At 40.6% G+C, this 112824-nt stretch overlaps 1 protein-coding gene across 2 annotated transcripts; it reads right to left on the bottom strand.

Moving 5' to 3' along the window:
* Positions 1 to 1967: 1967 nt before the first annotated feature.
* Positions 1968 to 88951, bottom strand: agla (amylo-alpha-1, 6-glucosidase, 4-alpha-glucanotransferase a). Of its 2 annotated transcripts, none has more exons than XM_039607812.1 (35): positions 88853 to 88951; positions 86064 to 86192; positions 81247 to 81457; positions 75657 to 75826; positions 75164 to 75367; positions 72735 to 72916; positions 71633 to 71744; positions 71282 to 71408; positions 69593 to 69695; positions 68426 to 68523; positions 67759 to 67898; positions 67387 to 67574; positions 65752 to 65875; positions 64497 to 64660; positions 64313 to 64414; positions 63612 to 63767; positions 62000 to 62150; positions 61078 to 61202; positions 60873 to 60985; positions 59916 to 60050; positions 59381 to 59511; positions 59141 to 59277; positions 58065 to 58198; positions 57750 to 57925; positions 57577 to 57679; positions 57352 to 57475; positions 56879 to 56980; positions 5743 to 5854; positions 5437 to 5572; positions 4506 to 4618; positions 4215 to 4426; positions 4008 to 4105; positions 3819 to 3906; positions 3421 to 3554; positions 1968 to 3336 (listed from the first exon to the last, which is right to left on the bottom strand). In XM_039607812.1, exons 2-35 carry the CDS (start codon positions 86149 to 86151, stop codon positions 3219 to 3221), a joined length of 4611 nt encoding a protein of 1536 aa, XP_039463746.1. In that variant the 5' UTR covers positions 86152 to 86192; positions 88853 to 88951; the 3' UTR covers positions 1968 to 3218. The 2 variants fall into 2 exon arrangements, with proteins under 2 accessions (XP_039463746.1, XP_039463747.1); XM_039607813.1 differs by lacking the exon at positions 65752 to 65875 and adding an exon at positions 66083 to 66206.
* Positions 88952 to 112824: the final 23873 nt, after the last annotated feature.

Raw genomic sequence — 112824 nt, forward strand, 5'->3', positions numbered from 1 at the left:
AGTGATCCTTTATCCTGTAGTAAAACATTTCTACCCCAATGGCAGTGACGTCCTATAGGTCGACTTTGACTAAGGGACTTTGAGTGGTTGTAGCGCTCTGTACCCTCTTTATCAAAACCTCAGGATGGGATAGCTGAGTGTGATCAGCTGAGCCCTTGGTATTTTTCCAGCTTCTCATGTTCCTTCTTCCTGATGTTGCTGTCATTGGGAACCGCTACATCGATCACTACGGCCATCTTCTTCTGTTTGTCTACCACCACTATGTCCGGTTGGTTAGCCACCACCATTTTGTCCGTCTGTATCTGGAAGTCTCACAGGATCTTAGCTCGGTCATTCTCCACCACCCTTGGGAGCGTCTCCCATTTTGACCTCTGGACTTCCAGGTTATACTCGGCACAGATGTTCCTGTACAGTATGCCGGCCACTTGGTTATGGCGTTCCATGTATGCCCTGCCTGCTAGCATCTTGCACCCTGCTGTTATGTGCTGGATTGTCTCAGGGGCATCTTTACACAGCCTGCACCTGGGGTCTTGCCTGATGTGAGAGACCCCAGCCTCTATGGATCTTGTGCTCAGAGCTTGTTCCTGTGCTGCCATGATTAGTGCCTCTGTGCTGTCTTTCAGTCCAGCTTTGTCCAGCCACTGGTAGGATTTCTGGATATCAGCCACCTCCTCTATCTGCCGGTGGTACATACCGTGCAGGGGCCTGTCCTTCCATGATGGTGCCTCCTCTTCCTCTTCATTCTTGGGTTTCTGCTTCCTGAGGTATTCGCTGAGTATGTGGTCAGTTGGAGCCATCTTACTGATGTATTGTTGTCTCATCCTGGACTGTGGTGCTGACACTCACCAGTCCCCGGCCTTCTTCCTTCAGCTTAGCGTACAGCCTCAGGGTGCTGGACTTGGGATAAAACCCTCCATGCATTGTCAGGAGCTTCCTTGTCTTGATGTCAGTGGCTTCTATCTCCTCCTTTGGCCTATTATCCCAGCCGGGTACCTGATCATGGGCAGGGCGTAGGTGTTGATAGCCCGGATCTTGTTCTTACCATTCAGCTGATTCCTTTGGACCTGCCAGACCCTCTGCAGGTCATACAGGACCTCCAGCACAGTGGCTTGGTGGTTGCAGCTTTCCTAGCGGCCTCTTCATGGTTCCCATTTGCCTGTGGGATCCCCAGGTAACTGTCCTCTATGTCTGCAATGTCCCTTCATTGGCTTCCTGTTAAATCCAGAATTCAAAATCCTGCTCCTCACATACAAGGTCTTAAATAATCAGGCCCCATCTTATCTTAATGACCTTGTAGTACCATATCACCCTATTAGAGCACTTCGCTCTCACACTGCAGGCCTACTTGTTGTTCCTAGAGTATTTAAAAGTAGAATGGGAGGCAGAGCCTTCAGTTTTCAGGCCCCTCTTCTGTGGAACCAGCTTCCAGTTTGGATTCGGGAGACAGACACTATCTCTACTTTCAAGATTAGGCTTCAAATTTTCCTTTTTGCTAAAGCATATAGTTAGGGCTGGACCAGGTGACCCTGAATCCTCCCTTAGTTATGCTGCAATAGGTGTAGGCTGCTGGGGGATTCCCATGATGCACTGGGTGTTTCTTCTTCACTCACTATGTGTTAATAGACCTCTCTGCATTGAATCATATCCGTTACTAATCTCTGTCTCTCTTCCACAGCATGTCTTTATCCTGTCTTCCTTCTCTCACCCCAACCGGTCGCAGCAGATGGCCGCGCCCCTCCCTGAGCCTGGTTCTGCCGGAGGTTTCTTCCTGTTAAAAGGGAGTTTTTCCTTCCCACTGTCGCCAAAGTGCTTGCTCATAGGGGTCATATGATTGTTGGGTTTTTCTCTGTATGTATTATTGTAGAGTCTATATAAAGATTGAGGCGACTGTTGTTGTGATTTGGCGCTGTGTAAATAACATTGAATTGAAGAGCTGTAAAGTCACATAGCCACACGTACACAGAGGCGAGAGCACTCAGGTCAACAGTTTATTCAGCACTGCTGTTGTGTGAACAACACATACGTTTCACAGTTACAGTCTTGGGGGTCCAGCATTTATTCAGTGGACCTCTGTTTAGATGTGCACTATTGAAAACCAACTTATACATGTTGTGTGACACCTTGGTAACAAGATGGCATCAATTCCATTTTATATATATTTGATGAGCCTGAACCAGCTGATAGTAATTATTAATTAATTTGAAATGCTTTCTAAGATTTCAGCTGGTGTCAGGACTGTCCAATACTTTTTCTGTCATTTTTCATTATTACAAAGAATTCAAGCTACAAATATCCATAAAATTGTGTATGTGTACACTGGATATTACCAGCATCTCAATAGCACCTTTAAACATATTTATTTAGGTGACGTGTTCACTTCTTACCTGCCGCGTGTGAATACTTAGTGGTGTACAAAAATACTGACTGCATCACATGAAGTGTATTATATGACAGCGGTGTAAAGGCACGGGCTGGAGGGTTTAGCTACTCTATGGAACAGAAAAACTTAACCTACACTCACACCAACATTAACACGCTATTAGTGCTGCTACAGCTCGTAGAGCAGGTGTTCACTGCAGGTTAGGATGCTGTAACAGATGTAGGATAAAAGCACACTGTAGATTTCAGTAGCAAACATGAGCCTTGGTGAACAGCAATGACCCATAAAAAAAAAAAAACTCTTTATTTAAAATAATTGCTATGGGGACAGAATGCACAGTGGCTCGTGATGGTTTAACACCAACCCTGCGAGTCAGCGCCTACATAATACCTCTTCATCCAAACCTAGGTCATGTCTTAGGTATGGATGTCTGCAGGATCAGACACGTTAACATTCACCACACTGTCAAATATCAGCTTAGCAGCTGCTACGGTCTAAAGACTGGCTGGACTTTAAAACATGCTGCATTCAGGTCAGATGGGAAACGTAGGAAATATGAGCTACATCACCTCAGCTTTCTGCTGGGACTTTAGCTTTTATTTAGCTTGCAAACTTAACTACAAATAAATGCAATCAAGGCTTGTTAGTAAACACTTTAAGCACTGCAGTATTTATTTGGAAATGCTACCAGAACACCCCCTCTCAAAAAAAAAGAAAACATGAACTCTGATTCCATCCACGCTGACGCTCTTGTCCACTTTTCTGAGTGGATGCAATCACAGAGCATGATGTGATTGGCTGGTGATGAACTGAGCAACAGGTGGCCCTCTGCACAGGTCTACAGGTCATACAGGACCTCCAGCACAGTGGCTAGGGACCAGGCCTGGGTCTCACAGCTGAATGGACAGTGCTGGCCGTTCTCATTGGTCAGCTCTGGCAGACCCTTCCATGGAGACCTGGTGGGCAGGTAGGGACAGGTTAGTAAAGACAAGCAATAAAAGGCAGTCGTTTCATCAGAGGTACAGGGGAGAGCGGCCTACCTCTCCAGGTGAGTGTAATGTTGTGACAGAACATTTTTCACCAAGGTAACCGTTTTGGCGTACGTGTCTTCTCCCAGCATCTTTGCAAAGTAGAGTTTAGCACGCAGGAAGTACCCGACTGGCCACAGCCATTCCTATGAACAAACACAAAGTGTGTAACAGGTTGTGTGACATGTTACAGGTAATGTATCCGAAATATGACAGTGAATCCTCCGAGTGCAGCCTGTAGGTGGATGATTGCTATCCCTGTACAGAGTCCATGTCTCTGACTTTTCTACCAGTGGACATCTGATGGATTATTAAAGGCTTCCTTTACTTTTAAACATTTCTTCTGGTTGGTGTTCTGTTCAGCACTCGTGCTGTGTTCAACCATCTGCAGTAACAGACGTGGGACTCACCGGTCCTTGGTGGTAGTTGAAGCCTCTGGCCACGTTATAGTTGTCATTGTCCAGTGCGTTATCATAGACGCCGCAGTAAACCAGGTCACTGAGACAACACAATAAGAGCCATTTAAGTCTTTAACTGCTTTTACTGAACACGCTTTGTGCTGTGACGTGCACGTTTAGTTAGAAGCTTGAATGTATTACTCAGGATCGAGTGTTTTCATTCCCAGTGGTCCCAGCAGTTTCTTCTCAGCTATCTCCAAAGCGTTCCAGGCTCTCTCCACCGTGAACAGCTCTGGAGCCTGGAGCGCGCGCGCACACACACACACACACGTACGTACATAATTATTACTGAGAGTTTTTCACACAGTACTGACGATCAAAGCGAGGTGTTGGCTGTGGTTGGCTTACCACCACCATGGCGACAGTGAAGTTGGGTCTGAGCTGGTAGTCACACCAGGGGCTGGAGGAGCCGTAACTGTCCTTATAGATGCCCTTCTTATGCACCAGCTCAGGGTGCTTCTCATTGGGGTCATCAGGGTCACCGGACACCCAGAAGCCAGCTTCAAAGGACTGGTTGAGCTGCTTGTTCCACTGGGAGTACGAGATGAACACTTCCTTACCTGGAATAAAGTGGTTTGGTTTTGGGTGAATGGCGATGGGGAATTCGTTTATGTACAAACAGTGGAGTTTGTCACATACCATCTCTGTGTAATTTAACTCCATCGTATGGGAACAGGCCCTTGGCATGAAGTTCCACCACCCAGCGAACTGCAGACTTACTCAGACCAACTATCTCCACCGCTGCTCCATCTCTGCACAAAAGGCACAGGACATGATATGAGCACCAACCTGGATGTTCCTTTGATTCACTGATGTTATCAGTTCAACTTGTAATATAAAGTTCTCTGAGCCTGTTAAACTTCTGTGTTTTTGCATGTTTATAACAGCAAACTTGGCACACAGAGTAAGGACATTTGTGTTTGTCAGTTATTATCGTTGTTGTAACAATGCTGCTCGAATTGTGCCACATTTAGAAGGACCATGGATTTGTGGGTTACACCTGTGAACAACACCAAATGATCTCAGCAGCTTCCTCTCCTCCTGTTTGGTGTCGTTTATTGTGTTAGATAATTGAAGCCTGAAGAAACTACACAGTTTATTTATTCTGATACATTATTACCCGTGTGTGTGTGTGTGTGTGTGTGTGTGTGTGTGTGTGTGTGTGAGAGAGAACTTCATAATAGCCAGCAGAGTGCACCATGATGAGACCCAGAAACTAAATATTAGTGCAACACTAGCAGGCAGCGTGGCACCCCCACCCCCACCACAGAGAGCTGGACACCAGCAGAAGGGAGGACCCTGGGAAAGTTTCAGAGGAGCCCGAACACTAAACTCTGATGTTCAACCACAGATGTGGCACTCTGTGAGGGCTGCTGTCTCAGCATGTTTAATATGTTACTTATTAGGTTTAAATCTTTTTACTACTTTGAACCTGGCGGAGGGTTTCAGCAATTCACAGATCAAGTCTTTTTTTGATGATTTGACTTCAGTTGAAACAGTAGAGACAGTAGAATCTGAGCAGCTGGAGTCTGCTGGTATCTTACTGCACAGCGTGAGGAGTTTGTGTTACCTTGGAGTAGCAGGCATGCCTTTGTTCCGGGCTCTCTCGCTCTCTCCCATTTTGTCCATCCATGTGCCGCAGTTAAAGCGGTTTCCTCCGCTCACAAAACCTGTGGCGGGGTCGACCCGAGCAACGACGCTGAACCCTGCAAACAACAAAAGGTTCAGTAGTGAGGTGCAGTACCCGAAAAATGTTTGTAGTAAGAACTTAGTAAAACCAGATGATGTCATCGGCTTAACAGCTGTTAGAAATGACTTTCTTAAAATGTGTACAAGTACTCTGAATACACAACCCATTTAACACACACACACACACCTTCATCTCTCATGTTCATGTCTATTTTGGGTCCAGCATTTCTCTCTCTGAAGGAAATGCCCTCCAGGTGGCGCCGCAGAGCTTCATGGATCACATCATACAGAGGCTGCTCCTGCACACGTATGAACACACAGAACGTTCTGAGCATAAACACACAATACTCAGCATCTGTGTGGGCCCGTGTGTGGGTCTGTGCGGGCCCGTGTGCGGGTCTGTGGGCCCGTGTGTGGGTCTGTGTGTGGGTCTGTGCGGGCCCGTGTGTGGGTCTGTGCGGGCCCGTGTGTTGGTCTGTGTGGGTCTGTGCGGGCCCGTGTGTTGGTCTGTGTGGGTCTGTGCGGGCCCGTGTGTTGGTCTGTGTGGGTCTGTGCGGGCCCGTGTGTGGGTCTGTGTGGGTCTGTGCGGGCCCGTGTGTGGGACACTCAAGTATTTGGTGACTGCGAGCAGTCGCATTAAAGAGACGCCGAGGCTACTGGAACACAGGAGGAGCAGGTGTACCAGTCCAGGTGTGCACCTGTTAAATGTACTATTAGCTGCTCTGATTAATAAGAGGAACAGCTCGTTAGGATCATGGTCTTTGTAGTTTAGCCTCATGTTGGGTCAAAGGTTACACACGAGCTAGCTATGACGGTATGTCAGTGTACGAGTGCTGACTGCTTTGTTAGATTGTTTGCAGTGTTTAGTAAAGCCATGAGCCAAGCATGCCGCCTGAAAGTGAACTGAAGGCAAATATTTACAGTATTGTGCAAAAATCTTGAGCCACCCTCTCATTTCTTCATATTTTAGGGATAATAGGTGCTGCGATTCATTGAAACATCCAGAAATACACAGAAATACAGTCAAACGGCACAAAGTCAGTATTTGGTACGATCCCTTTATCCTGTAACACAGCCTGAACTCTGAAAGAAAAGCTGAACAGCTCGTCTAAGTAACCCTAAAGAACAGTTCTCTGTTCCACTCTCACGCATGCTGCATGAACACACAGGGCTACAGACACTGGTGTCATGCCTAACTCTGTGCTTACAGAGGACAACTTGGACCACAAAGTCCAAAAGACCCGGTGCCACTGATGTTCAGGTCATCTGTCATAGCTCAGCTGTTTCCCTTAAGAATGGGCACCCTGGCACCAGGACAGTTTCAGACCTTTGGTGAACAGCACACGAAATAAACCAGACGCCGTCCCCCAGAACACAGTGTCCTGTCTCCCCAAATCTATTTAAAGGACACACTGCACCCCACACTGAGACATGTCACCTTTTTTTTTTTTTTTTTTTTTTTCCCGGCCGCCTGTCCCGTTTGGTTCTTTTGCCATCAGAATTATTGTCTGAAGGCAAGAACAGAAGCCCAACGGAATTACTTTACCAAATGGACCATCCCTGCCTTGCCGTATTGGTCCATTTGATTTACCTTTGTTGTTATTATTTATTTATTTACATTATTTTCAGTTGTTACAGACGGGACAGACATGACCGGGGAGAGGGAGGGAAACAAAGACAGCGGGGAAGAGGAATAGTGATGAAGGGCAAAGAAAAGGGAAAAGGGGGGCAAAACACATTTTTATATGCATCACCTGGATCACCTGTTGAGAGAGAAAAAAAAAAAAAACAAGCAAACAAAAACAGCAATATAATAAACAACACCATCGTGATACTCTGTCAGGGCTCTAGACTAACTTTGTGACATGGGCGCACCGGTACGCCTAACTTTAAAAATTTAGGCGTACCGGCACAAAAGTTAGGCGCACTCAAATTTTTCAACCGCATCGCTTAACACCGCAGTTTTACATGTGCACTTTCTTTGGGGGGGGAAGTCCATACAGACAATATTCATTTCTAAATTATTAACTAACAAACTTGTGCTTAAAGTGCTTTGTCAATATTGTAGAAAATGTTAAACTTAATCATCATCTTGGCCTCCTCTGACGACCTGTTTGCTACTGAAAGGCAGTGGGGAGAGGGGACACTTGGGCAGTGCATTTATTGCAGCATATAATGTGTTTTCTGGATACACTGCTGTTTTTTCAGCATTCGAAGATTGATGGCACCGTGTCAGAGCTGGCTATGAATTTCAGACGGATCAGGCCTTAACTTAACACAAAAGTTATCAATAGTTCTTTTCATCTTTTCTTATTACCCACAGCTACATCCACTTCTGTCGGGCCTAGGCTGCTCACTAGGGCTGGGTATCATCACTGATTTCTATAATCCATTCGATTCTGGTTCTCAAAGTCCTGATTCGATTCAATTTAGCCTCAGACAGTCAGAAATATTATAATTCTGATCATTTATCAGCACTGATACACATGAGACTTCATCAGAATTGTGAACATCACAGCAGATGCCTTTGTGTCAAAGTAACTGAGAATAAAACACAGAAAAACATGAAGGAGATTTTCCTGGTCTGGCGTTTTATAGCAGATAACCTTAAAAATATTCTGCAATTTTGCACAATTTTAAAAACTATAAATTTCTTCAGTATTGAACAGTGTTGGGAAGGTTACTTTTAAAATGTATTCCATGAGACTCCAAAATGGCGGCGCATTAGCTAGACGCACACCTCCCTCCTCCGTAAATCTTTGCCAAGACAACTAACATAATATCAACTTTTGAAGTTAAACTAACGGTATCCGCGCTTTGGACTCTTTTATGTCGTCTGCACCATGTAAATCGGGCAGGGGTCGTGGTAAACCCTCACAACCTAAAATTGATTTCGGACCAACTAAACAAACTGGAAAAGCTAAAGCTAGCGCCATGTCGGAAGAGTCAATTAGCGCTGAAGAGGAAGGACCAAGCCACGCTCCGATTCTTGAAGCTATCAGAGACTTGAAAACCGACTTCTCCAACAGGTTTGACGGAATAATGGCTGCAATTGAGGAGTGAGAAACGAGGTCGGAGAGTGCAAGGAGCGTGTGTAAATGTCGAGACACGCATTTCCGACACTGAGGACACGGTCGATAGCCTTCAGAGAAAAGTCCAGAGTCTCGAAAAAGAAAACCAGAGATATGGAGGACAAAGTAATGGACTTGGAAACAAGGGCCAGGAGGGCTAACCTGAGACTGGTGAATTTACCGGAGAAGGTGGAGGAACGGATGCTTGCGCATTTCTGGAAACCTGGATCCCGAGACGCTGGACATCCCTCTGCTGAAGTCAAAGCCATTCCTGGAAAAGGCGCACCGAATCGGCCCGAGAAACGCGACCAAACGCCCCCAAGAACACTGATCATGAAATTCTGAGCGATAGGGATAAGGCAATGGTGCTGAAGGCGACCAAAATCAAAAGCAAATACTCTCACGAGGACAAACCCGGTGCGTTTCTACCCGGACATGGCAGCCGGCATACATAAGATGCAGAAAGAGTTCGACTCCGTGAGACGACAGCTCCGCAGCATGGGGATAAGACACGGGATGCTTCTCCCCGCCAGGCTTCTGGTGACCTACAAGGATAAAACACTGACTTTTGGCAAACCGGAGGACGCAGAGACTTTCGTTATGCGGATCCAAGCAGAGCGGGATGAATAGCGGTACGGATAGAGTTGGTAAAATAATTGAACGTTTTGCCTGGCAGCCAATTCCTGGGGCTACTGTGAACTGAACATTGAAATATATTCACATTGAACATCTGTACATGCCTCCGTTATGTCTGTATGGGGGTGGTGACGCTGGTGATTACCTGCTTTGTGAGTATACCCCTTTTTTTTTTTTTTTTTTTTTTTTTTTTTGAGGGGGATTGATTACTTTTTGTTTTCTAGGAGGACTCTTTCAGTTGTAGTTATATTTAAATAGAGTTAAAGCACAGTAGACCCCTAACATTTATTTTATTTATATGAGTATATTTGGGATGGCAATATATTCCTGGCAAAGTAACTATTATTTGTATGTAAAAGCTAACAATGGAGGGAGTGTTTAAGTTTAGGATAAGTCATGTTGGATCATTCCTCAATAACTGTGGACTGGTCATTAGCATTACCGGAGTGTGTAGTAAGGAGAAGGGGAAACTGGCCCTTAGGTCAGAGGGGTTGTGTTCAATGGTTGATGCAGTTAGAAGCATCTGTGTTGTCTGCATTGTTTTGGTTGTTTCAAGGTACACTTCTATATACTAGCATGAGAAGATCATCTGAAAATAGCAGCTATGTCCAATGTCTTAGAAATTAAGATGACATCGTGGAACTGTAGGGGCTGCAAAAACTTAAAAAAGTTAAACAAGTGATGAGAAGGTTAAAAGATATGCATTCCAAAATAATTTTTCTCCAAGAAACTCATCTTACTGGAAAAGAGGACTTAAAGATTAAGCGGAGGTGGCAGGGAGAGGTTTTTTCAGCACCATTTAACTCCCAAGCGAGAGGGGTTTTGACTCTAATACACAAGTCCGTCCCCTTTAATGTTTGTAAGGTAATTGCAGATAAGATGGGAAGGTATTTGATTGTTCAGGGTACTCTCTATGCAGAACCTCTGATTTTAGTTAATATTTATGCCCCAAATAAGGATGAACCATCTTTTTTTAATAACTTGTTCTGCACGCTGTCAGCACTTAGGGGTCAATATATTTTAGCGGGAGACTTCAATTGCACTCTGAACCCAAGTATAGATAAATCATCACATTTAGACAAATCTCATAGCCAGAGTAGGGAAACCATTCTTCAGTTTGCTAAGGAATTAAATCTTATGGACATATGGAGAGACAGGAATCCTGGTGTATCGACATATTCATGTTATTCAAGCACACATAAATCATACTCACGGATAGACTACTTTTTAATCTCAGCAAGTCTGTCCTATAAAGTGAACGGTTGTGATTATGGCAGTGTCCTTATCTCAGACCATGCCCCAGCCAGTCTGGTCTATTTGGATCCAGGGCTAGTACGAGATCCCCAAAATGGAAATTTCAGCAAAAATGGATAAAGGACAAAGACCTAATGGCGTACCTTGACAAACAAATTACTGATTACTTTGAGCTCAATACTGAAACATCTCCGTGTATTAGATGGGAAGCATTCAAAGCCTTCATTAGAGGCCAAATAATTAGCTTCACGAGCTCAAGATCTAAGAAGGCCAGACAAAACTGAAATTACTAGAATCAAAATTAAAGCTACTGAGGATATGTACTTTAAGAACCCCTGTCCCAAGCTGCACCAAAGTTTGCTGTTATTAAGAGCCCAATATAATGAAATCTCAGCTTCAAAAGCTACAGCTAACTTATTAAAACTTAAGCAGTCCGTTTTTGATCAAGGGAGAAATCAGGTAAAATTCTGGCTTGGCGTATAAAACAATTCCAATTAGAAAGATCAATCACTGCACTTAAAAATGATAAAGGGAAACGATCTCTGACCCTGCTGCAATAAGTGACTCTTTTAAGGTCTATTATGATAGGTTATACAGTTCTGAATTAAACCCAGGTGAACCAGACCCAAATTTTTTCTCTTTTCTTAACAATATGAATATCCCCAGAATAGAAGAAGAGGAATCCTTGAGACTGGGGCTAAATTGACTCTGGACCGAAATCTCAGAGGCAATAATGAGTATGAATTCTGGAAAGGCTGCGGGGCCAGACGGTCTGCCAATTGATATCTATAAAAGTTTGCATCCAAATTAAAGGTACCCCTTTTGGAAATGTTTTCTGAATCTGCTCAAAAGGGGATACTCCCACCCACTCTGAGAGGGGCCTTAATTACACTTCTTCCCAAACCTGGAAAATCGAATGATAAATGTGAAAACCTGCGGCCAATTAGCCTCTTAAACTCAGATTTAAAGATACTCTGTAAAATTCTAGCAAAGAGATTGGAGTGCCTTTTGCCAGCTATCATCAAGGAAGATCAAAATGGGTTCATGGTTGGGCGTCAGGGATTCCATAATGTTCGACGAGTGTTAAATATTTTACACGAGCAAGGGGGGTCTTCAGATACAGCTTTCTTGGCACTAGATGCCGAGAAGGCTTTCGATAGGGTAGAATGGCCCTATTTGCTTGAGATTCTTGGTCGCTTTGGTTTGGGAGAGGGATTTTGTAACTGGGTCAAGCTTCTATATAATAATCCTTATGCAGAAATAATTACCAATAATGTTGTCTCAAAACCAGTTGAGATTGGAAGAGGTTGTAGACAAGGTTGCCCCCTATCCCCCCTTTTATTTGTAATTGCAATTGAACCACTTGCTATTGCTATAAGAGAACACGGTATGATCACGGGTATAGAGATCGGAGGGCTCGACCATCGAATAGCTCTTTATGCTGACGATGTGATCCTCTTTCTTAAAAATCTGGGAAAATCTATTCCAGCCATTTTAGACCTAATTGGAAAATTTGGACATATTTCTGGTTATAAAATCAATAAATCAAAATCTTCTATAATGCTTTTGAACTCAGAAGAAAGGATGAATCCACCTACATACACCTGCCATTTTAGAAATGTGAATCAGTTTACTTATCCAGGTATTCAGATTGTCCCGAAATTGGAAGAGGTGGTGAACCATAATTATGGTCCAGTTATGACTGACATATCCAAATCAGTGGAGAGATGGTCGAGTCTCCAAATTTCACTGATTGGTAGAATAAATATACTAAAGATGAACGTGCTCCCTAAGCTTCTGTATCTGTTTCAGAATATACCCTTGCCACCTCCCTCAGACTTTTTCCTTAAAATAAGAAAACTGTTTAATTAGTTTTTATGGAATAACAAGCGTCCCAGACTTCGCTTATCACTTTTATACCTGCCCTTTGATGCCGGAGGGCTGCAATGTCCTAACATGGTTTGGTATTACTGGGCAGCCCAGTTAAGAACTATAATGTTCTATTATGCTGCAGAAAAGCCCCCCGCATGGAGAACTATTGAGTCTCTCTCTCTTAGGCTTCCACTTCCTACATATGTATACTCTGATAAATATAATAAACTTAAAGACATTACGCTTAATCCTATAGTTAAAAACATGATTTATATCTTACATGTCACTCAAAGATATTTTAACGTAAAATCTCCCCTCTCCGTTTTTAGCCCGATTTGGGGCAACAATTATTTTGCCCCAGGTAGAGCGGACGGTGGTTTTAAAATATGGGCAGACTCGGGGCTGGGACTGGTGAAAGATGCTTTGGGGTGATGGAAGACTTTTAAGTTTTGAACAACTAATCTCTAAATTTAATATTCCCGAAAGCACTTTTTCAAATACCTACAGTTTAGGAGTTTTATCAGGTCTTATCATAATGATTTTACACAAATTCCCCCGCTGTCCACATTAGAGAAAATCCTAACCAAAAACCCCACTGGTAGAGGAATGATATCTGAATTATATAACTTGATGATGACATCCTCTCCTGATTCATCTGCTGCTAAGCTTGAAGCTTGGAGGTATGACTTACAGGAGGAATTGACAGTGGAACAATGGAGTAAAGCATGTAAGCTAGCCCAAACACAGACAGGTAACACACGTCTAAAATTGCTACAATTTAATTGGTTGATGAGAGTGTACATAACACCAGAAAAACTTAACAAATTTAATATGCAGATCCCTGACATCTGTAATAGATGTGAAGATGATAAGGGCACATTGCTCCACTGTTTATGGTCATGTCCAAAAATAAAGGAGTTTTGGGAAGAGGTTAGAGTAATGATAAAGGAGATTTTGTCAATTAAACTTGTGATGGATCCTAAACTTTTCCTACTGGGATTATATCCTGCAGGATGTAACATAAATCATTTTGAAAAAATTTTCATAAATATGGGAATACTGCAAGCAAAGAGAGTGATAGCTCTAACGTGGAGAAGTCTTGGCAAACCAAGTATTTCACATTGGTTCAAAGAATTGTCTTTATGTTTACCATTAGAGAAAATGACATATAGAGTATATGTCAGCCATTCTCCACCATGAACTAAGGTAAAAACAAACACCGCTCACGCTTCACAGATGACAGCTTACAGTTTTGTGTAAAGATGAAGTTACTTCGTACAGCGCCGATTTGCAGACGCTGTGCACACAGGTTCATGAGCAGAAGTCCCATTGTACCACGGCAGATCCTACAATGTTTGCATGAACACGCTTTGAAGCATTACGTTATGGACCACTTTTCACACATGGTTGGTTTACCCAAACAGCCGGCTGTAGCTTTTCAACTCACAGCCCGACACACACCAAAAAAAAAAAAACAGCCGAGAGAGCACAGACAACGCCCGAGAGGCGTGATTGCAGGTGCCGCTCAGGTGGGTCCACCTCCCCTGCAGCGGCACTGCAGACCACGCCCTGCCACACACATCAAACACGTAAAATAAATATTTATGCACTTTCGCATTCACTTTTTGTTTTTTGTTATTTTTACACAGTGTTCTGAATGATTAACAATGGTCTACAGCCAATCTTGTGTATTATTATACAAACTTTGGTTGTAAGATGCCGTACCTGGCCCCCTGGCAAAAGCTTTGCTAGATCCGCCCCTGCACAGTTACCAGCTGTCAGCTAAATAATAAAAGGAGCTTGGTGTTTATTTCTCTCAGAAACAGTTCATAACTTCCCTTCAACTCATTCATGTCACCTAAAAAAAAGGTAAACCTGTTTCTCCATCACCAGTTCAGCTCTGATGATTCAGTAAGGTCATCTCCTGGTTTCGACCAGCCGCTTCTACAGCTGTGCCCCAGCAAACATCAGCTGATACTAGAAATTAAAAGCAAATGAATTCTAACAACAGCCAGTGTTGCCAACTTAGCGACTTTGTCGCTATATTTAGCGAGTTTTCAGACCCCCTAGCGACTTTTTTTCTATAAAAAGTCGCTAAAAAGACGTGAAAGCGTATACGCTTTTACTCTCAACAAGCAGCGGGTGCTGTAACACAGTCAGTTCTTCTTTTACTCTTTTACTCTTATGCTGTTTTGTGGATCACAAGGTTTAAAACTACTTATAAACACACACAAACACAAAGTAACTCCACCAGAGTGCCTATTTCGGGTCACTTTTGCCGGTCCAAGCCCGGATAAAGTAGCAGGGTTGGAATTGTGACATTAAAAAAACAATAATTGCTAAAAGAAATTTAATTGTAGTTCTAAATAAACTCTAAATGCATTTAGGACGTTTTTTACTCACTTTATGTCTCTTCCACGATGTTATTTCTCTCTCCAACAACATAGGTTACAATTATATTAGCGTGACCAATTATGCAAATTAGGTGATGACGTCATTTAGCGACTTATAGCGACTTTTAGGACAGCCAATAGCGGTTTTCCTTACTGAGGAGTTGGCAACACTGACAACAGCTGATCAAGCTTAAACGTGCTGCTGTGTTTAGCGCGATAAACAAGAGCGAAAAGCCGATCGTTGATCAGTTTCATGATTGAAGTTGCAACAGGCCAGAGAATGACAGGGGAGGCTTCATAAAGACAGAATAAATCGTAATATTTTCTCTGAATGTGGGATCTGACCCAAATAGAGTGCAGTTCATAACTTCTTACCTGAAATTCAGTTCAACTCACGCTCCTGCCTGTTAGCAACCACCGGTCGATCGGCGGTCGCCTCGCCGCCTCCTTTGTCTCGTTCGCGGCATGTCCTTTCTGTCACACACTGCTGCCCTCGGTTGTAGCTCCAGCATCTAACAACTCAGTTATTTTTTCCACATCGACCAGCATCATCGGCCCATATAAACGGAAAATAAGTCCAGCTAAAACAGACTGTTGGCGAGCGATCGGGTGGTGAAACGTTTCAGGCGCTTCACTGCAAGACAAGTCAGGGTTCTTTTTCACGAAGGGTCGCTAGCGGCGCTAGCTAGCTAGCTACGCTAGCAGCGCTAGAAATTACTAGAAATTAAAATCAAAAGAATTCTAACAACAGCTGATCAAGCTTAAACGTGCTGCTGTTGTTTAGCGCGATAAATAAGAGCGAACAGCCGATCATTGATCAGTTTCATGATTGACGTTTCAACACGCGAGAGAATGACAGGGGAGGCTTCCTAACAACAGAATAAATCATAATGTTTTCTCTGAAATGTGGGACGATTCCGTTTGTACGGCACGGCAACTCTATGAACTAACCCTTGTGAATAAAATAAAGTCCAACGTCAGTAACTCATTGCGCACACAGCTGTATATAAACTCCCGTGGCAGTACGATTGTAAAAGGTCAACGAAAATAAATTACACCTAAACTCGGTTTATGTCTGACCCAAATAGAGTGCAGTTCATAACTTCTTACCTGAAATTCAGTTCACCTCACGCTCCTGCCTTCGGGTTTCCAGCATCATCGGCCCATATAAAGCGAAAAATAAGTCCAGCTAAAACACATACTGTCGGCGAGCGACCGGGTGCTGACACGAGTTTCACCCGCCTCAATGTAAGCCAAGCCTGGGTGCTTTTTCACGAAGGGTCGCTAGCGGCGCTAGCTAACTACGCTAGCGGCGCTAGCTAGCTAGCCGGCTATCAGCAACACGTAAGAGAATTGTCGCTAATATGGGATGTCCTGATAAAACGAGCAGATATTTGAAGTTTACACACCTACATTCTCGCCTGAAAATATCTTAAAAAGTTTATTTTGTGACCTAGAAACACGAAAAAAAGCATTATAGAATCCAAGTGGTGTCCGCCATTGTTTCACTGGCAGAGGCTGAAGCGGCGCTAGCTAGCTAGCCGACTATCAACAACACGTAAGAGAATATGGGATGTCTTGATAAAGCGAGCAGATATTTGAAGTTTACACACCTACATTCTCGCCTGAAAATATCGTAAAAGTTTATTTTGTGACCTAGAAACACCAAAAAAGCATTATAGAATCCAAGTGGTGTCCGCCATTGTTTCACTGGCAGAGGCGTGCTATGAATTGTGGGATATGGAGTTTTCCGACAAGAATAAAAGTTTTAGCCCGATACTACTCCCGGTATACCACTAGAGAGAGCCAACACACCACAAATGGCGTCTGTTTCTATGGGGCCAAAAGTCATTTCTTTCTCAGGAGCCTAGAAATTGGCCCAAATTTGCACTAAAATCTAAATATTTCAAAAACTATAATATTCATAAACACCAAAAGTCATAGCACACCATTCCAGATCCAGCCGCACAAAATGAGGTAACATATATGAAGCTTCTCTGAAAACTGCGGGTCGAGTTACGCGCCGAAATTTAGGCGGAAGAAAAGTCAAAAATAGTGAGATATCTTGCAGAGGGATGCAGCAGTCTTAAAATTGCAAAGCTTCTGAAGCGTGATCATCGAACAATCAAGCGTTTCATTCAAAATAGTCAACAGGGTCGCAAGAAGCGTGTGGAAAAACCAAGGCGCAAAATAACTGCCCATGAACTGAGAAAAGTCAAGCGTGCAGCTGCCAAGATGCCACTTGCCACCAGTTTGGCCATATTTCAGAGCTGCAACATCACTGGAGTGCCCAAAAGCACAAGGTGTGCAATACTCAGAGACATGGCCAAGGTAAGAAAGGCTGAAAGGCGACCACCACTGAACAAGACACACAAGCTGAAACGTCAAGACTGGGCCAAGAAATATCTCAAGACTGATTTTTCTAAGGTTTTATGGACTGATGAAATGAGAGTGAGTCTTGATGGGCCAGATGGATGGGCCCGTGGCTGGATTGGTAAAGGGCAGAGAGCTCCAGTCCCACTCAGGCGCCAGCAAGGTGGAGGTGGAGTACTGGTTTGGGCTGGTATCATCAAAGGTGAGCTTGTGGGGCCTTTTCGGGTTGAGGATGGCGTCAAGCTCAACTCCCAGTTCTACTGCAAGTTTCTGGAAGACACCTTCTTCAAGCAGTGGTACAGGAAGAAGTCTGCATCCTTCAAGAAAAACATGATTTTCATGCAGGACAATGCTCCATCACACGCGTCCAAGTACTCCACAGCGTGGCTGGCAAGAAAGGGTATAAAAGAAGAAAAACTAATGACATGGCCTCCTTGTTCACCTGATCTGAACCCCATTAAGAACCTGTGGTCCATCATCAAATGTGAGATTTACAAGGAGGGAAAACAGTACACCTCTCTGAACAGTGTCTGGGAGGCTGTGGTTGCTGCTGCATAATGTTGATGGTGAACAGATCAAAACACTGACAGAATCCATGGATGGCAGGCTTTTGAGTGTCCTTGCAAAGAAAGGTGGCTATATTGGTCGCTGATTTGTTTTTGTTTTGTTTTGAATGTCAGAAATGTATATTTGTGAATGTGGAGATGTTATATTGGTTTCACTGGTAAAATAAATAATTGAAATGGGTATATATTTGTTTTTGTTAAGTTGCCTAATAATTATGCACAGTAATAGTCACCTGCACACACAGATATCCCCTAAAATAGCTAAAACTAAAACTACTTCCAAAAACTTTCAGCTTTGATATTGAGTTTTTTGGGTTCATTGAGAACATGGTTGTTGTTCAATAATAAAATTATTCCTCAAAAATACAACTTGCCTAATAATTCTGCACTCCCTGTATTTGTCTCTCAAAATAGTTCATAACTTCCCTTCAACTTATTCATGTCACCTAAAGAGTAAACCTGTTTCTCCATCACCAGTTCAGCTCTGATGATTCAGTAAGGACATGTGCCGTTTTACAGCTGTAGCTCCAGCAAACATCAGCTGATACCAGAAATTAAAAGCAAATGAATTCGAACAACAGCTGATCAAGCTTAAGCGTGCTGCTGTTGTTTTTGCGCGATAAACAAACAAGAGAGAAGCGCCGATCATTGATCAGTTTCATGACTGAAGTTTCAACAGGCGAGAGAATGACAGGGGAGGCTGTCATAAAGTTCAACATGCGCACACAGCTGTATAGAAACTCCGTCGTGCTAGCTAGAACGCAGTACGAGTTATTGTAAGTGATTGAAAAAGTCAGCACAACGAAAATAAACTACACCTAAACTCGGTTTATATCTGACCGAAATAGAGTGCAGTTCATAACTTCTTACCTGAAATTCAGTTCACCTCACGCTCCTGCCTTCGCTTTCCCTGATCCATGATTGACCACCGCGTTAGCAATCGCCTGCCCGGCCTCGTATGTCTCGTTGGCGGCATGTCCTTTCTGTCACACACCGGTGGATAGCTGCCCTCTGTTGTAGCTCCACCACCAAACAACTCAGTTATTTTTTCCACATCGACCAGCATCATCGGCCCATATAAATGAAAAATAAGTCCAGCTAAGACACAGACCCTTGCCGGCGATCGGGCGATGAAACAAATTTTAGCTACCTCACTATCAGCCAAGCCTGGGTGGTTTTTCACGAAGGGTCACTAGCGGGCGCTAGCTAGCTAAGCTAAGCAGCGCTAGCTAGCTTAACCGACTATCAGCAACACGTAAGAGAACTGTTGCTAAATAAACTACACCTAAACTCGGTTTATATCTGACCCAAATAGAGTGCAGGTCATAACTTCTTACCTCAAATTCAGTTCACCTCACGCTCCTGCCTTCGCTTTCCTGATCCACGATTGACCTCCGCGTTAGCAAACACCGTCGCCTGCCTCGTATGTCTCATTCGCGGCATGTCCTTTCTGTCATACACGGTGGATAGCTGCCCACTGTTGTAGCTCCGCGTTATAGCACCACCAAACAACTCAGTTATTTTTTCCACATCCAGCTGTAACTCCGATTCTATGCGAGCATTTGCGAGAGACCGGGGAGGTGAAACGACAGAGAGAGTCCCCTCGCTATCCATTTGCAGCCAAGTGCGGCAGCTAGCTAGGTAGCCGGCTAGCTGTCAGGCAGGACCGACGTAGTCAGAGCACTGTCGCTAAATATGGGATGTCTTGATAAAACAAGCAGATATTTGAAGTTTACACACCTACATTCTCGCCTGCAAAATTTCAGGCGGAAACTGGAGAATAATAATAATAATAAATCCGAGGAATAGTAATATGTGTGCCTCTTGGCATAGGCACACATAACTAGAAAAAGTTTGCATTTCCTGCGAAAATGCTGTGTGGATGCCGGAATGCTGAAGCTGTCTGCTGAAAATGACTGAAAAAGATGAAAAGCTGCAAAAACTGTATGGCAGTAAAGAAACTGAAAAATTGTGCTGAAAACAAGTGAAGAAGCAGAATCTTTTGCTGAAAAGAGGTGAAAAGGCAAAATTCTGCTTAAAAGGGGTACAGAAGTTCAAATTTGTAGTGAAAAGAGGTGAAAAGGTTCCTTCTGAAATGAGCAGAAGATACTGAGATTTGTACTGATAAGAGGTGAAAGGCTGAAAATTCTGCTTAAAATAGGTGAATCAGCAGAATTTCTACTGAAAAGAGGTAAAGAAGTAGAACGTTGCACTGAAAACAGGTAAATCAACAGAATTTCTGCTAAAAATAGATTTCTGTTGAAAACACCTGAAAAAGCTGGGATTTGTGCTGAAAAGGGTGAAAAACTCACAATCCTGCTGAAACGGGGTGAAGAAGGGGTGTTGGGCTGTTGAGAAGAGTTAAATAAGTTGAACAGATATGTTTGGGTACATATACTATGATTTGGCAATAATACTGCGTTTTAGCAGAACTACTGAGATTTGATTGAAATACTATGATTTAGAAGAAATATTATGACTTTGTACAAATACAATGTTTTGGCACAAATACTATGATTTGGCACAAATACTATTATTTACCAAGTACAAGGTTTCTGCAAAATGCTATGATTTTGCAGAAATACTATGCATTAGTAGTAAGACTATACCATCACAGATATGATGATTTTGCAGACATTCTGGTTTTACACAAATACTATAATGTGGCAGTATACTATGTGTTAGCACAAATACTATGATTTGCTATAAATACTATGATTTGGCACAAGTACTATGATTTAGTACAAATACCATGATTTGGCAATAATACTGGGTTTTAGCACAACTACTGAGATTTGGGTGAAATACAATGATTTAGAAGAAATACTATGACTTCGTATAAATACAATGTTTTGGTTCGAATAATATGATTTGCAAAAATTCTACGATTTCGCTCAAATACTATGAAATTGCAGAAATACTATGATTTTGAAGGAATACTATGATTTTGTAGAATTACTATGCCTTAGTAGTAATACTATAACATAACAGATATACTGTGATTTTGCAGACATAGTATGTTTTGCACAAACACTACGATTTTGCTGAAATACTATGAAATTGCAGTAATACTATGATTTTGAAGGAATACTATGATTTGGTAGAAATACAATGCCTTAGTAGTAATACTATAGCATAGCAGATATACTGTGATTTTGCAGACATAGTATGTTTTTGCACAAATACTACGATTTTGCTCAAATACTATGAAATTGCAGTAATACTATGATTTTGAAGGAATTCTATGATTTGTTAGAAATACTATGCATTAGTAGTAATACTATAACATAACAGATATATGATGATTTTGCAGACATTCTGGTTTTACACAAATACTATAATGTGGCAGTATACTATGTGTTAGCACAAATACTATGATTTGCTATAAATACTATGATTTGGCACATATACTATATTCAGCAGAGATACTATAACAAAACAGAAAGTCTACGACTTAGTAGTAATACTATAACATAATAGATATACTATGATTTTGCAGACAGTCTATGTTTTTGCACAACTAGCACAATGTGGCTGAAATACTGTGATTTGGCACAACTACTATGATTTAATACAAATACTCTTATTGGCAGAAATACTATGCCTTAGTAGTAATACTATAACATAACAGATATACTGTGATTTTGCAGACATAGTATGTTTTTCACAAATACTACGATTTCGCTCAAATACTATGAAATTGCAGTAATACTATGATTTTGAAGAAATGCTATGATTTGGTAGAAATGCTATGGCTTAGTAGTAATACTATAGCAGAAATTTTAATTGGGCACAAATACTCTAGTTTGGCACAAATACCATGATTTGGCAAAAATATACCATGATTTGGCACAAATACGATGATATGGCAGAAATACTATGATTGGGTACAAATACTATGAATAGGCACAAGCACTATGATTTAGCAGAAATACTATGTTTTAACATAATATCTTTTGACAGAAATTTCTGCTAAAAGGTACTAGTTCTGCTTTTTAGCAGAAATACTGTAAAATACTATGATTCGGGATAAATACTATGATTTGGCAGATATACTGTAATCAGCACATATACTATAACATGACAGAAATTCCTCCACTTATTAGTAATACTATAGCTTAACAGAAATGTTATGTTTTGGCACAAAAACCATGATTTGGCAAAATACTATGATTTAGCAGAAATACTATGATTGAGCAGAAGTACTAAGATGTAGTAGAAGTACTTTGATTTAACAGAAATACTATTATGGAGTAGTAATACTTTCTGCAATCAGAGGTACTGCTTCTGTCTGCTTCATCAGGCTGTGTACTTGTATGTATTTCTGCCATGGAGGCGTTAACAAGAATCTGAGGTCCGTATTAGGCAAACTGCTAACATCATAAAACTTTGCAGAATTGTAATAAATTAGCAATATAAATTACAGGTCTGTGATAGTGTATAAATTTGTAGTGAAAAAAAAACCATGTGGACCAAGGTGGAATTGAACCCACGACCTTTGGGCTGCAGACCCGTGTCATTACCAAATGCGCCACCGGCAAAGAGAGCCAGTGCCTGGAAAACAGGGAGATGAGCAGTCAGAATTAGATCGCGGTGAGAGGCGTAAAAGCGCCCGTTTTCTGGAGTTACAAAATGTCGTGTAACTCAAAAACTAGGTGGGATAGAAGCACAATTCCTTTACTGGGTGAATCAGCAGAATTTCATGAACTTTGACTGCGATAGCTCTTTGTACCTCCGTCGCGGAGATATGACGAGAGAAGAAGCGGCTTCATTTTAAGAGTTTGAAAACAAACGTAATTTATGGCTCAAGAGTTTGAAAACAAAGCGTAATTTATGGCTCAACAGTAAGATGACAGTAAAACTGCTCCAACCGTGAGTGTCAGCAGTGTCTGAAGATGAATTGGCACAAGCCTCTTGTCTTAACTTTGCTTTATTAAAATTACTGTGGCATGCAGATGAATCTTGCAAAGAAGCTCACAGGAGAGATTGAGCCTGTATTTCCACCCCAAGCTGGTAGGGGGAGTTTTTATTGAACATACTTGCTTGTACCACAATGTGCTTCAAGGGTCAATAACAGCATAACAGAACTCACTTATGGTACTGCATTCTTCCTATAAAACAATAACTGTCAGTGACTTTGTACCGTAGTATAAACACAACATTCAAGACAACAGTTAAAAGTAACGTAACCATAAACAATGAAACAAGAACATCTAAAATGCAGCACATGTCCCAAGGCATGATGGGAGAGAACTAGCTGTTCCCCAACACGCCACATTATTTATGATTTATGATTTGGCAGAAACACTGGGACTTGGTATAAATACTATGATTTACATGAAATACTTTGACTTAGCAGAAATTCTGTAATCTAGCAAAAGCACTTCAGCATAGCAGAAATTCTATGATTGAGCAGAATTACTAGGATTTAGCACAAACACTATGATTTGTCTAAAAAAAACCTTTATTTTGCAGTTATATTGTGATTTGGCAGAAATACTATGCTTTGGAACAAATACCAAGATTTGGCAGAAATACTATGAGCAGTAATAATATAACATAGCAGAAATACTGTTATTTTGTGGAAATACTATGCTTTGGCACAAATACCATGATTTGGCCAAAATACTATGATTTAGCAGAAATACTAAGATGTAGTAGAAGTACTTTGATTTAACAGAAATACTATTATGGAGGAGTAATACTTTAACATGGGAGAAATATTGACACAGACACACAAACATACACATACACAGAGCCTAAAGGGAACAGTGGCTGTTAAGAGTCTGGGCTTGGTATATCTAGGTCAGTTAAATTAGCTGCACCTGCTGTAATCAGCCCTTACACACACAGACACAGAGAGGTATAAGTTTTCTGCAGTGTATTTCTTACATTCACATTCAGGATTCCCCTCGAACCTCCTGGTCTCAAGGCAGCTAGTCATCTCACTGAGCCAAACTCATTCTCACAAAAAAGAGGTGGATAGACTGACAATTGTGCTGAAATGAGCAGAAGCTGCTGAGAACTGTGCTGATAAGAGGCAAAAAGGATGAAAATTTTGCAGAAAAGAGGTGAATCAGCAGAATTTCTGCAGAAAAGAGGAAAAGAAGCAGAACGTTGCGCTGAAAAGAGGTGAATCAGCAGAGTTTCTGCTGAAAAGAGTTTTTTTCTGAAAACCGCCAAAAAGCTGGAATTTGTGCTGAAAAGGGTGAAAAAAATGAAAATTTTGCTGAAAAGGGGTGAAGAAGCTAAAGTATACCAAATCAAAGTATTTGTGCCAAAACATGGTATTTCTGCCATATTGTGGTATTTGCGCCACAAAAGTTACTACATTACAACATGAATACGGATTAAAGATGAAAGAAACTGGCAACAAATTCCTCCACTACAAACCAGTCTGATACCACTTCTTTGCAGTGTTGACGTTTACTAAGGCACTACCCAAAAGGCGCCACAAGAGGGCACTCCAACACAACAGATGACCTATGTACACTGATGCACTTAGTAACAGTCAGCCTCCTACTTAGCCACTACGTAATACAGTGATATTACAGTGTACAAATTCACATAAATTTGCAGGGGAACAAACAAAGCAGGAACAAGCCCAAAACAATCAAATAACTGTGCTGCCATAGCTATCGCTAACTAGCACATACGCTAAAGGTAACTAAAACCAATACACACAAGTAGCAGGGTAAACATCTTAAGCATGGAACATTAACTCACGTTTATGTGACACACACCATCCCCAACAAATACAGGATGGGCTATTTGCTCCCCTTCCCAGCAGCTCTCTCCTCAATCATTAGCCCAGGAACGAAGGAAGACCATCTAGCTCAGAAGTCCCATGAATTCCCTCACTGTTCAGAGGCTGCTGGGTAATGTAGCTCACACTAACACAGGTTTTTCTACAAGCACAAATGCTATAACATAGCAGAAGTACTGTGATTTTGTTGAAATACTATGCTTTAGGACAAATACTATGATTTGGCAGAAATACTATGTTTTAGGACATATACTATGATTTGGCTCAAATACTATGATATAGCAGCAATACTATGTTTTGGTACAAATGCTGCTTAGGCACAAATATTATGATTTGGCAGACACTATGATTTAGCAGAGATAATATGATTTGGTAGAAATACTAAACTTTGGCACAAATACTATAATTGAGTGCAAGTACTTTAAGATAACAGAAATACTATGATTTAGCAGAAATACAATGTTTTTGCAGAAACACTGTAATTTCACTCAAATACTTTGAAATAGCCGTAATACTATGATTTGGCAGAACATAACAGAAATTCTACGACTTAGTAGTAATACTATAACATAACAGAAATATTAATTGGGCACAAATAGTATAATTTGGCACAAGTACCATGTTTTGGCAAAATCCCATAATTTGGCATAAATACTATGATTTGGCAGACACTATGATTTAGCAGAGATAATATGATTTGGCAGAAATACTAAACTTTGGCACAAATACAATAATTGAGTACTTTAAGATGAGAGAAATACTATGTTTTTGCAGAAACACTGTAATTTCACTCAAATACTATGACTTAGAAGTAATACTATGATTTGGCAGAAATACTATGTTTCAGTACAAATACTATGACAAAGCAGAAATACTATGACTTAGAAGTAATACTATAACAAAAGGGTTCCTCAAAATACTATGAAATTGCAGTAATTCTATGATTTGGCAGAAATACTGTACCATTACAAATACAATGCTTTGGTACAAATACTATATTTTGATTTCAATACTATGATTTGGCACGAGTAGTATGATTTAGTACAAATACTACGAATTGGCAGAAATACTGTGACTTAGTAGTAATACTATAACATAACAGATATACTATGATTTTGCAGACAGTCTATGTTTTTGCACAACTAGCACAATATGGCAGAAATACTATGATTTGGCACAAGTACTATGATTTAGTACAAATACTCTTATTGGCACAAATACTATGTTTCAGTACAAATACTACGATTTGGCAATAATACTGGGTTTTAGCACAACTACTGAGATTTGGGTGAAATACTATGATTTAGAAGAAATACTATGACTTCGTTACAAATACAATGTTTTGGTTCAAATAATATGATTTGCAAAAATACTATGATTTGGTACAAGTACCATGATTTAGTACAAATACTACAATTTCGCTCAAATACTATGAAATTGCAGTGATACTATGATTTTGAAGGAATACTATGATTTGGTAGAAATACTATGCCTTAGTAATAATACTATAACATAGCAGATATAATGTGATTTTGTAGACATAGTATGTTTTTTGCACAAATACTACGATTTCGCTCAAATACTATGGAATTGCAGTAATACTATGATTTGGAATGCTATGATTTGGTAGGAATACTATGCCTTAGTAGTAATACTATAACATAACAGATATACTATGATTTTGCAGAAATTCTATGTTTTGCACAAATACTACAACAACTACTACTACAAATACTACAAGAAATACTATGTTTGAGCAGTAATACTATTATTTGCTATAAATACTATTATTTGGCACATATACCATAATCAGCAGATATACTATAACATAACAGAAATTCTATGACTTAGTAGTAACACTAATATAACAGAAATTTTAACTGGCCACAAATAACATGATTTGGCACAAATACCATGATTTGGCAAAAGATACCATGATTTGGCACAAATACGATCATATTGCAGAAATACTATGATTGGGTACAAATACTATGATTTGGCACAAGTACTATGAATAAGTACAAATACTATGATTTGGCAGAAATACTATGATTTAGCAGAAATACTATGTTTTAACATAAATAATATCTTTTCACAGAAATTTCTGCTAAAGGTACTATTTCTGCTTTTTAGCAGAAATACTGTAATTTTGCATAAATACTATGATTTGGGATAAATACTATGATTTGGCAGATATACTATATTCAGCACATAAACTATAACATAACAGACATTCCTGCACTTAGTAGTAATCTCATAACATAAAATTAATATTATGGTTCTGCCCCAAACCATGATTTGGCACAAATACCATGATTTTCAAAAATACTATGATTTAGCAGAAATACTATGATTGAGCAGAAGTACTAAGATGTAGTAGAAGTACTTTGATTTAGCACAAATACTATTATGGAGGAGTAATACTTTAACATGGGAGAAATATTGATATACACACACACACACATAGAGCAAAGTGTACAGGGGCTGTTAAGAGTCTGGGCTTGGTATATCTAGGTCAGCTAAATTGGCTGCACCTGCTGTAATCAGCATTTACACACACAGACACAGAGACAGCTATGAGTTTTCTGCAGTGTATTTCTCACATTCAGGATTCCCCTCGAACAAATGGCCATAATTTCCTAACCGTAGGAGCTAGAACGCTCATTCTGACACCGATTTGTTCAGAAGCGATGGGGAAAACTTCAGGCCTTCATAATTCAGAGATAAAATATAAATTATTGAAGATATATGACTTGTAATACACTGTAACTGAGTAGAGGCGAAGCAAAACTGCCTTGACTTGCCCTCAAACAACGTTTTGTAACTCTAAATCTATATGGAACATCAAAATCATTCTTTCACCAGAAGAAACAGCAGGCTTTGATGAACAGTCATGGAAATTTTCAGGTCTCTGTTGAAATCAATCAAAAAAGATATGACGAGAGAAAAAGTGCCTCATTTCCAGAGTTTGAAATCTGAAGAAATCTGAGCGAGGGAAAATTTCCTACCCTCAAACAAGTGTAATTCATGGCCAAACGGTAATAGGTGAGGAAAAAATTCTTGAATTGTGAGCATCAGGGATGTCTGAAGATATATTGGCACAAGCGTCATGTCTCAACTTTGTTTCGTTAAGGAGATATGACGATTTGAAAATGCCTCTCATTAGAGAATTCCAGCGCTGATTTTGAAGAAACTCTCCATTGAGTTTCTATGGAGAGTTTTGAGACTTTATGTTACTCTGAGGAGATTTGCAAAAAATCTATAAGTCCCACAACAATGATAGTGACATTTTCTGAAAGCCAGCAAAAATACCTACGTTTTGATGTATAATTTGTGGGGGATGAGTGGAAATTGAGCGAGTAGCAAGAAGTTGTTCAGACATGAAGAGAAAATTCAGAAAGGACGAGTGCACACTCTGAGTTAATTGCATAGCAACCATAACAACGCATGTATTTTCTGAAAATCACAATTTTGCAACTGAAAACTTAAAGAGGTATAAAATTAAAATGGTAGAAGATCTGAAAAAGCTGAATCATTCAGGAATAGCCCAATAGTCTGAGAACATTTTAAAGTTTGAATGGAGTTCCTAGGTGAAAGTATGACAAAGTAGTTAAGTTTCAAAAACAAGCAAGTTTTAGCAGAATTGTGGAAGTTTTCCATTCATTTCAATGGGACAAATTAAAGGAAAAAAGTGTAATTTTTAAAAAGTATAATAGTAATAAACACCAAAAGTCATAGCACACATTAGCAGAAAGAGCAGAACAGTATAGAGTTTGAACGGAGAAAATCGGCTGAAAACTGAGGCAGTAGATAGACGGCAAAAAACGTACGGAAGTCCTAAGAATAATAAAGAATAAAGAGAAACAGGAACTCAATAGTGTGGAAGCCCTTTGAGGGCATCCACACAACTAGAAAAATTTGCATTTCCTGCGAAAATGCTGTGTGGATGCCTTATTGCTGAAGCTGTCTGCTCAAAACTGAAAAAGATGAAAAGTTGCAAAAGTTGTATGGTGGTGAAAAACAAAAATTGTCGTGAGCAGGATTCGAACCTGGCCCTCTTGGTCTCAAGGCAGCTACTCATCTCACTGAGCTAAACTCACTCTGACCAAGAAGAGGTGGAGAGACGGCCAACTCTGCTGAAATGAGCAGAAGCTGCTGAGAATTGTGCTGATAAGAGGAGAAAAGGCTGAAAATTTTGCAGAAAAGAGGTGAATCAGCAGAATTTCTGCTGAAAAGAGGCAAAGAAGCAGAAAGTTGCGCTGAAAAGAGATGAATCAGCAGAATTTCTGCTCAAAACAGTTTTTCCTGAAAACAGCTGAGACTTGTGCTAATAAGAGGTGAAAAGGCTGAAAATTTTGCAGAAGAGGTGAATAAGCAGAATTTGGGCTGAAAAGAGGTGAAAATTCTGCTGAAAAGAGTTCAATCAGCAGAATTTCTGCTGAAAGGAGTTCTGCAGAACTCTTTTCAGAATTCTGCTGAAAAGATGTTTTTGCTGAAAATAGCTGAAAAGCTGGGATTTGTGCTGAAAAGTGGTGAAAAAACTGAAAATTTTGCTGAAAAGGGGTGAAAAAGCTGAAATTGAGTTCAAAAGTTTAACTGTTAACTGAAAGAAATGTTGCCATAAGCGGATTTGAACCCGGGCCTCCCAGTCTGAGAACGGCTGCTCATCTCACTGAGCTAAAACACGGCTCAACCGGGCAAGGAAAACTAGTGAGGCCACTGATAATGTGCAAAATGGGCAAAAATATTGCAAAAAAAAAATTCAATATCTCAAAAAGTATAGAAGTTATGAGCACCAAAAGTCATAGCAAACATTAGCAGAAAGAGCAGAATTTTTTAAAGTTTGAACTGAGAAAATCGGCTGAAAACTGAGGCAGTAGTTAAGCGGCAAAAACGTACGGAAGCAACTTGAAGAATAACTAGAAAAATTTGCATTTCTTGAAAATGCTGTGTGGATGCCTTAACGCTGAAGCTGTCTGCTGAAAAGCTGAAAAAGATGAAAAGTTGCAAAAAGTTGTATGGTGGTGAAGAAACTGAAAATTCCGCTGAAAACAAGTGAAGAAGGAGAGATTTTTGCTTAAAAGTGGTGAAAAGCAAAAAATTCTACTGCAAAGTGGTAAAGACGGCAGTGAAATTTTGCTAAAAAGTGGTGAAAGAAACCCGTCCTATGTTGCCATGAGCAGGATTGAACCCGGCCCTCCTGGTCTCAAGGCAGCTACTCATCTCACTGAGCCAAACTCATTCTCCCAATGAAGAGGTGGAGAGACTGACACTTTTGCTGAAATGAGCAGAAGCTGCTGAGAATTGTGCTGATAAGAGGAGAAAAGGCTGAAAATTTTGCAGAAAAGAGGTGAATCAGCAGAATTTCTGCAGAAAAGAGGTAAAGAAGCAGAAAGTTGCACTGAAAAGAGATGAATCAGCAGAATTTCTGCTCAAAAGTGTTTTTTCTGAAAACAGCTGAGATTTGTGCTAATAAGAGGTGAAAAGGCTGAAAATTTTGCAGAAGAGGTGAATAGCAGAATTTTCAGCAGAATTCTGCCGAAAAGATGTTTTTGCTGAAAATACCTGAAAAAGCAGGGACTTGTGCTGAAAAGTGGTGAAAAAAAATACTGCCGTGAGCAGGATTTGAAACTGGCCCTCCTGGTCTCAAGGAAGCCACTCATCTCACTGAGCCAAACTCACTCTTGCAAAGAAGAGGTGGAGAGACTCATAATTCTGCTGAAATGAGCAGAAGCTGCTCAAACTTCTGCAGAAAAGAGGTGAATCAGCAGAATTTCTGCTGAAAAGAGGTAAAACAACCTGTTTCTGCTCAAATTCACAAATCAGAGGTACTGCCTCTGTCTGCTTCATCAGGTGGGTACTTGTTAGAGATGGCACGATACCACTTTTTATGTCCGATACCGATACCGATATCATAAATTTGGATATCTGCCGATACCGATATGAATCCGATATTGTGTTTTTTAATCAATAAAACTGTTTTTTTTAATATCTTGCTGCATTTTGTATAAGTTCATACTCAAGTTTAAATAAACAACAACACTAAAGCTATTCTGTTATACCTGTGTGTAAAAAATACACTGCACCCAAAATATTTCATAGTTCAGCAACACTGATCAATCTAATAAACTTAAACCTGCTCCATCCTCCCTATTCTGGTATTTTAAAGAGTACTTAGCAGAAATATTAAGCAACCTAACTAATAGGGTTGCAAACTCCCAGCAAAAAAAAAAAAAAATAGGGAACCACCCCCCACCCTCCACCTCATGATGCTTAATCGATGTAATCAACTTTAATTTGATGCAGGGTGAAAAAAATGCACAGAAACAAATTATTTTTCAAGAATAATTAAATAGATTCAACATCTTTCTTCAACAGAATTGCAGAATTCACAGACGGTACCTTCCCAAAGGAAAAAGTACTATAGCTTACTAGGGTATATAGACTTAAGAGTTAGAATATATAGTAATGGACTTCTATACATTTTACATCAGATTAAAACTTTGGGTGTAAGATTCAGATAATTATTTATTAAAAGCTACATATTTTAAATGAGAATAAGAAAGAAAAGTATGTCTTTGTGCCCCTTTTCCCCTGTTAATGCCCTATCGGCCCCCTGGCTAAACTTTGCTAGATCCGCCCCTGCACAGTTACCAGCCGTCAGCTACGAGAAAAGGATCCTGGTGTAGAAAGTAATATTAAATAAATTCTAACAACAGCTTATCAAGCTTAAACGTGCTGCTGTTGTTCAGCCGCTGGTTTCCTCTTTCTGGTGCAAAGTGGGCCAAAAACAAAGAAGAGAGACGGACTCCGACAGAAAAGCCGATCAGCTGATCATTAAGCAGTTTCACGATTGAAGTAGCAGGAGAGGGAGAGAGAGAGGAGAGGCAGTCGCTCCATATATCGGTTGTTAAGCTTAACATGGGAACACTTTACAAACATTCAGAGATGAACTTACACACTTGCTTTACTTCTCTCTGGGATAACTTCCTCAGAGATGAAATGCTGGTTTGGTAGCGAGGCTACAAATACACACAGCCGCTCTATCACATGACGCATACTGCTGCAACGTGCTACGGTTATGAGCCGAGTTACGCCGTGTTGCAAGTTTTGTGAGATGCTTTTTGATATTTAATGGATCGGAGTGCATTTTTATTTTTCGCCCGATATCCGATCCAGTAATTTAGGTCAGTATCGGACCGATACCGATACGTAATATCGGATCGGTCCATCTCTAGTACTTGTATGTATTTCTGCCATGGAGCATTAACAAGAATCTGAGGTCCATATTAGAAAAGCTGCTAAAATCATAAAACGTGCGCTGAAAAGAGATGAATCAGCAGAGTTTCTGCTGAAAAGAGTTGGGTTTTTTTTCTGAATACAGCCAAAAGGCTGGAATTTGTGCTGAAAAGGGGTGAAAAAATGAAAATTTTGCTGAAAAGGGGTGAAGAAGCTAAAGTATACAAAATCAAAGTATTTGTGCCAAAACATAGTGTTTCTGCCATATGGTGGTACTACTACATTACAACATGAATACGGATTAAAGATGAAAGAAACTGGCAACAAATTCCTCCACTACAAACCAGTCTGATACCACTTCTTTGCAGTGTTCACATTTACTAAGGCACTATCCAAAAGGCGCCACAAGAGGGCACTCCAACACAACAGATGACCTATGTACACTGATGCACTTAGTAACAGTCAGCCTCCTTGAATTGGCAGAAATACTGTGATTTAGTAGTAATACTATAACATAACAGATATACTGTGATGTTGCAGACAGACATAGTATGTTTTTGCACTACTCATTTGTAGTGAAAGAAATTAGCAATATAAATTAGAGGTCTGTGATAGTGTATAAATTTGTAGGGAAAAAAATGTTGACCAAGGTGGGATTGAACGCACGACCTTTGAACTGCAGAGACGTGTCATTACTTACTCTGCTGAAATTAGCAGAAGCTGCTGAGAATTGTGCTGATAAGAGGTGAAAAGGCTGAAAATTTTGCAGAAAAAGGTGAATCAGCAGAATTTCTGCAGAAAAGAGGCAAAGGAGCAAAACTTGCGCTGAAAAGAGATGAATCAGCAGAGTTTCTCCTTAAAAGAGTTTTTTTTTTTCTGAAAACAGCCCCAAAAAATGGAATTTGTGCTGAAAAGGGGTGAAAAAATGAAAATTTTGCTGAAAAGGGGTGAAGAAGCTAAAGTATACCAAATCAAAGTACTTGTGCCAAAACATAGTGTTTCTGCCATATTGTGGTATTTGTGCCACAAAAGTTACTACATTACAACATGAATACGGATTAAAGATGAAAGAAACTGGCAATAAATTCCTCCACTACAAACCAGTCTGATACCACTTCTTTGCAGTGTTCACGTTTACTAAGGCACTACCCAAAAGGCGCCACAAGAGGGCACTCCAACACAAGAGATGAGGTGAATGAGCAGAACTTCTGCAGAAAAGAGGCAGAACAAAAGAGAAAACTGAAAACAGCTTTTGCCATGACCGGGATTTGAACCTGGCCCTTCTGGTCTCAAGGTAGCTGCTCATCTCACTGAACCAAACTCATTCTCACAAAAGCAAGAGATGGAGCAACTGACAATTTTGCTAAATGAGCAGAAGCTGCTGAGAACTGTGCTGAGAAGAAGTGAAAAGGCTGAAAATTTTGCAGAAAAGAGGTGAATCAGCAGAATTTCTGCTCAAAAGAGTTTTTTTTTCTGAAAACAGCTGAGATTTGTGCTGATAAGAGGTGAAAAGGCTGAACATTTTGCAGAAAAGAGGTGAATCAGCAGAATTTCTGCAGAAAAGAGCTAAAGAAGCAATAAGTTGCGCTGAAAAGAGATGAATCAGCAGAGTTTCTGCTCAAAAGAGTTTTGTTTTTCTGAAAACAGCCAAAAAGCTGGAATTTGTGCTGAAAAGGGGTGAAAAAATGAAAATTTTGCCTACAGGGTGAAGAAGCTAAAGTATACCAAATCAAAGTATTTGTGCCAAAACATAGTGTTTCTGCCATATTGTGGTACTACTACATTACAACATGAATACGGATTAAAGATGAAAGAAACTGGCAACAAATTCCTCCACTACAAACCAGTCTGATACCACTTCTTTGCAGTGTTCACGTTTACAAAGGCACTACCCAAAAGGCGCCACAAGAGGGCACTCCAACACAAGAGATGACCTATGTACACTGATGCACTTAGTAACAGTCAGCCTCCTACTTAGCCATTACGTAATACAGCGATATTACAGTGTACAAATTCACATAAATTTGCAGGGGAAAAAACAAAGCAGGAACAAGCCCAAAACAATAAAATAACTGGGCTGCCATAGCTATTGCTAACTAGCGCATACGCTAAAGGTAACTAAAACCAATACCAACCAATGTTTTTGCAGAAACACTGTAATTTCACTCAAATATTATGAAATAGCAGTAATACTATGATTTTGCAGAAATACTATGTCTTTGCAGAAACACTGTAATTTCACTCAAATAATATGAAATAGCAGTAATACTATGATTTGGCAGAAATACTATGTTTCAGTACAAATACTATGACAAAGCAGAAATACTATGACTTAGAAGTAATACTATAACAAAAGGGATTCCTCAAAATACTATGAAATTGCAGTGATTCTATGATTTGGCAGAAATACTGTACTTCAGACAAATACAATGCTTTGGTACAAATACTATATTTTGATTTCAATACTATGATTTGGTACGAGTAGTATGATTTAGTACAAATACTACGAATTGGCAGAAATACTGTGACTTAGTAGTAATACTATAACATAACAGATATACTATGATTTTGCAGACAGTCTATGTTGTTGCACAACTAGCACAATATGGCAGAAATACTATGATTTGGCACAAGTACTATGATTTAGTACAAATACTCTTATTGGCACAAATACTATGTTTCAGTACAAATACTACGATTTGGCAATAATACTGGGTTTTAGCACAACTACTGAGATTTGGGTGAAATACCATGATTTAGAAGAAATACTATGACTTCGTACAAATACAATGTTTTGGTTCAAATAACATGATTTGCAAAAATACTATGATTTGGCACAAGTACCATGATTTAGTACAAATACTACAGTTTCGCTCAAATACTATGAAATTGCAGTGATACTATGATTTTGAAGGAATACTATGATTTGGTAGAAATACTATGCCTTAGTAGTAATACTATAACATAGCAGATATAATGTGATTTTGCAGACATAGTATGTTTTTGCACAAATACTACGATTTCGCTCAAATACTATGGAATTGCAGTAATACTATGATTTGGAATACTATGATTTGATAGGAATACTATGCCTTAGTAGTAATACTATAACATAACAGATATACTATGATTTTGCAGAAATTCTATGTTTTTGCACAAATACTACAATTTGGCAGAAATACTATGTTTGGGCAGTAATACTATGATTTGCTATAAATACTATGATTTGGCACATATACTATAATCAGCAGATATACTATAACATAACAGAAATTCTACGACTTAGTAGTAACACTATAATATAACAGAAATTTTAACTGGACACAAATAACATGATTTGCCCCAAAACCATGATTTGGCAAAAAATACCATGATTTGGCACAAATACGATGATATGGCAGAAATACTATAATTGGGTACAAATACTATGATTTGGCACAAGTACTATGAATAAGTACAAATACTATGATTTGGCAGAAATACTATGACTTAGCAGAAATACTATGTTTTAACATAAATAATATCTTTTGACAGAAATTTCTGTTAAAGGTACTATTTCTGCTTTTTAGCAGAAATACTGTAATTTTGCATAAACACTATGATTTGGGATAAATACTATGATTTGGCAGATATACTATATTCAGCAAATATACTATAACATAACAGACATTCCTCCACTTAGTAGTAATCTCATAACATTAAATAAATATTATGGTTCTGCCCCAAAACCATGATTTGGCACAAATACCATGATTTGTCAAAAATACTTGATTTAGCAGAAATACTATGATTGAGCAGAAGTACTAACATGTAGTAGAAGTACTTTGATTTAGCACAAATACTATTATGGAGGAGTAATACTTTAACATGGGAGAAATATTGATATACACACACACATACACATAGAGCAAAGTGTACAGGGCTGTTAAGAGTCTGGGCTTGGTATATCTAGGTCAGCTAAATTGGCTGCACCTGCTATAATCAGCACTTACACACACAGACACAGAGACAGCTATGAGTTTTCTGCAGTGTATTTCTCACATTCAGGATTCCCCTCGAACAAATGGCCAAAATTTCCTAACCGTAAGGGCCAGAACGGTCATTCTTACAACCGATTTGTTCAGAAGAGATGGGAAAACTTCAGGCCTTCATAATTCAGAGATAAAATATAAATTATTGAAGATATATGACTTGTAATACACTGTAACTGAGTAGAGGCGAAGCAAAACTGCCTTGACTTGCCCTCAAACAACATTTTGTAACTCTAAATCTATATGGAGCATCAAAATCATTCTTTCACCGTGAAGAAACAGCAGGCTTTGGTGAACAGTCATGGAAATTTTCAGGTCTCTGTTGAAATCAATCAAAAGATATGACGAGAGAAAAAGTGCCTCATTTCCAGAGTTTGAAATCTGAAGAAATCTGAGCGAGGGAAAAATTTCCTACCCTCAAACAAGTGTAATTCATGGCCAAACGGTAATAGGTGAGGAAAAATTCTTGAATTGTGAGCATCAGGGATGTCTGAAGATATATTGGCACAAGCGCCATGTCTCAACTTTGTTTCGTTAAGGAGATATGACGATTTGAAAATGCCTCTCATTAGAGAATTCCAGCGCTGATTTTGAAGAAACTCTCCATTGAGTTTCTATGGAGAGTTTTGAGACTTTATGTTACTCTGAGGAGATTTGCAAAAATCTATAAGTCCCACAACAATGATAGTGACATTTTCTGAAAGCCAGCAAAAATACCTACGTTTTGATGTATAATTTGTGGGGGTTGAGTGGAAATTGAGCGAGTAGCAAGAAGTTGTTCAGACATGAAGAGAAAATTCAGAAAGGACGAGTGCACACTCTGAGTTAATTGCATAGCAACCATAACAACGCATGTATTTTCTGAAAATCCCAATTTTGCAACTGAAAACTTAAAGAGGTATAAAATTAAAACGGTAGAAGATCTGAAAAGCTGAATCACACAGCAATAGCCCAATAGTCTGAGAACATTTTAAAGTTTGAATGGAGTTTCTAGGTGAAAGTATGACAAAGTAGTTAAGTTTCAAAAACAAGCAAGTTTTAGCAGAATTTCTGAAGATTTCCATTCATTTCAATGGGACAAATTAAAGGAAAAAAAGTGTAATATTTTAAAAAGTATAAGAGTAATAAACACCAAAAGTCATAGCAAACATTAGCAGAAAGAGCAGAACAGTATAGAGTTTGAACGGAGAAAATCGGCTGAAAACTGAGGCAGTAGTTAAACGGCCAAAAAACGCACGGAAGCAACTTGAAGAATAACTAGAAAATTTGCATTTCCTGCGAAAATGCTGTGTGGATGCCTTAACGCTGAAGCTGTCTGCTGAAAAGCTGAAAAAGATGAAAAGTTGCAAAAGTTGTATGGTGGTGAAGAAACTGAAAATTCCGCTGAAAACAAGTGAAGAAGGAGAGATTTTTGCTTAAAAGTGGTGAAAAGCAAAAATTCTACTGCAAAGGGGTAAAGACGGCGAAATTTTGCTAAAAAGTGGTGAAAGAAACCCCCTATGTTGCCATGAGCAGGATTGAACCCGGCCCTCCTGGTCTCAAGGCAGCTACTCATCTCACTGAGCCAAAGTCATTCTCCCAATGAGGAGGTGGAGAGACTGACACTTTGCTGAAATGAGCAGAAGCTGCTGAGAATTGTGCTGATAAGAGGAGAAAAGGCTGAAAATTTTGCAGAAAAGAGGTGAATCAGCAGAATTTCTGCAGAAAAGAGGTAAAGAAGCAGAAAGTTGCACTGAAAAGAGATGAATCAGCAGAATTTCTGCTCAAAAGTGTTTTTTCTGAAAACAGCTGAGATTTGTGCTAATAAGAGGTGAAAAGGCTGAAAATTTTGCAGAAGAGGTGAATAAGCAGAATTTTCAGCAGAATTCTGCCGAAAAGATGTTTTTGCTGAAAATACCTGAAAAGCAGGGACTTGTGCTGAAAAGTGGTGAAAAAAAATATTGCCGTGAGCAGGATTTGAACCTGGCCCTCCTGGTCTCAAGGCAGCCACTCATCTCACTGAGCCAAACTCACTCTTGCAAAGAATAGGTGGAGAGACTCATAATTCTGCTGAAATGAGCAGAAGCTGCTCAAACTTCTGCAGAAAGAGGTGAATCAGCAGAATTTCTGCTGAAAAGAGGTAAAACAACCTGTTTCTGCTCAAATTCACCAATCAGAGGTACTGCCTCTGTCTGCTTCATCAGGTGGGTACTTGTATGTATTTCTGCCATGGAGCATTAACAAGAATCTGAGGTCCATATTAGAAAAGCTGCTAAAATCATAAAACGTGCGCTGAAAAGAGATGAATCAGCAGAGTTTCTGCTGAAAAGAGTTTTTTTTTTCTGAATACAGCCAAAAGGCTGGAATTTGTGCTGAAAAGGGGTGAAAAAATGAAAATTTTGCTGAAAAGGGGTGAAGAAGCTAAAGTATACCAAATCAAAGTATTTGTGCCAAAACATAGTGTTTCTGCCATATTGTGGTACTACTACATTACAACATGAATACGGATTAAAGATGAAAGAAACTGGCAACAAATTCCTCCACTACAAACCAGTCTGATACCACTTCTTTGCAGTGTTCACATTGACTAAGGCACTATCCAAAAGGCGCCACAAGAGGGCACTCCAACACAACAGATGACCTATGTACACTGATGCACTTAGTAACAGTCAGCCTCCTTGAATTGGCAGAAATACTGTGATTTAGTAGTAATACTATAACATAACAGATATACTGTGATGTTGCAGACAGACATAGTATGTTTTGCACTACTCATTTGTAGTGAAAGAAATTAGCAATATAAATTAGAGGTCTGTGATAGTGTATAAATTTGTAGGAAAAAAATGTTGACCAAGGTGGGATTGAACATACGACCTTTGAACTGCAGAGACGTGTCATTACTTACTCTGCTGAAATTAGCAGAAGCTGCTGAGAATTGTGCTGATAAGAGGTGAAAAGGCTGAAAATTTTGCAGAAAAGAGGTGAATCAGCAGAATTTCTGCAGAAAAGAGGCAAAGGAGCAGAAACTTGCGCTGAAAAGAGATGAATCAGCAGAGTTTCTGCTTAAAAGAGTTTTTTTTTTTTCTGAAAACAGCCCCAAAAATGGAATTTGTGCTGAAAAGGGGGTGAAAAAATGAAAATTTTGCTGAAAAGGGTGAAGAAGCTAAAGTATACCAAATCAAAGTATTTGTGCCAAAACATAGTGTTTCTGCCATATTGTGGTATTTGTGCCACAAAAGTTACTACATTACAACATGAATACGGATTAAAGATGAAAGAAACTGGCAACAAATTCCTCCACTACAAACCAGTCTGATACCACTTCTTTGCAGTGTTCACGTTTACTAAGGCACTACCCAAAAGGCGCCACAAGAGGGCACTCCAACACAAGAGATGAGGTGAATGAGCAGAACTTCTGCAGAAAAGAGGCAGAACAAAAGAGAAAACTGAAAACAGCTTTTGCCATGACCGGGATTTGAACCTGGCCCTTCTGGTCTTAAGGCAGCTGCTCATCTCACTGAACCAAACTCATTCTCACAAAAGCAAGAGATGGAGCAACTGACAATTTTGCTAAATGAGCAGAAGCTGCTGAGAACTGTGCTGAGAAGAAGTGAAAAGGCTGAAAATTTTGCAGAAAAGAGGTGAATCAGCAGAATTTCTGCAGAAAAGAGGTAAAGAAGCAATAAGTTGCGCTGAAAAGAGATGAATCAGCAGAATTTCTGCTCAAAAGAGTTTTTTTCTGAAAACAGCTGAGATTTGTGCTGATAAGAGGTGAAAAGGCTGAACATTTTGCAGAAAAGAGGTGAATCAGCAGAATTTCTGCAGAAAAGAGGTAAAGAAGCAATAAGTTGCGCTGAAAAGAGATGAATCAGCAGAGTTTCTGCTCAAAAGAGTTTTGTTTTTCTGAAAACAGCCAAAAAGCTGGAATTTGTGCTGAAAAGGGGTGAAAAAAATGAAAATTTTGCCTACAGGGGTGAAGAAGCTAAAGTATACCAAATCAAAGTATTTGTGCCAAAACATAGTGTTTCTGCCATATTGTGGTACTACTACATTACAACATGAATACGGATTAAAGATGAAAGAAACTGGCAACAAATTCCTCCACTACAAACCAGTCTGATACCACTTCTTTGCAGTGTTCACGTTTACTAAGGCACTACCCAAAAGGCGCCACAAGAGGGCACTCCAACACAAGAGATGACCTATGTACACTGATGCACTTAGTAACAGTCAGCCTCCTACTTAGCCATTACGTAATACAGCGATATTACAGTGTACAAATTCACATAAATTTGCAGGGAAAAAAAACAAAGCAGGAACGAGCCCAAAACAATAAAATAACTGGGCTGCCATAGCTATTGCTAACTAGCACATACGCTAAAGGTAACTAAAACCAATACCAACCAATGTTTTTGCAGAAACACTGTAATTTCACTCAAATACTATGAAATAGCAGTAATACTATGATTTGGCAGAAATACTATGTCTTTGCAGAAACACTGTAATTTCACTCAAATAATATGAAATAGCAGTAATACTATGATTTGGCAGAAATACTATGTTTCAGTACAAATACTATGACAAAGCAGAAATACTATGACTTAGAAGTAATACTATAACAAAAGGATTCCTCAAAATACTATGAAATTGCAGTAATTCTATGATTTGGCAGAAATACTGTACTTCATTACAAATACAATGCTTTGGTACAAATACTATATTTTGATTTCAATACTATGATTTGCACGAGTAGTATGATTTAGTACAAATACTACTTAATTGGCAGAAATACTGTGACTTAGTAGTAATACTATAACATAACAGATATACTATGATTTTGCAGACAGTCTATGTTTTTGCACAACTAGCACAATATGGCAGAAATACTATGATTTGGCACAAGTACTATGATTTAGTACAAATACTCTTATTGGCACAAATACTATGTTTCAGTACAAATACTACGATTTGGCAATAATACTGGGTTTTAGCACAACTACTGAGATTTGGGTGAAATACCATGATTTAGAAGAAATACTATGACTTCATTACAAATACAATGTTTTGGTTCAAATAATATGATTTGCAAAAATACTATGATTTGGCACAAGTACCATGATTTAGTACAAATACTACGATTTCGCTCAAATACTATGGAATTGCAGTAATACTATGATTTTGAAGGAATACTATGATTTGATAGAAATACTATGCCTTAGTAGTAATACTATAACATAACAGATATACTATGATTTTGCAGAAATTCTATGTTTTTGCACAAATACTACAATTTGGCAGAAATACTATGTTTGGGCAGTAATACTATGATTTGCTATAAATACTATGATTTGGCACATATACTATAATCAGCAGATATACTATAACATAACAGAAATTCTACGACTTAGTAGTAACACTATAATATAACAGAAATTTTAACTGGACACAAATAACATGATTTGCCCCAAAACCATGATTTGGCAAAAAAAATACCATGATTTGGCACAAATACGATGATATTGCAGAAATACTATGATTGGGTACAAATACTATGATTTGGCACAAGTACTATGAATAAGTACAAATACTATGATTTGGCAGAAATACTATGACTTAGCAGAAATACTATGTTTTAACATAAATAATATCTTTTGACAGAAATTTCTGCTAAAGGTACTATTTCTGCTTTTAGCAGAAATACTGTAATTTTGCATAAACACTATGATTTGGGATAAATACTATGATTTGGCAGATATACTATATTCAGCAAATATACTATAACATAACAGACATTCCTCCACTTAGTAGTAATCTCATAACATAAAATAAATATTATGGTTCTGCCCAAAAACCATGATTTGGCACAAATACCATGATTTGTCAAAAATACTATGATTTAGCAGAAATACTATGATTGAGCAGAAGTACTAAGATGTAGTAGAAGTACTTTGATTTAGCACAAATACTATTATGGAGGAGTAATACTTTAACATGGGAGAAATATTGATACTCACACACACATACACAGAGAGCAAAGTGTACAGTGGCTGTTAAGAGTCTGTGCTTGGTATATCTAGGTCAGCTAAATTGGCTGCACCTGCTGTAATCAGCACTTACACACACAGACACAGACACAGCTATGAGTTTTCTGCAGTGTATTTCTCACATTCAGGATTCCCCTCAACAAATGGCCATAATTTCCTAACCGTAGGGGCTAGAACGCTCATTCTGACAACCGATTTGTTCAGAAGAGATGGGGAAAACTTCAGGCCTTCATAATTCAGAGATAAAATGTAAATTATTGAAGATATATGACTTGTAATACACTGTAACTGAGTAGAGGCGAAGCAAAACTGCCTTGACTTGCCCTCAAACAACGTTTTGTAACTCTAAATCTATATGGAGCATCAAAATCATTCTTTCACCGTAAGAAACAGCAGGCTTTGGTGAACAGTCATGGAAATTTTCAGGTCTCTGTTGAAATCAATCAAAAGATATGACGAGAGAAAAAAGTGCCTCATTTCCAGAGTTTGAAATCTGAAGAAATCTGAGCGAGGGAAAAATTTCCTACCCTCAAACAAGTGTAATTCATGGCCAAACGGTAATAGGTGAGGAAAAAATTCTTGAATTGTGAGCATCAGGGATGTCTGAAGATATATTGGCACAAGCGTCATGTCTCAACTCTGTTTCGTTAAGGAGATATGACGATTTGAAAATGCCTCTCATTAGAGAATTCCAGCGCTGATTTTGAAGAAACTCTCCATTGACTTTCTATGGAGAGTTTTGAGACTTTATGTTACTCTGAGGAGATTTGCAAAAATCTATAAGTCCCACAACACTGATAGTGACATTTTCTGAAAGCCAGCAAAAATACCTACGTTTTGATGTATAATTTGTGGGGGTTGAGTGGAAATTGAGCGAGTAGCAAGAAGTTGTTCAGACATGAAGAGAAAATTCAGAAAGGACGAGTGCACACTCTGAGTTAATTGCATAGCAACCATAACAACGCATGTATTTTCTGAAAAATCACAATTTTGCAACTGAAAACTTAAAGAGGTATAAAATTAAAACGGTAGAAGATCTGAAAAAGCTGAATCATTCAGGAATAGCCCAATAGTCTGAGAACATTTTAAAGTTTGAATGGAGTTTCTAGGTGAAAGTATGACAAAGTAGTTAAGTTTCAAAGACAAGCAAGTTTTAGCAGAATTGTGGAAGTTTTCCATTCATTTCAATGGGACAAATTAAAGGAAAAAAGTGTAATATTTTAAAAAGTATAACAGTAATAAACACCAAAAGTCATTGCCGGAAAGAGCAGAAAGAGCAGAACAGTATAGAGTTTGAACTGAGAAAATCGGCTGAAAACTGAGGAAGTAGTTAAGTGCCAAAAAGTGTACGGAAGCAACTAGAAGAATAATAATAATAAAGAATAAAGAGAAACAGGAAAACAATAGTGTGGAAGCCCTTTGAGGGCATCCACACAATAATAAAGAAGAAAGAGAAACAGGATCTCAATAGTGTGGAAGCCCTTTTAGGGCATCCACACAATAAAGAACTAGAAAAATTTGCATTTCCTGCGAAAATGCAGTGTGGATGCTGTAACGCTGAAGCTGTCTGCTAAAATTAGCTGAAAAAGCTGAAAAGTTGCAGAAATTGTAAAAACTTTGCAGAAGCAAAGGAACTTTGCTAACATGTAGTAACTTAGCAGAACTGCAATATCTTAGAGGAAACATAATACTTGGCAGAAATACAAGAGCATAGCAGAATTTAGCAGAAATATTGTAACTTAACAGAAACACGATAACTTCTCAAAAATACAAGAATTTAGGAGAAATAGTATAAGATAACAGAAAAGAATATATTTAGCCAAACATTCTTAAACATTACAGAAATACTATGATTTAGAAAAACAGTACAACATAGCAGAAATGCTGTGATTTAAGAGACACTGTAATATACTATGAATATTGTAATTTTAAATAAATACTATGTATTAGCAAAAATACTCCAGTTTAGCACAAATATTATAACATAGCAGAAATACTATTCTATAGCAGAAATGCTATATTGAGAAAAAAAATATAATATAGTAGAAATACTATGATTTAGCAGAAATCCTACAATATAGCTTAATATGGAACAGATACTATGATTGAGCAGAATAGTAATAACTTAAGTGAAAATATTGGAAAGGTAAAATGATAAGCTGAAAAAAAGGAACATGGTTAAGTTCGCTGAAAACCAATTGTTGTTCACCTGTGAAAAAATAAAATAAAAATACATTTAAAAAAAAAAAACAAATAAGAAAAGCCAACAGATACACACAAAATCAAATATGGATACACAAATCAACAAATACACAAGAAATCAAATATGGATACACAAATGTACAGAGAGAGACACACACAGAAAGAGTCTATGCCAGTCAACCAGTCTGAATATATTATATTTTTATCCAACAATGAGATGCTGCCCTAAAAGGTCTTTTTGTGTGTCAGAAATTCTCTTCTCTCTCTCACACACACACACACACACACACACACACACACACACACACACACACACAGCAGCATCAGCAAGTGAACAGGGGCTGTTAAATCAACAAATACACAAGAAATTAAATATGGATACACAAATGTACAGAGAGAGACACACACAGACAGAGTCTATGCCAGTCAACCAGTCTGAATATATAATATTTTTATCCAACAATGAGATGCTGCCCTAAAAGGGTCTTTGTGTGTGTCTTTCTTTTCTCTCTCTCACACACACACACACACACACACACACACACACACACACACACACACACACACACACACACAGCAGCATCAGCAAGTGAACATGGCCTGTTAACAGCATGTTTCTAGGTCAGTCAAACAGCTGTGAGCTTCTCAATTTGAATCCACCAATCCGAGAGGCTGTGTGCTTTTTTCCGCCAAAACTGGTGCACCAAGTGCAGGCTTTTACACATGCAGCACAGAGAGAGACAGGATTTTGCAGTCTATTTCTCATAGTCAGGACTCCTCAAACAAACAGCCATAAATTCCTAACTAGAGGGGCTAAAACGGTCATTCTTACACCGTTTTGTTCAGACGACATGGGGAATCTTGAAATGTTGACCATTTAAAATAAAAATATGAAATATTATAGATATATGACATAGATGATTGGTTGCCTGGGAAGCCATGAAGGCCCCAATATGCAAATTTGAATGTGCCAGCCCTCAGATATGATTGGCTGGCTGGGAAGCCATGAAGGCAACAATATGCAAATTTGAATGTGCCAGCCCTCAGACATGATTGGTTATTTTAGAAGCCATGAATGCCCCAATATGCAAATTTGAATGTGTAAGGTCTCAGATATGATTGGCATTGGGAAGCCATGAGGGCAACAATATGCAAATTTGAATGTGCAAGCCCTCAGATATGATTGGTTGTCTTAGAAGCCATATAAAAAGCAATAAAATTGTACTATGATTTGGTAGAAAAACTATAATTAATCAAAAATACTATATTTGGCAGAAATACAATTTTTGGCAGAAACACTATAATTAGCACAAATCTTATGAAATAGCAGAAATAGTATGATTTAGCAGAAATGCTGTATTTAGCACAAATACTGAAAAGCAGCAGAAATGCTATGACTTAGCACAATAGTAATAACTTACATAGAAAAATTGGAAAAGCAAAATGAACAGCTGAAAAATGCTGAACATGCTAAGGGTCCCTCAAATGTGATTGTTAAATGAAAAAAAAAATCAGCAAAAAAAAGTATAACAGTCACGCAATCACAAATATGGACACATATGGAAACACACAAGCACAGAGAGACACACAGGATCAAATTCAGTCAACCAGTCTAAATATATTGAATTTAAATCATACAATAAGATGCTCCCATAAAACTCTCTCTCTCTCCCTCTCTCTCTCTCTCTCACACACACACACACACACACACACACACACACACACACACACACACACACAGAGCCAAGCAAGTATTTTCTAGGTCAGTCAAGCAGCATGGGAGCTGCTAAATTTGAATCCACCAATCAGACAGGCTGTGTAGTTTTCCCGCCAATACAGGTGCACCTCTTTTACACACATGCAGCACAGAGACAGGATTTGTGCTGTCTATTTTTCATAGTCAGGACTCCCCTCAAACAAATGGCTATAATATAATTTCCTAACCGTGAGGGGCTAGAACAGTCATTCTCACACCGTTTTGTTCAGAAGAGATGGGGAATCTTAAAGTGTTGACAATTTATCATTAAAATGTGAATTATTGAAGATATTTGACTTCTAATGCACCATAACTGAGTAGAGGCAAAGCAAAACTGCCTTGACTTGCCCTCAAACAATGCTTTCTAACTCTAAATCTATTTGGATTATCGATATCATTATTACACCGAAAGAGACAGCAGGCTTTGGTGAACAGTCATGGAAATTTTCAGGTCTGTGTGGAAATCCATCAAAAGATATGACGAGAAAAAAAGTGCCTCATTTCCAGAGTTTGAAATCTGAAGAAATCTGAGCGAGGGATGAATTTCCTACCCTCAAACAAACCCAATTCATGGCCAAATGGTAATAGGTGAGAAAGAAATTTTGAATTGTGAGCGTCAGGAGTGTCTGAAAATATATTGGCACAAGCCTCATACTGGCTGAGCATGTCTTAACTTTGCTGCGTTAAGGAGATATGACGATTTGAAAATGCCTCTCATTAGAGAAATCCAGCGGTGATTTTGAACAAGCTCTCCATTGACTTTCTATGCAGTTTTCAGACTTGGTGTTGGTGTGAGGAGATTTGCCAAAATTCTATTATACAGAAATACTGTAATCAGCACATATACTGTAACATTTTAGAAATTCCTCCACTTAGTAGTAATACTATAACATAACACAAATGTTATGATGAGTTGAGCGGCTGGTACTCTGGTGCAGTCAGCACAATCTGGAGCTGAACACTCTTAAAACTGTAGAGATGACAGTGGACTTCAGGAGACATCCTCAACTCTGCCCCCCCTCATCATATCAGACAGCCCTGTGTCGACTGTGGGGATCTTCAAGTTGCTGGGTACCACCATCTCCCAGGACCTGAAGTGGGAGACCAACATCAACTCCATCCTCAAAAGACCCAGCAGAGGATGTACTTCCTGAGACAACTGGGAAGTACAGTCTTCCACAGGAGCTGCTGATCCAGTTCTACACTGCAGTCATTGAGTCTGTCCTGTGCTCCTCCATCACAGTCTGGTATGGTGCAGCCACTAAACAGGACAGGTGCAGACTGCAGCGGACTGTACGGGCAGCAGAAAGGATCATCAGCGCCCCCTGCCCTCCATCCAGGATCTGTACCTCTCAAGAACCAGGAAACGGGCAGGGAAAATCATCACAGACCCCTCACACCCTGGACACAGACTTTTGATCTGCTGCCCTCTGGCAGACGGTACAGAAGCCTGCAGACCAGGACCACCCAACACAGGAACAGTTTCTTTCCCTCGCCATCTCCCTTCTAAACAGTTGAACTGTCACACTGCTCCCACTGCCAGACTGCAACTGCACCTTATGTACATTGTGTAGTATTCATTCCACCTCATTTCATTTCTGTATTTTATGTATATACGTTTAGATTAGTTATTTATAGTTGGTTTACACAGCTTTGTGTATGTATGTGCATGCATGTGTAATGTATATATAGATACGTGTGTGTGTGTGTGTGTGTGTGTGTGTGTGTGTGTGTGTGTGTGTGTGTGTGTGTGTGTGTGTGAGATTTACATTGCTGTGATCGAGAGCCACCATCTACCGGAACCAAATTCCTTGTATTTGTATGCACATATACTTGGCCAATAAACACGATTCTGATGATTTGGCACAAAAACCATGATTTGGCAAAATACTATGATTTAGCAGAAATACTATGATTGAGCAGAAGTACTAAGATGTAGTAAAAGTACTCTGATTTAACAGAAACCAATTATGGAGGAGTAATACTTTAAAATGGGAGAAATATTGATACACACACACATTCACAGAGCCTAAAGGGAAGAGTATTTGTGCCATGGAGTGTTAAGAAGAATCTGAGGTCCATATTAGAAAAGCTGGTAAAAAGTTTTCAGAATTGTAATAAATGATGAATATGAATTAGTGGTCTGTGATAGTGTATTAATTTGTGTAGGCAAAAAAAACATGTTGTGCAAGGTGGAGTTGAACCCACGACCTCTGGGTAGCAGCCCTTTGTCATTACCAGCTGCGCCACTGGGAAAGACAGTGAGCTCTTGGGAAACAGGGTGATGAGCAGTCAGAATTAGATCGTGGTGAGAGGCAAAGAGCGCCGTTTTTTGGAGTTACAAAACGTCATGTAACTCAAAACTAGGTGGACTAGAAGCATAATTCTTGTACTGGGTGAATCAGCGGACTTTGGTGTACTTTGACTGCGATTTTCATTGCTCTTTGTACATCCGTCGCTGAGATATGACGAGAGAAGAAACGGCAGACCTCAGATATGATTGGCTGGCTGGGAAGCTGGCAGAAATATATAGTAATAGTGTGATTAAGCATAAATACTACATTTAGCAGAAATACTGTATTAAGCACAAATCCTATAAAAAGCAGAAATACTATATTAAGCAATATAAATATCCTATAAAATGGTATAAAAAGCAAAAATACTGACTATGATTTGGTAGAAAAACTATAATTAATCAGAAATACTATATTGGGCAGAAATACTATATTTAGCACAAATCTTATAAAATAGCAGAAATAGTATGATTCAGCACAATAGTAATAACTTAAACAGAAAAATTGGAAAGCAAAATGGACAGCTGAAAAATGCTGAACATGCTAAGGGTCCTTCAAATGTACTTGTTAAATGAAAAAAAAACTCAGCAAAAAAAGTGTAACAGTCACACAATCACAAATATGGAAACATATGGAAACACACATGCACAGAGAGACACACAGGATCCAATTCAGTCAACCAGTCTAAATATATTGAATTTAAATCATACAATAAGATGCTCCCATAAAAACTCTGTCTCGCCTCTCTTTCTCTCTCTCTGTCACACACACACACACACACACACACACACACACACACACACACACACACAGGGAGAGAGGAGCAACTTGCTAGGTCATTCAAGCAGCCTGGGAGCTGCTAAATTTGAATCCACCAATCAGAGAGGCTGTGTACTTTTTCCCGCCAAAACAGGTGCAGCCGTTTTTACACACACAGAGCACAGAGACAGGATTTCTGCAGTGAATTTCTCATAGTGAGGATTCCTCTCAAACAAATGGCCATAATTTCTAAATCAGAGGGGCTAGAACGGTCATTCTTACACCGTTTTGTTCAGAAGAGATGGGGGAATCTTACAGTGTTGACAATTTATCATTAAAATATGAATTATTGAAGATATTTGACTTGTAATGCACCATAACTGAGTAGAGGCGCAACAAAAACTGCCTTGACTTCCCCTCAAACAACGCTTTCTAACTCTAAATCTATTTGGAGTATCGATATCATTCTTTCACCGTAAGAGACAGCAGGCTTTGGTGAACAGTCATGGAAATTTTCAGGTCTCTGTTGATATCCATTAAAAAGATATGACGAGAGAAAAAAGTGGATCATTTCCAGAGTTTGAAATCTGAAGAAATCTGAGCGAAGGACGAATTTCCTACCCTCAAACAAGTCTAACTCATTTCAGAACGGTAATAGGTGAGAAAGAAATTCTTGAATTGTGAGTGTCAGGAGTGTCTGAAGATATACTGGGACAAGCCTCATGTTTTAACTTCGCTTCGTTAAGGAGATATGACGATTCGAATATGCCTCTCATTACAGAAATCAAGCTGTGATTTTGAACAAGCTCTCCATTGACTTTCTATGGGGATTTTTGAGACTTTGTGTTGGTCTGAGGAGATTTGCCAAAATTCTATAAATCTCACAACAATGATGGTGACATTTTCTGAAAGCCAGCAAAAATACCTACGTTTTGATGTATAATTTGTGGAAGTTGAGTGAAAATTGAGCAAGTAGCAAGAAGTTGTTCGGACATGAAGAGAAGACTGCAAAACCTTCAGTGGCACACTGGAAGCCAAGTGCATAGCAACCATAACAACGCATGTATTTTCTGAAAAATCACAATTTTGCAACTCAAAACTTTAAGAGGGATAAAAATAAAACGGTAAAAGATTTGAAAAAGCTGATTTATTCCTGAATAGCCCAATAATTTGAGAACATTTTAAAGTTTGAATGGTTGTTCTACGTGAAAATATGACAAAGTAGTTAAGTTTCAAAAACAAGCAAGTTTTAGCAGAATTGCGGAAGTTTCCCATTCATTTCAATGGGACAAATTAAAGGAAAAAGCTTAATATTTTAAAAAGTATAACAGTATAAAATACCAAAAGATATAGCCATCATTAGCAGAAATAGCAGAATAGTTTAAAATTTGAACGGTGAAAATTGTTGAAAATTGTGGAAGTAGATCCACGGCTAGAAAAAGTGTAATGGAAGAAACAAGAATAATAATAAAGAACTAGAAAAATTTGCATTTCCTGCGAAAATGCAGTGTGGATGCTGGAACGCTGAAGCTGTCAGCTGAAACTAGCTGAAAAAGCTGAAAAGTTGCAGAATTTGTGAAAACTTTGCAGAAGCAAAGGAACGTTGCTAAAATGTAGTAACTTAGCAGAACTGCAATATCTTAGAGGAAACATAATACTTGGCAGAAATACAATAGCATAGCAGAACTTAGCAGAAATATTGTAACTTACCAGAAACACGATAACTTCCCAAAAATACAAGAATTTCGGAGAAATAGTATAAGATAACAGAAAGAATATATTTAGCCAAACATTCTTAAACATTACAGAAATACTACTCTATAGCAGAAATGATATATTTAGAAAGAAAAATATAATATAGTAGAAATACTATGATTTAGCAGAAATCCTGCAATATAGCTCAATAACAATGATTTAGAACAGATACTATGATTTAGCAGAATAGTAATAACTTAAGTGAAAATATTGGAAAGGTAAAATGACAAGCTGAATAAAAAGGAACATGGTTAAGTTTGCTCAAAACTAATTTTTGTTCACCTGTGAAAAATAAAATAAAAATACATTTAGAAATACAAATAAGAACAGCCAACAGATACACACAAAATTAAATATGGATACACAAATCAACAAATACGCACAAAATCAAATATGGATACACAAATGTACAGAGAGAGACACACACACACAGGGTCTATGCCAGTCAACCAGTCTGAATATATTATATTTTTATCCAACAATGAGATGCTGCCCTAAAAAGGGCTTTGTGTGTGTCTCTCTCTCTCTCTCTCTCACACACACACACACACACACACACACACACTCACACACACACACACACACACACACACATAGCATCAGCAAGTGAACAGGGGCTGTTAACAGCATGTTTCTAGGTCAGTCAAACAGCTGTGAGCTTCTCAATTTGAATCCACCAATCAGAGAGGTTGTGTGCTTTTTCTGCCAAAACTGGTGCACCAAGTGCAGGCTTTACACATGCAGCACAGAGAGAGACAGGATTTTTGCAGTCTATTTCTCATAGTGAGGACTCCCCTCAAACAAACAGCCATAACTTCCTAACCAGAGGGCTAAAACGGTCATTCTTAGACCGTTGTGTTCAGAAGACATGGGAGAATCTTGAAATGTTGACCATTTAAAATAAAAATATGAAATATCATAGATATATGACATAGATGATTGGTTGTCTTAGAAGCCATGATTGCCCCAATATGCAAATTTGAATGTGCAAGGCCTAAGATATGATTGGCTGGCTGGGAAGCCATGAAGGCAACAATATGCAAATTTGAATGTGCAAGCCCTCGGATATGATTGGTTGTCTTAGAAGCCATATAAAAAGCAGTAAAACTGTACTATGATTTGGTAGAAAACTATAATTAATCAAAAATACTATATTTGGCAGAAATACTATTTTGTAGCAGAAACACTATATTTAGCACAAATCTGATGAAATAGAAGAAATAGTATGATTTAGCAGAAATGCTGTATTTAGCACAAATACTGGAAAGCAGCAGAAATGCTATGACTTAGCACAATACTAATAACCTAAATAGAAAAATTGGAAAAGCAAAATGGACAGCTGAAAAATCCTGAACATGCTAAGGGTCCCTCAAATGTAATTGTTAAAAAAAAAAAACCAGCAAAAAAAGTATAACAGTCACACAACCACAAATATGTACACATATGGTAACACACATGCACAGACAGACACACACAGGATCAAATTTAGTCAACCAGTCTAACTATATTGAATTTAAATCTTACAATGAGATCATCCCATAAAAAGGCTTTCTGTCTCTCTCTCTCTCTCTCTCTCTGTCACACACACACACACACACACACACACACACACACACACACACAAGATCCAATTCAGTCAACCAGTCTAAATATATTGATTTTGAATCTTACAATGAGATCATCCCATAAAAGGCTCTCTCTCTCTCTCTCTCTCTCTCTCTCCTCTCTCTCTCTCTCTCACACACACACACACACACACACACACACACACACACACACACACACACACACACACACACACACACACAAGATCCAATTCAGTCAACCAGTCTAAATACATTGATTTTGAATCTTACAATGAGATCATCCCATAAAAAGCTTTCTCTCTCTCTCTCTCTCTCTCTCTCTGTCACACACACACACACACACACACAAGATCCAATTCAGTCAACCAGTCTAAATATATTGAATTTAAATCTTACAATGAGATCATCCCATAAAAAGGCTTTCTCTCTCTCTCTCTCTCTCTCTCTCTGTCACACACACACACACACACACACACACACAAGATCCATTTCAGTCAACCAGTCTAAATATATTGATTTTGAATCTTACAATGAGATCATCCCATAAAAAGGCTTTCTCTCTCTCTCTCTCTCTCTCTGTCACACACACACACGCACACACACAAGATCCAATTCAGTCAACCAGTCTAAATATATTGAATTTAAATCTTACAATGAGATCATCCCATAAAAGGCTTTCTCTCTCTCTCTCTCTCTCTCTCTCACACACACACACACACACACACACACACACAAGATCCAATTCAGTCAACCAGTCTAAATATATTGAATTTAAATCTTACAATGAGATCATCCCATAACAAGCCTTCTCTCTCTCTCTCTCTCTGTCACACACACACACACACACACACACACACACACACACACACACACACACACACACACAAGATTCAATTCAGTCAACCAGTCTAAATATATTGAATTTAAATCTTACAATGAGATCATCCCATAACAAGCCTCTCTCTCTCTCTCTCTCTCTCACACACACACACACACACACACACACACACACACACACACACACACACACACACAGGAGAGAGAAGTAAGTTTCTAGCTCAGTCAAGCAGCCTGGGAGCTGCTGAATTTGAATCCACCAATCAGAGAGGCTGTATACTTTTTCCCGCCAAAACAGGTGCAGCCGCTTACACACACACACAGAGCACAGAGACAGGATTTCTGCAGTGAATTTCTCATAGTGAGGATTCCTCTCAAACAAATGGCCATAATTTCCTAACCAGAGGGGCTAGAACGGTCATTCTTACACCGCTTTTGTTCAGAAGAGATCAGGGAATCTTAAAGTGTTGACAATTTATCATTAAAATATGAATTATTAAAGATATTTGACTTGTAATGCACCATAACTGAGTAGAGCAAAGCAAAACTGCCTTGACTTGCCCTCAAACAACGCTTTCTAACTCTAAATCTATTTGGAGTATCAATATCATTTTTTCACCGTAAGAGACAGCAGGCTTTGGTGAACAACCTTGAAATTTTCAGGTCTCTGTTGATATCCATTAAAAAGATATGACGAGAGAAAAAGTGGATCATTTCCAGAGTTTGAAATCTGAAGAAATCTGAGCGAAGGACTAATTTCCTACCCTCAAACAAGTCTAACTCATTTCAGAACGGTAATAGGTGAGAAAGAAATTTTGAATTGTGAGTGTCAGGAGTGTCTGAAGATATACTGGGACAAGCCTCATGTTTTAACTTCGCTCGTTAAGGAGATATGACGATTCGAATATGCCTCTCATTACAGAAATCAAGCTGTGATTTTGAACAAGCTCTCCATTGACTTTCTATGGGGATTTTGAGACTTTGTGTTGGTCTGAGGAGATTTGCCAAAATTCTATAAATCTCACAACAATGATGGTGACATTTTCTGAAAGCCAGCAAAAATACCTACGTTTTGATGTATAATTTGTGGAAGTTGAGTGAAAATTGAGCAAGTAGCAAGAAGTTGTTCGGACATGAAGAGAAGACTGCAAAACCTTCAGTGGCACACTGGAAGCCAAGTGCATAGCAACCATAACAACGCATGTATTTTCTGAAAAATCACAATTTTGCAACTCAAAACTTTAAGAGGATAAAAATAAAACGGTAAAAGATTTGAAAAAGCTGATTTATTCCTGAATAGCCCAATAATTTGAGAACATTTTAAAGTTTGAATGGTTGTTCTACGTGAAAATATGACAAAGTAGTTAAGTTTCAAAAAACAAGCAAGTTTTAGCAGAATTATGGAAGTTTCCCATTCATTTCAATGGGACAAATTAAAGGAAAAAGCTTAATATTTTAAAAAAGTATAACAGTATAAAATACCAAAAGATATAGCCATCATTAGCAGAAATAGCAGAATAGTTTAAAATTTGAACGGTGAAAATCGGCTGAAAATTGTGGAAGTAGATCCACGCTAAAAACGACGGAAGTCCTAAGAATAATAATAAAGAATAAAGAGAAACAGGAACTCAATAGTGTGGATGCCTCCAGCATCCACACAATAAAGAGAAACAGGAACTCAATAGTGTGGATGCCTCCAGCATCCACACAATAAAGAGAAACAGGAATCAATAGTGTGGAAGCCCTTTTAGGCATCCACACAATAAAGAGAAACAGGAAAATAATTGTGTGGAAGCCCTTTAGGCATCCACACAATAAAGAGAAACAGGACTCAATAGTGTGGAAGCCCTTTGGGGCATCCACACAATAAAGAATAAAGAGAAACAGGATTCAATAGTGTGGAAGCCCTTTTAGGGCATCCACACAATAATAAAGAATAAAGAGAAACAGGAACTCAATAGTGTGGAAGCCCTTTAGGGCATCCACACAATAATAATAAAGAATAAAGAGAAACAGGAACTCAATAGTGTGGAAGCCCTTTTAGGGCATCCACACAATAATAAAGTATAAAGATAAAGAATAAAGAGAAACAGGAACTCAATAGTGTGGAAGCCCTTTAAGGGCATCCACACAATAAATCTGACGAATAGTAATATGTGTGCCTCTTGGCATAGGCACACATAATAAATCCGACGAATAGTAATATGTGTGCCTCTTGGCATAGGCACACATAACTAGAAAAACTAGAAAAATTTGCATTTCCTGCAAAAATGCTGTGTGGATGCCTTAACGCTGAAGCTGTCTGCTGAAAAGCTGAAAACGATGAAAAGTTGCATGGTGGTGAAAAAACAATGTCGCCCTGAGCAGGATTCGAACCCAGCACTCCTGGTCTCAAGACAGCCACTAATCTCACTAAGCCAAACTCATTCTCCAAACGAAGAGGTGGAGAGACTGACAATTTTGCTGAAATGAGCAGAAGCTGCTGAGAATTGTGCTGATAAGAGGTGAAAAGGCTGAAAATTTTGCAGAAAAGAGATGAATCAGCAGAATTTCTGCAGAAAAGAGGCAAAGACGCAGAACGTTGCGCTAAAAAGGTCTGTGCCAAGGTCTGTGCCGAGATAGGCCTCCAAACCTTGGAGGGCCTGAGATGTCCCCAGAGAGTCTGATACCCGACCTGACATATAGACACAGACATACAGGCACACACAGATACAAACATCCATTCCCACCCTCATGCTCTCATATGCAATTACTCAACACTCACCCAACGTGGAGACAGACATAGAGAGACACTGTACACACAATCACACTCCCCAAGTGTACTCTAAGAACCGGGTCTAGGTACCCTTGCCCCTGGAGGGGGAAACTGCACCCAGACCCAGGTAGTGTTACCCTTTTCCCTGTGGTGGAGAGAAGCAGACTGCCCTGACTCCGCAGCAGCAGGGAGGCCCCACATTCCAGACCCCAGTCGGACGGCCAACTCCTCCTCCCAGCCCCCCCCGCCCCAACAGGCAACAGAGAACGGGGGAGTGAGAAGACTCCAAACCTCCCTCCACCCGCTCATATGTAGTGTTGATGCATGTGTGTTCTAAGGTGCATTTAAAACCCAGGAGGGCATGGAGCTACCTGCCAGAGAGCAGCAGGTAAGCGCATAGCCCCTCCTGATAATCCTCAATGTCTACGTGTATTTAAAATTGAGAGGTGGGCAACGACGCGAGGGGTGAGGTCATACACCCTGATGGTCTTTTGGATTCCGTGTAGCGTGCCCACCCCCAAGGTCCTATATGTATGTGTTATGAGAGTGTGAGTAATGTGAATGTCTAAGTTGTGGGATAAAATTGAGGCACAGGCAGCCAGAAGGGGACAGAGGGGGGGATGCCTCCTCTGCACCCTGGTGACACACCTTTACCCCAAGGCCCTCCATGTGTGGGTGATTGTGGTGGAGCGGGAAGAGGGAGGCAGCTGGAGATGGGGAGGGAAGGATGTGTCACCTTTTCGGCCTGTGTGTTTTTAATTGGTGCAAAAATACTCGTTTGTGCCTTTTATTGTGTTCATTTCCTGTTTTTATGCTTGTCTTATTTGTTCTGTACAGTGTCCTTGAGTGTTTTGAAAGGCGCTTTTAAATAAAATGTATTATCATTATTATTTCAAACTGTCACTTTGGCATCTTTCCTATTCCTCAAGAGCAGTAAAAAAAAAAAAAAAAAAAAAAAAAATCACAAGAAGCTGAAATATAAAGAAATTAGACATTTGCAGAGTCCTCTATACGTGTCCCCCCCTCTGTAATGTAGAGAGACTAATACTGGCTGAAGGGCCAGGGGTGCGCTCCAGCCTGAGCTCCTGGATCCAAATTCTGAAAGTCGTGTGTGTGTGTGTGTGTGTGTGTGTGTGTGTGTGTGTGTGTACGTACCACCTCTCCAGGTTTACAAGGCTCGCAGTCATCAGTGGGGTACATGCGTGTGACAGGGCAGCTAAGGATTTCATGCCCTCTGGGAACCTGGGTAGTGTAGTCCTGAACAGAAGCACGTACGTACAAAGGTGTTTGTTTAAACACAGATTTAATGAGCAGCCTGAAAGTTAAACATTGACATTTAGCATCATTGAACTCCCGTCTCACTGAAGGAGTTTCAGTACTGTTCCATACATGAAGTTTTTAAGTCCTCCAAATGGCTGAACGTGAGGAAGTACTTCAGTCTCGCCGTGCCCTCGCTCTCTGCGCCGTTCCCTCGCCTCGCCCCGCCCTCTGCGCCGTGCCCCCGCCCTCTGCGCCGTGCCCCCGCCCTCTGCGCCGTGCCCCCGCCCTCTGCGCCGTGCCCCCGCCCTCTGCTCTCTCTTGTTTATAGTTTAATTACACCTGTGAAGTCACTTCACAGCAGCTCCCACCTGGATGCACTGCAGCCACCACCACACAGCGTCCCTGCAGTTGTATCTGGCACATCGACCCTCCCCCAGCAGGTTGGGGATCAAACCGTGGCGCAAGGTCCCTGCAAAGGCCAGGATGATGTTGCTATGGAGACCATGATAAGGAATTTAGTTTGTAAGGAAATCTAATGTAACTAATACACTCATGTGTCACGAGAATCAGATGAGGTGCACAGGGTCACGCACCGAGCCTCGACGTGTCTCCCAGTGAGGAGCAGCAGTCCTCTGAGAGCGATGAAGGTGTCTCTGCCCCAGCAACGGAAAATCCCCGCAGAGAAATGAGGAAGACCTGGCGAAGAGATGTGACTTAAAACAGCATTTTATCAGGAAACACAGCATCAGATGTGTGTGACAGTTACCTGCAGCCAGCGAGACGCAGTACTGCTCCTTCTGGCCCGTGATCGGACTGATGCGGTACGGGACGTCGTCTAATTGAGCAGAAACAGGAGGCAGAGCAGGAAAGCGTCCAACGCTGCACATCTGAACCGAACCGAGCGCCAGGTGACGAACAAAGGTAGATCCGTTCTGGACAAAGCTGTTTTCAGACAGAAGACAGGTACGCATCATCGCTCGACCGCAGCGAACCGGACACAGAGATGAAGATGAGCTGTACACTAACATTTCAGTACAACAAACAGAGATCTGCTGTGTCGACAGACACGAGCAGAGCCTACCTGGACATGAGTTTGTAGGTGGCATCGAGGGCTGTGGTGTAGGTGGAAACTAGGATGGCATCAAAGTAGCAGGGGATGAGGTAGCGTGGGATGTGTTTGAGGAAATTAAACATGGCTACCAACCAGTGACCCACCTGCAGACACACAGAGCTGCAGAGATGAAAACTTGTGTCTGACAGAAACAAGCAGCAGTGTTTGAGGAAGAACGAGTATATGAAGGAGACGCAGGAAGGCTCAGCAGCACCTGCCTGAAACAAACCATGCAAAGCTCCCACACGGGGTCAGGTATGGTCCAAGGCAGGGACAGAAATATCTAAGCTTGTGTCTCAGTCAGCTGGGTCACACATGGGCCTGAGCAAATGACTCGGTAGCATTAGCGCTTTGTAGCTTTAGCGCTTTGTAGCTAACAGCCTGTGATTTTAGGCTTTTGTAGCACAATTTAAGGAGATACATAACTCTGTGTTTCTGTGTCAGTCATGTTGCAGACTTTTCCTCTAGTGCTAATGTGGATTTCATTGAGCTTTAGTCAGCTTAGGCTTTTAAATTATTTTAGTGTTAGCCGACTAAATATCATGAGATTGTTGGAGAGTATAAAGTTTGTCATGTTTTTACCGGTGACAGTGACACAGTTTACAAAGAGTCTGTATGCACTCTTCTCTTCTTCTGCAGTACAGACTTTATGGGATGCCATGCTGTTCATGAGAAACAGCATGGCAGCTAGTTGTAATTGTTTCCTGGGGGTGGATCACTTCCACACACCCTCCTTTATTTTCATCTTGTTTTTATTCAGTGATTAAAGTCTCAAATACATTTCATCCATTCATTGTTTTCTGTCATGTTTGTTCTCAACACAACTGCTCCAGTCCTTCAGCACACTGAGTACTTCATCGTTATCTAAATGAACATTAGTGGTGATTCCCTCCCACAGGGTCTCTGGAGTACAGGGACCAACAGAAACAGGAAGAATGTGAAAACTGCACACAGAAAATTCAAACCCAGAAGCCGACCTGTGTGGGGTGCCCTGTGGTGGTAAGAGGTCATTACAAACAGGAGCCTTAAACCAGTCCCAGTCTCACCTCTGCCAGCGGCCCCTCCCTGTGCATCAGCCTATTGGCGACGAAGTCTATGAGCCAGTCTCCCTCTCTGAGGTTGGCACACAAAGGATGGCCCAGGTCGTTGTTGGGACGAACATCAGCAAACACAGACATCAGACCTGCAAACACAGCAACACTTTAGTAACACTGATTTGGTCTCTTTTCAAAACACCGTCTCCATCCTCTATGAAGTACAAACTGGACTGAAGAACATAAAATTACCCTGAAGTCCTGCGTATTTGAGAGTTTCCCAGCCTGGGATACTGTAACAGCCTCCACCTTCCTCTTTTTCCTCCGTGTCGCAGCGAAACAGCAGGACATTCATGTCTGCCAGTGTCAGCTTAGACATGAGCCTGTTAAACACAGTTTCAATAAGAAGCTGATACAGGCCATCAGTCTCCATTGTGCTGCTCGTTCAAACTACTCCTGACTGCACCTCACCTAAAGCTAAAAGCATTTACACCATCCTCTTGGAGCTCATGACAGCTGGTATCCAATTATATTCATCAAGCTATGACGACAAAAACGCTCAATTTTTGGGTCTGTGTACGGGTACAGAGTATGTAAACACTGTACTCCTTAATAGAATGAAGTACTCTGCATATCTGTGTCTCTGATATACTAGCTTCACCTTTCAGAGCTTACACTGGAGCTTGTACCGTTGCATCTCATCTTAGCGAGACACGTTTACTAAGAAGCTCCATTTAATCCGTACCACAAACTAAAAAGGCCTATGTTGAGTATGTGGTGCGCTCACTGTGCCAGGGGCTTCTTCAGTGCGTCTGGTGGGTTTTCATCTGCTACACTGCCTCTCCTGTACTTTGGGCTGAACTGGGACAGATAGTACCTCAGCAGTCCCACCATCTTCTGGGCTTTGGGGTCCAAACTGACCCTGAGAAGGAGAGAAAAGAGAAACGTGTAGGGCTGCACGATTTTGCATAAAACGAGATCACAATTCTCTCACGATTTTCTTTTCCAGTATAAATATTTATTGCACTTATTAACTGCACATCAACTTCGTAACAGTTGAGACTGAAGATAAAAACAATAAATGTCTCACATTTTGTGGTTGCGGCAAAATGTTGTACTGCGTGTAATTCCGTCTCCACCGTTGCTTGACACTGCGTGTACAGAGCAGGTAGTGCAACATTTGAAAAATAGTTGCGGGACGGCACTGTGTAGCGTTTGTCTAGGGTGTTTATTATTTTCCTAAATCCCTCGTTTCACAGTGTTGATGGGAGCCATATCTTTAGCCAGGTGATAAGGGATAGCCTCCGTAATTTTTTTGTGCCTGCGGGAGTTCGACGGGTATGGGGAAGCGCTGTATAAGGTTCCCGTTATTGATGTTTGGGTGGTTGACCGGGACGGATTTTCTCCTGTCACTTTCTCGTCATCCCTGACGTGTTCTCCGTTGTTTTATCCCTGCCAATTTTAGCAACCAGCTGGCTTCGGTATCACGTGGTATAAGGCTCCACCCTTGTCATTTGTTGCGCAGGAAGAGTGAGCGCTTGTTTTCATGCAGATTATGTCCCGGATCAAAATGCAGTACAATCGTCATCTTTTTTTTTTTTTTTTAAATCGTTGTCATTTGGAAATGAGATCCCACATAAGTATGAATTGAGATCGCGATTTTCTAACGATTAATTGTGCAGCCCTAGAAACGTGAGTCTGAAAAGTGACCACAACACAAAATCATGCGTGACGTTTGTGTTACCTGAAGGCGATGATGCTGCCAGGTGTCAGCTTCTGGAAGGTGATCTCGTGCACAAACTCTGAACGCCCTTTTGACGTCACTCCAGCTTTCTTCATTACTGTACTCTCATCCAGCTGTGCACACAGCAGAACCAGTTTAACACCGTCCGTCTGCCACTAACGCTCAGAAACACACCTGTGTTAAACACGATGCTGACAGCGCTCACCGAGATGTGCTCTTTAATTTCCACTGTGTATTCTGGCATGCCGTTGATATAGTTCTCATCCTTCTTATATTTCCCTGCGCTCCTTTCCACCATCCTTGCCTCCAACACCACCTCCTCTATCTTCCCTGGGAGAGGGAAAAGGTGGCACGTGTAAAGGTACACCTAACATGTTGTGACAAATTTTCCAGATCTGACTTTGCCAGGTAACATACACACACCATATGCACTGCCTTTATGTAGAAAATGTGTCCTCAAAATACACTGAAAACAATAAGTAAAAGTCAATATCAAGTAATTATGAGCTGGTCCTCATGTCTCTAAACAGGACTGAGACTCTGGGTTCAACCAGTTCCCATGAGACGCAGAGAGAATTTCATGTTTTGATGCAGATGTTGAAGCTGTGTCAGTGTGGGACCATATCTGAGCTGGTGGAGAAACGTTTCAGAGAGCCGACTGACCCAGGACAGCGTTTTTAAACCAGGATTTTATCATTTGCATCTTTTCACATATTTAGTACTGTGGCGGGGCGTGGTCGGCGGCACCGCTGCAGGGTAGCCGAACGCACCTGCAGGGCATCTGCAATCACGCCTCGCTGGGTTACAAGACTGAACGGGCTCCTATCATGTTGTTGTTGATGTGTGTGGCTGGCAGCAGCAGCGCTGCAACCGAGTGTGCACAGCAACGTGAATAAAGAGATGCTGCAAAGCATGAACGTGCACCCGGGTCTGCTAGCAGTACCTGATCTGAATGAGGAGCGTACTTGTTCCCAAATGCAATGATAAGATTAGTCAGACGTGTTTATTCACATCCGACAATCGAAAAAACATAAATCAATGAAAATAATTAATAAAAAAAAAAACAAGTGTGGTCAGTGTGAACAGCGGCACTAAGATTCAAAATCACAGTAATGATGTTGTTGTACCAGGAATGAACATGGGCGGGACACTGGTGCTGTACTGGTGAGTTTTGGGGTCCCAGAAGGCGGTCCTGCTCACGGTTACCACAGACTGGTGGGTGCTGGGACAGTGACGAGTCACTGCAACGATGTCTGCATCCACCTGGTCCACGTACACCTGGACAGGAGGAGTTGGACAAACTGTACCAAAAGGTGGAGCATCGAAGACGAAGACGTCGCCTTTAGCAAAGAAAGCACTTCCTCTGTGTGTGTTCCTGTCTAGCTATCTTTGTGAGGACCGAAATCTGCATTCTACTATACTTATGAGAACCAACAGTCGCTTGTGAGGACACACTCACCGGTCCTCACAAATGTGAAGGCATTTAAAGCCATTTTTGAGGCTCAAAATGTGGTTTTAGTGTCAGGGTTACAATTAGGGTATGGTTAGGTTTAGGTCAGGGTTAGGCATTCATTTTTAATGGTTAGGGCAGTGGTTCCCAAACTTTTTTTGCTGGGCCCCCCTTGTTTAAAAGAAAAATGTTCGCGCCCCCCCACCCCCACGCGTGCACGCGCGCACGCGCGCACGCACACACACATCCTTCAACCACACACACCCATATTTTGCTCCATTGCGGTTTATTTCACACCTCAAACATTTATTAAACAATTAAGCAAATACAAATAATCTGCAATAAATTACAGGTAGTAAGAAAATAAACTACCAACTCTTTTATGCTCGTCCGCACCTACACGGGTATTTTTGAACGCGCAGCTGTTTCGGGCACATGTAAACGGCGATCGAATCACCGAGAACGGAGATTTTTTAAAACTCCTTTTTTTTGCGTTTACGTGTGGACAAGGAATACAGAGTTTGTCACGCAATGTCAAAGGTATGTGCCTTTTTCACGTCACACTGTGCGGCACGTTATTGTTTACATGAGATGAATTGCAGAATGGCAGATAGAGACAAAATACTGTTAATCTGACTCTGCAGGTTTTACACGCTTACATATACAGGCCATTACTGTCCCTGCATTTAGAAAGGCAGAGGCATCACGGTGTAATTATTTTACATGTAGTTGTTTTTTTTCCTGTGTAATAATGTTCAACATTGCTATCAATAGATTTTTCAAAAAAAACCTCTACAAAATGGGTTCAAAAACATAAACAACTGTGGGATCCTGTTTGTCCGTGATTTGAACAGCCCAGCGCTGCTCCCGATGCAGGGAAACTAATTCTGCAGGGAGACCTACCTCAGCACTTGTGCAGGTGAAACCAAAGGGAAGATATGCTTCGCCATATTTTCTAGTCTTTGGCTTAGAATGAAGTTGGTTTGGAAACATATTCAGCGATGCTTCATCTCCTGCTTTGCGTTTGTGTGGGCGCCCCGTGCTAGCAGTGTCCAAGCGTTGTTTTTGTTTTTGTTTTTTTTCCCTTTTCATGCCGCGCCCCCCCTGCAATAGCTCTGCGCCCCCTCTAGGGGGCGGGCCCCACACTTTGGGAACCACTGGGTTAGGGTAAGGGGCTAGGGAAAGCATTATGTCAATGAAGGTACTCACTAAGATAGCTGAGTGTGTGTGTGTGTGTGTGTGTGTGTGTGTGTGTGTGTGTGTGTGTGTGTGTGTGTGTGTGCACACACCTGTATGAATCCCTGTGCAGCCAGCTCCTGGTGCAGCTTGTTTACTGCCCGTTTCCCAGCTATGATACCGGTGCAGGAGCTAACCTCACCGGGAGAGGATGGGACTGCTGACGGGTTCCACTTGGGATAGAAGCGCTCCTCCTTCACCACAGAGATCTGTGCACAGGTAAGCATGGAGTCAGTGTGTGCTCTTATTACAGCATCTGTCACAGGGCCTCAAAGTAACACTCATTTCTTTATTTGATGAACTGCCTCATAATATAAAATATAAAAAGCACACTTGTGAATTAGCACTATTTAAACTGGAAATATACAGAAATGAGGGTTGACTTGAAACTTTTGCATTTTATTGTATACGTGACGGATTCAACTGCAGCATATGTAAGAATCTAAATTCATTTGAACATCAGCATTAAAAAAGGAAAAATCTAAAACTATAAAGTGATTTTATGATGTCCGTCTGTTATGTTAAGTTTGCTTCTGCTGTTTTAGATTCTAAAGGCCGTTTGTGTCCACAAAAAACTCCCCAAAGGACTAAAGACAGCCTGTGGAAGAGCCACGGCTCTGTCAGCCTGAGCTGAAAAAACATTAATGAGCAGTTAGGCACATTTTTACAAATACGCCCCATTATTAGAGACTGTGTTCTGTTGTGTTCAGCAAAATGCTGTCAGATGATAGTAAGAAGATAAATATATAATAACCTGATGTGGCACCAGCTCATCGTATCCACGGGTGGAGCCAGTAGCGCAGCACGCCATGGCCACGATAGCAGAGCTGGGCAGAGCGTCGAAGGCTGAGCGGAGCTGTAAACGACACACCCGGCAATTAACCATCGAACAACAGCTCGACTCCAAGCTCACTGTCAGCTGACCTCAAGAGACCCACCTGGATAGGACACTCGTTGTCATGGGTTACATCAAGAAACATGGCGTGTGCAATGGAGGGCGTCAGTGGGCGGAGACTGGGCTGAACAAAAGCTCCTACTGGCTCACCGCCGTAGCGATACACCAGGCGGCCCTCCTCGTGGCTGTCACCAGCTGACATCGCCTCTGATGATTGAGTGAAGGGGGAAAAACCAAAGTAAGCGCACGCAGACACAGGTGGACACATGCCACGCTGCATCACTGCCAGGTGCGCTCACACACTCAGTTACATTTGTTTTCATGTCAATTTAAACTGAGTACAAATGACATCAGAACCATGACTGGGATGAAAAGCTGAACCTGTGCAAACGGTCCAGCAACATTTCTGATCATAACTGCACAGGTTTGTTGGAGTTTACCTGGTTTGATTCCAGGATTTTACAGAGCTGAGTTTGTCAGTGGGTCACACAGCTGTGGATCGCAGGCCGTGAAAGCTGTGACTTTGGTAACCTGCACAGTCACGCAGGCCTGCAGTGTACACACCTGAATAATAAACACCTGCGTTTTGTGTTTACCTGTGTGATCTTTGTCTAACATTTACATTTGTTTGATGAAGTGTGAGAAATGTGCAAAAAAAAAAAAAATGGAATCAGGAAGGAAGCAAACCAGGATAAAGTTATTATTATGACCTCCAACAGGTGCAGAACTGTGACGGGGTTTGGTGGAGACCATCGTTGGACCTCACTACATATTAAAGTTACTTCCTATTCAACTCGTGTTTTAGTACCACAACTACAAGTACTGAAAGATGTCACTGAATGGCCAAAAAATCTAGTTATAATTCCTCAATTTACATTTTTGGTTTTTACTTTAAACTTTGTTCGTGCTCCAGGATCAGCGCCACAACAGTAAGAGTTTAGCACGACTGAAATGTGGCTAATGTCCCCTTCGATGCGTCCTCTCTGGGATGTCCAGAAGTGCTCAGAATTCATTTTTTATCATCTACACAGCACGCTTTGTGACTTCATCACGGGCTCCAAACTGTGTGCACAATCCCAGCTCATCACCAGTGACGAGAGCGGGACACCTGGAACAGCTGAGCTCTCAGCAGTCTGAGTTTCAGGAGCAGAGTCTGAATGTGCTTGCATGGATTTATTCAAGCTGACTTGTGGCCTGTTCTGAAGATGTGGAATTGATACAAATATTTAAACATGAATGAAGTAAACAGTTAATGAACGTGTTGTGTTTGTGGGTGTGTTACACACACAGTACTTTACCTCGTATGAGTGATGTAATCCCTAGCTTGGTAACAAAGATATTATCCAGCTCCTCGCTGCCGGTGAACAGTTCAGCCACCACATACAGGTCAGGACGCACCGTTCTGGCCACATCCAGCATGAACTAACCAACCACAGCATGACAAACCAGTGCGGGGGGTAGGAGGCATGCATGAAAGAAAGATTGAAGGAGGAAGAGGAGGAGAATGAATCATGCAGTCGTGCAGTCGAAGAACACAGAGAGAGAAAGTGTTTGGAGACATGCAGAACAATGCAGTGGGAAGAGAAGAAAGACAAAGTCACACATTTAGCTTGCACATCAGTGCTGTACCTCGTATGAGACTGCTAATTCCCAGCCGGTTAACAAAAACATTGTCAAGGAGCTCGCTGCCTGTAAAGAGTTCAGCTATCACATACAGATTGGGTCTGACCGCTCTGGCTGCGTCTAACATGGCCTGGACAACAAACAGCAACATCACGGACAAGGAGAGAGAGAGCTGCTGTTAGCAGGGACACGCTCATACAGGACAACACGGCTGTAGTGACGCTGCATCCTCTCTTTTTACAGCGTGCTTGAATTCAACAATCATATTTGTCACTATAGTCAGGACAGTTACAGTGTAGTACAGACGTCCTGTGATTCTTTCACTGACACTGAATCTAACTGATAATACATATCGAAGCAGAAGGGTACGTGACGGCAACATTTGCACATGTAAACCATCTCCCTACATCACTCGCACCTGGACTAGACTCACTGAGGCCCACATCAAAGTATTACTTCAACACTTGCAGATGGAACAAGCCGGCTCTCGAACTATCCTTCCAACATCCTCTGCAAAACACAACAAAGACAGCCAGGACATCCAATAATAATTTGCCTGGGTTATTTATATGGTGCCTGTATACTGTAACAAAGCCTCAACAATTCAGACCACTCCCACAGGGCAAGTCTGTCACAGGGCTAACAGAGAAACAGATAACCATCGCATCGATGGACACAGCCCACACCATCACATGGACCACATGCAGATGCTGAACTCAGTCTCAGGACCTCCCTGCTGTGAGGCAACGATGCTAAGCACCAAGCATCATACTGGTTTTCTTTTTTCCTTTGACTGCACTGGATTTCAGACTAGCAGCATCTGCATGTGACCACAAAACATTCTGACTCTCAGCCTTTAGCAGAATGATCCCCTGAATGATGACGGAGCTTTTTGAAACCAGACTTCCACTAAAGCAGCCCGACACTGAGCAGGAGTTGCAGGGCTACTTTCCTATGTCAGGGCCACACAGCGACGTTACACAGCGATCTGCTGTTATCACAGATGTCTGACTGTCTATTTAAACTGTGGCACATCAGTGATTAAAATAAAGGAACAATTTCATGCTTTAAGACTTACTAATACAAACATGTACTGTGAGATCACTCGACATGTTTGTCTGTAGAACTGACCAGTTCAACACTGATGTTCGGCTCCAGTGAGATATCACAAACATATTTCTAACATGTAAGCCTGAAGAACAACTTTACTACAACATGGAGCTAAAGTATTACAAACATGTCCTGGATTTAAACGTAGAATAATTTCATTTGACATGAAGTGTGTGATGTGCAGTGAGGTGTGACGATACCTCAGCAACATGTAAAGGTGTGGAATGGCAGTTGTCCAGACGGACTCCGTGGAAATACTTGGCTGTGATTTGCGTGTATTTCTTCATGTGATACCACAGGTAGGGACAGTCGTCAGGCGTGTTGCCGTATCGTAGTTTGACACTGTCACCCCAGCAGATCAGCTCCCGGCGAATGTACACGTTGGAGCCTTTATGGAAGAGAAGCACTTCAGTACTGATACAAATACTTTATTACTCCCAGCTCGCAGTAACAACAGTCACTGTCAGTGTAAAGTAGCATCATAAATCCTACAACCTAAATTTAAGCTACATAAACATTATTTACAGTCTTTTTAAACCACCTTGTGCCTGGCTGTGGCTCGTCTTGTTTACCTGGTTCAGCAAAATTCCTCAGTGGATCGTCGCCCATCACCCAACCATTGTGAGCCAGGAAATGGCACAGCTTGTCTGGCTGGTCCAGCAGCTGCATTTCCTGGTCCAGAGTCATGTCCTGATAGGGGAAGGTGAAATACCTGACAGGAAGATGGAAACATGGCATTATCGCTGCCCGGGTGATGTGATCGTAGTGCAGCTGTGGACACTTCCTGTTAGACGACGGATCATGTGATGGATCCACCAACATCACGTTTTCAAAGTACACATGAATCCAACTGACTGCTACTGGATATAAAGCTTTCTATGCAGTTTGAGCCTCATTTACCATCGACACACATTCATCCAAGTGCTTTATTTAAATAAGCCTGAGTACTTCAATCTCAGTGCTCACATACTTTGATGCATCTGGAACAACTCAGGGTTCAGCATCTTGCCCTGAGTTTGACACACAGGTTGGAGAACCAGGGGTTGAACCACCCACCTAATTGGTATACAGCCCACTGACGTCTGAGCCAACATTACCATAATAATATCTTAGCATTATTAAGTGTTCAGCTAACTTGCCTCCTGTCTTTGTTAAAGCTTTAGTAAATGTACTGACTTATTAACACACTTTGCTGTACTCTGCCTTCCTCTCATTAGCCAACTCTTTAAACTGGTCTACCTGGTGACCATTGGGTTTTTCCTGGTAACAGGGCCCAGCTTGGGACCGTGCTCAGCGAGTCGTTCATAGACTATGTTTCCAATAAGGCAGTTCACAGCCTGGAGGGACAAAGAAGAAGAAGGTTGTGACAGAGCAAAACGACAAATCAGACATTTGTTCTAAAACAAAGTAACCGCACACACGATCGCTAAAGATTTGACACGTCACAGAGAAGGTGTTTGCTGAAAATGACCACATATAGAAACGGTCCACACAGGAGCCCAGTGGTGGTGACAGTTCATCTTTACAGAGTAGTTTTCAAACAGCTAACAGATCATCTGCAGAGGAATGGTTAATCTGGAGTTACAGTCAGGTTTCAGGGCCCATCACTGTACAGGAGGCTGAAGGTTATGAATGATCTTACAGCCTCTGACAGTGGACTCACCTCAGTGCAGCGGTCCATACTGCTGACCATACATAATTACAGAGCTGTTAGTGTTAGAGGTGCTAAGCTCCAGTGGTTTGACCTGAATCACCTGCAGGTTCCTGCTTTGACATTCAAATGAAACTGGCGTTTCTTGTAAACAGCCACAAACATCTGATAGTATTAACTTTGCCTCCAAGCGGTCACACAAACACGCTGAGCCATGTTCATTCATGTTTTTAATTATCAATCTAACATTGTATTTCATTTCACTTTAAATGTGAAAAACTAAATGTTAGGAAACCCCTGAGCTCCAGTAAACCCCACGGCCCCCTTTGGCTCTGCCCCTGTTTGCAGCAGGTTCCTGCGACGCTGCCGTCAGCCTTCAGCATGCTGCCTAGTTTAAACCTGTATCAGACCAAGTTCACTCAGTTAAATGTAACTTCTGCAAAAAGCGGTGGATGGAGCACCTTGTTGAACAGGTGCTTTGAAGGACTAACGCCAGCTTTTTTATGTGAAGCTTTTAATGGTGATTACTGCTCACAGCTCCGCCTCTTTATTCTTCACGGCGTGTATCCTCAGACTCTGGCTCCAAGTTAAATTGACAGCATCGTCTCAGACGTAGCTGTTGTGTTATCAGTCGTTTTGCTCTAAACCTGGGGCTGCATTGGCCCAATGCTGACTGACTGACAGGTTTAACACCTTTCGATGCTTTTCCCCTCTGGCCAACATGTCAGGTGTGGCCCTGTGATTTGCAGCCTTACCTGCTCCTGATGCTGGTGCACGATGTGATACTGCTCTGCATTCAGGTCAGTCAGTTTCTGATTTAGCCAACTGCAGCACTCCTCGATGTGTTGAGGTGAGAAGCTACAGAGAGAAGCAACATTACATCACAGTGCTGTGTGCCGCACACACAGATATACACAGAGGTGTAAGAGGTGCACAGAGGTAAATCATCATATCTGAACAATGAAGAAACATAACAATGTATTTTTTAATATTTGTGGTGCAGGTTTAGTTTTTTAACCATGCTGTGCTAATGTTCATGAGCATGGAGGAACAGGCATGTGCTCTCTGCAGATGCAAACATCTGTCTTCTTTTCACAATAGAGGTCCTGATTCATTTAATACTGAACTAACGTTGACACTGTTAAGTCAAAGGGACTGTGTGACGTCACCTGAATGATTTATTTTGGACTGGAAACCAAACAGAACCATCATATTCAAGAACACATTCTTTCACACACTCTGTGGACGATTGTCAGCCAATCACAGGAGTCCATGGGTCTGACATGCAGGGTAAGCTGTACCCACACACAGTGTGTCAGATTATCTTGCTGAATGTGGTTAATGCTAAAATGCAAGGACAGGAGGCTGCTGCTTTTATCCCCACCCAGGTGCAGGATAAGGTTACACATTGGTCTAATCAGGTGGTTATGTCACTTGACTCTTATACAGCCTACATTACTGTGCACATTGCATGTTTAAAACTTCCTGTTGCAGCTCTAATTTGATGGCTGCATAACATCTTCGAGCCAACCGTCAACTGTAGACTTAGAGTGCTGTGAAAGTATCTGCAGAGTTTTTACATTTGAGCAATATTTGTCACGTTTTTCTGTAATATTAGACAAAAATAACCCAAGTAAATACAAAATGCTGTTTCTGAATGATGAGGTAAAAAGACCTGGTCCGATGTGATTTTTGAGTTCACTTTGTCAGACAGACATTTAAGTTAGGTCTTGATTGAACAGGTGTGTCAGTGAGCAGGCTTTGGTGTGGCTCGTTAATCAGTTCATTCATTCGTTCCACACATGGCCGGATGGGTTTGGACAGATTCGTTTTGCCTTAATAAATGTAATCTTAATTTAAAAATACTTTTTATAAATGCCAGTGCGACCCCTCAGCCTCTGGTAGACACACGTATCTACGTTGCCTTGTTCTCAGGTTATTGCATTACATTACTGCGTCCTTGGTCCCCGAGGTCACTGAGATTCAAACATGTACGAGATCTTTTCTGTAGCTGTGGAATCAATTTGAAGCTCTTACATCGCCTTGTTCTCAAGTCACTACATTCCCAAGAGTCAAAGGAATTTGCAAAGAAAAGCGTCTGGACTTAACTTAAAGAAGTTAACTTAGAGAAGTCCAGACGCTTTTCTTTGCAAATTCCTTTGACTACGATGACCTGGATGACTGAGAACCTTCACAGACATACATTCCCAAGATTTTCATAAAACTTGAGCCTGCTGACAGTACCCCATCAGCCTTTTACGACTGTGTGGTAAAAACAGCACATTTACTCAGGTCATCTTTGTCCAGGGTTAAAAACGTGTTTGACGATCTGAAAAGTGTGAAAAAGATACAGAAAAGAACAAAGAAACGTTGAACGGACTACAGCTGAACAACAACAGCCCAACATCCCACTCCAGGACTGTGCTGTGGACCCTGAGTCTCACCTGTGAGGCACAAATGTCTCCAGAGCAGAGTCCATGTCTACTGTGTTGCCATAGCGACGGTATTGTGGATCCTGAATGATCCTGAGGCCCGTCTTCCCTCCAGTCTTGCTGTGGTCTGGCTTGGTACCTGATGGCAGGCACAGATATGTCAACTACACAGTGAATGTGGATTTTAACCCTCTGCTCATCTTTGTCATGCACACACAGTAAATACAGAGTTGTATTTTGGGCTTCAGAGCAAACAGTGACATCACCATCAAATTGAAAACATGCTGATGAGCTTTTGAAGCTCACATAAAACGACTCTTTGTAAACTGAGTTGCACTGGGACTTCTGTGTGGATTCACACACCGTTTTGCAGCAGGGTCCTAAACTCCTCCACAGCACTGTCCACTTTGACTTGGTAGAACTCCCACAGTTTGATCTGAGGGAACACGTCCTGCCACACCACACTACGGACAGCCTGAAACACAACAAATCAAACACACGTTACACAAACACGTCTTTAAAGCGTGTACGATGCTGCTGGGAAAAATGCCTGTAACCATCAGCTGAACTGACCCAGTTCAGTTCATTGGATAGACATGAGGTTTATTCTACAGGTAATTTATTACCTGGTTTATTCTGAGGGAATTCTACAAACCCTCCTTTAGGTCAGCACTTCTGTAAGCCACTGAAGTAGTAACACACACACACACACGTCAAACTAGTGTGCTAAATTTAGTGTGACGAAAGCCAGTTTTATCCACTGACACTGATCTGGTCCACAGTGGCTCATTTGTGGGTACAGCCACAGTTAACATAGGAAGAGCATTAGTTTAGTTTAATGAGCTGACTTTGTCCTTTCCAACACTTACCTACCAACTATGACACAAAGCTAGACTCCAAACAAAGAAACACCAAACCTGGAGCAAAGATTTATGCACCAAATTACAGCGTGCAAGGGAGACTGGGCTTGGTGCTAGGTTTTGGTTGTTTTAAATGCCAGTTGTAAGAGTAAAAAAATAAATGTGCAAATTTACATATATAAATAACAAAATGATTATATTAACTATAAAATAAAATCTAAATATAGAAACTTCGAGTATTCTGCACAGGCGTTACTCTGCAGTACAGACCGTCAGGTGCAATAGTTTATGTCTCTGTAAAAACAGGTTATTTTTTCAATTGACATGTAAAAGTTTAACAAAACTTTAATTCAAATTGTGTCTAGAAATGTCATACAAGATATATTCTGCTCTGTTTTACAGCAGGCCAGGAAAACGGCCCTTAGCTTTGATATAAATCACTCATAAGTTACTCAATACTCCTGAGTAATTTAAAAAAAGCTAGCCACCTTTGGTGATGAGGTTGTGGATAAGATTTCAATTTATGCTGTCATTGGCTGACACCACGGCCTGTGACATTTGTGAAAGTTCAAAGGTGAATGAATGTGCAGGAACCCAGAACTCACATTCAGGTGACTCTCCGTGGTAATGTCAGCAGGAAGTCCTTTAGCTTTGTAGCGTCCCTCTGCTACTCTGGTGGTTAAATGCCACAGAGCTCTGTCTAAAACCCAGGCTGGGCGCAGGTGAGGAGAGTTCACCAGGTTATATCCACATTCTGGATGCTCCCTTATCCACCCGCTGTTAGCAGCTGTGCAGGACACAGAAGAGAAATTAACTGTTTAAATACTTTATTCATCACTGTTTTACTCTATGGCTTTTTGAAGATCTAATAATAGTCTGACAGTGAGTCAGACATACTGTATAAATCAAAGTTCAGTCTGTATATCAGGCTCATTTTACTGCTTGACCTTTCCTGAGAGAGAGAGGATGAGAGAGATCCACAGGGTGGTCACTGCTAGTAGGACAGCACACAGATACAGTTTGATACAACGAGCATGTCAAATGAGAAAGTCTCAACATGTTCTGAAAAACTCTTTCAGAATAACTGTTAACCAGTTTTGCTATAAAATGTTTTACCACCAAGACTAAACTAAACCAAGCTAACTTTTTAATGGTCTTTAAATCTTGACATGATTCTATATAGATTTCAAGTGAAAGCCTTAGACAGGGCTACAGCTAGGACAGCAAGAGTACGAGAGCAGGAGCAAACCTTGACCTTGCACGGGTCATCTAAGTCTGACTAAGTGTGGCAAAAATGGCACTTTTAAGTCTTGGTGTATTGAGTTAACTGCCATGTTGGACACTGTGGGGTGAAGGGTCAAAGAGAGAGCAGATTTCTCCTGTATTGGCTTCCCTTCATTGGCTCCCTGTTAAATCCAGAATTCAAAATCCTGCTCCTCACATACAAGGTCTTAAATCTTCTGTGCAAACTACGGATGACCAAAATGATCACAAGGATTTTGGTGCAGCAACCTCTTTGCAAACAGTTTCATCCAGCAGCAGCCAGCGACTGCCACTTGCCAACCAGTCAGTCAGATACATGTTCCTGCCTTGCACCTCGTGGTTATAGCACATCCAGAATGGAAGAAAATTCAATGTGTGCTTGAGGTCAGGGAAGAAACCTGTGAGGCTACACTTCCACACAGTCAATACTGAGCCCACTATAAGAAAGCAAATGTTTCCACTCTTCCCCACAGCACAGTGTTCACCTGCTGTGCTTCAAAGGTAACAAAACCAAGATCTTCCCCTTTTTTTTCCTAAACGGCTTCTCTTTACTTCCCTTTATCATTGTGAGTCAACAACAATCTTTCCTGTTCTGTCAAACTTTACAGGATAGGGTTAATGATCTGTCTGAAAGTCCCGCCTATAAGACAGTTTAATGACACTTTCAATCCTGTAGAAATATGCTTTCACTGACAATCTGCACGTGTTGTTAGAAAACCTCTTGTAGTATAACATGTGGTGGAACAAAGACATGTGATTGCATAAATGTTCAGGCCAAATAAAAGTGAGTGTGGGCTTTAATAATGAAAGACTGAGTGTGTGCAGCATAACAAACCATGAGCTGTAAAACAAAGATCACAAATAAATGAAACAACTTGTTGCATGTACGCTGAGTGCACATATGTGGACTTCTCCATCCTTAGTCTATAATCTAATCCATGCATTATGAAAAGTGATGCACAGGATGTTCAGTCAGTGATCGGCTGCATGGACTGGCTCAGGAAGCTTTGTGATTCACTTCCCCTACTATCCTTTAAGGCAAGAAAACAGCTGCATTTCTGCTCTTTGTTAGCCAATTAGCACTCTTCATTAACATGTTCTGCTGTTGGTGTGCCTAGTTAACTTGAAGCTTTTAACTTCGTTAGTGGTTGGTACGAGCCGACCATGAAATTTCTGAAGGATGTTGCGTCGATGCAGTCACAACAATGTTTGTTACGTTTGATTGCAAAGCACAGGGTAGAGCGCTTAGAGGGGAGATGTCAGAATCTAAGGACAGCAGTAAGCAGCCGCCTCACATCAGATGCAGGAGGTGACCTTTCACCTCTGAGGGGAAGGAAACGGTGTTGTAGTACACTAATGAATGGCCCTCCTTGTGGCTCCTACTATGGTAAATGGTAAATGGCCTGTATTTATATAGCGCTTTCTAGTCCCTAAGGACCCCAAAGCGCTTTACATATCCAGACATCCACCCATTCACACACACATTCACACACTGGTGATGGCAAGCTACATAGTAGCCACAGCCACCCTGGGGCGCACTGACAGAGGCGAGGCTGCCGAACACTGGCGCCACCGGGCCCTCTGACCACCACCAGTAGGCAACGGGTGAAGTGTCTTGCCCAAGGACACAACGACTGAGACTGTCCAAGCCGGGGCTCGAACCGGCAACCTTCAACTATGTTCTAAGGCAACATGGATATCAACATTTTACAATGATATTTAAAAAGCAACATGAAAAAGAAAAACCTCCCACAAACAGTGACCAACTCACCAGTATGATTATACACCACATCTGTGATGCACAGCATGTCCCACTCTGTCTTTAGCTTCTCCACCAGCGCCCCCACATCTGTCCAGTCGTAGCTGCGACCCGCTGGGCTGAACTCTGGGTTGACGCTCAGCTGGTCAGCTAAGGAGTAGCAGGACCTGGACTCCCCCAGAGTCTGCAGTGGAGTGAAGTGGATCATGTTGTATCCTGGAAGACAAACCCACATACGTACTATTAATCCTTCTGTACGACATTTTGTTTGATAGTCCTGACATGTGATGAATCCCCTGCACTGCACTGTGTCCATGTGCTGTAGCACACACAGACTCGTATACACACATGCAAGAATGGAGGGTTGATTTCAGAGAGTTTAGGCAGATGACATGAAGCAAGGTCGTCAATAACAACCAAGATTTGCATGTGACTGAATTTGCATTTTATAATTTAACACAAAAGAAAGAACCAGAGCCAGTGTGGGCGATCCATGCTAACCTACCCGACTCCTTGGCCACTCTAAGTCTATCTGGCCAGTCATCCAAGTGTCCTAGACATTTGGACAGGTAGGTCTGGATGGTGATGCAGTCTAACGGCAAAATGTGATCGTCAGCCCCGACACGGAGAACTGGATCCACCACAATATAACCACCTCCTATACGCTCCGAGTCTCTGTTGGAAAAAGATCAAATTCAACACAAATTACATACGCCAGGTTAAGGAAATATACAAAGGTGTCATATCACAATGTCATTGATAGACTGACATCATGTATTTACATTCTCTAGATAACACAACAGTGAGACAAGCGCAGGCTTATCTGAGAGCCACGAGTCAGTTTCAGATGATGATGGAGTACCTAACAGTGAGGATGAGGAGGTGATACTTGTAGCTGCTGATATGCAACCCAAAAGCAAACAAAGCATTTAAGTAAGTGTTGCTGGAGGACTCTCTGCTTAGAGTCTGTGACAGGAGGAGCAGAGGAATGGATGGAAATGAGCGATGTGGCTACATGATGGGAACGGAGGGCGAGTGGTTAAAACGCCTGAGCCAAGAAGCCACATTGCTGGGAGAGGTTTCAGTTTAAAAATATTATTCAGACTGAGTTACATCACTTTAGATATTATTACTGTTATACTGTTGACCATAATATTTTATTACAGAGATTAGAAAAATCCCACAGGTACTGTAGTACTGCACTGCGGTGCTTTGAAACATACCCATCTAATAGAGTCCAGTTTGTTAATGTAAATGTGGAGGCTGCTTCATATTAACTATGGCTTCCACAGGGTGCTGCAGGCTTTCCTTAGTATTAGGTATTGATACATGATTCCCAGTTTTATCTATCCACGGGGCCAAATAACACACATCATCGCTATTACTTCTAGATTCAACTGTTGTAATTCATCATTAAAAAAGCCTTCAGTTGATTCACAATGCTACAGGAAGAGTACTGACAGGGACTACAAACAGCACATTTCTCCTATATTGGCTTCTCTTCACTGAATCTAATTTAAAATCCTTCTCACATACAAGGTCTTAAATAATCAGGCCCCATCTTATCTTAATGACCCTATAGTGCCATATCACCCTATTAGAGCACTTTGTTCTCTAATTAGGGCTGGATCAGGTGACCCTGAATCCTCCCTTAGGTGTGCTGCAATAGACGTAGGCTGCTGGGGCAGCCATTAGTTATTAGTATGGCTCTCTTCTGTCCTGTCTGCCTCCCCCTGCAGGCCAGTCGCAGCACATGGCTCCCCGTCACAGTCTCTGGTTCTGCTGGAGGTTTCTTCCTGTTTTTCCTTCCGACTGTCGCCAAGTACTTGCTCATGTCTGACTGTTGAGGTTTTCTCCATTACTTTACGGTACAATATCAAATGCCTCGAGACAACTGTTGTTGTGATTTGGTAAAATATAAAGCCAGACCCTGAACTGGAACAGGTAACAAAGGTGAGCACTGAGGCTTGCAACATTCCTACCTCTACATGTTTTGATGAATCACTGCGGTGATTACTTCAAAAGTCTCTTTGGGCTGGTTTACAACTTCGTCAGTTTTGTTTTCAAACACAAACTCAAAGGAAGATTGTATCATGTCCTCGTTAATTAAAAAAAAAAAAAAAAGAAGTTTATTTTGAAACTCTGTTTCTTGAACATGGTTGGTGGAACAGAGCTTCGAGTTAGTGAACTGGACCTTTCAACCACACCTGTTGTTGGTGCCTTTTGGAGGATTTGGTATCACCTGCTGAGTGGTACAGAGTTCCACAATTAAAACGATCTGTTAGAATGAATCTGCAGGATGTCTGTGCATTGCACCAGTACATGTTGTGCATGAACCCTGTCGAGTAAACTATACTGGTTTGTACTAGGCATTCCACCCACTGCTCTAAATGTTGTCTGAATATTACTGGATCCTTTCTGGATGGCGGTACAGAGAAAAGCTAACTCTGAGGCTTCCAGATGTCAGACACCATTTGGTGACATCAAAGTGGCGACATCCATTTTTCATTTACATGCTATAGTAAATAAGAGAGCAATCCCAAACGTAAGGTCTCCTATTGTTTTAGAAATGCAAGCAACCGTTTATTTTCCATAATATGTGCATCATTTTAAAACTTGAAGACTTATTTTCCTACATAATCGCCATTTGGTCGATGCATTTTTGTAGACGTTGTGACAGTTTTACAATGCCCATGTCATAGCCACTTGCTGCAGAATCGCCTTCCTGACAAATGTTTCTTCAACTTTGGGAATTCAATTCAATTCAATTCAATTTTATTTATATAGCGCCAAATCACAACAGAAGTCGCCCCAAGGCGCTTTATATTGTACAGTAGATCGCACAATAATAAATACAGAGAAAAACCCAACAATCATATGACCCCCTATGAGCAAGCACTTTGGCGACAGTGGGAAGGAAAAACTCCCTTTTAACAGGAAGAAACCTCCGGCAGAACCAGGCTCAGGGAGGGGCGGGGCCATCCGCTGTGATTGGTTGGGATGAGAGAAGGAAAACAGGATAAAGACATGCTGTGGAAGAGAGACAGAGATTAATAACAGATATGATTCGATGCAGAGAGGTCTATTAACACATAGTGAGTGAGAAAGGTGACTGGAAAGGAAAAACTCAATGCATCATGGGAATCCCGGCAGCTCACGTCTATTGCAGCATAACTAAGGGAGGATTCAGGGTCACCTGGTCCAGCCCTAACTATATGCTTTAGCAAAAGGAAAGTTTGAAGCCTAATCTTGAAAGTAGAGATAGTGTCTGTCTCCCGAATCCAAACTGGAAGCTGGTTCCACAGAAGAGGGGCCTGAAAACTGAAGGCTCTGCCTCCCATTCTACTTTTAAATACTCTAGGAACAACAAGTAGGCCTGCAGTGTGAGAGCGAAGTGCTCTAATAGGGTGATATGGTACTACAAGGTCATTAAGATAAGATGGGGCCTGATTATTTAAGACCTTGTATGTGAGGAGCAGGATTTTGAATTCTGGATTTAACAGGAAGCCAATGAAGGAAGCCAAAACAGGAGAAATCTGCTCTCTCTTTCTAGTCCCTGTCAGGACTCTTGCTGCAGCATTTTGGATTAGCTGAAGACTTTTCAGCGAGTTTCAGCGAGTTTTTAGGACTTCCTGATAATAAAGAATTACAGTAGTCCAGCCTGGAAGTGATGAATGCATGAACTAGTTTTTCAGCATCACTCTGAGACAGGATATTTCTAACTTTAGAGATGTTGCGCCAAATGGAAGAAAGCAGTCTTACATATTTGTTTAATATGTGCGTTGAAGGACATGTCCTGGTCAAAAATGACTCAAGGTTCCTCACAGCATTACTGGAGGCCAAGGTAATGCCATCCAGAGTAAGAATCTGCTTAGATACCATATTTCTAAGATTTTCAGGGCCGAGTACAATAACCTCAGATTGATCTGAATTAAGAAGCAGAAAGTTAGCGGCCATCCAGGTCTTTATGTCTTTAAGACATTCCTGCAGTTTAACTAATTGGTGTGTGATACCTGGCTTCATGGATAGATAGAGCTGCGTGTCATCTGCATAGCAGTGAAAATGTATGCTATGTCTTCTAATGATGCTGCCTAAGGGAAGCATGTATAATGTAAACAGAATTGGTCCTAGCACTGAACCCTGTGGAACTCCATAACTGACCTTAGTGTGTGAAGAGGACTCTCCATTTACTTGAACAAACTGGAGTCTATTAGATAGATATGATACAAACCACTGCAGTGCAGTACCTGTAATACCTACAGCATGTTCTAATCGCTCTAATAGGATATTATGGTCAACAGTATCGAACGCAGCACTGAGGTCTAGCAGGACAAGCACAGAGATGAGTCCACTGTCAGAGGCCATAAGAAGATCATTTGTAACCTTCACTAAAGCTGTTTCTGTGCTGTGATGAGCTCTGAAACCTGACTGAAACGCTTCAAATAAGCCATTGCTCTGCAGATGATCTGTTAGCTGTTTGACAACTACTCTTTCAAGGATGTTTGATATGAAAGGAAGGTTGGAGATTGGCCTATAATTAGCTAAGACAGCTGGGTCTAGAGATGCTTTTTAAGTAAAGGTTTAACTACAGCCAGCTTGAAGGCCTGTGGTACATAGCTGATTATTAGAGATAGGTTGATCATATTTAAGATTGAAGCATTAATTAATGGCAGGACTTCTTTGAGCAGTTTTGTAGGAATGGGGTCTAAAAGACACGTTGATGGTTTGGAGGAATTAATTATTGAAGTTAACTCAGAAAGATCAATTGGAGAAAAAGAGTCTAACTTTACATTAATGGTACTGAAAGTAGCTGTAGATAATGTTACATCTGTGGGATGATTATGGGTAATTTTTTCTCTAATGATAAAAATTTTATTTGTGAAGAAGTTCATGAAGTCATTACTAGTTAACAGGTGGTAGTCACTGGGTGTGAAGTCCGGACTGTAGGGTGGGTGGGTGATGATGTTCCAACCAAAGTTTTGCAGGAGAGCGACAGTTTGACGGGCAACGTGTGGGGATGCGGTGTCGTGAAGAATGCTTACGCCCTTGCTCAGCATTCCTCTTCTCCGCTTCTGAAACGTCCTTCTGAGTTTTCCCAGTGTTTCACAGTATCTGTCAGCGTTTATTGTGGTCCCAACAGGCAGAAAGTCAACCAACAATACCCTCTGTCCCAAAACACAGTTGCGCACTGCGGGTTAAGATTCTCCATGACACCGCGTGTCCACACGTCGCTCGTCAAACTGTCGCTCTCCTACAGGAGAGCTTACTTTTGCGATTGCCCTCGTACAAGTTTTGGGGGCGTCAGTATAACTGCAAATGAATGGTTCATATGCAGCTCCAGTTAAATGAAGACAATAAATGTAATATTCTTAATATTGTCTCTAAATGTTACAAATCTGAAAGTGCTCAAATTAGTTAAACTCAATTTTATTTATACAGCACCAAATCACAATTACCCCAAGGCGCTTTATATTATAAGGTAGACCCTACAATAATACATACAGAGAAAAACCCAACAATCATATGACCCCCTATGAGCAAGCACTTTGGTGACAGTGGGAAGGAAAAACTCCCTTTTAACAGGAAGAAACCTCAAGCAGAACCAGGCTCAGGGAGGGGCGGGGCCATCTGCTGCGACCGGTTAAGGTTGCTGCTCTAGTCTGTATGCCAAATATCCTTGGGCCAGATACAAACCCCAAGTGCTCTGGGAGATTGCTTTCAACTGGAATATTAATTTATAACTTAAAAAATAGTTAATTAGTTTCTGGTTTGATTCCCACCTAGCCAGACCTATTCAGCATGTTATTCCAGGACTGGCCGGCATCTCTGACTGACACCTTTATCAGGCTGTTTCAAAAAGTATTCACTTCTTCAACAATTTATAGAGTTCTACAATAATTTTAAATAAAAATGGACAAATGAAGAACAAACTGTCTAACATAAAGACATGCTATCACGGGCTTTAGTGATAGCGTGAATGATTCCAACAAAATGATTTAACTGTTGGAATATTTTACACTGCATTTTCCTGAATTCAGCTTTGACATTGAAACCCTGGATTCATGAAATGTGGGCGACTGTCAGGAGGGTCTTACACATATCCAAAGTAGTACTGATAGGACCCAGCCAACTTGAGGTCCAGGGAGCAGAACTTATCCGAGTCTTCTTCTTTTCCTGTTGGGTAGGTCCATGGCAAAACACGGAAGTTGTTTCGGTCAAACAGCTGTCCTTCAAGTGGATAGTTGGTGTGCACCATAACCTTCTTTCCCTGAAGGCTTGGACCAAGACGGAACTGCAGCTCAAACCCTGGACAGACAAAAGTACGACACAAACTGAACAAACTGTGTTGGGAATTTGGACAGTAAGGAAAATTCCACTTTGTCTTCACCCTGTTAAAATGTCACAACTGCTTTGTGTCTCAATAAGTCTGAAAAGATTCACTTCTTGCAGTAATCATTATTGCTACCCACTCACAAGACAATCCCACATCCCTCACACAGACACAGACACACAGACACACAGACACACAGAGTCATTAGCAGAAAACTGTAGGTCTTGTTGGTCCTTCCAGAGTTAGGACAGAGTTTAATTGTCTGTCTATAAATAGTCCCATATGAGACAGGTAGCCAACAAAATCCTTATCAGATGCAGAGCCCTCTAAATGCCAAGTGGCACATCTCTTCAACCCTTTCAGCCAAGCCGACACGCACACAAACATTTCATGCATGCACAAACGCACATACATGGTGCATCCCAACTATCACCCAGAAAGACCACACACAGCACTCAGACAGCCAGCAGCTGTGACTCTGACTGCAGACATAGCTACAATGATCTCTGTAGTTTTCTAAGTTACACAATGATTAAATCATTCTGCTGACCACCAATTGACACATTATTGCTGATGTGAATTACAATTTTACCTAACCTGTGTTTCCCCTCAGACAGCAGTTTCAATGCTCTGATCCCTGGAATACATTTGACTGATTCTCTAGCTTCACATTTCAGAGAACAAAGTGACCAATAACCAGAGTTTGTTGTTGGTGTTTGTGTTGTCAAATGAGGAAAATCAATTTTAACCATGGACAGGATGACTGTAGGGCTACAATACCTCCTCAGTTACCTAGCTTGTTTCCCGACTGCTTGGGATGATTTGCTAGGGAACAGCTAATGGTGGCTAAGTTACCATCGCCCTCACCTAGCTAACTGCAGGATTTTTGAGGTCTCCAATTCCCTGAGCTTGGCCTCCAAAGCTGGAAACGCATCTTTAACACTGAGGCCGAGGAATAACTAAACATTTGATACACCGAGTAGGAAAGTGATGAAAGGTCACATGACGAAGCCACACCCAACTGATTTCAGCTAAGAGTTAAGCTAAAAGCTATGCTACACTAACAAATCCAAAAGACAACATGAGAAATAAGATAAATATAATTTTCAGAAACTGTATTTCTGATAAAGCATGTGAAGGATGCACTATGAAATAAGATGTAGGAATGAGTGGACACGTGAACAAAATGAAATGGCTTTGATTTATATTTTCTGCATGACTTTGTATACATTCAGAAAAGCCCTTCCTAACTTATGATTTTTATGAATGCTGTTACAAAAGCCAATAATGACAAAAATTCAAACAGTCGGTAATATTCCACATTTTTGTTTAGACATGGACACGTTTCCATTACATCCCCCTGATGTCAGTATAGATTACTACAGATGCAGATTAAAGGTACACGTATACAGTACTACGTCTTTCTACAAAACTTTTTAAAATAAGACGTAACCAAGAAGTGTTAAAGCTGAACCTTGGTACCTTCCACATAGAGCTGGGCAATAGAACGATAACGATATGTATTGCGAAATAACTTTTTCTCGATAGAAAAAAATAAACTATTGCGATAGACCTTGCTCTCTTAAAAAAAAAAAAGAAAAAAAAAAAGAAAAGAACAGCCAATCCAAATTAAGTAGCGCAGAGCCGAACCAATCACAGCCGCAGCGTCACGTCACGTGACTTGTTACGTACAGCACAAGTGCCAAGCCGCACATGTGTAGTTTGGGAAGCAGCCAGCCGGGCTGCCCAGGTAATGGAGGAAATGAGTGTGCCGACTAGAGAAAAATCAACCGAGAGCGTGGGTGACCAGGTTACCGAAGAGAAAAGAGATGATGGTTCCAATGCCGGAGAGATTGTCGAACGGAAGGGCCACAGAAGTTCCGTAGTGCGAAGGTATTTCGTAGTGATGTGTCGGTCGCGAACAAAATGGCTCTTAGAGCCAGATTTTTGACGTGAACGACGCGAGCCGGCTCCTTATCGCGAGCCCTGGGGTTTTTTTCTTTCTTTCTCTCACCCTCTCTCTCGCACTTTTTTTCCGCTTCACTCCGCACGCGAGCCTTGTGCTTTGCGCTGGGAAGAGGGGGGAGGGGCGGTAGTTACACTCGCAGTAGCACAGGAACAGAGCGGGAGGGAGAGAGAGAGAAAGAGAGCCAGGGACAACAACATCACATTAGAAAGGTATAGTAATCATCCACAACTATTTTCAGTTGCGGATGATAAAGGATTCAGAAAGTTCAGAAAGCTATACAACAAGGAGAGATTGAGAATTTCCTTTTAGTTCTCAGTTTATTTGATATTGACAAAAGTTAGTCAATTTTGTCTGTTCTTCTGTAAAACAAACTAAGATTTATTTTTAGAATTAAAATTTTGTTTCTAAGTGGAATTGACAATTTAGTCTGTTTGTTTGTTCTATTTTGAAACTTAAACGCTTTAGCGGCTGCCTTTTGTGTAGTTTGCAATATTTGCCTTTATTTATCTGAAAAAGTCTCATGTTCCTTAAGTACATCTACCCTGTTGAACTTATTATGGGAAATAAATATTCAAATCAAGACAAGCTGCTGATTATTTCACATTTTACTTGTGAGTAATGGCACATTTAAATCTTACAAATATAGTTATTTGGCTTATATCGTGATATATATAGTTATCGCCTGAAATGAAAAAAAACATATCGTGATATGAAAAAATCTTATATCGCCCAGCTCTAGTTCCACATGAAACAATGGTTCCCTCAATTCCTTTCCTCAGAGTGAGGACTATAGCTCATCGGTATAACACTGGTATATATTCCTTATGCAAACAGAAAAAAAATTGGATCAGTGCATCCCTACCTTTAACAAATATATAATAACCTGCAACTGCATCTGCTTACAGTAATGCAATAACCACCATTCTTCCAATGCAGATGTCTGTGCCATTTTCTCACCGTCATAACACTGACAGGCCACGCATGACTGTTTCAGTCTTATCCCCTTATTATGTTTCAATTAAACTGTTTAACCTACATTTACGTGAGCCATGTCCAACATGAACAAATATAAATACAACTAACAAACAAACAAAACAAAACAGGGATTTTTGCATTTATAGGGATTGTTGCAGAATTTTTAAAGGTTTATGCCAGTGGTTCCCAAAGTGTGGGGCCCGCTATTGCAGGGGGGGCGCGGCATGAAAAGGGAAAAAAAACAAAAACAAAAACAATGCTTGGACACTGCTAGCACGGGGCGCCCACACAAACGCAAAGCAGGAGATGAAGCATCGCTGAATATGTTTCCAAACCAACTTCATTCTAAGCCAAAGACTAGAAAATATGGCGAAGCATATCTTCCCTTTGGTTTCACCTGCACAAGTGCTGAGGTAGGTCTCCCTGCAGAATTAGTTTTCCCTGCATCGGGAGCAGCGCTGGGCTGTTCAAATCACGGACAAACAGGATCCCACAGTTGTTTATGTTTTTGAACCCATTTTGTAGAGGTTTTTTTTTTAAAAATGTATTGATAGCAATGTTGAACATTATTACACAGGGAAAAAAAACAACTACATGTAAAATAATTACACCGTGATGCCTCTGCCTTTCTAAATGCAGGGACAGTAATGGCCTGTATATGTAAGCGTGTAAAACCTGCAGAGTCAGATTAACAGTATTTTGTCTCTATCTGCAATTCATCTCATGTAAACAATAACGTGGCGCACAGTGTGACGTGAAAAAGGCACATACCTTTGACATTGCGTGACAAACTCTGTATTCCTTGTCCACACGTAAACGCAAAAAAAAAAAAAAAAAAAAAAAAAAAAAAGGAGTTTTAAAAAATCTCCGTTCTCGGTGATTCGATACGCCGTTTACATGTGCCCGAAACAGCTGTGCGTTCAAAAATACCCGTGTAGGTGCGGACGGAGCGTAAAATAGTTGTTTTTTTATTTTCTTACTACCTGTAATTTATTGCAGATTATTTGTATTTGCTTAATTGTTTAATAAATGTTTGAGGTGTGAAATAAACCGCAATGGAGCAAAATATGGGTGTGTGTGGTTGAAGGATGTGTGCGTGCATGCGTGCGTGCGCGCGTGCACGCGTGGGGGTCGGGGGGCGCGAACATTTTTCTTGTTAAACAAGGGGGGCCCAGCAAAAAAAGTTTGGGAACCACTGGTTTATGCTTAGTCTTGCATTTAAACCAAGGAATAATGTCTACGCTGTGTGTCTGGATAGGTCTTCAACAGTGGTTTACTGACTATTTGGCTCAATATTAATACATAAATATATATATGTGGATTCAACATTTCCAACCTTTTCAACAGAAACAACAAGACACAATTTTCTGCACAATTTTGCTCAAAAGCAGCTAATCTGAGGTACTTTTACACCAACATCCAAATAGACCCACATTAGACCAAAGTGACCCTGCAAGTTTTCCTGATTCAAATTTTCAATGTATAAAATTGGTTGCATATAAAAACATTAACAACCAACAAGCAGCTTAGTAGATGGAGCCACTGCAGCATAATATTAAACAGTATATTAAATGCAGGATTTTTAAAAATAATTGCAGTACAGTGCAGTACATTCAGTAATACAGTCAGGTTCTTACCTTGCTCGAGTCTGAACAGAGTTCTCTCTAAATTCTGCTTGTCGTTGAGCATGAGGACTCTAATCTGCTTCAGGTGTTGAGGCAACATACTGTGAGAATCGGTTCAGATTTATACTGATCCCTGCCCTCCTGTCAGGACAAAAACAGGCAGGTTACTACATGACCTACTGTGAAACACATTTTCTAACTAAACACAATGAGAGCCATCTGTCTAATCAGCAAAATTCCACTCTGTGGAGCAATGCACCAGCAGGAATCTTAATATTGGAAGTGTATGTGCCATATCAGCATTGCAGTCCAACTGGCCTCAGGTAGCACCAAGTCTAATTGAAAAATCCAAGCTCAAAATTTTGGTTTAACAACTACAAAGTTCTTAAACACTGTATTGACATAGAAAGGTGCAGAGTCTTAAAGGCTTGTCTTTGTGCCTGCTGTCTTTAAAGACTGGCTGATGTTGATGATTAAAAATCACAGTTTGGTCTTTGGAAAGATGATTTTATAAAAAGTGTCAAATCAATAAATAAACACTTTTTCCAGCTATTCATTGGAAAATCGATGCGTCACAGATATACAGCACTCACTGGTGGTATCTTTAAATGGCATCTCATTTTCCAGTATGCCATTTTAATAATAATAATAATAATAATAATAATGGATTGGATTTATATAGCTTTTCAAGGCACCCAAAGCGCTTTACAATTCCATTATTCATTCACTCTCACATTCACACACTGGTGGAGGCAGATACAGTTGTAGCCACAGCTGCCCAGGGGCAGGCTGACAGAAGCGAGGCTGCCATATCGCGCCATCGGCCCCTCTGGCCAACACCAGTAGGCGGTGTCTTGCCCAAGGACAACGACCAGGACAGCGAGGCCGGGGATCGAACCAGCGACCTTCCAGTTACAGATGCGCTTCCCAACCTCCTGCGCCACGGTCACCCAACATTATCAGACTGAAGGGTGAGTATCTTCATCCCTACTCTGAACCTCTAAAAGTTAAATCTACAAATCTGTTGTTTCAGAGTGTAGTTCCTCACTGCCAGTGTGGTCATAATCACATTAAAATTTGTTATTTACCAATAAATTTCAACAGGTATCAAAATCTTTTCCAATAAATAGCAGATAATGTTTCAGTAACTGAAAAGCATGACTGCTAACATATACTACTTTACATTTACTGTGAGTTTGGTTTCAGCACTTTCTAATCTTTGTTACACGCCGTGTTACAAACGCAGGATCACAGGGATTCCCGGATGGCAAAAAGAGAGAACTCCAAGATAGCAACAAATCCTTCAAGTCCCGGAAATCGTGAAGCCTGGGTTCTATGGATCCAACATGTTTTTAAGCCCGCCGTAGAGTTGCTTGAACAGGAACAGATTTGGGGAGTTAGGAAGCAAAGTCAACAACTCACTCCTGTCTCCTGCACATACACAAATCCACTGTTCTGTCTGTGCTACTACACGCTCAGTAATTAGCCTTATAGTGACACTACAGTAATCATGGTGATTCGGGTTTCTCTGGCAACTGGCATGATGACAACAAAGGGTGATGTGGTTAAAAGGAAAAAAACATTTCAGGTAGTGAGTTTATTAAGACATGCTTTAAGCAATCCATTCTTACACAAAGTGAGGAAGTTAAGGCCTCATTTCACATAACATACAGCAAGTAACTACAGTTAGTTTAAACTGACAATGACTCATGAATTTGGACATCAACTATCCTCGGTCAATGATCTTGTGATCCAACTGTGAACCTTTTTTTTTTTTTTTTTTAAATACACCATAAAAAATATATTTTTAAAAGAATATTTCACAGCACTTCCTACCAATCAGATCTACAGTATAAAATACATGTTACTGATTGCAAAGTAAAGCCCATTGAACACCCGACAGAGACACTACAGTACATGGATATGGTGAGTCTTAATATTACTGTTCTAACAAATGCTTTAGATTTGGATTCAGAGATTAGTGCAATGCAACTGCAAACCTCGCTCTGCACTAACTGGAGCAGGTTGACGCATCTGAAGTCACTGAACCCCACTGACCCCTCTTCCGAGTCTGCGCAGTGCTAAGGGGTGGCCAGGACAAGGTCAGGAATTCTGCCGTTAATGTCACAGCATCTATTTTTAAAAGCGTCCACCTCATTCGGTACACTGGGTCCACGCCATTACAAACCCCCAGAGACGGACATTTACATCAAGTTAAAAACCATTTGCAACGGAGAAACACGAGTCGGCACAAGTCTGCAAAGCTAACGTCCTTCATGCGGCTGCGCTCAGTTTACAGGCGAGCTCGTTTATTGTTGCCTTGCTTCGCTGCACAGCACCAGTGTTTAACTATTTAACAGCTCGGCACAGCGTGATTGAAGAAACACGGTCAACAAAACAGCTGAATTATTGTGTTTCACACACACAGTCAGCCAGTAGCACAGCGCGCTGTAGTGGGCGGTGCTGTCAGGCGACAGTTTCACTGCGGAAAATAACACAGCAGAGCGATTTGGCCCCAATATTTCAATTATAACCTGCATTTACAAACTAACGAGGTCAGCAGGGACAGATGAATGAAAATGCTGTTTACCAGCAAAGCAGCGGACACTCCGTTTAACCACGCTAGGCTCTAAAAGTGAACAGACAACTGCAACGTGAAAAGGGTCACGTTACAAATAACATCACAACCGTTAGTTAAGCAAACGTCGCCTAGCTAACGTAGCTAGCAACTTGTCTTCCAAGCTAGCATCGTAATCGTCTAACAACACGAGCAAACGCATTAAAATGTCCACGCCGTTCACCTGTCCGTTGTGTGTCCGGGGTCCGTCACAGCAACAGAACAGTTTGTGGTATGTTCCCGGATAGACAGCAGCTGTAGGAAAGGGGCGTGGCATTCAGACCGGGCGGAATTTATTACCGTACATTTTAGTGCCTTTACCGTAATGATGCGAAAAAACGAGCAATAAATGTGTAAAGCGAATTTTCCGATTTGAAAGCCCTATTTAACAAAAACAGCCCACAAAGATTTGAGCTAAAGTAGAAGTATAGGTTGGTCTTTATATATAGCACTGTGCAAAAGCTTAACTCACCTTTATGCTTTGTTTCCCACAGCCAGCATCCGCAGCACAACACCGGCTAAACTTGTTAGTTTGAAGTGTTGTGGTGAAGTTAATGGCCAATATTAGGTGAAATTAATTTAACTTAAAGGACTAGGCTGGTATTTATGCTGATCTGTCTGTTTTTATCCTGATGAATTTACCTAAACCACAAAGAGCAGTAAATAGAGCCACAGCATGTCAGCTGATCAGAGTCTGTATGCAAAGAAGAAAAATCTAGAGGAGTTCACACTATACATATTTATATGTCTTCTTTTTATTTATTACACCAGCTGTTAGGTTTCCCCCACCTGCTAATTCCCAGGTTAACCCCTGGACACAATGTATCTGCTCCTGTTAACACTGGTGTCTGAGACTGCTGTTGACACTTTTAACAGATGCTGATAATAAAAGCTTTATTTTGTGGCATGTCTACTTTATTGGGCAGAAGCAGTAGTAGACAGAAGACACAGCAGAGACCTGTGGGGCATGACCTGCAGGAAAGAGCCGAAATTGGACTCGATCCATGGCCACTGCAATAACAATGTGTGGTACATGTTCTACCAGCTGTTGGTATTGTTATTTACAACATTTGCAATGAAAAGAGTGAAAGAGTTGATGCTTCTTTAACTTAGGAGGATGTATGTCCCTCTGTCTTCTTTCATCTCTTGTCTCACCTTCGCTTCTCACTGGGTTTGCCAGTAGTTAACATTTATTTTGTCAACCTCTTTGCTGTCATATCTACCTTTCTGATCAGGTACTAGTCTTGTCAAGGATAAATAGATGTAAGTGGTTGAATTGAGTTCAGTGTATGATAATGTAATAACAGAAGGTTTTAGGTTTATCTGCTTTTGTAAGCACTGTGTATAGCCATTTCATGCTCAGTTTATGCATCTGATGAGATTTACGTAAACACAGTGCCAGTGTCGTCCATTCAAGTCCCTTTATCCAACTGTCTCGGATCTTTTCGATCACCTTCTATATTATAGATATATTATTCCTTAATGGAGACTTAGCTTGGAGCAGCTTTGTCCACTTACTACAGATCCACAGGTTGTGCTGTTCATGAGAATCACCTCCATCCTGTCTTTTTTCTGCTTCAATTTCTAATAAACATTTACAGTGGTGTGAAAAAGTGTTTGCCCCCTTCCTGATTTCATATTTTGTTTGTATGTTTGTCACACTTCAATGTTTCAGATCATCAAAAATTTAAATATTAGACTAAGATAACAGAAGTCAACACAAAATGCAGCTTCTAAATGAAGGTTTTTATTATTAAGGGGAAAAAATCCAAACTTACATGACCCTGTGTGAAAAAGTGAAACCAGTTCATCAGAAATTCTGCTCCCAGGTCTAAAATGAACATAAGAAATACACAGTACATATAGTTATAATTATAGAAGTTATAGTATATTATATATAAATGTACCTGTTCACTTGTTAGCTACATAATCACGTGGAGGCAGGGACCTCACAGAGGAAGCATTACTCCCAACCTATCATAAGATTGCGTTGCACATTGTTATCAGGGCTCTAGAGTGCGACCAATTTGGTCGCAAATGCGACCAAGTTTTTCAGTGGTGCGACCAAATATTTTCGGGTAACAAAAAAAAAAAAAATCTCTGCAACTGTCCGTGTGGTCAACAACAGACACACATTATGTCCCTATTGTGGACTAAACCAGTCAGAGATAGTCAGGGGCGGGACCTCTCTGATTGGCCGTGGTCCAGTTGAAAGTGCAGGTGGAAGAGAGAATAAAGCGATATCAATTCATTAACGGATTCCACACAAAGACGTAAACACAGAGCGGACCCGACGCATCAGAATCAGCTTTGTCTTTCTCGGCTTTCTCACCCCACGGCCCGAACACGGACACGCTGTCGGAGCTCAGCGATTCTGATGTGTCGGGTCCGCTCTGTGTTTCCGTCTTTTTTGCGCTGATTCTGAGCTGCAGGTTTTGTCTCTCCAACCAAAATTCGCCGAGCCAGCAGCAAAAGAAGCAGCAAACTACGCTTCACATTTGATCAATGTCGTCATGAATTCCCTCTGACTTTTGCTGTTTTGCTTCCACCACGATAAAAATCACACTTCATGCACAGCTCCCTCTCTCTCTCTCTCTCTCTCTGTCTCTGTACTTCAAGAACAGTTTCCCGTCTCAAATCTGTTTTCTGCATTATCCATTCGCTTATTACCCACCAGTCTACCGTTGTTTACAGCGCTGTCGGCCACTGTCTTTTTCTTTTCTTTTTCTTTTTTTCACTTAAATGACCTTGGACAAGAAAGCCTAATTTCTGCTGTTCAGTACTGAAGAAATTTAAACTTTTTAAAATTATGCAAAATTGCAGAATATTGCAGAGTATTTTTAAGGTTATCTGCTATAAAACGCCAGACCAGGAAAATCTCCTTCATGTTTTTCTGTGTTTTATTCTCAGTTACTTTGACACAAAGGCATCTGCTGTGATGTTCACAATTCTGATGAAGTCTCACATGTATCAGTACTGATAAATGATCAGAATTATAATATTTCTGACTGTCTGAGGCTAAATTGAATCGAATCAGGACTTTGAGAACCGGAATCAAATGGATTATAGAAATCAGTGATGATACCCAGCCCTAGTGAGCAGCCTAGGCCTGACAGAAGTGGATGTAGCTGTGGGTAATGAGGAAAGATGAAAAGAACTATTGATAACTTTTGTGTTAAGGACTGATCCGTCTGAAATTCATAGCCAGCTCTGACACGGTGTCATCAATCTTTGAATGCTGAAAAAACAGCAGTGTATCCAGAAAACACATTATATGCTGCAATAAATGCACTGCCCAAGTGTCCCCTTCCCACTGCCTTTCAGCAGCAGGCAGCAGCAAACAGGTCGTCAGAGGAGCCAAGATGATGATCAAGTTTAACATTTTTACAATATTGACAAAGCACTTTAAGCACAAGTTTGTTAGTTAATAATTTAGAAATGAATATTGTCTGTATGGACTTCTCCCCAAAGAAAGTGCACATGTAAAACTGCGGTGTTAAGCGATGTGGTTCAAAAAAATTTGAGTGCGCTTAACTTTTGTGCCGGTACGCCTAAATTTTTAAAGTTAGGAGTACCGGTGCGCCCATGTCAAAAAGTTAGTCTAGAGCCCTGGTTATATATAGTTTTTTGTTTTTTTTTTAATAAAAAACATAGAGAAGTCACAAACAACAGTAGAACACACCATGGTACATGTTAAAACAAGGAAGGCTTATTCATCAAAATTATTTATTATTAAAATAGACATAACATCATTTTTTCCCCCCAAAAAAACACATGTTCAAAACACCAGCCAGATACTAGACAAACTGTCACATAATATCAAACAGAAGCTGTCAATTCAGCTCTGTGGGCAGTCATAATGAAGCAGTTCATTAGAAGTTGTAGATTCAAGCTGCTCTTCATACCTTTGGCCACCAGATGTCACCAAAGAGGCTTGTGCTGTAAAGCTTGGAGTAATGAACCGTTTTTCAATACAGGCTTCAGTGTTTCAGAAAGCCTCATTTGGCCATCACTGGGGTAAACTAAAAACCTTTATTGCACTGTAGCAAAGATACTAAATACAAAAACCAAAAACAGGAAAAATGAGACAGACACCGAGACACGGAGACATGACTGACTAGGGGGAAAAACAGGGAACATCCAGGCACAGGAGATGCACGAACATAGAGACAAGAGTGACTTGAAACATGGAGCGCAGGGAAGGCACAGTAACAGAAATCTGGAAACTAGCGACTATGGATATAACACACATACAGAGAACAATAAGGAGAACCAAGACCAAGAATAAGAACAAATCAAAGAATATAACTTAAACCAGAATCATTCTGGGTCACAGATCCAGTACAGTGACAACCATGGCCTGTGGATGTAAGGGGACAAAGTTACACCAGGAGGCAGTTATTCATTGGTTCAATGCTGCCGACTTCAAAGGGATGTGGGATGCTCAGTACTCTGATTACTTGGTAGCATTACCAGGTACTGTCCCTAATTTGTTTTTCTGTTTCCCTTTTGTTAGTGGTTGCTTTGTGTTTTTTGTTTGTTTGTTTGTTTTGTTTTATTTGTTTGTTTTGATATCTGATAAAAACTTAAATGTTCACAACAATAATTATGTGTCTGCTACCCTGTTAATCGTAGTCGCTCAGCAGGATCATTGATATGGTGGAAACACACAGGTGGTATCAGACATTCTAGCTTGTATCTCAAAAAAAAAAAAAGCTTGTATCTCTAATTGGATGCATCGAATTTTCTGTTATAACTCATGACATGTTTATTTATAAGGTTAGCCATTATGCTAGGAACATTAAAAGCTTCCTTCACAAACAGTCTTGGTTTTCTTTCTAATCAGCATCATGTGTCTAGATTACTGTTAGTGTTTTCAGTGTTGTTTCTTGCAGTTTTGCTGAACATTTGAAAATTAATATTAACACAGATATTTTGTGCATTCTTTTCTAGGAGGGTTGTAGTGACCTTTGCATTACAAAGGACAAATTCTATACATTCAGGACTTATATGTGGTCTAAATGAAACAATTGTTTGAGAGATGTGACAAATATGAAAGATTTGTCTAAGTGAGATGGAAATACCACAACATACAATAATAACAATAGCAGCATATGTTTTTAACCAGCATATTATAGCATAATGCTAAAGTATTTTACTTATTTTACTGTATTTTTTTCATTTTCCTCTCTCTCTATCTGTTTGAGTGTTAGTGTTGTGTTTCAGGGACAGGTGCTCCTCTGGTTTCCCACCCTTGGATTCAGCATAACTACAAACTCATCTGGTTGGTAATGACCTGATTCCTACTCTCTCCACCTGCTTCTTGGTTTCTTTTGCTCTGCTCTTATCTTACTTTCTTTTCTCGCCTGTGCAGTAAACCTCAGAAGCAGAATCTGAATGAGTTGTAGGAGAGAGATTCCTGAGAGGAGATCATACTGTGCATGTGTCTGTGGGAGCCTGGGCCTTGCTAACTCAAATTCCTAAATGCACCTTTAACTATTGCACATAAACGTGATGAACTTTTCTTCCACACTAAGCCCATACTGGTTATGACAGAACAATTAGGTCAGAAAATGACCTCTGCAGAGTGCTCACTCTGTAAGAACACCAGCTAAAATATGCACCGTCACAGCTGTGATTGGAGGTATGTTAATATCGTCAGCTGCAGTCAGTACCCAGCCTCAGCCTTTGTTTGCGACCACCCGAACATCTACGGAGAGCTCTTCCCACTCCAGAAGTACTCACTGTTGGTGGAGGTGGAAGATTCTCAATGTTTAGTGTTTAGACAACAGAGTCAAACCTATGCTCCATATAGTGCAAAGACTGCCTGTACAAGAAGCTTTATGAAAGTGCTGCTTGGGATGAAAGAAGATGGCTTTGTGTCAGATTGTTGACCTGTCCAGGGTGTACCCTGCCTTTTACCCTGTGGTAGCTGGGAGAGGCTCCAGCCCCCTGCGACCCTGATAAGAATCAGTGTAAGTTGATGGATGGATTTTATTTTAAAGTGTCTTAATAAGAGATCTTAGAGAGGCTGTCATGGTCCAAGATTATGGACTAAGGATTGTCTGTTGAACTCTTATCATTATTAGTTTGTTCACTATTGTTTATTATTGTTTGGCACATTTGATGAAGTGTCACTAAGTCCTAGTTCTTTGTTTCAGTTTCACGAGTATTCTGCATTTGGGTTAGTTTATATAGGCTATTGTTGCTTTCTTAGTCCCCTCCTGGGCCAAGCTTGTACTTTAGTCTGTCGTCATCTGTTTAGTTACTTCCTGTTTTACTTTGGTAGACTTTGTCACCCATGGTTTACATTGAGTTCTTCATCCCTTGTCTCATTATTCTTGATTTATTCCCACTGTTTCTCACCTGTTTCCCCTTGCCTCATTACCTTATGTATTGATGACTTAGTCCCCCCTTGGCCTTTGCCAAGTTGTGCTACATTGCTGTGTGTTCTCTGGTGTCTCCTCTGGTGTCTCCCATTAGAGTAAATCCTCCTGGCTCCTGGATTTTGTTTTCTGTTTTTGGACTGACCAGTCAGGCAGTAAATGCTCACTTCATGGATTTGGGTCCACCCAGCTGTCCGTGACAGAATGATTCACCCATAATGAACCCAGCTGACAGAGCACAGAGGAAAATGTTCTAGGCTTGTAGCTGGTGATGTCAAAGCAAAGCTTTACGAAGCTCTGAGGCTTTTTAAAAAATGGTATCAAAACTTGGTTTTCTACTAGAAGCTTTAGTCTTTACACTCATGGGTGTAGAGAGGTGGAGAACACTTTTTTACAAGCACCAGAAGAAGCTGGTGTCACCAGGAACTGTTTGGCCAACTGAAACAAGCATCTGCAGTTGCACTTCTGGACCAAGAAGTGTCCACAGATTCATACAGTTTATCAGTCGGTATTCTGCTTAAATTTTGACCAAGGCTTTTCACCATGTCATTTATGGACTAGTTTAACATTTTATTGAGGGCATGTCTGCCATTGCTGACCTACGATCGAGCCACCCGAGAAAACTAAATTAAAATGGACTGAAGCAAAGTACAAACCTGTTCTGTGGTCAGATTAATTGAAATGTGAAATTCTTTTTGGAAAATATGTTTCCAATGTCCTTTGGAGTAAACAGGCTTGTTATCAGTGCTGCATCTCTGATGGAACTGAAACACATTAGTACTTGGAGTTGGAACATTTGGAAAGATACGATCAGTGCTGAAAGGTAAATACATGTTTTACAGCAATATCTATGCCATCCAGACAATCGCAGTCATTTACTAATACATGTGTGGGGAAACTGATTGCTATTTGCCGTAGAACACCAGAAGTGACAGGTCCACCACTGTCGCTCTGTGCTTTTCATAGAGCATGTTTACCTTGGGCCCACTGTCCAACCCACGACAATGCCCGGCCTCATGTGGTGACAGCATGCAGGCAGTTACTGGAGGATGAAGGAATTGATACTATTAAATGGCCTGCTTGGTTGCCTGACCTAAAACCAATAGAACACCACTGGGACGTTATGTTTCTGTCCATACAGCACCAATGAGTTGCACTTTGGACTATCCAAAGCTAAGTGATACCCTGGTCCAGATCTAGAAGGAGATCCCAGTGTCACGGCTCGGGGCAGCGGCCGTGTGAGGTGAGGAAGGAGGACTCAAATGCAGCACTTATTAAGACGTGAGGGTGATTTATTAAGAATACTGAACATAAAGTGGGGATGGCAAAACAGAACCAAGGATGAACTAAACTGGGAGAAACTAAACCAAAGAGTAGCAAACCTGAAACACGAGAGGAGAACTGCAGGGAGAGCACATAGAGGGCACATAGAGGTCACATAGAGGTCACATAGAGGTCACATAGAGGTCACATAGAGGTCACATAGAGGTCACATAGAGGTCACATAGAGGTGACACAGAGGATGAACACAGACGACACGACGAGGAGCACAGGCAGACACGCAGTATAAATACACACACCAGGTAATTAGGAAATGGCAGACAGGCGGGGACACAGCTGGAACTAATGGACATAACGAGACACAAACCTACAAAGTAAAACAGGAAACACACAGACTGTTTTACACAACCAACTGGGGACACGAACAGAACACAGGTAGGGATGATAGAAACACACAACTCAAACCCTAAGAACAAATACAAAATCAGAATAAACTAGAAGAATGATAATAATAAACTTAAAGCGCTGGGTCACCGACCCAGGACCATGACACCCAGGACACAATCTATTATCCTGTGGACATACAAGCCCATGGGAGTGATACAAACTACCAGTACCAGTTTGTGTTGCTGCAATGAAATTCCACCATAATGGACTAAATTGGTCGGCATTTTTCCACTTTAATTTCTGGTGTGTCTTTGAATTCATCACTCGGTACTCTAATCATTTTAATGTCCAACAAACAATGTTGCATCATTCCTGACATATTACCCAGTATAGATACATAGTGCCATTTCTTTCTAGCACGATCTGTCTGTTTGTTTATTTTCTCTGTTTTCTTATTTTACTGTGTTTGTATTTAAAGAGAAGTTATCTTTAAATCCCGTTGTACTGTGTACAATGACAATAAAGGAATTCAGTTCATACATAAGATCCAGTTCAGATGCTTAATATTGTGAGAATAAGACAGAAAAGCGCCTGTAGTGTGTTGGATATACTATATTCTCCTTCAGGACACTTTCATCATGGTGACAGCTTAATGTTTTATTTCATATCACTGATATTTTCATGTTCCATCCTGAGGCTTAGCTGACACTCTCCGTTACTATTCTGAATTTAGAAAAAAAAACAACCCCTCCATTGATGTGCTTGACGTGACATCAGAGATTATATAACATTCTTAACCCAACATTACATAGAAACCAGCATGTAAATACCAGCTTTTTCAAGCCTTATATGAAGCACAAGGACTGCAAAGAAACTTTAAACATAAAAAACATTAAATCTCAGCATTGCAGGAACCATGCATTGCCAAGAGATTATCAAGTTTTAACATACAAAAAATCCTCTGGCTGGGTGAGACAGTAGCAGATGACAGATGTGCCTCTCTCTCTCTGTTGGAGAAAGAGAGAGAGAGGCAGAGAGAGCATCGTCTGCTATGTAGCCTGTAAAAAGTGAGTCAGTATGAGAGTGTGAGGCTGAACATGTGTGTGCCACCAGTGTCGCAAAGGCTGCTGTTTTCTGATTGGCTGCTGCCCACACATACTCAGAATGCACCCTGCTGGCAGTGAGATATATGCACGAGAGAACGAGAGACTCGGGGTTAGAGTGAACGTGGAAAGACCAGGATAAAATCAGGGGCAACAGAAAGAGTTAAAGAAATAGAAACACAAGATCATTTATTAGTTTCAGAGTAGTCTTATCAACCACAATCAGCACTCCAACAGCAGGAAAAGCAGGTAAGAATCAGCCCTTCTTCAATTTTGTGCCTGCCTTTAAAGTTTTCTGAAAGCCTGATCGCATGATGACAACAATGTGAACTAACGGGTGCTGAAATTATTCTTTGTTGGGACCTTGGATTTTTCTATTTTCAGTAACAACTCCATCCCAAGTGTTGTGAAGCTGAAAAGTCCTGTAAGTGTAAGAGAAAAAGTAGTATTTTAATATTATTTTATATTGTAGCTCTTTGTTTAATTGATAACTGAAGTTGATGGAATAGAGTTGACAGAAGAAGAATAAAATAAACACAGATAAACATAAAATAAAATATATACAGAATCAAAAGCACAGACAGTGCAGCTGTGGAGCAGAGGAAAGTTACAAAGAGCTGAAGTGAAACTGAGTGTTTAATGCAATAAAGTGTCCACTGGAGCCACTGTTGTAGTTTTCATATACTATTTTTAATCTTGGATGTTTTTATTATATTATGTATTAGTGGATTTTTAAACACTGGGGATCTCTATTCTAAGTCTCTGTTAGCACATGAATGAATAACTGATCAACAAATCGATTTACTCTGCCTTACAGAAACCTGGTTACAGCAGGATGATTATGTTAGTTTAAATGAATCAACACCCCCGAGTCATTCTAACTACCAGAAATCTCGAAGCACAGGCCGAGGGGGCGGTGTGGCAGCAATCTTCCACTCCAACTTATTAATCAACCAAAGACCCACACAGAGTTTGAATTCATTTCAAAGCCTGATGCTTCGCATTTCCACCCCAGCTGGAAATATCAAAAAGCGTTTTTGTTTTGTTTTGTTGTTGATATCTATCGTCCACCTGATCCTCAGTCAGTTTGATTTCTCAGACTTTTTATCTGATTTTATCTCTTCTCAAATAAAATAATTACTGTAGGTGATTTTAACATCCATGTAGCTGCTAAAAATGACAGCCTCAACATTTAATCTGTTATTGGACCCACCCACCACTTTAATCACACTCTAGATCTTGTTCTCACATATGGCATAGAAACTGAACATTTAACAGTGTTTCCTGAAAACTCTTGTTTCTCTGATCATTTACTAATAGCATTTATTTACAGAAATGCAGTGGGGAATAGATTTCATCACAGTAGATGTCTTTCTGAAAGTACTGTTACGAAATTTACAGATATAATTTGTGCCAATACAGTGCAGAGCAGCTACCTGAATGCTATTCCCACAGAGGCCAGTTATCAGTTATCACAGCCACAGAAACAGGAATTCAAACACCAACATGCAGACATGTAATCAGAGCAGCTGCGGATAAAAGTTTCAGGCTGTCTCAGCAATGCAAAGCTCCCAGCGTCGAACATCAGCATGGAGGAGAGGAAGGCACTCACATCACTTAGCAATGACAACAACATTATCATCCTTCTGCCAGACAAGGGTAGGTGCACAGTTTTGCTAAACCAGAAAGACAGTCATGAGAAAATTTTGTCACTGCTCAGTGACGAAAATACTTATGAGCCCCTGAAACGAGACCCAGGAAGTGGTTACAGGAAGAGGGTGATAGATTGTCTGAAGCAGTAAGAACAGGACAAGGCTATCGACCAGACCTCATACCACAGGCTGTACCCAGGGGAGTCTATGCCAAGTCTGTATGGTTTACTGAAGATACATAAACAGGGTGCTGAACACCACATCCAGAACACCTTGGATTTTCTTGAGAAGGTGAGAGATGTCATTCTGGAGGCAGATGAAACCATGGTCTCGTACAACGTTACATCTCTCCTCACTTGCATCCCAGTCATGGAAGCGTTGGAGGTAGTTCGTAAGAGGTTACAGGATGACCCCAACCTCAGCAAGGGTCAGTACTATTCAGTACTAATGGGGGAGTAAAAGCTGATGTGTACCGTAAACCTACGCATACGGATCAGTATTTATAGTTTGACTCCCATCATCCACTGGAGCACAAACTGGGTGTCATCAGGATGCTACAACACAGAGCGAACACCATCCCCACAGACACAGCGGCCAGGGAGGCAGAAGAACATCACATCAAGAAGGCCCTGAGTAAATGTGGTTATCCCAGCTGGACTTTTGTCAAAGCTGGGAAGGCACCTAAAGAAAGCTCCAGCCGATCCAGGAGAGAAGGACAACCGCTGCCCAAGCGAAAACCTGTAGTGATCCCATATGTGTCAGGAGTATCGGAACAGACCCCAAAACACGCTGCGCTAAAAATTGGTCGACCCCAAGGATCGGGTCCCCCAACACAAACAGAGTACAACAAGCCTCTTAACCTCTGGCTAAGAAGATGACACAACACAGAAGAGCTACCTCGTCAGGCCAGGACTCTGCAGTCTATTTACACCTACAGGCCAGTGGACACTCTTTCAAGGATGAGGATGTACACATCCTGGACAGGGAAGAACGCTGGTTTGAGCGCAGAGTCAAGGAGGCCATTTACGTGAAAAGGGAAAGAGCATCTCTGAATCGAGGAGGGGGCCTAAGGGTACATCTTTCGCCATCTTACAATGCTGTGATTGCAGCCATTCCCCAACTCTCTGTGAATGGGACTCATGGACATTGATCAGTGGTTACTGATCAGTGGTTGTTGACCAATGGTCATGACAATTTGTATATTAATAATCAATATACTGACCTCACAGCCCACTGTTCCTTCAGTGGGCTGGTTTCAGTCTTTATGCAAATGTACTGTTTATAAGATTGGGGAAACCTGCAGTCAGCTCAGACTGAAGTAGTCACCTGGATGAGGACGAAACGTTTCTCCCACTGAAAACTTCTCTGTTACAGATTTTTCTGAATTAACTTCAATAATTACTTCCTCCAAATGATCATCTTTGAAACAGTCAAGGATTCACAGATGATGACTTGAAAAAAGAGAGCGTGATCTGTGACATGGTTTGAAAAGACATGTCTTCTACTTAGAATAATGGTAAGTCACTGAAACTTTCCCAACACAAACTTTCAGCATTCCTCTATAGTGGGTAGCTATAAAAATCCCTGAAAATAGACACCATGGTTTTGTCCATTTGTAGACTGATGTTTTGAAGCTTCAATCCTTGTGACCACATAGTGGCCTTAATTTATCGGAGTAGGAACAGACCATATTTGCAGAGTGGATAGAGTTGCTGGGGGACACCCACAATCTTATGATTTAGGACTGCACTGAGATCGGATTGAAACTCATGAGATAAGGTCACAATTTTTCAGTGGGAGTGTAAGTGGGAACAGGCAAGACCTACTGACCCTCAGTGGTATTGCATTTTAGGCACTTCTGTATTGGTAGATGAACCATTACAGACACATCAAAATGGTATTGGTAATTATCAGTACTGCAGCACTGAATCTATTTTGTTAAATATACACCATTTTTAGCTCAAGTAATGTTTCGTTGCTATTAATAATTTTTACATCATGCAACTTACACATGAATGCAACATGCAAATAGAAGCCTTGAAGTAAGATATAGCCCACTGTGCGATACCAAAACAGTTATAAGTTAAAAAGAAATGTCCAGAGATGCACAACAGAGTAAGTATCACATGATTAACTGATTGGCCTAAAATGAGAGAGATGAAAGCTGGGCATACATAGTACAAAGACCTACTTGATAAGCATTTTTAAATATATAAAACCAGTATAATCTGTGGTTGTGAAATTGTGTTGAAATGATGTCGACAATATATTTTTGGATGTGGTGCTATAGAGATATTTGTCAGAACAGAAAATCGTTGGCATGTTTGGTTCAAGGTTTGAGCTTCTTTAGCTAAAGCCATATGACACATGTCATTTTAGCAAGTCACAACTAGCACTTTGACTTGTGATGGAGCTCTTTATTGATGTTATATGTGACTTGAATATACGTAGCCTATTAAGAGTACTTTCAAAGATGAAGTCCAGGCACCAGTGTGTCGCCACAATACTTTATTTATAAATACCTTGAAACATTTCAGCCAGTGGGACTCGTGTGTTTTCTGGTGTGTTCGCAATTTAAAGTTTCAAATGTAAAACAACAAAAGACAAAGACAAAGACATAGAGAAAGATATAAACTGAGACACAGGTGGAAGAAATTAACAAATTGCAGACAATTAGGATAAGAAGGAAAAGAAAGCAAACCAGAAACAACAACTAGAAAACTATTAAATCAAAAAAGTAACTGAAAGAGAAATTTATACTGGCAAAGATTCAGATGGAGACAGAACAGAAAAGGCCAGAGGCAATAGACAAACAAAACCAACAAATATTACATGGCCCCGTCTTTTGCACCATTTCAGTCACAAATCAAACAATTTAGAGTTGTGGGGGAGCTGGAGTCTATCCCACCTGCCACTGGGCAGCGATCACCTAGGCAGGTTCCCAGTCATAAGAGGACTGACTCAAAGACATAGTCAACCATATACTCTCACATCCACACCTACAGCCTAGTTAATAATTCAGTATTGTGGGCGTTTCCTACAGATTAAATAGGAAACAATATTGAGATTCCGGTGAAGGATATAGCTGATCCTCCCTTGGCTCATCCTCCTCACTGGGAAGGATGCCAATTAGACTTCGTCCAGTTAATGTCACCATCTGCTGTAGCCTGTAGAGATACTTCTATATAAAAATCACTGCCAAATCTGCCTGAAAGACTTCATCAAAATCTTTTCTACCAATAAGGGATTAAAAGCAGATTAGTGCCAGATTAAATCCAGAAGTCATTACATTGACAATCTACTCCAGTTGCAGTTTAACAATAATTTTGTATCTGAAGGTCAAATCTCAGTTTTGCTCTCCATCATGGCAGCAAAGCTACCACCCATTCCTCTCTTTCTCTCCCCCCTAGTTTCCCTCTCTTCCCCTTCTGTCTGTATTGTTCTCTTTCAGCTGTAGTCTTTATCCAAGGTGACCCAGTTATTTGTTGTGCATGTGCATTACTGTTGTCTGTTTAGATGTGATCTGCTGGACAGACAGCAGGAGCAAGTTCAAACATCTTGCTATTCATCACTAACTAAATAACATATACAACCTCTTTTTTTTTTTTTTACAGCACTGTAGCCAGGCTGACACAAAGTCAGAGCTCTGTTGAGCCAACCATTCCTTTAACGTTAACTAGTAATGACTTCATGAACTTCTTCACAAATACAATTTAACAATTGGACAAAAAAATTATTCATAACCATCTCACAGATCTATATTATTATGTACGGCTACTTTCAATATTTCAATAGATCATAATTTACACTCTTTTTCTCCAATTGATCTTTCTGAGTTAAATTCAATAATTACTTCCTCCAAACCATCAACGTGTCTTTTAGACACCATTCCTACAAAACTGCTCAAAGAAGTCCTGCCATTAATTAATGCTTCAATCTTAAATATGATCAACCTATCTCTAATAATTGGCACAGAAACAGCTTTAGTGAAGGTTACAAATGATCTTCTTATGGCCTCTGACAGTGGACTCATCTCTGTGCTTGTCCTGCTAGACCTCAGTGCAGCGTTCGATACGGTTGACCATAATATCCTATTAGAGCGATTAGAACATGCTGTAGGTATTACAGGTACTGTGCTGCAGTGGTTTGTATCATATCTATCTAATAGACTCCAATTTGTGCATGTAAATGGAGAGTCCTCTTCACCCACTAAGGTCAATTATGGTGTTCCACAGGGTTCAGTGCTAGGACCAATTCTGTTTACATTATACATGCTTCCCTTAGGCAGCATCATTAGAAGACATAGCATACATTTTCACTGCTATGCAGATGACACGCAGCTCTATCTATCCATGAAGCCAGGTAACACACACCAATTAGTTAAACTGCAGGAATGTCTTAAAGACATAAAGACCTGGATGGCCGCTAACTTTCTCCTTCTTAATTCAGATCAAACTGAGGTTATTGTACTCGGCCCTGAAAATCTTAGAAATATGGTATCTAACCAGATTCTTACTCTGGATGGCATTACCTTGGCCTCCAGTAACACTGTGAGGAACCTTGGAGTCATTTTTGACCAGGACATGTCCTTCAACGCACATATTAAACAAATATGTAAGACTGCTTTCTTCCATTTGCGCAACATCTCTAAAATTAGAAATATCCTGTCTCAGAGTGACGCTGAAAAACTAGTTCATGCATTTATTACTTCTATACTGGATTATTACGATTCACTATCAGGTCACTTTTTGTGTGTGTGAATGATTACATTTAAGGTAGGAACATTTAATTAGGGTCAGGTGTTGTTGGTCGGATGGACCAAACAGTTTGTGACTGCTGTGCTGTTGTGATTATGTTGGATATTAAGATGAACTGTTGAACAGCAAATGCAATCAATGGTGAGCAGTCAATGCTTAAGCAGACAAGATAAGGAACACGGAGTTATTGGACTTCCTCAAATTTTCATTCGTAACAGTGGCATTGTTTCAACCCCTCCTGTTAAACACCTCAGTGGCTTCAAGCGTAGACATAGCCTCTACACTCCCTGAAAAGCAGGGGCGGATCTAGAGAAATTTTCTTAGGGTGGCATGAGGGCAGTGTTGGGAAGGTTACTTTTAAAATGTATTCCATTACAGAATACTGAATACATGCCCCAAAATGTATTCTGTAACGTATTCCGTTACGTTACTCAATGAGAGTAACGTATTCTGAATACTTTGGATTACTTAACATATTATCATGCTTTTTACAACTACGTGAATGTACTATTGCTGTGATTTATTACTGTTACTGAAGGTCCGCGGGTCCGAACAGTAGTAAAGGGACCTGTGGCTAATACGGTGGGTTCCGTGTCGGGCTGGTAGCCGAAAAATAGCTTTACTTTGTTGTCTGGGTCAACTTTGCTTGCCAGAGACAGAGAGAGGCGTTGAAAGGCTGCTCCAACGGAACTTATTTTTTCCGGAGGAAAACACGAACACAGTGTACAGTTGAGTCTTAATAGCTTACTTACAGCTGGGCTCGTCAGGCACTCTTCTTGGCTGCAGTGGTTATTATTATATTTACATGCTTCCAGCTCCCGTTTTTGCTCCGTGACAGCTCGGACTTTTCCTTTCTCTCCCTCCCTCGCTCACAGACACATAACGTGTATGGCAGTCCATTCTCGCTGCAGCACGGACTACACTGCCCATGAGGCTACATTCTTTAGGGCCATGCCTGTAGCATTCTGCCTTTTAGCTTAGCAACAACAACAAAAAAGCGCTCTCTCACCCAGGAAACACGAGAGAGAGTCACCCTGTAACCATGGCAACCGTGAACGCTGCCGCCTGGAACAACAGAACATAGCTGTCAAACAAACCCAAACAGTCCTGACCGCGACAATATGAAACAGGGAAGTACCGCCGTGTAATCCATTTATTTCAACAAAGTAACTGTATTCTGAATGCCACCTTTTTAAACGGTAACTGTAACGGAATACAGTTACTCATATTTTGTATTCTAAATACGTAACGGCGGTACATGTATTCCGTTACTCCCCAACACTGCATGAGGGTGGCAAAGAAATCAAATGGGGTGGCAAAATCAAGGCTTTTTTTTCAAACACATATGCAGGTGGTTACATATGGTTAAAATAATTCAAATGCAGTAAGTATACACGTTTTTATAAATATAGTCTATAACTCAATTGTCTGTAGCCCACATAATTAAACACTTTAGTTACATAAAACATGTGAGTTTTGATCTTATGTACTGTATAGCCTGTATAATAAATAAATATGTAGCCTAATAAGTATAAAATCCAGAAAGCTACACAACATGGGGCGGATCATTTACAAACACAGGTCTAACTTAAGTTTCACACTTTTTTTGTTAGAAAAAAATCACATTGTTACAGCTTAAATTACACAAAATGTCAGAAATCTGCATTGTCATGAACACAAATTTAAACCTAATTTTTCATTTGTTGGATTAACCCTCTGAGGTCCGAAATACAACCGGCCATTTTTGACTCCTTTTGAGTTTACGTTTGTATTTCACCCTCAAATTGTTTCAATTAATTTTTTTCCCCTTGCCTTGTTTGGTATCATTCTTTTCAGCTCAACCTCACGTGTCTGAATTTAGTTGGTTTTTTTACTAACATACTGCATTAGTATTACTGATCTGAAATCACACAAAGAACTTAAAATCCTAGTAGTAGTTTTTTTACTGTAATAAAACACAGACATGTTGAATGAATTATTTTTATAACTTGAAATGCAAATATACAATGGCTTGCAAAAGTATTCGACCCCCTTGAACTTTTCCACATTTTGTCACATTACAGCCACAAACATGAATCAATTTTATTGGAATTCCAGGTGAAAGACCAATACAAAGTGGTGTACACGTGAGAAGTGGAACGAAAATCATACATGATTCCAAACATTTTTCACAAATAAATAACTGCAAAGTGGGGTGTGCGTAATTATTCAGCCCTCTGAGTCAATACTTTGTAGAACCACCTTTTGCTGCAATTCCAGCTGCCAGTCTTTTAGGGTATGTCTCTACCAGCTTTGCACATCTACAGACTGAAATTCTTGCCCATTCTTCTTTGCAAAACAGCTCCAGCTCAGTCAGATTAGATGGACAGCGTTTGTGAACAGCAGTTTTCAGATCTTGCCACAGATTCTTGTTTGGATTTGGATCTGGACTTTGACTGGGCCATTCTAACACATGGATATGTTTTGTTTTAAACCATTCCATTGTTGCCCTGGCTTTCTGTTTAGGGTCGTTGTCCTGCTGGAAGGTGAACCTCCGCCCCAGTCTCAAGTCTTTTGCAGACTCCAAGAGGTTTTCTTCCAAGATTGCCCTGTATTTGGCTCCATCCATCTTCCCATCAACTCTGACCAGCTTCCCTGTCCCTGCTGAAGAGAAGCACCCCCAGAGCATGATGCTGCCACCACCATATGTGACAGTGGGGATGGTGTGTTCAGAGTGATGTGCAGCATTAGTTTTCCGCCACACATAGTGTTTTGCATTTAGGCCAAAAAGTTCCATTTTGGTCTCATCTGACCAGAGCACCTTCTTCCACATGTTTGCTGTGTCCCCCACATGGCTTGTGGCAAACTGCAAACGGGACTTCTTATGGTTTTCTGTTAACAATGGCTTTCTTCTTGCCACTCTTCCATAAAGGCCAACTTTGTGCAGTGCACGACTAATAGTTGTCCTATGGACAGATTCCCCCACCTGAGCTGTAGATCTCTGCAGCTCGTCCAGAGTCACCATGGGCCTCTTGGCTGCATTTCTGATCAGCGCTCTCCTTGTTCGGCCTGTGAGTTTAGGTGGACGGCCTTGTCTTGGTAGGTTTACAGTTGTGCCATACTCCTTCCATTTCTGAATGATGGCTTGACCTGTCTGGTGTCTAAATTCAATCGAGAATCTGTGGCAAGATCTGAAAACTGCTGTTCACAAATGCTGTCCATCTAATCTGACTGAGCTGGAGCTGTTTTGCAAAGAAGAATGGGCAAGGATTTCAGTCTCTAGATGTGCAAAGCTGGTAGAGACATACCCTTAAAGACTGGCAGCTGTAATTGCAGCAAAAGGTGGTTCTACAAAGTATTGACTCAGGGGGCTGAATAATTACGCACACCCCACTTTTCAGTTATTTATTTGTGAAAAATGTTTGGAATCATGTATGATTTTTGTTCCACTTCTCACGTGTACACCACTTTGTATTGGTCTTTCACCTGGAATTCCAATAAAATTGATTCATGTTTGTGGCTGTAATGTGACAAAATGTGGAAAAGTTCAAGGGGGCCGAATACTTTTGCAAGCCATTGTATATTGTACATTTTGAAAACTTATGCACACATTTTTTAAACATATACAGCTTTTTTTAATACAGTTTTTTTTTGTACAACCATTTAAAAATATTACTAAAACTAAAATGAGAGAACAATCAGGTGTCCCAATAAGATGCCTCACAAATGATGTGTGCCAGTAAAAAAAAATTGTTTGTCCACCACAAGACAGAGAACAGCACAGGGATAAACCTGCAGGCCTGACATAAGGAGGTGTATCTATGTGACATTCATTAGTGCCCTCACTGACACACAAAACAAAACAACGACTACACAACAGAACAACTACACAAGACAACACAACACACTAACGATACACTCCACGCTAAATGTCACAAATCTCCCACATGCAAAAACTCTCTCGCTCACTCGCTCGCTCTGTCTTGCTGCCGTTACCATCACTCCCAAAACTTTCCCGTCTTGCTAAACAACCGAATCCCACGTGACTTTCAAAAAAAAAAAAAGGTTGACATGATACAATTTCCCACCGATAGGAAAGAAGTGGCTTTTTTTCCCTTTCTTTACTGTTTTCAATTCAATTCAATTCAATTTTATTTATATAGAGCCAAATCACAACAAAAGTCGCCTCAAGGCGCTTTATATTGTACAGTAGATCGCACAATAATAAATACAGAGAAAAACCCAACAATCATATGACCCCCTATGAGCAAGCACTTTGGCGACAGTGGGAAGGAAAAACTCCCTTTTAACAGGAAGAGAGAGCAGATTTCTCCTGTTTTGGCTTCCCTTCATTGGCTTCCTGTTAAATCCAGAATTGAATTCAAAATCCTGCTCCTCACATACAAGGTCTTAAATAATCAGGCCCCATCTTATCTTAATGACCTTGTAGTACCATATCACCCTATTAGAGCACTTCGCTCTCGCTCTGCAGGCCTACTTGTTGTTCCTAGAGTATTTAGAAGTAGCATGTGAGGCAGAGCCTTTGCTTTCAGGCCCCTCTTCTGTGGAAAATTGAATTGAATTGAACTTACCTCAGCTCACCTCATTCACTAACTTGCTCTCTAACAAATACAGACAATATAAGAGTGTTAAAAATTTTCCTGATGTGGGATTCTATTTTAGCCATTACTTCTGCTGGAATTGCAACATTGGGACAATAAACTGTTACACCTATTTACATTTGGGTTTTTTTTATTTTATTATTTTACTATAATTGTTAGTATCAGTTTTATTTCTTTAGCACAATTAAAAGCAACAAAGTTGACCAAAGTAATTTACAAGTTAGTTAATGAACAAGAGAAAGACATAGGAGAATAAATACAATAAAATAAAACATAAGAAGCAAATACGATTTGTTGTGACAACATCACATCAAAAAAGTTACAGTATTACATTAATTTATTCAAACATTATCTAACAACATTTTAAACTACTTATTAAGCATTAGTCAACCTCTATCACAAAAGTATATAAAAGATGGCCATAGCCAGTGTGACATCACCAAAAGGTGTCCTGATATAAAGCCTAGCGCTGAGCGTTTATGCCAGCACCATTTTGGTGTTTGGAACTGGATGTGATGAATGAGGGGAGGATCTGGTTGTAACTCATGCTTACAGGCTAACACCTTGTGATTAACAACATGGAGCCAGTGAGAGTGTCAGATTTAGCTGTGCGAAGTGTGGTGCCGGCTTACCCACCCAAAAGCATAATGCAGTATACAGAGGTGCTTACTGCAAAACTGACAAAAGTAACTCACAGTCCAAAAAGAGAAAACATCCAAAAGCCTTAAGGAATAACTAAAGAAAGCAATTCCTGGGGAAACTAGGGAGAGCACAGCTATGTGGGACAACTCAACAGAGGACAAATGGAAACTGAGAAAATTTATGCAAAAGATAGTGATGGGAGAGGGAACTGTTGGGAAACACAGCTGCAGACACCAGACCAAATGAAATGAGGAAGTACAAGTCAGCACATGACACAGAGAGAAATGCTTACCAAAGTAAAACACGAGAGATGACAGAACAAGGTAAATAATGAATGACTTCACACAAAAGGAAAAACAGAGATGGAAAATGGTAAAAAGGCCTGCATTTGTATAGCGCTTTACTTAGTCCCTAAGGACCCCAAAGCGCTTTACACTGCATTCAGTCATTCACCCATTCACACACTGGCAATGGCAAGCTACATTGTAGCCACAGCTGCCCTGGGGCGCACTGACAGAGGAGAGTCTGCCGGACACTGGCGCCACCGGGCCCTCTGACCACCACCAGTAGGTAAACATGGGGTTAGTATCTTGCCCATGGATATTTGGCATGCAGCCAGGAGGCAGCCTGGGATCGAACCACCGACCTTTCGATTAGTGGTTGACCTGCTCTGCCACCTGAGCTACAGGGGTGGCTGTAGCTCAAAAACAAGGGAGGCAATACGCAGGGACTTAAGGAATAAAATACAATCAACCGAACAGAACTAGATGAGAAACCAAAAACTGAAAATGTAAATAAATATGGAAACAAACCAGGAAACTCTGCACTAAGAATAAAAAACTCAGAGTCTGGGTCCAAGACCCAAATCAATTCAATTCACTTTTATTTATACAGCGCCAAATCACAACAACACTCACCTCAAGGTGCTTTATATTGTTTCAGTTCAGTTTCAGTTTCAGTTTTATTTGTCATATGCAAGTTAGCACAGGGTCAGCATTGCAATTAAATGTATTTGACGAGCAGCAGACAGTAACTCAGCAGTATAGTAAGTAAAAAATAGTACGAGCAAAATGTTTATAAAATACAGTAAAAAGAAAAAGGTTCGCAGACTAAATATAAATATATATATAAATATATGTACACACTTGTGAATAGATAAAAGAAATCTTAAATAGGAATGTGACTGTTGACATGTATTTGGGGGGGGGGCGGGAATGCAAGGGCGTAGATTTGGCATGGACGGAAGGGACATGTCCCCACCAATAATTTGATCTCTTTGAGTAAAGAAAAATAAACCCGATAGAAAGAAAAAAATGATCTGTCAACGTCTCATTCACCCAGCGGTGCAGAAAGAGTTAAATTACGTTCTCTACTGGAGTCCTACCTCATGTGACAAATATGGCCAATGTGATTGGCTGTGCCTTTCAGGGAGCTCTGTTTAATTTTAGCAGCGGCAAGCCTGCGCTGCGAGGAGGAGAGGAGGATGGCAGCACAAAGGAAGAACCTGGATATAAGAAAGTATTTTTCAAAGAAACCTGTAAGTCACGTAAAGTCAAGTTCACTCATAAAATGTGTCCGTCATAATAACGTTACAGGCTATTCTAGGCTTTGGCACATCAGTCTAAAATTGTATGTAACCATGAATAACGTGTTTTGGAAACTAACTGCACAACTATTAGTTATCTCAGTCTCAGAGTAGCATTTCTAATTTTGATTGAAACTGTCAGAGAAAACAGCAGCCTCGAGCAAGCCAGGATATTAGTTTACAGAGGGTGTACCATGTCCAGCAGGGGAGACTGGACAGTATAGATGTAAAACCAATATGGCAGCAGTTCATCTCAGTTAACGAGAGGAGAAGGCATGTGTTTGGCTCCTTCACATAGTGGACATTGAGCTGTTGTGTCCATGTCTGTTGCTGTAACAGTAGTTCATGTTTAGAATAAACAGCTCACTGAGCTGATCGGGGCAACAGTGCCTAAAATGTTGCATAATGTTGCTGAGAGATCTTTTACTTTGTGGTAATCTTAGATGAGTAGTTTTATGGACAAAAACCAGCAGGTCATTCAGTGTTCCCTTAGTGCTAATGTATCAGAGATGTTGGTGTACTATAACTGAAGTAATGTTGTTAAGTCCTTAAAGTCATATTCTTTTATTGTCATGAATGTATTTGAAGCTATTTTTATTTTTGTACGATACTTAATTTATATGGAATATGGCTGAAGTAAACTAAAGTCTAAAATACTTAGTCATTTGTTTAATAGTAATTTAACATTATATAATTCACATATAAAACTATGAATTGTAATTTTAAGTGGTTTAAAAGCATGTAGAATAGCATATGTAGGCAAGTATATTTCTCCTTTTTTATCAAGAAGCAAAGACAGGAAGAAAAAGAAACGGGGCAGGGTTTGGTGGTTGAATCATCCGTCCCCACCAATGCCAAAACCAAATCTACGCCCTTGGGCAAATGGGATATTGCACATGAGATAAAGTGGCAGGAGTGAGCAGCAGTACAAACTGAACAGTACAAAATTTTGAGTGGCAGTTAGTACAGTATTGCATGGAGTAAGGTTTTTATTTCTTTAAATACTAATAAGAATGAAGTGACCAGTGCAGAGTGTACAATGTACCTGTGAAACTGTAGGACAGCTTCTGAGTGCATCTCTGGTGTGTGTGTTTAAGTGTTGTGGTTGAGGTGTCGTATGGCTTGATGGTAAAAACTGTTTAAGTCTTGTAGTCCGAGCAGACAGACTCCTGTAATGTCTGCCAGATGGTAGCAAGGAGAACAGCTGATGTGCTGGGTGGCTGTGGTCCTTGATGATGCTGTGTGCTTTGCAGAGGCACCATTGAAGATAGATGTCCTGAATGGCAGGAAGCCTCATGCAAGTGCTCTGCTGCCTTCACCACCCTCTGTAGAGATTTCCGGCTGCTGGCAGAGCAGCTTCGTACCAAACTGTAATGCAGCTCGTCAGCAAGCTCTTGATTACACACCTGTAGAAATTTGAGGTGATGGTAGCGTTCATGCCAAAGGTAGGTAGACCCTACAATAATACATACAGAGAAAAGCCCAACAATCACATGACCCCCTATGAGCAAGCGACAGTGGGAAGGAAAAACTCCCTTTTAACAGGAAGAAACCTCCAGCAGAACCAGGCTCAGGGAGGGGCGGGGCCATCTGCTGCGACCGGTTGGGGTGAGAGAAGGAAGACAGGATAAAGACATGCTGTGGAAGAGAGACAGAGATTAATAACAAGTATGATTCAATGCAGAGAGGTCTATTAACACATAGACCTACTCTCTGTCATAGGGACCATGACAGAGAGTAGCCTAGTTTATCCTGCTTTCTA

This window comes from Oreochromis aureus, unplaced genomic scaffold, assembly GCF_013358895.1.
Source record: "Oreochromis aureus strain Israel breed Guangdong unplaced genomic scaffold, ZZ_aureus HiC_scaffold_54, whole genome shotgun sequence".
NCBI classification, from domain to species: Eukaryota; Metazoa; Chordata; class Actinopteri; order Cichliformes; family Cichlidae; genus Oreochromis; species Oreochromis aureus.

Excerpts from the sequence above, each read along its gene's own strand:
- agla (XM_039607812.1), bottom strand. The coding sequence starts at position 86,151 with ATGTTGCCTCAACACCTGAAGCAGATTAGAGTCCTCATGCTCAACGAC. Across the intron at positions 71,745-72,734 it reads CCACGGAGAGTCACCTGAAT|GCTGTCCGTAGTGTGGTGTG; the intron begins GTGAGTTCTGGG and ends GTTGTGTTTCAG. Across the intron at positions 60,986-61,077 it reads AAATTAAAGAGCACATCTCG|CTGGATGAGAGTACAGTAAT; the intron begins GTGAGCGCTGTC and ends CTGTGTGCACAG.